Raw genomic sequence first — 121896 nt, 5'->3', positions numbered from 1 at the left:
AGCAGGCTGAAGTTACACGTCTCCCAGCAAAGGTGGCTGATTCCCTACTCTTCAGGGAAGGCAGCCCTCTCTAATGACCACAGAGCCCTACAAAGAAGGGACTACTGTCACCTACACAATGATTAAGATGCAAAGGCCAGCTGGGATATCAGAAGTGTAGGAAGAGCTTCACTTGTCCCAAACACCCTAGGAGCCATCAATTGGGCAGATAAATGAACTGTAAAAAAAAGAGGAGGAAACTATTTAGCAAATGGCATAGAAAATTTTATTGTGGATAGAGCTAATAAAGAGCTCCATACACGAATTCGGGACTGCTTCTGCATGGACAAAGGATAAGAAAACACATGAGGTCTGCTCAGGGCACCTGCTGGAGAGAAATTACCAATGCCTTCTGGGTGGAGAGACTGCTGGCCCTTGAATATCCTCAGCCCAGCATTAGCATATAGTTCTTTTGGATGGCAGCAGACATGAGGAGAAACAACAGGAAGCATGTTGTCTAACTGGGATCCAGTAGTGAGCAGATGTCATGGTGCCTGCAGATAAGTAGCACAGTATGAGTTGATCCACAGGCGTTGCTCTCACACACATCAGTGTTTCCAAAGAGTTGCACTGCGAGCAGGCATAACTCGCTATGGTAGCAAGGCAAGTTGCAATGTGAGTGTGACCTGTGGCATCCTCTCCTGGAAATTTAAACATGATGACTTCAACAGCTACAAGAAACTTCATTTTTGATGATCAATGGCTCATATAATTCAATGAGAAGTCAAGGCTCCTCATTCCAACTCTTTCAGGAGCCAAAAATCGGGCAACAGAAAAGATTGGTAGGAAAGCCCTTTAAAGAGATCTGGGGCAGTTATCATATCTATACTGCTTTGTCAGATAGTTCCTCAGGACTTCCCTCAGGAGTGCTTGGCCTGGAGGGTACTATCTATGAGCCACACAGCTGTCCTTGAGGACACTTAGTTACATCTGCACTGTACACCAATAGGACATTCTTGGGTGTCACTTCTACCTCACATACCCTTCAGATTCAGCAAAGTCATTCTAACGCTTGCCTTGTTTGTGCCACACGTAACACCCACACCACATGGCTTTCCATAAGCAGTACTGCTTGTCTTGTACCACTGCCTACCAGCACCTCATGCCAAAAGAAGAGGCAAAAGAGGGCAGAGTCTGACCAGGGCTGAACCTCTACAAACACTACCCCTCCATACTGTTCCTTGACCACTCTTGGCCAAAGGTCAATGAGGCCAGATCCTTTCCCACACACTTTTTGCCCACACCAAGCAGAACAGACCTTCTCTTCATCCCCAAATGCCAGACCATGACACATCAACATACTCCACTGGCTTCCTCATCATCTCAGTGATGTCTGATACAAACTCTGAGTGTCTTCTTCTTCTGGAATACCTATGCACCCAGTATCAATAAAATTCAGCAGCTCCTCAGGCAAGATGTAGTCTAGGAGAACAAAGCACAGGATAGCACTTGATTGTGGAGCTGGGGGGAGGAAGGAACTTGGCAGCTAAAGGCTATTGAGTCAAGAAGCAAAGACAAGTGTTAAGTGTTGATCATCCTTTATCTCTCAAAAGAGCTGAGAAAACTACTGTCTTCCAAGATACACCCCCTTTAGCTCCTTTCTGACAGAAGGTAGGGCTGAGGCCTCGCCTAAAAGCAATGACCTACCACCAGGCTTTTAATCATCTAGATCCTTCCTGAGGTATCTTACAGAGCAGTCTCCTACTCCAAACTGGAACATGGCAAAGCTAGTTTCTTCCTAGAGACCAAGCCAGGGCTCCCAGGGCCCTGAGAAAAATTATGACAAACACTATCCATGGTCTGTGCTCACCCCAAAAGCTCCTTCATTATCCTTGGCCCTGCATTGGCATGAATAACATTATGGAGCTCTCAAAAAGAACAAATTTTCTTCTCCTTCCACAAATCAGATTTCAAGACTGCCTGCCTTTGCGCTGGACAATGGAGCTCAACACACTCCTGAAAGACAGACTCCAATGGAAAAGTTGAACTTGCAAGCCCAATAGCTTGTAGGCTTGTCCTGGTCTTCTGCTTCCTGCTAGGTGCTCCTAGGCTAGTTTGGGACTAGGAAAATGGCTTTGGAGCTGGTCCAAGGCTGGTCCACAGACCTCTTTTCTCAGATACATATTTCATACTTATTCTGTAATCTATACCTATGTATTAGCCCAGCCTTCTGACCTCCACCCATCCTAGACAGAGGGAACAGAGATTGAAGCTACTTTCAAGGCTCAAGACAGCTCTCAGGACTTTGTCATTCCCCATCTCATGGAGACATTTAGCTGGAGAACTCACATCTCTATCCCTTCAGAACAGCTCCAGGCGTAGTGAGCCCAAGAGCCTGGGACAGCAAGACTGGGAGCTAGCAATACTGCCCTTGGAGATGGCCAGGCTGCTGCTTTATCTGGAAAGAGCAGGAAGAGCCTGGAAACAGAGATGGTATAACCAAACCTGCTATAAGCAACACTGCTAGATGCTTAGAAACCTCCTTCTGCCAGCTTCCTGGTGGGCTAATCCTGAGGCTATGGGCTAATCCTGAGGCTAAGAGAGGAAATGGCACTTAATACGTACCATGCACATGGCACCTACAAGCTATAGGTGACATGTACATGCATATTGCAGTACCTGCAAGAGGACTCCTTTACCCAGTTTCAGTTCTACACACACACACACACACACACACAAAAAAAAAAAAAAAAAAAAAAAAAGTGTTTCCAGCAGTAGCTGCAGCATTTTGTCTTCCCCTTGAAGGCAAGGGCTACCTTGAAATAACCACTACATGAGCATTCACAGGTTCACGTTTTGGGTCAAGTGATAGTGCTGAGGGGGGTTCCTGAGGGAGCTGACCCAACTCCTGGCATGGTTTCCAGAGTGCACAGAGGTTTGCAACATAAGACAGATGCTCTTGTGTGTCTCTCTGCTGAAGTGAACTCTCCAGAAGAAACTCTGGGCCAAAAGCCCATTCTGTGCTAAAATAATGCTAGCCCAAATGCCATCCTGCTCTGAAAGGATACAGCCAAGTATTTGGGAGCTTCAAGCAAAGTGGGCTTTGCACAGACCTCTGAGTAATGTAGGAGCCAGTGTAAGCAGCAGGATGATGGGCAATGGCAAAGCTGGGAAGTGGGCACACCAGAGCTGGAGGTCAAGCCTGTCAGTCTTATGCTGACTGTTCCCAGAGGACAGTTTTCCCCAGATATCCTGGCCTGCTCTGAACCTTTTCTGATGGATGCTCATGGATTGAGCTACTCCATGCTTAGGCAAGGGGTGCAAAAGCTTAGCATGAGTCTCTTAGGACCATGTTTTTTCTTGTCCTTCCCTACCTACAAGCATGATAGTATGGCGGAAGGGGTAGACTGAGTCAACCGTGTCCATGCATCAGGGAAAACATTTAGTAGAGTAATTAAAACTTCTTTTCTGTTTGCTCTTCTCTGCTGGTGCATCTAGGTGTTTACACACACTAGCTGTGTGCAGCACTGGCACCAAGCCAGCTGCTGCTGGTCAGGTGATAGCCATGCCAGGGAGGCACAAGCTGTGCAGGCTCAATAGCTGCCAAATGACAAATTGTGCCAGGCACATACATGCTGGTGGCAAGGCCCATCAAGATGTGTGATTAGCTAGCATCCTGGGCTCTGATGTAGCTGGTTGCTAGGCAGATCTGAGTTTCCTGGCAGCCATGGACTCAGGGCTCAGCCAGGAATTTGGAGCAGGGCACGCTGCCTGTGGAAGCCAAATAGACAGTGAAAGCGTAGGCTCTGTAGTGCTGCTTGTCACCATGAAGACAGAGTGCTGTCATTCTAGACACTGGTTATGTGCCCCAGTGTCTCATGCAGGATTTTTCTGCCAGTACAGACTCCAAGCTTGGCTGTGAACCGTTGCTGATCTGACAGCCCAGGAAATGGAAAGATTACTGGATCTGCCTCATTCCAGATTTTCTGATAAGGAAGTTGCACGGTGGGGCACAGCAGGCTGGTGGGAAAGTGCAGTCATGTACAATCTATGCTGCCTTACAGAGTTCATGCTGGTGGATTTGGCAAAAGTGCTTGAGAGTGCACAGTGGAAAGTGGTATAGGGACAGAGAAATTCTGAGGTTATTACCTGACCATCCGCTCAAGTGCCCTGAGCCTGATCCAAAGACTAGGTGCAGGTAGATATGAAATTTGGTTTTAAGGGTGCCACAGAACAGCAGAGATGTAGTTTTGTTTCTCCCCACAAGTCTCTATGAAATTTACTGCTGTATTAGTTTCCAGAGGGCCAAGAGAGTGCAGCCTTTTACTCAGGAAGCACTTTTCTTTAGCAACATGCCAAGACACCCATCTCGGGTTTGCCATGCTGATGCCCATTGCCTTTAGTCAGGCAGCACCAAATGTTTTGCTGCAGTGTGATGGCAAGCACAGAGTTTAGGGATCAGTCCCTCAGCACTCTACAGAGTAGTTACATTTCAGTCCATCATCATGACAGCCCTGGGCAAATCCCTATCAGAGAGTCTGTTCGCTCTTAACAAGGAGAGTGGAACTGGGTTCAGGGGCACTCCTGGCATAGGAGCAGGCAGTAGCTAGAAAAAATGATGCAGCAGGGTTTTTCCTGTCTCTCAGCTGGGTCCGCTGGAAGGAGGACTATATCAAGTAAACGGACTCTGCTGACTCCAGGGAATAAAATGAGTCACTGGAATCAAGATCTTTGAAAAGCAACACACACGTAGAATAAGAACCTCTTTCCTTGTTCTACAAGGTTATGGCTTTGGAAGGCTGATTACTAGGCTGCTGTGGTGTTTGTCCTTATGTCCTTTAAGCATGAATTTTGTCTGCCCATGTACAGCTTGGTGGTGCATTTTCTGTAGTGTGGCTCAGACGTACTCTCACTAGGCTGGGGCTGAGAGACATGAGGTTCTCCACTGCTCTTACTTACAAACACAGCAGGGATTTTAGAGACAAGTTCTAGGTCTTGTTCTGTGCTGCTGTCTTGCTGCCAGCTTTTTGTTTTTACCTTGTGCCCAGAATATAGATTCTTCTCCTTGTCACGTCTGGGATTGCCCGTGGACAAGGGAGAGCGTTGAGAACTGCTTGAGCTATTCTTGCAAGGTCTGTGAAGGGCTGTGCTCCCAAGGCGGGTCTGCGCCACAGGAATCTCATCCATGGACTCGGCAGACTCTGAGTGATAGTCAGCAGGGGGTCCCGCTGCTCGGATGGGGCCGATGCTGCCTGGGGAAAAAGCAGCTCTCATGGGAAAAGCTGGCACTAAGAGGCGATGGCTTTGGGAAGATGAGGGGGCAGCAGTTGTGGCCAGGAACTCTGAGGATGGAAAGAAATTGAAAAGAAAGCATCAGCATAGAGAGAGAGAGACTTCCCTCGCCCTGCACAGGTATCAATAAGCCCAGGAACTTTGATTTGGCTGAGCCAGTAGTGTTAAAGGAAATCATTCATATTTATGGAAAATTAGATATGAAAATGTAGAGAATTCTGCATTCAGCAGTGTACCCACTCATTTTCCCTTGTTAGGCAAGTTAACTTCCTCACAGTGCTGGGTTTTCATGACACTTTCAATTTCTGTCTGCCAGTAACCAGAAAGGCAGTCCAGACAGCTGGCCTAGCTATCAACTCATTTGCACAGATGAACTGCTGCACAGCGAGGATTACAGTAATATTAGGGAAAATAACAGTTACGGCAGCATAACCTGCTCCATGGAGTTTCCTTTTTGCAATTCAAGTAGATGTCAAGAACCACATGGGTCTCCCATCTTTTCTGTTTAAAATTTTGGCTAAAATGAGTGTTTTCTTTTAGAAAAATACTCAAATGTGTTCTGGATCAGGTAGTTGGCTATTTGTTCCTGAGTTCTTCAAGGTCTACTTTAATTTTCATCTTACATTTTACCTCCTGAATCTTATATTTATTTCTCCTAATTTTGCCAGGATTGTAATTCCTTCATTTTTATCCAGCTCCTGGTTATAGAACTGTACTAGTTTAGCATTTTGCTTCCTTCTTTTTACTGAGTCTGGAAACTCCTGCCTTCTGTGTTTCTGATACAGTTGCTTAAGTAGCCTAATACTGTTTTTGAAGATTTAGTTTTCCTTCTCGTTCTTCTGACTTATTTTTCCTTAAAAAATGAAAGCAATCCTTGGTAAAACTAGACCTCATCACAATATATTTTACCACAACATCCTCCCCAGGAATATGGAACAAATAGCATTATTGTTTAATTGTGCTGCTACAGTAACATCTTGATCAAACTCTCAAGAGTAAGAACAGCCCTTCTCCTCAGCTATTCTAGGACTAAGAGTACCAAAAAGTAACCATTTCAACTGATTTTAGGTTCGTAAATGTTTTGCTCTTTACACATTCCTTATGATCTCTGCTTTGCTTTTAATTTCGTTTCCTTTCCTTTTTCTTTTGCCCCCTCTATATCTGCTCTGTTGCTCCCTTGTCTCTCCCTTCATTTGCTTCCTGTCAGTTAGTTCTCCTGTGACTGCTCTGTCCCTTCTTCCTTGTATACTCCTCTGTTCACTCTAGCACCAGTTTCTGCTGGCAGCTCTTGTTTCTTTCCCACCTCTTTTAAAGCTTCAATTGCTAGTAAAGAATACAGAGAAGGTAGCATCACACACCCCATTAGCTCTTTACAACACATATGCTTCCAAGGTGAAGTCCATGATATTTCTTAGACCTCTCAACAAAAACTTGTGTTCTTCACTTCTTTCTCCTCTCTATTCAAAAAAAAAATCTTTCTATTTATTCCTCCAAATTCCAGCTAACTGGAAAAGTTACAGAACAGAGGAACCGACTGGTGCACTCTCACCTGACTGGGCATCTGGAAAAGAGGGCCGAGGTCTGGTGTGTGTTTTAGCTCTGCTGTCCATTGCTGAGGAAGGAGCTTTGTACATCTTCTTCTTTTTTCTTTTTTTTTGTTGCTGTGAAAGCAAGGAGTCCAGGAAAAGGGAAGTCATTTCATTAGCACAGAGAAGAGGCATTCAGGTTTTTTTAATTGCTATCTCTTTTAACTGCTCTTATTTTCAAAAACAAGCATTAGGTAACCTTCCATTTGATCGTGGATAAGGGGAACAAAATGTGGACAGGAACCCCAAAAAAGCAGAAAGCTTGACAGCTGCTTTATAGACTAGGGCTTTGTATCCACACACACTGTCTTCCCCTGGACAAGGAAAGACCCTAATCTCCAAATTTGAATGTATACGCTGCTCAGCTTTGCTCTACAGAAACATACTTTGTCAATAAAGTAGTATTGTTGCATTCATTGAACTGCATTGGAACAGGAAGATATTGCACAGGCTGCATGCATTATGGCTAAGCTGTGAGCTTATGAAGGAACTACAGAATGCATCCGATGATAGGTGTGAGCTAAGACAGGAGAGTTTCTCTTGGATGCAGTGACTGCAGGGGATAGCCATATCTGCACATATATTCTGAGGAATGGAAGGGCATGTGTATGAAGGAGGTTAACCCAAACAGACTGTACTACCGTGAGTGTGCACCTATGCAACTGCATGAATTGGCAGCATTAGAAGTTATGGAATGCAGCAAATCTCCCACTTACCTGAGAAGGGATTGCAGATTGAAGAGATGGGAAGTCAGGAGAGGAGCTCTGCTCAGGATCTGCTTCATCACTGTGCGCACAGAGCTTTGAAAAGCTAAAATAAATAGCAGATATACAAGATGCTTCCCTAAAAACTACTTAACTCTAATGCCCATTCTCTTTGTACATACCTAGCTTCAGTCAGGCTGACTGAAGCCTCTCTTGCTTTGCACGGCATTTCCAGCAAGATTGCAGTGTAACTCTTCTTGCACAACTGCACACAAACTCTGAAGGGTTTCCTCTCCCCTCCCCAGGGCCAGGAGTTAATAGGCAAGGCTTAATTAAGGACAAGGATGCTTTTTTTAGCATGAGTGCTTTCCTAAAGGAAAGTTCATCTGCTGTAAATGTTGCTGTAGTTCACGTCTCTTGACTCCGTAAAACTGTATAATTATAACGAGCTCAATATGGAAATTATTGCACAAATCCACCCAAAAATTTAAGCTGATAAGAGAAGACACCTTGTTTTTTGTGAAGCAGTGGCTCTTACTAGCACACTGTATTAGCAGCACTCTGTGATGTCACCTGGTTTCCACATGAAGTTGAACTATTGATTTTGATAGATAAACCTTATGCCTTGAGAAGAGATAAACAGATGGAGGTGTATAAAATAAAATAAGCATGAACTCAACCTGAAGGTGTTTTTGAGACTGATTTCTTTCCTCAAACGAAAAAAGGGCTTCTAAGGCAGTGTTTTCTATAGTAGACTTTTTCCAGGGAAACAGTCCAAAAGGGTCACAACCTTTAAGGGACAAAAATAATCTATTCAAGAAAAAAAATCTAAGGGAAACAGAAACAGTTTAAGGTCATTATTTTCTGATGCAAAAGCTTGCTAGGACATGAGCAGGTCATGTCACTAGCTATTGAACTGAGGCATAGTAGCAGAAAAATGCAGGTCTAGGGTAAATTTTAGCTGAACTTTCCTTATATCTTCTTATGTTTTTAGCTGTATATGAACAGTATTCTAATATGAGGATCTGGATGATAAATTAATTAAATATCATGGTAGAGTTCAACTTTAATTTAAACCTGTTGCAAAAAACTATGAATTGTTAAGGATGTAATCAAATGCTACACTTCCATAGACATGCCTTGTAGAGGCAACCTAGATGTACAAGCTCTCAAAACTGCAATAGTTGGGTTTTCTGTTTAATTCTAAGGCAATCTCAGATAACCATTCACTGTCACTTCCTACCCAGAAGCTCTCTAAGTCTAATCACAAACTTAAAAGGCTTTCACTTTTCCCTTTTTGCTCACAAAGCAGGCTCAAGGGTGCATCTATGACAAAACCTACCATATTGCTTTTAAGTTGCACTGTATATGCTTTGATACAAGTTTAAATGCAGCTCCCAGCTCTATTTGAGGCAACCTCAGACTAAGTTTAAAACAAAACAGTCTAGAGTTTTCCAGGAAAGATATTTTCACAGAGGAAGGGAGGTGAGCACTTCTGCAAACATTTACCCTCCTGAAACTCAGAGACTTGAGCATACCCTGGTCAAAACACGGAGCTCCTAACCCTCCTAAGTATTTTTGTCTCAGGAGCCATCAATGACTTTGGTGATGACTTTCTACTCAGCATACATGCTGCTGGGGGCCTGCTATCTGTAACTTTACTCACTCTTTCCCTGAAGTTATGGCTGGAGAGTCCTCCACTTGAATATCAGGGTCTGTATAGCCAGCGTTACCCGAAAAAAAGTCTGCTTCCTGGAAAAGAGAAGAATTAACATTTTCAGAACAATATGGATACACAGTGGAGGAAATAGATCTGCATTAACAGAGATGCTTTCTTCCCCCTTTCTCAGCCGCACACCAAGGATTGTCTGCACTTAAAAGAAGCACAGCTGAAACTCAGCAAACTGCTGCCTAACAAGATGGAAAAACAAGATTGAGAAAATTGGAGGTCCCTGACTCATTCATTCAGTCCAGTCAGTATTTCATATGACTCAACTTATAATCACATCACAGCAGAGTTATGGAGATCAACTTAATATTTCTCGGGACCATACTCAAAATCTCAGTTAAAGGCTTCAATAGTCATACAGTTCAGTAATAATAATTATTAAATGCAAAAACCTTTTTCATTCAAAACTGAGGTGACAAAAAGAAAGCACACAATGTACAGGAAAAAAGTAAAGTAATTTCTGTTTCTTGTGTGAATCTTGTATAGTTGATAATATCATGCTGTTTTTTTCAGACAAGAATGCTTCATCTTGCTCGTTTTACTTAGGTATAGATGAATTCAAAGTAATGCTGCCTTGAATTTTAAAATTATATACTCTTGTAAATATGTGAGAAGGCTTGATGAGTAAGCCTCCTTAATCCAAGTGTCTACATTGCAGAAAACGGCTTCCATTTCTCCCTCAAAAGCAGTATGCTCAGAGATGGTCAGAGTACCAAATGATGCCATTTACGAAGGCCAGCTGTCCAAAAGGATAAACCATGCTCCAAGGAACCTTGACACAGGCATGCTGGTTCACTATACTTCTTCTAGCTGCTCTTAAACCTGAATAATTAGCAAGATAGTCTCCTCTAAATATTTAGTGCACAGTGAATATAAAGATACACACACATTTTGAGGTAGATTTTTTTGGTAAAGAAAAATGTGGTAAAAACTTTTCTGGTAAAAAGAGGGAAGATTTTAAAATGCAGTTAGCGACTTTAGCTGATAAACTCAGGGAGACCTATTCTTTAGAAAAGCCTGATCAGCAAGCTTGAGAAAATGAAGTCAAAGTTGGACATCACACAAACAGGTTCCTGAGGGACCCAGGGCCTCTGCAGTTCAACAAATTCATAAACAATGTAGAAAAGTGCAGAACAGTGAGATGAAGTCTGCTGATGATACTCCCTTATGTAAGGGAATAAAAACGAAAGCCAACTTCAAAAGGCTTGCAGAAGATTCTTATATTGAATTATGAGGTGATAAAATGGCAGATGAAAATCAATATTGCTAAATATAAAGTAATGCACACAGGAAAAGTAGTTTAAACTTTATATAAAAAGCAATGGTCTCTGAACTAGAAAAGAATTCATGGAGTTCACGGTCAGCTGCAGCCAAGAAATCATTTCAGATGATAGGAATGAGAAGGAAAGACATAAAAAACACAAGCAGAAAATAGTTTCATGCCACTGAATAAATTCATAGACAGCCTGGATGGTGAATACTCCATACAGTTCCAGTCTCTTCTCCCACAGAAGAACTGTATAAAGGTTTAGAGAAGACTGATATGACTATCAAATGCATGGAACAGTTCCTATACAAGAAACAGCTAATGGGGCAAGGCTTTTCAGCCAGGAGAGGAAAAACCTCAGGACAGATAGGAGTGGTATAAAGAAAGCAAATGAGCAACCACTGTTTACTGTCTCTCTATTACAACATTTCCACTGTTTACTGTCTCTCTACTACAACATTTAGGTATCATCACATAAAACAGTCAGGAAGTATGCTGCTCGAAACAAACAAAAGGAAGGCTGTATTTTCTGACCCAGCATGTAACTAAACTGTAGCACTCACTGCCAAAGGATGTTGCAGATACTAAAAAACGGATTCAAGAAAAAAAAATATGAAAGATTGTGGGAGAAACCTGTACGTACAAAGCCATTAGAAGGTCCGTGTTCCAGACGCCCCAAGATACTATTGCTAAAGGTTGGCAGAGCGTTATGGGGACCATATGTATATTCTGTTCCTGTACTCTCTTAGCATCCACTATTGGCCAGTGTCAGAGACAGCACACTCTCATCTGATCAACTTTTGTTGGTCTTCTTTACACACTGGAAGAGAAATTTCCAAAATTACTAGCTACTCTGGAAAACCTTGGCATGAATGTCTGGAGTCACTTTATTCATTTAATTGTTGATAAGAGAACTGCCAAACTGGAAAGACTCCTGGCACATTAATTTTTTGTAACACACTCATGCTTCAGTGGTCATGCAAATAGATAAAAAGAAAAGGAGGAAAAGCAATTTGCAACAATTTGTAAGTATTCACATCAGATTTGAAGAAAATTGGTTTAGCAGTTTTAAAAATAAGAACTTTCCAAGATTTCAGGTTTAAGAAGTATGCAATTTTGGGTTCACTGTTATAAGTAGGGTTTACCTGAGAGCAGGATTAATAATTCTCACAAATTTACTGCATGCTCTTCAAATGTAACGTGTAACTCAGGTCAAGTCATTGCTCATCACTGACTGAAAATGAAGTGTGTGTAAATGTTTGCCTAAGCTCCTTGGAGACCGAATTCTTAGTACTTACATTCAAGCCTCATGCACATGGCATCACAAATGAAGGAGACCAGACAGAGTCTTGTATTGCTCCAATTATATACTGGGAGACATGTAGGTCTTTTCAGAGGAAATTACATTGTGCTTGAAAGGAGCCGCAGCAGGAGATATCCTCCTAGGACTGTGGCCATTACGGTGCACAGTTAGTGAAAACTCTCAGGACTCAGTGTCTACAAACATGACCTCAGGCCTGGCAGACCACAGGAGATTAATACATGATACCTCTTGAGAGTTTCATGAACAACTTTTTCCAAAAAGGAAATAAAAGAGCTTTTTAAAATGCATTTTGTCCATTTCAGCCCTGTAAAATACTCATAAGCAAAGTAGTCATATAAAAGCAAGGTCTAGCTAGCAGAAATAAATTGGTAAGTACAAAATACAGTGCTCTCTCAGTATTGGAAAAGCTACGCTTAAAGAGCTCTTGTGCACAGTCCCAGGCCTCCTCAGCTTCCATGGAAGGAAGCAGACTAAAATCTGTTTAGCATTTAAAATCAAACCTCATCAACCTGAATTAGTGTCCAAAGCAAGTCAATAACAATATAATGACCAGGAAACCCAACTCTTACAGTAAGGATATCCATAATATAAAGAAACAGTATCATAAAATAAATATTATTGCAAAGATAGCTATTGATTAGAATTTCTAGCCTTTGGTACAGAGTAATGCAATGATATACTCTTTAGGATATCATCCTATAAGTACACCTCACTGTACGTCCCCAAATCAGAGTCTATACGGCAATGTCTTTCTAGAGACAAAAGTAACTACAAAAGTATACAACTGCTGACTAACCCATGAGTTTAGTTCAAAACAGACTCCACTTTGGTGGATATGCTTTATTATGCTTATTTAAATAGCAAGAGGGAAGCCAGTTTCTAAGGGATTATGTTCCAGCATTGTCTGTAGAGGTCTCTGCCACATATTTGGTATTATGTTATTTTCAAGGTTTTTTTGCACAGTATTACTTTCAGATCTTTTTCTTGATTATCCACACAATTTTCAGTAAATTTGGATATTTCTTTTCAAGAGATTAGATAAATAACTCACAGTGAATGCCCTTTTATTTTTTAAAATGTATTAAAATGCCTATCAGTTTAACATATGTATGATGTTTCCCAGCAGGTCTTCACTCTGAAAGCCAGCTTCCTTGTGCGAATGCAGCTATGCATTAAAGCATCTTTTTTGATTCAGTTTATATTTCTTTGGATTGTTATGTAACTCTCTGCAGAAAAACTCTTACTTGCACATGCTGCTTTGGCTATCACTAAAGAGGCAAAGACTGTGTTTCTATTTTTTTTTTTTTTTGCATTTTTGTGATATCTGAACCACTTAACGGTGCAAACTTAGTACTTTTACTTTGTGGATGTTCTGAGAAGGATCTTTACAAGTACTTAAGAATCCTTCAATCTGAATGTGGATGAAGATTTAACAGAAAAATGTGTAAACCTTCAACCAAAACCAACACCCAGGCTTGAACACGGCTCAAATATACGTATTAAAGGGAAAATGCATGTTCCTTCTTATTCCCTAAAATCAATGAATAATTAAGACAAAGGTGGGAACAAAATGATTTCCATTTTATGCTTGCCAGATCTTGGATCAATTACAAAGGATTTTTATGCTTAAGCTAAAAAAGGCTGTAGTCAACAGAACTTAATTCTCAAAAGGCAAGTCACTTGCTGTACTCCTACTCCAATCTATTTGTTTGTGTTTACCTCTGGTTGCTATGTTAGAAACAAGAAAAATCTGGTGTAACATTTTTGTTAACAATGTTACTGGGCATCTTCCAGTATTTATTGTTCCCCAAGGTATTAACTGTAGTCCTGAAATACAGAACTCCTTCTCACCCTGCTTCTTCTAGCTTTGCTGCTTCAAATTAACCGTATTGATACAGATCTACACAAGCATCGGTGCTCACAGGAGAACATCATTGAACAGTCTCATCTCAAATGTATGTACATACAGTGTTGTATGTATGTACAACATATACAACATATACAGGAAGGACAAGAGGCAATGGGCAAAAACTGAACTACAGGAAGTTCCGCCTGAAGATGAGGAGGAATTTCTTTACTATGAGAGTGACAGAGCACTGGAACAGGTTGCCCAGAGAGGTTGTGGAGTCTCCTTCTCTGGAGATATTCAAAACTCATCTGGATGCGATGCTGTCTAAAGTGCTCTAGGTGACCCTGCTTGAGTAGGGAGGTTGGACTAGATGATCTCCAGAGGTCCCTTCCAACCTTACCCATTCTGTGATTCTGTGATACAGAGTTCACCTCAGTTCAGGTATGTTTTCAGTATCAATCAACATTCAGTAACAAGAAAATGATTAGAGCTTTATTATGATTTCAATTTTCATAGTAAGCAAGGCTCTAGAAGGCAAAGTGCCAAACATGCTTGCTGTTATGGAAACCTCTGCTCAAACTGAAAGTTCAACTTTTCCAAGGTGGTAAAAAAATGTATATGAAAAGCTGAGCTCTCCATACTATACAAAAAGAGAATTCACTCATTTTCCACTTTCTTCTGACAGAGAAAAGCCATTGAGTCCAGAGAGAATGAGAAATTCCAAATCAGGAGTAATGTATTTCTACATACAAGAGAGAATTAATTTCTTATGAGATATAAAACTGGTTGTATAATAGGCAACTATAGAGCTAGATGGAGTTACAAGGGATCACAGAATCACAGAATAATTTAGATTGGAGAGAACTTCTGGAGGTCCCTAGTCCAATCTCCCATTCAAGGTCAGTACAATGAGAACAGTCAAATTCTGAGAATCCCCAAGGATGGAGTTGCCTTTCAGCAAAGTAAGTTATACCAAATATCTCAGTTAATAGAATACATGCCACTGCACAGTGTGATGGATAAAAGAGCTTGTAGACCTCTTTTACAGAGATACTGATCAACATCACAGTAATTACACAGACACTTATCACTTCTGTAGAGCTCAGTTCAAAGAAAAAGCAAGGTTATCCAGATCCTTCCTGAGCGTAATTTTTCCCCTTTTCTTTTTAAGTTGGTAAAGCAATCTGATATCAGCTGCTCAATGATTAACAGCCAATTTCTGTCATCTTGGACTATGTCTCACTCTCAGTCATGAGACCACTCACACAAGCCAGCAAAACGTGACATCTCCACCAGAACGGATGAACCTGTCCTTCACGGTGACAGGACCCCTCCCACTCTCCAGTCATCTGCTCTCATGGTGACACAAACATTTATGTGACTGCTTAGTGAACCAAACAGCAGGGAGCTAGCCCATATATACACTAGCTCAACTATCTTTTTTATGCTTACCCAGATGAGATTCCCCCACCCTGTGCACTGCATGACTGTAACAAACAGCTGCGCTGGCAGAAGGGAATAGATAGCGCAGGGCCCAAAATAAGCAGCTGAGACAGAGAGTGGGTGGGATTGACTCTTTTGAAAGCAGTGCTTGCTTATGCCTAGACTGTTCTTCAGGCTACAGGCTTAGACTCTCTCATGTCCTACTCAACTCCACCAAAGTATTTCAGAAAAGTCTTATCCTAGCTGCCTCTAAAATTTGGAGCACACTTGACACAGTAGACAAGTGAGGCTGTTTTTTTGAGAAATTGATTGAGAAGACAACAAGTACCTGATTGGGTCTCACTTGGGAGGGATAAGATTCCAGTTGTTTGTCTACCTCTTTTGTCTCTTGGTGGGGACGCTGCTGCAGAATGTACTCATATGTAGTCAATTTGTTCCACACTGGGGAGAAAGGAAGAAAGATGTCAGTGCATGAAACACCACTCACCAATTACATTTACTTCTCGAGAGCAGTTCAAATAACTATATGCAGTTAAATAGTAACTATAAACATGAAGAGACAGATACTCTAAGACAAAAATACCTTTGTACTGTATATCTAACTATATCCTTTACTGTTTTCATCACAACACTTCCTCATAGTCACACTATTCTTTTAAAGTCTCACATTTTTGGTATATTCTTCTACACTATAGCAATTTTTGCAGCATATACCCGAGAGAAGCAAACCCATTACTTATATCCAGTATGTTAAAAATCCGTATCACACAGAAAGCTCAGAGAGTTGTCAAAAAATGTCTAGTGCTAACTTTAGACTGCAGTCTTGGAAACTAACTGTAGTCTTCTAGTCTAGGGAAAATCAAAAAGTTCCAGCATGTCATTTTGTCCCATAAAGAAGACAAAAGCATCTATGTTCAAAACAGCGAGTATCAAATGCCTGTCTGTGCTACTGCCAAATCCTAGAGACATCCAAAGTTTATATGTGACTGAGTTTATATTCTTAAAGTCTCCCACATTCAAACACATCTGCTTTCACGCATGACCAAAAGCAGGTCTATATTGACATTTCTGAGCAGCCTGGTTCTTCATGAGACCTAAAACATTATAAGGATCCGAAACTCAGACATTCCTCCCCTAATGAACCTGATCAGTATTTTTAGAGCAAAAAATACAAAAATTGTTGCTGCATTTTTTTTTAATGTGCAGCCTGGCTGGTCTCCCTTAATCCAGTGGCATAGGATTAAAGAAGATGCCTAGGATATGAGAGAAACAGACTAAAATCCTTGTTCTGCTTGAAAACTTTCAAATCTGTAATATCTTACCTCTCAAAACCATGCCCTAAACACAGGACCACTTTGCAGGAAAGTGAGGGAGAGCAGAGCTGAAGGTGCTCCTCCTGTTAGACTTTCTTTTTTATGAACAAAAAATAATTCAAGATCCATTTGGCCAGGAAGATACAGCATAAAAAGGAGTGTGAGTTTGTAGCTAAGTGATTAGGGGATGCACTTGACAGGAGCAGTACAGTGCTAGTAAATCCCCCTAGAATTGTTTCTGTATGCTTTACTCAAGAAACAGAATATTGCTTCATAAGTAAAGGCTATATACCATCTTCAGTTTAGAATTCTTTAGTTTCTGAGTACTTACGAGTGTCATTTTAAAAATATTTTAATGGGGTAACTTAGCTAAAAAATACTGCATTTATCTGGCTAGATAACACTGCAACATATAATCATAGCTTGTGAAGAACCACATACCCTTTCCTATATTCCCTATTAAATGTTTTTTTTTGGTATCTGAGTACCAGTCCCCTCCCTCCAGACTTCTGAAGTGCTACGCTTCACTGACTGAACTGCATCTCAGTCAAGATTGGTAATTTTGTACACCTGGACCTACTATTTTGAGAACAACCTACTTCCTTTTGAGTGATAGCGGGGAGCAATTAAGAACAGTAAAGTAATTCTGACCATTTCACTGTGCTTGTAACAAAGCAAGATTCTAAAACTTTCATAGCTGTACCTTTCTAAGCTATTTTTCACGTGAAACTTAAGGGCAATTCCACTCACAGAGGTGCTATTTGCTTCCTGTAATTTTAAATATGAAAATCAGGTTCATGAAAAGAATGCCCACGAACTATAATTATGTTTTAATCGATAACTTGTATTGCTAGCAATACAAAAAGGCCCCAAAAAGGGCTAGGCAATTCATTTCAACACTGCCTATCTAGAAACATTCAGAAGAGACTACTGAAAATTACACGTGTGAAAAAAGATGAATTTTAAACAGACATATTTTGTCCATTTGAATCCAGCTGTAATGATAATTAGCCTCAGTATGACAGCATCACTCCTTTTAAACAAGGACATACCCTCCACACTTCTGCAGAGCACTGATCACAGCTGGAACCAATTTCAATGGGGTAACAAACTTTAATGTAATAAATGTTAATAATAATTAAATGTCGTTTCGCTGTAAGTCATAAATATTTAAAATTGGATCCAAAAGAAAACGTAATTTGGATCAAAAAATATTCTGAAAGAGGAAACAAAAAATACTCTGAAATAAAAGAAAACAAAACAAAAAAACAAAGTAAATTTGGGATAACACTTGCAGGTTGCGGTTGTGCAAGAGAATCCTTATTCCAAGGAGGGAGCACCCTCTTGTGGCTGTTGCACACAAAGGCAGGGTTAAGTACAGCTCACTACTAAACTGGATAATCCTTTCTTCATCATTGAAAGGAAGTTTTTCTGGAGCGGCCCCAGCATTTTTATGCTTTTAGTCTCTCTGCAGTGCTAGACTGACCTTTGAAATCTCCGGGCGTCACCACTAACCTAGCATAGTCAACTTTCAATTACAAAAAGCAGGCAAAATCACAGTGTGACTGGATTTAAGTTAAGCTCCAAGAGGCTGTAAAAGGAAACCAACTGTCAATGACTCCGTCGACCATAACATTAATGCCAACTGAAGAGTACTCATCCATCAAATGCTACACTTCACAAGTGTAACTATTTTGCTTCTGGAACTGCACTGGTTTGTGCTGACCTGGTTTGTGGTGGCAAATCACTGTCAGCTGACAACATAAAAACCCATCCAAGGATAGTCTATTACTGGCATTCTCATTCCTCTTACATCATGTTCTTTTTTCTCTAATTTTGGCACCAGTGACAATTGCAAGGTAAGATCTTTTTTCATCATAACTCATGTAAGGTAGCCAAGCAGCATTGGCTTCACCGACAAAAGTCATTTTTGTTGACAAAAAATGGTTTTTGGATACCCACCTGCACTTCCAAACACAAATTTCCCTTCTGGATGGAGCAACAAATGGGAGATCTAATGAAGAGCCCTTCATGAGAACTTCTTCCTCTGAATTCCATGAATCATTTTGTGCAAATATAGTACACATCCATTAATAAGATCTTTATCTACAGCACAGGCCTCTCTTAAAAAATCAGATCTACACTGTCTACAGTTACCTAAGGTAAAGGAGAAACAGGATCTCTCATATAATCAAAGTACAGTGAAGAAGCTCACAAAAGCCAATCTGAATCTGCCATCACTGGAACTGAGCTGTTATTAACCAGTTTGCCTCACTTGACATCCCTTATGGTTTGAGTTCCAAGATAGTGTTGTTCAGGCACATGAATGCGCAGGCCTAACTTTGGCCCCATCTTGCACGTGTACTGCTAAGCCTGCCTGTAAACAGCAGTTGTTGAGGACTGGGGGTCTGTAAGACATAGCTGACCGTAGTAGTTTGGGATAAGCACAAGCCACATAAGATCCGAACTGATAGTACAGAGTTGCAAAGAATGACTGTGTGCACCTTGCTCACATCATGTGGTACTTGAGCTAGTAAGTCCTACTGCACCAAGATGACTTTATACAGAACTAGCTGGAGTTTATCTGCAACCCAGATAAATGTGATCCAGATAAGCTTCCTGTAGGCTATATATAATTAAATATATTTTTTACAAAAAGTCCCGAACTATTATATTATCAAGAACAATCCTGTTAGGAAATTTTATTATTTCCTCTATCCAGTCTTAAATTCAAGATGCCCCTCCTTAGTCTTAAGGACTTACTAGCAACTGTCCAATCTTTACACAAGTTCTTCTGGAAATGGTTATCGATATCATTCAGCATGGGAACTCCAAGTTTATCTAGATTTTACCTTTTTCTATGATTTTTATGATTCAGCCCTGAATGAAGGAATTGGCATTGATGGCTGGTAATCTCTATGGAGCTGTGCTGGTTTTATTAGAACTTTCTGACATAACTTCAAGATGCTCCTGGGAAATCTGCTAAGGTGGGAAAAAGTTTTTCACTGGCTTCATCCTACCCTTTTGAAAGACACAAAAGGCCTTTAGACAGGCCTTCTGGCAGATACATATGTGATTATCCCCAGATAAAGATCAGGTAGACAGGAGACTTGGTAAACTTAGGCCAAATGCATGCTCTGGGATGCAAAATAAAATAAAATAAAATAAAATCTACTGAAATTTACAGGGTTAATTTGAATCTTGCAAACAATAAGAACATTTATCTGAGGTCTTACAGACAAGAGGAAATGGATTCATCCCAAATCAAGCATTTGTAGAGTGCTTTCTCCCTAGTGGATTCTGAACTGTACTTGGCAACAAAGAAATTTGTGTAGGCTAGAGAAATTCAAAAATAGCATGTAATGTGACTTCTACAAACTGCAGTAAGACAGGAACTCTGGGGAAAATCAAAAATATAATGCTAAATCCAAAATTTTTACCTCTTCCATATAATCTTGCACAATGTATGTATATTCAAGACATATTTTTGTGATGTCACATGTATGCAAGAAATTTGTGTGTATATTCTGCAATATTTGTGATACAGGGGAACACAAAATGAACACAGAATGAGCAGAAGCTACAAGAGAATAAAATGGGCTGCAAATGACAGGAACATAATACCTACTAAGATAGATGTGAAAGGTCAAGAGGTGGCCTAGCAGGAACAGGGTCATTAGGCTCAGAAGAATAAAAATCCCAGCTGAGACCAAAATGGCAGGTGCCTGAGTCTCAACAGGAGCTGCAGGAAGAAACACAAACCAGACGTCTGTGTGGTTCTTTAGAACTGTAAAACAAAAACATAACACTGAAATGAATACTCCAAAATAGCAAGAGTTAGGAAGTGAGGCAGCAAGGCACAAATTTGTGTCAGATGGGGAAAGGAAGCCAGTGCAGTTAGAGAATGAGCACTTAAATCAAAGGAGAAGGTAAGCCAGGGAACTAAAGGGGAAAACATACTATGTATGAAAAGTATGAAAACAACACTAGGCAACAAGTAGATTGTCCATATATTAAATATCTCTAACTAAACTTTACAGTTGGAAATACTGGTAACTCAAAAATAGACCCAAAGTTATGCCCTTGAGACCTACAAAACCTGGCATATGCAAGGCCTATAGAGCAGTTAGTAGGCTCTGCAAGGAAACACATTCAGTCCAGCTAAGCAGAGCTATTCTTGTAGAAATATAACACTGAAGAAGGAGTAAGGGAAGGCCATTCTTCCTCAGTAGGAGAGCCCACAGATTCCAATCCCATATATAGCTGGCCCTCAGGATACGCTGGCTGATTCACAAGATGCTCAGCTGAAGCACTGCTAGTACCTTCAAACTGCTGGTCGGAACGAAGCATCATGGGATTAATGAAGAACTCCACAAAGACGTAGAAAGCTACAAGCAGCAGAAGACCAAGGCCCAGAATGGCAGACAGCACACTATTCAAAAAGAGCCTGCCAAAAAGGTGATAAGTCTGAGTGACTTCAGTGCAAAATACAAATCTAGCACATCAATAATATCACACACACACGCATTCAAAATCCTAAACTCTAATAGTAAGGAGACATAGATATAGACAGCTATCCCAATTACTGTGGCATCTTCTTACACTTATTATAAATACTGGATAACAGTCTTATTTCTGATTTGTTATCCTGGGGCTCTAAACTGTGACCCCTTGGAGCTACTGAAGTCAAGTTCAGTATTTGTAAGACAGATAAAGAGCTCCTGGTACAAAATCTCATGGCAGTGCAACATGCCACCCAGCAGTAACAATTCCATGCTTTCCTTGTGGTTCTAGTGCAGAAAAATAACCTGAGCAGCAATCATCAGTGACAGCCTCCTTATTCTTTACCTTAGACCCAGGACAGATTAAAGTTGCCTATATGCTGCCCTAACTCCTGCCACATGGCCTCACAGGAAAGGCAATCTGGATTCAAGCTATTTCTGAGACAGGAACAGTATAATCATGTTTCAGAAATATTAAGGATGCCCAATGAACAACTCATAAGCTTTTCCTAATTCCAAATAATTATACCAAATAATAGATTATTTTACTTGTAGATGTTTGACTACAAAACTCTAAGTGTAGGAGTTTTATCCCTCCCTTTATTTGAATGTCTTAGTCATGTTTGTATCTCCATGTAGTTTCCTCATGACAGATCTTATTCAGCTGGGATCTGAAAGAAAAGTGGTTTCATGTTACAGAGTACAGACTAGACTGAAAGGCAGGAGAGTCCTGGGAGGAGAAAGAGAATATTATTCGAGCAGTGTTGTTTTCCTGTTACAATGCCAGGCCCTTACCAGTAATTCCTCTTCCCCACACAGTTGTTGAGCCATTTGCAGTGGTGATCAAAGCCGCACACACACTTGTTGCAAGTTCCGCAGTGCTTTGACTTGGCACTCCTGCCAAAGAAAGGATGGTATTAGACTGGCATCACTAACCTGTTACCATAACTTTCCAGTATGACAAATACAGAAGCGTAAAACAGTAGAGAACCTGCCAACAGCGAGAAAATCCACTATATTAGGAATGCTTAAACACCCAAGGCTGTCAGCTGCTCTTGGAGCACAATCACAAACACTGCAAAATTTGCCTTTTCTATGCACTGTGTAATTTCTAATTTGGAGATCACCAGTTTCTTATTCTTTGAAAACCTTTAGCCATTCTGCAAAGTTTTATCTTAATGTCTGCCCTCCAAACTTTTCCAGCTTTCAAACTAGTGTCTAGTCAAATGCAAGCATATACACAAAGAAGTTGCATCTTATTCTCAGATCAAACAACAACATTCAAACAACAGAGCCATTCAGTACAGTCCTCTCAACACAAGAGTGATAAAAAACAGCCACACAGAACCAGGTCCACATTCAACAATGGACACCTACTCAACTAACTGTCACAAGGTGAAATTTAAATGTCACTGTAGAGTTAAGAGCTTCAGGGACTCGGATTCAATCTTATAGTTTAATGGTGATGAAGAGAGATTAACAGAAAAGATACTTACACATCTACATCACAGACATGGCAATGACGATTTTCAATGACATGTGCATGCTGATTACGATTGAAGGTGGCCAGAGGCCCCAGATAGTTTTTTTTTCGCACATTGGTATCCGCAGGATCAATGGAGACTGCAGTAAGATGAACAACTAAATGGTATATAAAACACGTTCCCGGACACTGAAGTACACAGTTAAGGATTGTATGAGCCATTTAATGTCTATATATTTACTCTTAGTACACAAAGCTCATGCAGATGAGAAGTACATGGCTTGTCATTAGAAATTACTTTATAACTGACTACAATACATTCATCTGAGCTTCATTAAAATCATCTGTCTCTCTGCAGTAAATATTCTCTGGGTAAACATAACTAAATCTACAGAAATAACCCTCCTTATTATGTACTTCTCTGCCCCACAGAAATTTGCTTCCTTCAAAACTTACCTTTACTTACCAGAATCTGACCCCATGGGCAAACTGTTGGCACAGGTCCACATCTCTTAGTCCATACAGAATCCTTGGAAAGGAAGAGCCAGTTAAGGCTATGCACATGCCCCCTCATAAGATTAAACTTCCAAAAAAAAAAAAAAAAAAAAAAAAGAGAGAGAGAGAGAGAGAGAGAAAGACACACATCACACCTTGCTTCCTTTTCCTTAGTCAGAATTCCCAGCAAGAGCTAATAAAGTAGAAGTCTACATGATTTACTGAAAGACAGTATCCAGGAATTGTCATTCTTCCTCTAAAGATTACTTGTTTGGATTCTTACTTCTAACTGCAGTAATAAGTCAGAGAAAAAAAAAACAAACTAGGAGTACTTTTGATCACACCTCTGAATTGTCAATATTTGAAAGGAATACTAAGCAGCAGCCTTACATGTCTGGAATAAGACAGTTCTCTGGAGTTTGCTTCTCAATATACTGTAATTTAATAAATATGCATCTAAAAATTAATCTTCCAACTTATTTGTTATGCACTCATTTGTGTACACTATTGATCATACTAAGGTTTATGGAAATCACAGCGGTGTAATTAGGGAAAAAATTAGGTCTTTGAGAGATCTAGATAATTGGGGTTTTGATGAAGTAATAGAATAGGATTCACCTTTGAAGAAAAAGAAACATTAGTATTTTATTAACTGATAGGAAAGCTTTGTAATCCATTAATCTGTTGAATGTGTTTAAATTGAGGCATGAAGATACTCTGTAGATATACTTATGAGGTTTGAACCATGATAACACAAAGGAATTTGGTAAGATAGATGTAAGGCCTGCCGTTAGCTAATGGTATTATTAACAGTTAAGTCATGCAAATGTAACTAAACCAATGATAAAACAAACATATCAAAGGCTACATGGACATACTTAAATCAAATATACAAATTATATAAGCTCATATCCAACTAACACATCTTTAGAACTTTTCCTGGGATTATGTCTTCAATATTTCTTGGTTATCTGGTTCTGCTAAGAAAGCTGTAAATATGAAAAGCAAAATAGGCTGTTACCAAAGAATTTTCTTGTTTCCAGTTACAGAACAATGTTAATTTTTCCCCTTGTTTTTTGATACAGTAAGACTAGCATATCTGGAATAATCTTCATATGAATTGCCAGAGATGAACCGAACAAAAACAAGAAGCACTAATGGGACTATTTAATTTCATTCCTATTTTGGCCTTTCACAACAGGAAGTCCTATGTACATCAAAGATGTACGTGCTATGCACATCAAAAATGCACATGCACAAATTTGCCTTAGCTTTATACGACATTTCATAAGCAAGCTCAGACTTTACAGCTCTCACTGATCCACTTGCCCAATTTTATTTTTACCAGGAAAAATGTCATCAGAGAGATGACCCAAGCAAACAGGTGCTGACACATTCTAGCCCTTCAACAGCTTTGCTAGGATTCACCCCCTCCCTCTTCCAGTTTACCATTGCCTGGACAATCTAATCAGAAGTTAGTGCCTGGCTTTCAGGAAGTTCACCTCCTGCTGCAGGTGACAGTTCAACATGGCACTGAGAGAGTTAGGATTTCTTCCCAGCCCAAGATCCCATACTCTGGCAAAGCCCCTTCTGGAGACTCACACAACCCCAAACCCTGCACACACAGCAGTTCTGCTCCAACTCAGAGCCTTAGTGAGGAATGGGATGAATGCAGCTGGATGGTGGGAAGAGTAGCACACACTAGTCCCTCTGCTTCTCCATTGCAATAGCATAAAGAGCACACAGCTCCAGTGAGGTGTGTTGAGGACAGGAGGCAGAAAACACAGATGGGCTGGGCCAAGACAAGATGCATTGATAGCATCAGTACCTAATTTTATTCTCTTCTGATACTGCTCATATTTAGAGTAATGATACTTCCATTACATGCATATTTTACTGCTGCTTAAGACTTTCTCATGATAGGCCTCTTCTCCGAAGTTCACACTGCACCACCTCGTCTTTCATTCATAATCTTTCCACAGAGGACAGGAAAAGGCTTCTGGCAGAAGCTTACCTGCTATCACAAGCAATCACATCATAAAATCATAAGCATACAAAGCTACCTTTCAAGACTCAGCCAGCCAGCACAGCAAAGTGTGGCTGCCCATCACAGCAAGGATGTTTCAGTAGGTATTTTTTTTAGGATGAATATTCTCAAACCCTTCAGCACACCTGTAGAAAACGTTTACACAGAAGAATAGTATTAGGAAAAGGAGATACGTAGGCAGGAGCAGACAGTGTAAGAGCTTTGGAGGCAAAGATAGTAACTCTAGTAGGGAGTCATGAAGGATAAAAGTAGAATCTAGTTAGTATTCTACCTAAAGTGCATGGACAAAGAGGATCTCAAAATAAATGTTTTTAATAAACTGGAGAAGATCAAGATTATGGTTATAGTCCAGAAAAATTTCTGGCTTGACTGCTTTCTCCTATGCTTTCTACACTACCTAACAATTTTTTTTTTTTAAAAAAAAATTGCTATTGATACCTTATTACAGTTATGTTCGCTTCTTGACCAAAGGATACAATATAGCCAGCAGGCAGCCAGTGGAGGGGTAGAAGAGGAACCAGAATTCCAAAGCCAACCAGCGCAAAGAAGAGGTACAACAACCAGGCGACAATCTGGAAGGGATGTGGAGGCCAGCTCCAGCCATTCCTTCGAGCACGTTGGGCCTGGACCTCAGGAACAGCATCACCCAAATTCTCTGGAGCTGTCTTATTAGAAGGTTTGCAGATGTTCATCTACAGAAATCAAAAAACAAGAACAAAAAGGAATGTGATATAGAAATATTGTGACTGAGCCCTATTCCTCCAGACATATTCCTAGCAGCAGGACTGAAAGCTAGAGAAACCAAGACAGTGCATCTGATGAGAGACTTTTCTCTGCAAAAGGGATTTACGATCTATAGTAACAAAAGGGGAGAACAATCATGCACTGTAAAAGCAAGTGCTGCCATTTGCACAAAATGATAATACTACAGATTTTCAGTTAGGGAAACTTGTCATTTTGCCAGTCTTTTAACACATCTAGACCTAAGGCAAGTAAAAAGAGCACAGGGGATATTTTGGTAGCAGTCCGGAGATGCAGTACAATCTGTTCTGTTCGGAGGATGTGTTCTGTTATGGATGATGGCAGAGCAAATGCTTTCACCTGTTTCACATATGCTGTATTTTTCTTTTAGCTAGTGAACAGAAGAAAAATGTAGTGAAACATGGTCTGAAATTGCAACCTTAGCGCTACACAACCTCTAAGAAAACAAAGAAAACAAAGACTCCTTTGTCAGCGGCAAAGGAAGTGGAAAGATTAGAAACTAAAGAAAGTAAATTAATAATTTAATGACAAAAAAGGGGAAAAGAAGCAGGAATTATTCTATAACACTACTATAAAGCAAATTATCTCTAGCAGAACAATTCAGAAAGCTACACGTGCAGGACATCTGTGGAGGAAGCAGCTACACTACTCAGCTGTCCTACAGTGCCTGGACTCTTGGCACAAGAAAGCAAGATTTAACTGCGAAGATAAGTTACGAAACATAACCTGAGAAGTTTTTGATGGTTATGATTCCTGATTGCACAACAGCTACAAGCTCAGAAGCTATTTCTCCTTTTTTTCAATGTGTGTTAGATTTTGTCCTGGCTTGCAACTGAGATAGGATGAGCTTTTAAGTAAACCTGCCTTGGGAGAGAAATACGGTCAATCCTCTATTCTCTGCAATAACAGAGAGTTGGGATCCTCTGCTTCATGGAAAACTCAGGTACAACTCAAGTGTAACTAAGGAGTACAGTACAGGCAGCAGATCAGGGACTGCATTTCAAAACTGGCAATAAGAGGCGCTATTGGACCTAAGCTAACCTGAGGTATCTCTGTGCCATGCTCATAAATTCACAGTTCACAGAATTATAAAACAGTTGAGGTTGAAAGGGACCTGGAGATCATCTGGTCCAACACCCCAAGCTCAAGCTGAATCACCTACAGCAGGTTGCCCAGCCCCCTATCCAGTTAGCTTTTGATGGAGGATGGAGACCATCATATCTCCAAGAATGGAGACTCCACAACCTCTCTAGGCGACCTGGTCCAGTGTTCAACCACCCTCACAGGGAAAAAGTGTTTTCTTATGTTCCAGTGGAATTTCCTGTGTTTCAGTTTGTGTCCATTGCCTCCTGACCTGTCACTGGGCACCACTGAGAAGAGTCTGGTCCCATCTCTTCACACTCTCTCATCAGTTATTTATACACATTGGTAAGATTCCCCTGAGTCTTCTCTTCTCCAGGCTAAGCAGTCCCAGCCCTATCAGCCTCTCCTCATATGAGAGGTACTCCAGTCTCTTAGTCATCTTTGTGACCCTTTGCTGGATTCATTCCAGTGAATCCATGCCTTTCTTGCACTGCGAGAATTGGACACTACTACAGATGTGGCCTCACCTGTGCTGAGTAGAGGGGAAAGAGCACCTCCATGGACTGCTGAGAATGTTCTCCCTAAGGCAGCCCAGGATACCACCAGCCTTTCTTGTCACGAAGGTGCATTGCTGGCCCACAGTCAACCTGATGTCCACCAGGACCCCCCGCTCCTTCTCTGCAAAGCTGCTCTCCAGCTGGCCAGCCCCCAGCCTGTATTAGTGTGAAACTAACTGTTTCATTAGTAATTAAAGAGGATGTTAAATAACACTTCAACAAGTCTGATTAACTTGTACACCAGTATACTGAAAGAAAAGGAGGAGGTCTCTAGCTCACTCATGGTATTTTTCATAAAAGTTTCCTGTACCAGAAAAATTCCAAAGGTATGGAAGACAGCAAATGTGCCACTGTTCTGAATGGACAAGTAAAACAATTCAGATCTTAATACACCGATTATCCTGTATCAGTCACAGGCAAAAGACTGGAAAATCTTTTTGGGAGTCAACTGATAGAGAAGTAGAGGGCAAGAATACAAAAGATTATCATTTACGCATGTCAGCATAGTTTGATACCCAAGCAGTTTGAAATAAAATCCCAACTCCAATCCTTGTAAAAATTAGCAGTATCTGCTTACATTCACTAATAGTTCATACACACATACATACATACATACATATATATATATGTATATATATAAATAGGTCAGATGACAACTAGCTCATCAGTAAAGAAAAATCATTATTAATAAAATAATTTGATACTTTTCTCCTCAGGTTTTTGAAAACTTCCTTGCACATGCTTATTGCTTCTGGGCCCACAAAGAACCTAGAATTCTAGTTCTGCTGCACAACTATTTCGCAAAGTAGATGTTTTTAATGTTATGTCATTTAACGCCATACAGTTTTTGTACAGTTCTCTAGCCAGATAACCAGCCGTATCTAGCCGGGGAAGGGCCAGCGGAGGCAGCGGGACGAGCAGCCAGGCGCCCCCAGGGACCCCAGAGAGCTGCGCTGCGGATGGGACGGGACGGGACAGGACGGGACGGGACGCGCCCTGCCCGCGGCTCCGCCGCCGCCCGCTCCTCACCTTCTCCCCGCAGAGGCGCCTCCGGGCGGCCCCGCGGCCGCCTCATGCCCGGCGGGCGGCGGCCCGGCTCGGGCCGGCGCGGCAGCTCCCGGTCGCCACCGCGGACTCAAGGCCGCTGGGCTCGTCGCCATGGCAACGGCTGTGACTACGGCGGGGCGCAGGCTCCAAACCGCGCTCGGCCTGGGCGGCGCGGCCGCGGCTGGGCGGCCTGAAGCCCGGCACGCTCCAGCTCTTGCTGTGCAGAGCGATGGTGGCTGTAGCTGGTGGTGCTTGCTGCGAGAGCCCTCTCCTTTCTGGCCCTTGCAGTGCCAGCACATCAGCACCCACACTTGGGTGCACGGGGGCTGGCCTCCATCCAGTAGTCTTCGTAACTTAAGATCCAAGCGGTGATTTTGCAAGGAGCAGAAGCTCCTGTTGCAGTTCTCTGCCGTGCTCGGTATCAGAAATGCCGTCAGTTTTATTCTGACTTGTAATGCTGTCTAATTTGGTTTTGAAAGCCCCAGCATGCACACACACACACACACACACACAGCCTGGGAACATGCACTTCATTGCTAAGGGAGATCCCAAATCCTCTTGGGAATGGAGAAGGTCAGAAAAATCATGACCCTTCAAAAGTTCAGGCGTCTTTGGAAAGAACTGAGGATGTCTGTATGCTACCATTTCTGAGCCCGTTTTGGAGTGTTGCTAGTAACATTAGCTATGCTTTTAGAAAAACATCAAGACTTCGCAGGTCACTTGCCGCTCTGTCTGAGTGGCAGTGAGGGCTGGCAGTGCCCAGGAGCAGACTGAGGAAGGACAGTGCTGGTGGTGACAGGGGTGCCCAAAGACCTCCTGCTGGAGGCCACACTGGCACAGAGCCTGGCACCTTTCCTACATGCACTGCCTACACTTGAGCCCAGAGCAGGGAGTTCTGACATTGCCTTCTTCAGGGCGTTGGATGGAGGGGCAAAATGGCTCAAGCACTCCTTGAGATGCAGAGCTGCAGCTTCAACTGCCCATGTGGTTGGCTCCTGCCAGGGCTGTTGCAGAACAGCGCTTGCTGGCCATGAGGAAATGCATGGTGGTTGTGGTGCCCCATTTGTCTGGTACCTAGGGCCCTGCTACACTCCCCAAGTGGCTTGCATGCCTGGCACCTGCCAAAAGTGTGGGGTGCAAACCAGTTCCCTTGGCTGTGGCTTGTGGGATAGCGCATTCAGCACTTCTAGCCTTGTGTAGAGAGGCTCAGAATCACGGCCCCCAGGAATGGCAGTACCAAGAGTGATGTGGAGCCTGCATGATCCTGGCCACTCCTGACAGCTGTCCTGTTAAGGCAAGCTCTGCAAGAGGCAGAATGCCACAACCGCAGTTCCCATCCCAGGGCCCTACAGCACTCTCTGCAGCTGCAGAGAGCATTTCCCAAGGAGCACACCTCCCTGCTCAAGGAGGATATCCTTCCTACAGCTGTTTTTCCTTTTACTAGCAGTTACAAGAGCCCCCTTGCTCTGCCATGCACCTTCATGTGCCATGCAGTCTGGGGCAGTGGAGAGGAAAGCAGGGGAGCTTGCACAGGCACTTAGCATCACTCTAAGGCTGGTCCCCCTGCCCATTGGTGCTGGGTGCCGCAGAGCAAAGCAAAGGTCACAGGGCCCAAGCAGGCCCAGCATATGGTATGATCTCCAGCATGGCTTTCAGGTTTCCCTTGCACCTTTTGCATGGCACAAGCTGTCTGCCACAGCTGCTTTGTCCCAGCAGCCATGAGCAAGTGTCACAGGAGGGGTATGTCTCTAATGGGACAAGAACCAAGGCCTCCTCTAAGCTGAAACTGCTTGATCACTCACCAGCACAGTGCCTGACTGTGGATCTGCCTCAAAAAGGGATCAGAGCTCATATGGGGACATGAAGGCCATGACCGTGAAGATGTGCTTGCCTAGGAGGACCTTGTAGGAGAACTCGCTCATCTCTAGTTCTGCCTGTAGTGTGGCCAGCTCCAGTGCAGGGCTGGTGAGTACCAGCTCTCCCAACTGCTGGTCAGAGTGCCACACAGCAAATACACCCTAGCTCTAGATGCCAGATACTGTGAAGTGCAGGCTATCACCCATCACACAGGTGGCAGACATCTTAAAGAGGACATGGGGCACAGTCAGTTGGCCTGGAGTGGCAGGAAGTGGAAGGAGATGGAGGTGGCAGTGAGGTGGCAGGCCCAGCTGCCCAAGGGGCAAGGGCTCCCCTAGCACTGACTGCTGGGAGACAAGGGATACTCCTGCTAATCAGTGCAGCCAGCAGTGTTTGGTTCTCCAGGAGCCAGCCATCTATGTGCTTGCAGCCCAGCCTAGCTCATGCAGGTAGGGTGCCCGGCCAACTGTACCCAGTATCTCCAGTTTCACAGCTGGTCCTACACCAGGGCAGAGCTCAGGCCAGGAAACCCAAGACAGCCATGTCTGCATTAAGCCACCTTGCATTAGGGTGCTCTCACCCACACCCTCAGCCACCATGATATTGCAGCCTTTGGCAAGGGGCACAGCAGACTCCACAGCAAGGGGCACAGAGTGCCACACACAACAGGCGCTCCCATACAACTATTTGCCCCAGGAGTGGCTAGCATGGGCCTGACTCCTCAAGCCCTGATTGGGGAGGAGGTGATGTGGCCCATGCCATGCACAGTAATCACAAGGTGGAGATCTTTACATAGCTAGTGGTGTGCCGTGGCAGGAGGTACATGGGACACATGCAGTGGTGGTCCCCAAGGGTGTTGATGCAGAGGTCACTGCAGGTGCAGCTGTGCTGGTTCCTGATGCACTCATTCCCATCTGCTGAAGCAATGCAGGGTAAGGACAGCCTTGCTCTGGCCCTGCACCTCCCTGCTCTTCATCCCCTGCAGGGGATGTGGGTGCTTGCACAAGCATGTGCAGCACTGGGCCTTGCATCTTACCATCACATCCACACATCATCACCATGTTGTGGTCAGTGTTGAGCACGTAACCTGGGGGGTGGGGGCAGAGGCAGCGGTAGGAGCCTGAGGGGCAATGGTAGGAGCCCCCCAGGCACCTGGGGCTGTGAGGCGATGATGTGAGCCTGTGTGGGTAATGCAAGTCATGCGAGGTGGGTGCTTAGAAGGCTCCGGTAGCATGTCTGTGAGGAGGCCAGAGGGCTGCGTGGCTGCAGCCCTGCAGGCGTAGGGATGGCATGGGCTTCTTGCCTGGGTGCTGCAGAGGGGCAACTGCAGGAAGTACACAACCACCTAGGCTGGAACTGGAATGAAGAACAACAAGTGGAGCTGGCTTCTGCCACGCAGCTTGCAGGGACAAAATGCTGTGGCTCTGTCCCATCTCTGGGGCCACTGGGGAAAGGCCAAGGTAGTATCTCTCGCTTGCTTTTGTCAGCCCTTAGCTTTCTCAGCCATATCACCAGCACAGCGTGAAGAACTCCACCACCACCGCACTGCTGCCTACTCACCCAGAGGTAACCATCTCACACCCTGATGGCCCTGTCAGCCTCCCGCTGTTGTGGAACAGCCTTGCCCTCCCTCACACTGCCAGGTTGGCACTGCCCCAGGATGTCAGGCAAGCCCCCCTGCAGTGCCTGCCCCTTTGCCAGCTGCTTCCCCTGGGCAGGAAAAGGGCTGCTGCTAGGGAGGCAGCAGCATCTCACAGGCCAGATGCTGAGACCCAGGCAGAGATTGATGGCCCCTCCCCAGCTGCACAGAGCCCACCTTTGCAGACAGACCTGCTAAGCTCTTCCATGGAGGGGCCTACTTGGCTTCTGGAGGCTCTGGGAGGATGGATGTGCTCCACATGCCCAGCTGGGCTGGCACTGCCTTGCTGAGAGGTCACTCACTTGCAGCCTCGTCTCTCCACTCTAGCTTGTGCTCTCCTCCAGCTCGCTGGGATTTATCCTCTGTGTGTGTGTGTGTGCATGTGTGTTTGTTGGTTTTTCCTCCAGCCAAGCCAGAGGGAGGACAGGAAGAAGTAGAAAACTTATCCCTTGGCACTTGTGCCAGCTTTTCCCTTCCCTTGCCTTCTGTCTCCCTCTCTGCAGATCAGAGCATGTGGGGCCTTGCTGCAGCTCACATAGGATGACTAGGACCAGGCAGCGGCTGTCACAGCACTCACAACAGTACCCATGGCACCAGGCTCTCCAGCTTGGGGCTTCTGTCCCTCATCTAGCCACAGCTCTGGCACTCCACGGTCCCTGTTGCACGCTATGTGACAAGGCGCACAGCACACCAGGATATGCAGGATGAGGCTAATCCAATGCATTTTCTAAGCATGGTAAAGTCTCTCTGGACAAGAGGTAGCTTGTGGCTTCAAGGTGCACTTGGAGTCTGGCTGTCTTGGTGTGCTAGGCACAGTGCGCACCGCCAGTGCTGAGGGCAAACTCTGTGCCAGGGAAGGGATCCTGCTGCTGCCTCAGAACTTGCCAGTGCCTCACTAGGTCAACATGGCCATGAGTGTGCCCAGGACACCCCAGTCAAAAGGGGGAAGATGGGGCTGAGCTCAATTTGCAGGTGGATCTCAGAGGGGGCTCACTAGGTTCCCCTGCAGGCTAGAGTCAGTGTTAGGATTAGCATTAGGCTCAGGGTTGGTGTTACAGGCTCAGAGTTAGTGTTAGGCTCAGGGTTAGTGTTAGGGTGGGATTTGCATAAAAATTAGAGTTAGGGTCAAGGTTAATGTTAGGACTGGCATCAAGTTTAGGGTTCGGGTCAGGATTAACATTAGGGTTTGGATCAGGGCTGGGGTTAGCATTAATGTCAGAGCCAGGATTCATGCCAGGGTTAGGGTTAAGATCAGGCTCAAGGAACTGAAGGTCTTCAGAAGTGAATTTCCATTGACATCCAGCTCTGCCACAAGAGCTATGCTGAGGGCTGGGGACAGACTCTTGGACTTTGCCAGCATGGTACAGACTAGTCTCACTTGATCCCATCTATGACAGCCTGGAAGAAGGAGAATGACAATATGCAGTTGTCCCTCAGCCACATGAAGAGCAGGTCTGAAAGTCTCCTGGGTCTGAAGTCATGGAAGGTGTGAGCAATAAGGTCAGGCTCCAAGAACTGCCTCACTCCCAGAGGCAGTGGGGAGGGGGCGGACACACTAGCACAGGGGCAGGGAGCCTGCAGAGTAGAGTTGTCACCACGTACTCAGTGAGCTTTCTGCGTGCAGTGCTGTGGCTGCCCCAGCCAGGAGCAGGACTGGATACAGTCAGCGCTCAAACATCACCCCTCACCATGGGAGCTAGGATGAGAGAGGAACAAGAGAACCATGGCTAGGTTGGCACGGCGACATGGGCAGAGCCACGAGGAGAGGTGATGGTTGTGCCACCCTGCAGCCTACATCTCCAGGGCCTGCCACACACCCTGCTCTGCCTTGCAGCATCCTCCCAGGGAAAAGGGGCTGTTCTCTGGGTATCTCTAAATTATGGGGGGCATTAATCTGTTGCAACACCTGCATGAAAATTCCACCACAGCTCTCAATGGAGTAGATGGCCCTATGAATCCCACGTCACTGCTGGAGGATACCTGAGGCTGGCAGGGGATGCTTGCTCCCACTCACTCCCCCTGCCCACATGCTCCCAACCTGGGTGTGAGAGCTGATTGCTTACAGCAAGGTGGGATGAATCAGAAAGGAGAGCTGTCTGCAGGTCAAGGTTGGGGTCCCATCTTCTCTTGCGCTACCAGGCCGTCCCTGGCAATGTTGCTGTCCTGCTCCAACACCACTCAGACAGGCCTGACCAGCCTGTCCCTCCTGCACACTCCAGCCCCAACAGCAGGGTGTCCTGCTGTTACAGGGCTGTCTTGCTGTTGTCAGCTCCCCTGGGGGACAAGGGCAGCAGCCCTACACACACTGGGCTCCCCCAGGTCCTTCCCCTTCAACAAGGTGGGCCTGAAGCCACCTTTCTCTTCCAGGCCCGGCTGGAGGGGAGAGTCAGCTGTCCCCCATCAGCTCTGAAATGGGTGAAGCAGGCTGCACCAGGGCTGAGCTTCATGTGCACAGCTGCCAGCTGAGGGCTGTGCCCAACACAGGATGGGGCATATTAACCCTTCATCAGCTTTGGAGGCTCAGTGTGCAGGGGCCAATATGCATTCCCTGTGCCCAGGGAGCACAGGAGGCTTTGGGGCCCATACCTGACATCAAGGGCTCCTTGAGATATGGCCCCCAGCCTGGCATCTCTCCTGCTGCCAGCTTCCCAGCCCTCGGAGGCCTCCTATCCTGTAACCATGTTGCCCAGCTCCCCCGAGCAGGCATTTGGCTTTGTGCCTGCTGCTCTTTCTCTGGTGGTATGTGTCCCCTCCCCAGCATGTTTAATTCATGGGATGGGATGAGAGCAGGCAGCAGGGCCCAGGGAACAAGCCATTCTGTTCGCTGCTTCCTCTCTCTGGGATCCAAGCTCTGAAACTCAGATGACTGCTCCTGGAACAGGCACTGCTTGTAATACCTGCTCCTGCAAGCTGTCTGGCTTCTTGTCCCCACCTCGCTCACGGCAGCAGGGCTGGTGACCAGAGCAGGGAGGTAACCAGAGCAGAGCTGTGCTGTCCCCAGGGGACCAAGACATCCCCCAGGAACACTCGCTGGCAGAGCAGCACCGTGGGACAGCAATGCAGAGCCTTGGCGCAGGGCCCCGCAGGAGCCGTCTTCCTCGTTCGCACCAGTGAGCGACTGTTTTGACAGAGCTGTTACTCCCCCGTCAACCTTTTGTTCAAGCTGACCGGCTAGTGCCTGTCTGAAGTTTTGAATAGGATCAGATCTTGGAACCAGACACACACGCACACACTCATGCACGCACAGGCAAGCGTGCAGCCTCCCTCGCCCCAGAGTCAGTTCTCCAGGGCTGGTGCGCAGCTGGTCTCTCCCAAATCCTCTCTCTCAGCTGAACAGAGTCCCGGGGCCCTGGCTCCCCCTGCCACCTGCATGCAGGACGGCAGACTCTCAGCCCGTGGACTCCTGGCACTGCTGGCCTGCAGCCTTCTGGCCTGGAGGGTGGGCGAGACAAGATCCAACCCGCTGGAGAAGCTGTCCCCACAGGTTTTGGGGCACCGAGGTAACTGGCAGAGGGACTGGGGGGCAATCTGCTGTCAGCAGCTGAGAGATGTCTGGCTCTGGGGTGGGGAGCCCTGGGGGGGCTCCTGAGCACTGTCTCAGCAGGGACAGGGTAGATGTCCCCCAGTCCTGCATCACGGTCCTGGCCACCTGCACTGGGGCCAGGCCAGGGGCTTCCCAGGTGGGCAGGAGATCTGTGCTGGCAGTGGGGGCCTGAGGCTAGTGATGGGACCGGGGCTTGAGCTGGTGATGGGGGCCTAGGGATGGTGGGAAGGGTTGGCAGTGTGGGAGGATCTAGACTGGCAATAGGGGCCCAAGGCTCGTGATGGGGGCCTGGGAATAATGGCAGGGGCCTGGGCTGATGTGAGGGGCTTAGGGTTGGCAATGGGGCCAACCCAGAGGGGTCTGGAGCTTGTGTTAGCAGAGGGCTGATAGGGGTGGGATGGAGTGGGTACTGGCAGCCCTCAACGCACCTGACCGATCTAGGGTCTGGGTGTGTTCCTGATCTCAGGCTGTCTGTGCAAGCTGAGGGCCCCCTGGCCCCTGCCCCCTCCGTGCTCCCTGCCTGAAAGCACTTTCTTTTCTCCCCTCTGGTCTCCATGGAGACCCGGGTGCCTTCTTGGTATCCCTGGCTGCTGGCTGGCGGCTGGGGCCCTTGTGCCTGGCTGGGGTTGTGGGGCTGGCTGTGACAGGGGCCCCTCAGGGCCCTGCTTAGCCACCAGCCCTGACCCTGTGCTCTCCCTCACCTTCCCAGCTCTCAGTATGAAGGAGACCTTCCTGGTGCTCTCACTGCACAACAAGTTGAGGAGCAAAGTGCAGCCACCCGCTGCCAACATGCAGAGGCTGGTGAGCACCCTGGTTACCCACTCCCTGCCCTTGGGGTGCCCCTCTATCTCCTGGTCATGCTCATGTTGGAGGGGCAGCCCTTGCCTGTCAGCAGCGAACATCAGTTAATTAATAAGCTAATGAAGCATAAGAGGCCCCCGTGGCTCTTCCCATGGCTAGCGTGGGGCCCTGGGGAGGAAGGTCTGGTGTGGCTTGCTACAGATCCAGCTGCAGGGCATGCCCCAAATGCTGCCAGCGCTCATGCACACTGAAAGCAGGGCTGGTCCCCTGACATCCCCTGCATGGTCCCCAATCTTGTGATGATCTTCTGATGTCCCCAACTTGCCCCTGATGGTTGCTTGATATCCCTTGGATGGTCCCCCCAGTGACCACCCCTGCATAGTTCTTCAGTGTCCACTGATGGTCCTGTAACATCCTGGACTGATGTCCCTGGCATCCCCAGCACTCATGCCCCAGTGAGCTAGGCTTGGGCTCACAGCTTCTGCCAGCTCCCTCAAGCAAGCTCAGTGGGACATAGCAGGGCTGCCCTAGGGACCCATCATCAGCCATTCACAGCACGCTGCAAAGGGGCACCATGGCAAAGGGGTGACAGCTCAGCCACACCTCGCCCAGCAGCTTAGCTGTTTTGCCAGGCCTAGAGAAACCATGCCCAGCTTGGCTGGCCATTCCCCCCCCCAGGATGGCCACCCTGGGGAGGTGGGCAGTGAACCCAGAGAGCCCCTGAACAGGGAGCACGAGGCCCACGGGAAGAGCGGGACCTAGCAGGCCTGGCTCGTCCTGGGATGGCTGTGCAGGAAGCGGGTATGGGCTATGCCACCCAGCAGGCTGTGGGCTCACAAGCACTGGCCTCTCTCCTGGCAGGACTGGAGTGAGGAGCTGGCACAGCTGGCAAGGGCACGTGCAGCCAGCTGCCTGGTGGGCCCTGCTCCGTCGGAGGCCCCTCATGTGGGCTGGAGCGAAGCCCTACTGCCAGCAGGCGCTGGCAGCTTCGTCGAAGTGCTGCAGCGCTGGTTCGCCGAGGGGCACCATTACGACTACCAGGCAGCACGCTGTGCCGAGAATGCCACCTGCAGCCATTACACCCAGGTGGGCGGTGGCGAGAGGTGATGGGGGCACGGCGGGGGGCAGCAGGGAGACAGCAGGGTGATAGCATTGGCTCTCTTTGCAGCTGGTTTGGGCCACGTCAGGGCGGCTCGGCTGTGGCAGGCACGTGTGCACCGGGCACCGGGGCCAGAGCGAGGCCTTCGCCTGCGCCTACTCCCCGGGGTAAGGGGGCACAGCTATGGGGGGGGGGCGCCTGGCTGTGAGTGGGCAGGGCTTCGATCCGGCACTGGGTGAGGCTGAGTATTGGGGGCGGAGCCCTGCTTGGGGGGGCGGAGCCACATGCCTTGTCACCTATGAGGAAGTGAGGCTGGGTGTGTGGGTGGGGCCTTGCCCAAGCAGTGGGTGGGGCTTGAGTGTGCAGGCAGGGTGGTGGGCAGAGCCATGGCTGGCGGGGGCATCACAGGCCCTTGTTGGCCCACCTTGCTGTGCCTTGCTCTGGCCCTGGGACCCAGGTGGGGGTCCGCAGAGCCCCACCAGGTGTGGCAAAGCCACGCCACACTGTCACGGTGTATGTCTCTTGGCAGGGGCAACTGGGAGATGAATGGGAAGACCATCGTTCCCTACAAGAAAGGAGCTTGGTGCTCGCTCTGCACAGCTGGGCTTTCTGGCTGCTTCAAATCCTGGGACCATGGTGGCGGGCTCTGTGGTGAGTCTCCGCTACGCCCCATGCTCAGTGCTGTACTAGAGCGCCATGGACTCCCTAGCCCCAGGCAAGAAGCTGGCCCCTGACAGCTGTATGTTTGTGTGTGCTCTCTCTCTGCCCAGAGGTCCCCAGGAACCCCTGTCGCATGACCTGCAAGAACAGTGGGTACCTCAACATGAGCAGCTGCCAGTGCACATGCCCCCCAGGATACACGGGCAGGTACTGCCAAGGTGAGAGGGGTAGGCACACTGCCCCCTGCCTCTCTGCCTGCCCACCTGCCCTTCCTTGCCTCTCCTCCTCAGGCAAGGGCATGGTAGACAAGGATGAGCTGGACATCTTCAGCACAGTCCATGCCTGTGTGTGGTCAGTGCAGTGCACACACATGTGGGGCCAGAGTTGAACATGCATGTACTGGTCAGTATTTGTGGTCAGTGCTGTGTACATGTGTATAGTTCGTGCATGTGTGTGTGTGTGTGGTCAGTGTAGTACATGCATGTGTGTAGTCATTGCAGTGCATGCACGTGCGTGTTTGGTGAACTGCAGGTGTTTTGGTCAGTTAAGTACATGTTTGTGCATGGTCAGGGCAGCACACGCCTGTGTGGTCAGTGTAGTGTGTATAGTTTGGTCAGTGTATGTGTGTGGTCAGTGCAATGCAAGTAACCAGTTCAGTGCATGCATGTGTGGTCACTGCACTGCATGTGGGCAGTACACCTGTGTACGTGGTGGTGCAGTACACGTGTGTGCAGTGTACACTCAGCGCAGCATGTGGTGTGTTGTAGAGATGCCACAGCCTGCAGCGCTGTGGGCTGGGGCAGATGAGGGTTTCTGAGCTGGGTTGGCCCTGCCGCAGGCTAGGCCAGGGCTAACGCCATCTTTTTTTGCAGTGAAGTGCAGTGTGCAGTGTCTCCATGGGAAGTTCAGGAAGGAGGAGTGTTCCTGCCTCTGTGACATTGGCTACAGTGGTGCTGAGTGCGGAAGTGAGTCTGGGCTGGCCTGTACTGCTGAGGCCAGCTGGTTTGGGATCACAGCTAGGATCTCCATGCAGAGCCTTTGGCCGCTAAACTGGGTGTGCATGGGACTGGAGGGCTCAGCTTGGCACACAGGACACCAGGGCCGGCATGGACCCATCTGCACCTGCCTGTGTCCACAGCAAAGATTCAGTTCCCCTTCCACGCCTGTGACGTGAGGATAGATGGCAACTGCTTTATGGTGTCCCCTGAGGCCGACACATACTATGGAGCCAAAATAAAGTGCCAGGTGAGCCCCCCAGCTTTGTGTGACAGAGATCCTACCCACCAGGACAGCTTCAAAGCCTGTGGTGTCCTTACTGCCATGTGAGGATAGGATATGGTCCCGGATGGGATTTCCCAGCTACTGTCCTTTGCTGACAGAATCTGCCATAGCAATTACAAGAGATCCTAACGCTGGTGCTGCTGGAGCACTTCCCAGTGGAGGCCCGCACCTCCTTCCAAGCCATGGAGGCAGCCCATAGCCCAGGGACGTGCTGGGCAGTGTGCAGGGAGCCAGGCACAGTGGTCATTGTGCAGGTGCCCAGCTTAAGGTGCCCTGCAAGGGTCAGGATGAGGTACCCTGAGGTCAGCCCCTTCTCTACATCCTTCTTAATGCCTCCAATTCCAGTAGCTGAAAATTATGTGATCAGTTCTGTGAAGTTGTGTAATACCATGGGGCAGCCACACGTGAGTGTCTCCTGTGTCCCCCTCTGTGCATGCTACCATTGTTGAGAGCCACTGGTGACTAGCTGCCTGCACCCTCATCCCTGCAGAGAGGGACTAACAGGCCCTTTACAGCCACCTCTTTAAAACGGGTACCCTAAGCTTATTCTGACCTTCATCAGAGCAGGATGGGCTCTGGCCTGCTCTGGTATCTCTGAACAACTGCAGCAGCTAGGCAAGGAGATCAGTGGGGGATTGGGAACATCTTCCCCAACAGAGACCTTGTGAGGAATCACAGAATCATACAATTGGTAAGGTTGGAAGGGACCTCTGGAGATCATCTAGTCCAACTCCCCTGCTCAAGCAGGGTCACCTAGAGCATGTTAGACAGGGTTGCATCCAGGCAGGCTTTGAATGTCTCCAGAGAAGGAGACTCCACAACCTCTCTGGGCAACCTCTTCCAGTGCTCTGTCACTCTCACAGTGAAGAAATTCCTCTTCATCCATCAAAACTAGTAGCGAAACTGAGAGCCACTCTTAAAGCTTCAGGCAGCTCCACCCCCTTGTTCCGTGGATGTCTGCAGCTGGAAAGTGTCACTTGGGGTTTATAGCCTCCCAAGGCTTGGTCCAGGTGTCCTGATGGTCATTTGTCTGGGAGGTGAAAGAAGGGATATGGGTTCCATACCCATAACAGTGGGGAGCTGTGCCCTTGAGCTGTCTGAGCAGCAATCCAGCATGGGTCCTCCTGCACAGGACCCTAGTGGTGTTTGCTCCCATAGCTGGCATGACCCACTCCATGCTTTCTTTGGGGAGTAGAGTAGCAGTCAATGCCTCAAATGGCTGCCTAGCGTAGATCTGAGCCAAGTTCTTCCGGCTGACTCTCTTGCTTCCCTCCAGGAGAAAGGAGCAATGTTGGCCCAGATCAGAAATCAGAAGGTCCAAGACATCCTGGCCTTCTATCTCAGCCGCCTGGAAACCAGCAACAGGGTGATGGACACAGATTTTGAGACCCGTAACTTCTGGATTGGTGAGTTACCCAGACCGTAGTGCTGCACTCTGAAGGGGCACAGGGGAGAGAGGAGCTGATCCCTCTCCCATGGACCAAGCAGAATCCCTTGAAGTGCCTGGCTGTGCTGTGAAGTCAGGGCTGTCTCTCTGAGCCAACGCATCTGCCTGCAGTGCCAGCATCAGTGCTGTGCGGATGCAGTCTGGTGAGGGTTCACCAGGGCAGGTGCCAAGGCACAGAGCTGCTGCATACCCCATGTGCTGGAGGCTTTGCCACCCTGGCTTTCACTCTGGCAGGTCTCACCTACAAAACATCCAAGGCTTCGTTCCGCTGGGACACAGGCGAGCCATCCTTCTTCACCAGCTTTGCTTTTGGACAGCCAGACAACCAGGGGTGAGTGCCTGGCCATGACTCTGGCTAGATCGTGCCCTTCTAGCTCCCACCAGGGACTGATGCTATGCAGTGTCTCTGCTGGCGCTGTGTCTCATTTGGAGCCCGCGGCAGCTGTCTCACATTCATGATGTTTCCCTGGGCCTCTCCTGCCTTACCATCCTCACCTGCTTGGGGCTGCAGGTTTGGGAACTGCGTGGAGATGCAAGCATCAGCTGCTTTCAACTGGAATGACCAGCGCTGCAAGACTCGAAATCGGTACATCTGCCAGTTTGGTGAGTGGCTGGGCAGCCCTTGCTGCCTCTCGTGCTGCGCCCGTCTCCTTCCTCCACAAGGAAGGGGTAGGCAGTTTGGGTAAGCCAGAACATCTTTGTCAAGGTGCAGAGCCCTTGAGGTGCCAGCCACCAGCTCTGCTGGGACTGTCCCCCTTGGCCAGTTGTGCTGAGACTTCTCAGACCTCCGTGGTGTGGGGAACACTAACTTTCCATTTCCCTTTGCAGCTAAGGAACACATCTCCCTGTGGCAGTGGGACCCCTGAGCGCTGTGCCTGGGCCAGTGCTGGCTGTAGTGCCAAACCCTGACCATAGCTCAAAAGGACCCTGTGGCTGCTCCCTTTCTGGCCCATGCAGATACCTCCAGGGCTGAGGTCTGGCTCAGCTGGGCTACCTGGTGTATGGTGCAAGGGCTGAGGGGCAAGCATGGCACTGGCACCTACCTAGATGGCAGCGTGTTCTACACCAGGATTCCAAAAACAGCCTCCTCTTTTGCCTCTCACTGTCCTCTGTCACGGTCACACTCTGACAAGCCCCAGAACAGGAAGGCTCTCAGCCTGGTGCCTTCAACAGCCAGGTCCATCTGGACCCATATCCTAAACTGGCAGCCCAGTTGCATCCAGACAGCAGCCTTGGTGTAGTGAGAGGCTGAGCAGGGCTGCTGAACATCGCAGGCCTTGGCATGGCTCAAGGCAATGGCTGGGCTTGGCTCAGAGCACCCTGCAGGCAAGATGCAACCATTGCCCTGACCTGGATGGGAACCAGCTGGCCCAGCACTGCTGTTCCTCATCATGTGCTGTGTGGATAATAAAGACAACGTCTCCCTTTGGAAGTGCCACTTGCCTCTTTTTTCATCCCAGGTCCATGTAACTCTCTCTTCTAGGGCCTGGATTCTACATGCACTGGGTGCTACCTCCAGCTCCATCCATCTGCAGAGCCTCAAGGCAGTACTGGGCATGGGTAGGGCTGGCCATCTTTGTGGTTGGGCAGAGCACTGCGTGGGAAAACCCTGGGACCATTTACACCCCCTGGAAGTAGAGCATGGGTGAAATCAGTTCTTGGAAGGCTCTGTGGTACCTCGTGAGGGGGACTGAGAGCTAGCAGTCAGTTTACGATCAACAGTGTATGTGCCCTGCCATGCTCGTGCTGCAGTGAGGAGCTGGGACTAGCCTGGCTCATGACTCAGTTCATACCTCCATGGCTCATGGCTCAGTCCAGGGCCCCCACAGATATTTTGGAGGTAATGGTGTTAGCTGAGATTTACTGTTTCCAGCCCCAGACCCAGGAAGACCCCAAACAATGGCATGCAGTGTACTGGTGCAGCCCTGTGCCCCCAGTGGCAATGAGTATCTGCATCTGTGGGGGGTGCCCCACCTAAGGGAGCCCTTAGGAACAATGGGGTGCAGTGACCTTGGTTGTCCAGGGGGCTGGTCATGTCCAGCACCCCTCCCTCTCCTTACATGGGACCCTCAGAGCTGCAGGAGGAAGAATGGCAGCAGGACCAGGTTGGTGTGATGGGGCTGGACCATAAACTGGGGAGGGCCTCAAAGAGGATGGGGATCCTGGGAGGCCAGAAATGTTTCCTTCCTCCTTCTCTCAAGACAGTCATCCCTTTGATATCTCAGTGGTGCTAGATGGTTTAATTGCTTGACATCTCCAGCCAGGCAGGAGAAGAAAGGGCTGGGGTAATAGCTCCCAGCCCCAGTAAGAATGTTCAGGAGGAGCCGGGAAGAAGTTGTGTTTTAGGGCACAGTCTGAATGGGAACAAAGGACGTAGGAACGTGCAGCCATGAGGAAGGCAATGGGATGTCTCCCCAGGGACAACTGCTGGGCATTGGCAGTCAAGAGGCAGGGTCAGTATATGGTGGGCTGGGGGATGAGTTAGGCTGGGGGAATCCTAGGGTGAATGGTTCAACTGCAAAGCTAAGTGGGTTCTGTGATGAAGGGGGTCTCAGCAAACAGCGAAAGCAAGGCCTTGAAAGGTCCCTGCTCAGCAGTTGGCTGCAGAGTCCTTTTCCACAGAGTGGGACATAACTCAGAGCAGGAAAACAGCTGGCTCCAGGGCCAGAACAGCCCTGGAACAGCATATGGCACTCACAGAGTCCTGGGGTGGCTGAGGACTGCGAAGGGAGGATCTCTTGAGTTCTTCCAGCTGCCCTGTAGTGAAGGCCCCATATGTCTCTTAGCCAGGGTGCTCTGCCCAATATCTAGCCCAGACTGATGCAGTGCAGGGAGAGAGGCACCCCAAGGCTCCCTGTCCTAGGGACAGAGACTGTCTGTCTGTCCAGCTAAGTCTGAAAACACAGCAGCTCTCGCAGGCAGAGAATGGCACCTTCATGGAGCCTGCTATGAGACTGGGGACCCTCAGAGTATCCTACTACGTAGCTTGAGGTACCTCTAGGGTGAAATAAGGGCAGTGCTGCGGGGAGGACTCACTGCACTTGTCCCCAGGCTGGCACCCTGCAGGGAGCCACGTGGGAGACTCCCACAGCAGAGTAGGATGTGGCACAGGAAATGAGCATTCAGTAGGGTCCACCCCAAAGGTGGAAGCACTGACTCACCCCACAGGGAAGCCTCTTCACTTTCTGTTAGGGAAACTGAGGGATGTGCATATGGGTGACATCTCCAGTCATTTCTGAGTACAGGGATGAGGTGTGACCAGCCATGTCGCCCTGCACACGCAGCATCTTCTCCTCACCCTGCCCAGCCTCTGCTGCTCCTTGTGCTGAAGGGAGTCCCTTCACCCCATCTCAGTTTCCCCATGCTCTATCATAGGTTACACATCCCTCCTACGTGTCTGCAGGGCCCAATTATTGACAACCGCACAGCATTTTGAGAACACGGCACCCAGCTAGTTGGTAGAGAAGGACCCTGCACCCTACCAGGACCTGGCTGGGGCTTGGCTGCGCACAGTCTGTTTGAGTAGCATTGCCAGCTCTGTTTTTCTAGACACCAGCAGCCTGGCTTGTTGCTATATTACCAGCAACTTGGGAAGCTCCATCATGCTCTCTCAGCACACCGTGCAATCTGGTGTGCCCCTCTAGTATATCTGTAGGCCTATGTTCCACCCAGCGCACTGCCAACCTGCAGCGTGCGGTAGGTCACAGTCCCAGTGCCCACTGGTGTCCAGACTGGTGTTCCACTCCGCTTTCAGCATCCTGCTCTTGTGGCTGTCCACTCCTGGTCTCCTCTTCAAAACCAGAGACATTGCCAGTGCTCTAGCAATGCAACCACCATGTCACATCCCCACCCTGCCAGGACCCAGCCCAAGGGCAACCACCAGCACCCTGTAGTCATCCAGATTACAGTTGATTAAGATGGATGAGTTGGCTTCCAGCCATCCCCTTCTCTGCCTGCTTCCAAAACTCCAGCAAATTTTAACTTCTTTTGCCTCTTCCTTTTTAAATCTATTTCTCTGTGTCTCATTGAGTTCAGCCTGCTTATTTTCCTGTATGCAGGGAATGTGAGAAAGGCACATGGACACTGCAATGGATATGTTCATCCACCAAGTACACTGCTCACAGCCATGCTCGCATATGCACATCTGCACAAGACCACATGTCCACACACACATGGAGCCCACTGCATTCCGTGTTCCTAGCTGGATATGGCTAGGGCTGGAGGCAGCAGGGCTGGGGCAGCTAGGCAGGGAGGATGGTGGGTTGGGGGAGGTGGCCCTCTCCCCACCAGAATATCTAGGCCCCTGAGCAGTCGCTCCAGACTGGGTTTAGCAAGCTGTGGTGGGAATCTAGGTGAGTGGCCCAGGCACGCCACTGAGATGGGAGTGACTTGTCATACCCAGAGCCAGGGGGATGCCCGGGGCTTTGGACAGAGCAGTGGGTGAGCATGCAGGGAGCAGGACGATGAACAGGCCTGAACACCTCTCTCCCTTGGATGACAGAAGCCAGGAACTACTTTTCTTCTCCAGGTGTGCTCAGCAAATTGGCTATCAACCAGAGGAGACAGGGATACACCTGGGGAAGGGGGCAGCGAGAATAAGTGGGGAATGGCAGAGCATGGAGCCAGAAAAGCCAAGCCCTGCAAAAGGCAGAGAGGTATAAGTCTCTGTTCTTTAGCTGGCTACCCCAGCAGAGTGTATGGAAAAGAAGGTTTTCTCAGGCAGTTTATAATCTCACCATACGCCTTGCAGTTAGAGGGGCCATGGAGCAGGCAGCAGGGTGAACACTGTTGTCAAAGGTTGTCGGCAAATGAGCCTGGCTCTTATGATAAGTGTTTGCCAGCTAAATTGGCCAGCTATGTGGGGTGCTGAGCAGGGGTACAGGCACAGCTACTATGAGGCAGCATCCCAAAGTGGGACCTGGCTGGTGCATTCCTGGGTGTGCTCTCTCACAGGGATGCCCCTGTTACCAGAGGGACCTCCAAGTGATGACAACTTAGGTCCAGAAGCAGTTTTGGAGGAGTGAGCAGAACCAGTGCTACTTGCCATGGGTGGAGTTTAAAACATAAAGCCTCTGCAGCTGGTTGGAACAACAGAAGGCTCTGGGGTTGCTGGTTGCTTTGATTTGACTCTCTGAGTGGTAGATGATAACACAAGTCATATTCAAAGCGTTTGAAAAAGCCTACAGGTTTTGTTTTCCGTCACCAGCCAGTGAAATGGTCCAAGGCCTGGAGCTATACAGTCAGACTGGAGCCTAACATGCATTCCAGCACCAAGGATGGGCTGGCCTTGAAAGCAAAGCACTTCTTCTGTAGAAAGCATACTGTTAACACCAGTAGCTATTCCATCTCTCTTGATTAGCCTCCTCACTTTCAAATAGCACATACTGATACACAGTTTGAGTTAAAATTAAAATCCAGCCACGGTGTTTGTGTAAGGGTTGTTTGTGCAATTGCCACAGATTCACAGACAGAAAGCCCAAACTGCATGTTAACAGGCAAATCTTCGGATCATTTCCAAGGCCCTGGAAGACAGGAAAGAAGTGTTTATGTTGAGCTAGAAAAATCAGGGACACAATAGAGACATCTGTGAAGGAGGAAAAGTCCAACAGGTTGGAGGCGACTGGAGAAAGGAGGTGAGTGGGGAAGCTGAAGAGTCTCCAGAAAGGAAGAAAAGACTCCAGCACAGACAGTCATTTCAGGGATGCTATAGACTGGGAAATTTAGCCAATGAAAATTGTTGAAGAAATGGCAGCAAATGTCTCAGAGGCAAATGTTCCCGGTACTAGGAGTCTGGCAAATGAAAGTCGAGGAGTGAAGCATTCAGCTAGTGGTTTTGCAGCCCTGCTTTGTTTCTCTGCATATAAATGTAAATAGCCAGTTGGGTATTGTGAGTGTTGACAAATGCCTGGCAGCATTAGTTCTGCTCCTGAGATATTTGCAAAAATAATTGCAGCACTTTGCAGTGCTTATAGGGGCACAGTTTGAACGGATGCTGCTTGAATGTAAAGTCCCAAAGGCTCAGCATATTCAGCTGAGGAAGTATGAACATGCCCTCCCACAAAATGTGAAGCAGGCAACTCTGCTAATCATCCTGACATCCTCAAGCCCTGCTAACCCAGAAAAGGCAGGGCTGGTGCTTCAGCAAGCTACACTCCACACAGACTTCAAGTTGCAGAGATGATTTTTCTCCTGAGTGGATAGAAGTGGAGCTTCCAAGGCAAGATTTCAGCTCAGCACATGCTCCTGCTTGTATTGCCAGTGCCACCATTATGCCCCGGGGCCCTCTCTCACGCTAAAGCCCCTGGTGCATGGTGCTGTATGGTCGCGACAAGCAGCTTTTGGCAACACAGGACCTCTTCCGCCTGTGCTCCAGGCAGCTTACGACACAGAGAGATGCAGGTGCCCTTGGCACAGACCAGGGTAACGCTGCAGGCAGCAAGCTCACAGGAGAGAAGGAGCACCAGCCTGGGACGCAACTGAACAAAGGCTGTATTAAGAGGGTGTTGGACAAAAGAGCTGAGATGACAGGGGATGGTGGCTTTTAGAGCTGTGCTCCAAGGTGCGGTAAGAGTGACTCTGTGCTTGGGGCAAGGGTGTGGAAGTGCTAGGACAGAAATGTCTGGAGCGGGCTATGAGAAGGGCTCCAAGCGCACAAGTCCCATCAGCACCACCCACCATCCCCCCCTGGGTATGAGAGAGCCTGAAACCAGGTGAGATGGTGAGAACAGCCAGTTCAGGTGCTTGGTTGGTGGGCTTGTGGGCAGCGGTCAAAGCCCGCGGATGCAGCAGGAGGTGGGACATAGGGCTGCAGTCCTGGCTGGGGACACAGGGCTGGAGTCCTGGCTGGGGCAGAAGGTCTGCGGGCCACACAGGCTCCCTAACACACGATCCCTCCCCACATCAACCTTATAGGGGGGGGCACGGTTCCCCCCCGCCCCCAGCCTTTAGGCCCTGTTTTCCCTTCAGAGAGAGGCACCGAGCGCAGGGCAGCAGCGCGAGCGGCCGCCCGCGCGGCGGACACGGCGTCCCCGCCAACGGCCGCCGCGAGGGGCGGGAGCGCCCGCGAGCGGCGCGGAGCCGGCGGGGGGGGGGGAGGGCGGGGAGGGGCGCCCCCTGCCGTCCGGCGCGCGGCGAGGGGCGGGGGGGTCGACGGGTCCCCCCGTCCCCCCCCTCACGGCGAGCGGCGATGGTGCCGCCCGCGTCGTCCCGTCCCCCCCTCCCCCCCTCCCGCCGCCCGCCGGTGGTACTGCCCTGGTGGCGGCGCGCTCAGCCCGGAGCCGTGGGGCCGCCTCGGTGGCGGTGGGGCGCCGGTGGGGCCGCCTCGGTGCTGGGAGGGGTGTGTGTGCGCGCGCGTGTGTGCGTGTGTGTGTGTGTGTGGTGGGGGGGGGCGGTTCCGCGGGGGCATGACTCTCTTCGGCAGCGAGGACGCGTGCTGGAGATGTGAGTACCGCCTCCGCCGGCCTTTTGTTTGCCCCGCTCGGCCCCGGCCCTCATAGCGGCCCCGCTCTGCCAGGCGCCGCCCGCTTTGCTGCCCGGGGGGCGGGTGCCCTCCCCCCCCCAACCCCGGCCCCCCCGCGGCATGAGACCCCCTCCGGGTAGGTGCCCTTTTGGTACCGTGATGGCCTCCTCGGTACCGGTCCCCTCCCGCTACGGGGATGCCGCCCCCCGCCCCCCCCCGGACACGTCCTCCCCACCATCCTCCCATGAGGATGCCCTTGTGTGCTCCCCAGGGCAGGGATACCTCCCCCCGTACAAACCCCCTCCCCCCACGCTTCCCCAGACAGGGGTGTCTGGCTACCAGGATGCCCTCCTCAGTACCAGTCTGCCTAGGACAGCAATGCCCTCCCCAGTGCAAGCACCCTCTAGGACAGGGGTGTCCTCCTGGGGCTGGTATGTCCTCCCCAGTAGCAGTTTTCCCCATCCCCCAGCTCTGGGATGCCCCCTGCTAGGACAGGGATTCCCCACCTGGGACAGGTGCCCTGTAACCCCCTTCCAACCAGCACCGTACAAGGAAGGAAGACCTGGTACGTTGCTGGTGGCCCTGGTGCCCCTGCTGCAGCAGGGCAATCCCCCTGCTCTGCCAGGCCAGGCAGGTGCAGGTGGCCTGCAGCAGGAGGCCTGGCTGGGCTCACCATCGTGCCATCATGAAGCTATCATGGCAGCGGTGTGCTGTCCATCGGCCTGTAGCTTGCACCGCACCGCACGCATGCGGCTCCGTGTGAGGCTGCACAATCTGCTGCCAGGACTAGGAGGCAAGCTACGAGGGGCTGCCCCAGAGAGGGGATGGTAGAGAAGCTGAGGGGGCTTGGAGGCCTACTGGCAATGCTGTACATGGTAGACTACACTCATGATCTTGCCATGGAAGAAGGCTGGGCCCACCAAACAGGAAGGCTTCTAGGCGTGGGCAGTCCCAGCTGCTAGTTTTGGGAGGCTGGAAAACATGAGCTCTCTGCAAGCCATGCCTCCAGCATATGAACCATGAGGTCCTGGCAAAAGCAGGCAATGGGGTAGCTGAGGAAATCTGAAGATGGTACATGTGGCAAGGATAGGAAGGGATTTCAGCTCAAAGCTCTCCTCTGAGCCCCACTTGTGTTCTCCCCAACCTTGGGGGCCTGGCTTCATAGGGCACCACATGTCATCTCTGTCTTGGAGGAGTGGCCCAATGCAGGCTGCAGCCTGGGCTGAAGTCCTCTTCATGCTAGCAGAAGTTGTGGCCATGCTACTGCTTGCATAGCTGGTTTGGCAATTCCATTGGAACATGCAGGAATGGACACGAATGGGCATGGAAGAGGGAGCTAGACAACTGCGTGCTAAGAACAAGCAGGCAAGAGCAGTGCATTGGTGGAGCAAGTCTTGGGGGCAGCATACCTCTGCAGTCCCTGGGAGGCCTATGTCTACCTAGGGTTGTTTACTTCAGTGGTCTGCGCCAGCTTGGGCATGTGTTGTGGGTGGGGTGCTGGAGTCACTGGCCAGGGTGCTCTGGTCCCCATTAGGAAGCTCTTGTCCCCATTGTGCAGGTGGAGAAATGAGATGGTTGCTGTGATGGTCTGGCTTGATGAGCTAGTCAGAGGAATGTGAAATGTGCACTCTGGTCCTGGCTGATGAGCTGGTCTGTTGGGGATGTTGGCTGTCCCCAAAGAAAATGGGAAAGCGTACGTGAATCAGTTTTACCTGACAGTCATGCTTGCTGCCAGAGCTACAGCGTAAATAGAGTACCTTCCTCGTATCACTGCAGAGATCAGACCCAACCTGCAAAGTTTATCAGACAAGGTAGCAGCCTGGAAAGCAAATAAGTGCCTTTTTCATTCTACTTAGATCTTATTCAAAATCCCTTCTCTGCAGAGATCAAGGAACCTAGCTCAGGCAGATGCTGCATGGTAACCATGAGCAGGACTTCAGGGCACTTGTCTGATCCCATGCAGCACTGCCCCTTCAGGTTGCTGTGTCTCTAGAGTCTTCTTTATGAATGTCCTCAGGGGCATCCAGGACTTTCCCAGGCCTGTTAGGAGGCCAAGATGAGGTGCTCAGAGAGGTCACACAGGCTGGGACACCTGGGGAGTGTGGCACCAAATATGCAGGTCAGCCCTTTGCTCCTCTTGGAGGAATGTGCTGCCCTTTATCTCATCCTCTGGGAGAGGTCCCCAGGGCAAAGTTTGTCATCGGTGGTGACCTTGGTATGCCCTTTGGTTATGATATGTCACCTCTGTGGCACTTGACTGCTGGTAAAAGAGGGTGCTAGTGTTGCAATGAGATCAATGGTCCCATGCAGCCTGAAAATCAGGGTTCTAAGAGGCTGTGGAGCTGTGAACACCAGCTAGATCCTGTCTGTAAAGCCGTATCTAAAACCTCAATCCTCCATGCTCATATCTACTGTGCCAGGGCTCCCCTGGCTGGAGGGTGTTGCTTGTCCCAGACCTCACCATGGCATGTGTTTGTAGCAGTGTTATTCTCCATGTGCCCTACCACCCCGGTCCTGCAGGCAGCATGGCTGCTGGGGAGATGGACTCCTGCTCCCTACTTCGCCTGGCGAGCCTGGATGAAGAGGTGATGCCTTGCTGAGGCACAGGGGAGAACAGAGGCATCACGAATGCTGCAAGGAGGTCTGTAATTAGTAATTAGTAGCGTGGTAGCTACTATTATTAGTAAAAAAAGCTACTACTATTAGTAGCTTTTCTGCCTTGGTGTGCTGGTAGGTTGTACTTTATACTTCCATTTTGTATACACCATGTGCAGTGACTGTGGCTGTGCTACTGCATCCTGGGGCACTGTGGCATCTGTTGAGTGCTCCTCTCCAGCACCTCAATGCAATTAGAGGCAAGGGTCTGCCTTACACTAGGAGAGAAATGAACAGGCCACATGGAGCTGCAGGGTTTATGGTTTCCAGCCAGCCAGGAAAGGAATCAGTGGAGGCTATAGTTGGTCAGTCGAATGTTGGCTACTGCATCCTCCCTGAAGCAGGCATGTTTCACCCTGTGTCAGAGCTGGGATGACCACCACAGCCACAGGATAGGGCATCTTTCTACTCTATGGCTTATTGCTTAATAAGGCAAAGCTCCAGTCCTGGCATGGGTTTCCGCAGACTGACTCCTTTGAGCAGCTCTGGGTTTTGCTCTCTCATGTGCCACAGAAACAGAGGAGAGACGCAGCCCTCACTGGCATCTGGCATCCACAAGAGTAGTGTCCCAACTGTCCAAGTGCTGTGCCTGCAACGGTGCTGTTTGGCCCTAGTTTGCTGAGCTAGGCTGACCAAATTCTTGGCTCTTTTCTCTATTCCACGGGCAAACTGAGGAAGACTAGGGGATTGGTGAGCAGGAACTGGGTCCCTTTTGTGGTGCAGAGAATGCTGAGCTGCGAGGGAAGAGCTGTTCCTCCTGCCTGTACACAGGGGCACTGAGTACCTGAGGAGATGCTTCTGTCCCTGTCCATGATTTCTGCCAGACTGACTGGGATGGCTGCCTTGATGGGGTTGTGCTAGGCCAATGCCCAGCTTGTATAGAAGGGTTAATGCTAATCCTTCCCACTGCATCACACCTCTGCCCACAGAAAAGCCAGCAAGGGATCAGGACAGACAAGCTTTAGCCAAGCATGACATGAGCTCCAAGGTCGAACTGAGAAGAACTTCCAGGGATGGACGTCAAGATAGCAGAACCAGCCCTGTCTGGCATGGTCCCACATGCCTGGGAAGGTCTGGACCTCTGTGATGAGCTGTGCCAAGAGGAGCTGATATATCTAGGTGTCAAAAGGCTCGAGAAGCTTCAGTTGCCCGGTGCAGTGGGGTCTACAGTGTCACCTGTGGGAGTGGCGTTTCTGAGCTGTGCCTGAAAGTGATGCCAGGGAAGAGAAGGAACTGAGCCCATCACTGAGCCCATCAGGCTTGACTTGAGGTTGTATGGGTCTAGTACCCTGTTCCTCAAGGAAGCCTCTGAGAGAGAAGGGGTGAGGTCAGGTGTGGTAACAGAGGGAAAGGGCTTTCCTTTAGTCCAAGAAAGGCACAGAGGCAGATCAGCAAAGATATTCTCAACTCCCCACTATTGGGCTGCAGCCCAGTGTCGCCTGTTAGTTCCTGTCTCCCACTCTCAGTTGAGCTTGTCACAGTTATGATGATTAAGGGGGAGTGTGCAAGAGAGAGAGCTCAATGTTTCTGCCACCAACTCTTATCCCAAGGATCAGACAGGTTTTGGAGCCCAGTTCAAAAGAGGTTTTGGAGATCAGCCAGTGCTGCACTCCAGGGTGCTTTCTTTCCCATCTCCCCACTCCATCCTATAAGACTTGAACACTATCTATCATGGTGTGAGAAAGTAAATGTAGCTTCAGTGCTCCAGAAAAAGAAGCAAAACTGATTCTGGTAATTACTTACTGCCTCATGAGTCTGTCTCCAACCTGGTAAAGCCATTGGGAAGAAAGCAGTGAGCATTTGGAAGGTAAATGTGCCATGAGTAATGTGGAGAATGATTTTAAAGAGAAGGGCTCTGCCAGGAGAATTTACATTGTTTGGGGGGGGGGGGGAATTACAAAATTAAATACATCTAGAGGTTAGTAAACAGTTCCGGTAGTGACTCCCAAACTTGTACTCTTAAATAGATTCAATTGACATTATGTGTCCTGATAACTGTCTGTTAAATCCTAGACAAAGGATAAAGAAGCCTCTGGAGCTGGGAGTGCAGCACTGGAGTTTGGGGAAGAGGCATCTGGAAAGGATGAACATTGTGTGAATCAGGTGCAGAGTCTGTATAATTCAGCGTAATTCGTGTGGAATCTTCCAGGAATTAGTAGATGGTGTTAAACAGAGTGGAATTGCCTATGAGAGGAAGGAGGGAAACTACAGCTGGAATTGCAGGGCAGAGCTTCCCAAAGAGCTGATGAGTTGGGAAAGGCAGGCAGGATGGGCTTCATCTTTTGAAAACACCTGCTGATTTGTGGGCACTGCCATTCAGGTGCAGATTTTCAAGGATCAAGTGAAACCATTACTGGAAAAGACCATCACAGAGGAGATCTGGGGGGGGAATGTGGCAGGCAAGAAGTGGAATTGCTGGTGAGGTGTGTGTCTGGAAACATCTCAGCTCTGGCATGGGAGTGAAGGGCCTTCTGGTGCCCCTGCCCAATCCCTCTGTGGTAGTACAATCATTTTGGACATGTCTGGGCTGGGTTGCACATGGCAAACTGAAGGGACCTTGAGAGAGATGGTGTGGTGAGGAGACGGACTGAGTTCTGCAGATCAGTATGGAACGCGGTGTTGAAGGGCAGAGCCTGGAAATGAGGATAGGCAGGATCAGTTTGGATGATGCTGTGCAGGTGGAGGGAAGGATGGAGAAGGCTGCAGAAGAAGTCTTAGGGAAGCAGCAGAAAGAACATGTTTCATGGGGATGTGTCAAATCAGAGCCCAGGTCCACTTACCAACTGTCTAGTAACCTGAAAGGGACATGAAAATTGCACATTCTCCCACTTTTGCCCCTTCCCTGATGCCTAGGTTGTTTTCTGGGTTTCTGTGGTCTAGAGGAGGCTGCCCTGTGCTCCACACAGGAGCTGATGCTCTGGGCACAGCTGTGGCAGGGGAAACATAGTTTCCCAAGCTGGTTGGCACCCACACATGGGGCAATGGTCACAACCTTCCCATCTGTGCAGCTATGTATGCAAGCAGCTAGATCCTGGGAAGGCAAAGAGAGCTTCCCACTAGCACAGGGCATTTGCAGCACGCTAATGGCCAGGAGCAGCCCTGTGCAGTGAGCCAGCTTGCTGAACTGCAAGGCTACAGGTCAGATGTGCTCTTGCGTGAAACTCCTGCTTTTGCCTTGATCTGGAGGGAAGAAATTCCTGCTTGCCTGATTAAAAGCTTTTCACTGTGAGCTCCATGCTCAGCAAGGTGGCAATGCTAAGATGACAGAAACCCTTCTGGTGAGTACTTAGAGATAGGGATAGAGCCAGAGCTTTAGAAGGGGGTAAGAAGGCTTACTCCTAAAGCCGCGAGGTCTGATACCAGACATCTCTCTGAGTCAGGGTGGTGACGGGTGGATAATTCCCCATTTCCTGACAGGGTGGGCTATGGGTTTCCTTTGTGTTGGCATCCCTGTCAGCTGTGTTCTGGCACAACAAGGCTTCTTCAGTGGTCGATTGCAGTTAGATATGCATTGCTGCTTCTTCTAGGCAGCTCACTCAGGACCTGTGCCCACCATGACCCTCGCTACAACAACATGCCTGCAAGCCATGTCTACAAGCCTGCCACTGAGAGGCTTGGTGGAGGCAGTGTTGCAGCTGTTCCCTGGCCGTGCTGTCTACCTAGGAGGCACTGGGGCCAGGCGGTGGCTGGGGCCAGGGGGAGAGCCTAGGTGGCACATCCCCTCAGCAGCTTGTAGCATGGTGGCAATGGCAATTCAGCTGTTACAAAAGCAGCCACCATCTGAGGGCAGCTCTAGAGTGAACTTTATGAAGAGGTAGGCTTGCAAACGTCTCTTCAGCGACCTACAATGCTTCTGGAGCACAAAGTGACTGGGATGCTGAGCTTCTGTCTTGTCTTCACCTCAGCAGTGACCATCTGCAGTGGGAAATGTTCAGATGTGTCTAGTCTGGTACAGAGCTCTCACAAAAATGTACAAACAGGATGTTTGAAGTGCTAATGAAAAAGGATTCACCATGGCTGTGAGAGGTGGCTCTGGTGATTAATTACCTTCATCATCAAAAGTGCTTTTTGCGTCCCTAATCTGAATATACCTGGCCTTGGCCTCATCTGTGATTGGGCTGGTAGGTTTAGCAGGGCTGCTGCAGAGGACTGTCAAAGCAAATTTGTATGCTGAGGGAGTACTGGGTCTGCCTGGGTTGTTGCTCTTCTTTTCTGAACACCCACTTTAGTCTAGAGAAAGTTGAAAGTTGCAATGCAGATGTTTAAACCTTCAGTCTGATGCCAAACAGTCAGATTCAGCACAGAAGACGGAGGCCTAGGGAAGGAGTCCTTCAGAAGGAGCTGAAATGCCTTGGTGTGCTCACCACAGTCTCGGGCAGTCACTCCTGTCTGACCAGGTCTCCTCTGCTCCGGTGTGGTATTCTACCTTGTGGGAAGCGCTGTCTCCATGTTTGTAAAATGTTTTCAGTATGCATGCTACACAAAGGCTGGCGACCTTATGTGTTCCATGCCTGCTGTTGCCATGGGCTCTCACTGCTGATACTTTAGAGTTGGATGGCTTCAGAGAAGGGCTGGGAGCCTCCAATAGTGAAAGGAGAATGCCTGAGGGCCCTCAGTGCCCTTGCATGCCTCTGGGAGGCTGGTATCTGGCACTCCTCTGTGTGTGGTACTTGCTGGCATTCTCTTTTCTTTTCACCACTTATTCCCCTGCTCTCTCTTCCCTCAGATTTGGACATGGCCAGAGAACCCAAGCTGAGCCGGGCCAGGCTGGGCCAGAAGAGGCAGCACAGCAGTACCTTGTACCAGTGAGTGCCATAATATGGGATGGGGGGCTGTGCCAGGAGGCCTTTCTTGGTCTGGGGACTGGCACAAGCGTTTCTGAGCACATTGTGGGTGGCTTGAAGGTGTTGTGCTCCTCTTCCTTCTCCTGCTCTTCACCTCTTGCCTCTCAGACTCTTCTGGCTGCCCATCCCTAAGCATTCATCTGGGTCTGTGGGATGTCTCTGCCCCATCCCTGTGGGATTCTTGGGACACCTTGTATCCTCACCATGGCAGTGGAGAGGTAGCAATTGGAGTCTTTGCTCATTTTCAAGCCAATGACCACATTGCTAGGGCTCTCAGTGTGGCAGAAAGCCCATTGCTTCATAGCTCAGATGTTTTGTCAGCTGTGTACAAAATGTCATTGTAACCCTTTACCTCCTGCAGTGCTTTGTGTGACCCAGTTGTTTGTTACTGGTGGGATGTACTAAGCTGGGGAATGTATCTTCCTTCTCATCCAAAGGTATAGGGAAGGTCTGTTCATCCCTGGATGAAGAGAAAATCCCTGAGAGCTCCACACAGGTTATAAATGTAGACCTGTGTTTGCAGTCCTGGCCTTGAAATGACATTGCAGTCATGTTTGTCCCCTGAGGAAACAGCCTGGGGGTACAGCAGAGGTACTGGGATGGTCAATAGGTCCAAAAAAGCAGATCCCATCTCTCTGCACTTTCATCTCCCTGGCTCTTTCGGGAGCTGAAACTCTGGCCCAACTGCAGTTGCTTTGCAGGTCCTGCTGGCACCGAACAAATGCCAGGCAGTCCTGAGACCGTCTCAAGTGAGAGCTTTCCTCCTGATCATGAGCCTTTGGGGCTACAATGAGCCTCCCACACTGAGTTGAGGGTATCCCAGGAGCCATCTGTCAGCAGGCTGACAATGAACTAAAGGAAGCAGAGTGTAGCCAGCCTGAGGAGCACAAGGGCACTGGGTGTTAGGGCAACTGGAAGCCTAAACAGAATTGGAAGGAGACTAGAGTCCTTCCTGGAGGACAAGTGCTGTGGTTGCTTTCTTGTTTTTGGCATGGGAGTACTTTCTACATGGGTAGAAGCTGGGGCAGGCTCACTCTGGCATGGCGCTCCCTGCACTGCCTGCTGGCAGGAGGATGCAGAGCCTGGGGCGTGCTAGCATGGCTGTTCTTAGCTTCTGGCTCACAAGTGCTGGGTTTGGGAAACTGAATATGTTTCCAAGGGCTCTCCTTCCACTTGGCTGTGGTGGAGGCAGGTTGACAGTTTGACCATCCCTGGCTAGGCAGTTTGTGGGGGTGCAGGTCTTCAGGCCCCTCAGGGTGGCTGCAGGGTGGGAAGTGGGTGGGAAGCAGGACCTCGGAGCCCTTCCTATGCCTGTTTCATCTTTGAGCAACATAGGCCAATGAGACAACCTGTGAGGAACCCAGCAGGGTTGGCTGGACCCAGGCCTGCAGGGAACATTGTCTCTGCTGGGTGCTGTGCCAGCAAGCGATGCGTGCAGGGGAGGGGGCCGGACCCAGGCCTGCAGGGAACATTGCCTCTGCTGGGTGCTGTGCCAGCAAGCGATGCATGCAGGGGAGGGGGCTGGAGATGGCACCAGGCTCCATTTTGTTGGAGAGCTTTTGCAAACACCCTGATTGAACTAATTGCTTTGACTGTTGTCATGGGGACAGAGAGGCAGAGGCACTGTCCCAGAGTGGAGAGCTGAGGCCACAAGAGAGCTGTGGGACTGTGGACCCCCCTTTATGCAGAGGGATGCAGCATTTGCAGAGGACCGCTGGCCCTGTTGCACCTGCTGGAGCATGGCAGTTGCTGGAGCATGGCAGTTGCTGCTTTCACTGTTCCCATGAGTCGTTCTGAAGAGCAAGGAGTCAAGCCGGGAAAGTCCTTGCTGTGTCCCTGACCTGAAGCTGGACCTGTGAAACACCTCCCCGAGCCATCTGTGCAACCTCCAACCTGCATCCATGTCTCTTGCAACGTTTTTTTCCCTCCCACCCCCCTGCACAGGAACTGCTTCCCCCATGGAGGAGGCATCCTCTCTGCCCTCTCATTTCGAGGAAGGTCCCATGCCATTGCAGGGCATGGAGAAACCTGGGGAGGAGGTCAGTGCCAGCAGAGGTCCCAAAGCACAGTGAAATACTGAATACAGACTATCCCTGGTTTGGGCCAGGGATTTGCTGCAAGTCTGTCCATGTGCTGCTGCTGCCTGGTGTTCCTTTGCCCCATGTGGATTGGTGGCATCTCTGCCTTTCTGCAGATTTTCCTTTGCCTCTTGGGCTCAGGATCTCTTCGGTCTCGCAGCTTGGAGGCCCCGGGAGCCATTTCTCATCCTCTCTTTGTGCCAGAGCAAAATGCAGCCAACGTTTCTAGGCTTCGAAACAGCGAGTTTAGGAAGGAGGGAGGGACAAAACAACAAGGCTGCATTGGCTGGAAACCAAACTCAGGTCTCCTATATGGCAGGTGAGAATTCTCCCACTGAATGAATGGTGCTCTTGGGGCACCTGCTGCCCTTGTGCCCATGATCCCCATGTTTTCCCTCCATGGTAATGCTCAGTGCTGCTGAGCTGGTGGCTGAGCACTGTGGTGGGCTGAGCCTGGGATGCAGAGAACTGGGCCAGGTGGGGAAGGCTGGGCCATCCTTGAGCAGTCTGCTCTCTTCTCTCTCCCCAAATGTGCTTGTCTCCCATAGTCCCAACCCTGGGGAGCAGCAGCTGGAAGAGCTGGAGGCTGTGGGAGGAAAGGCAGAAGCTGTCCCATGCCCAACAATTCCCATGCTGGGATTACAAAGAGCTCTGTGGTCAAGAGCTGATTGAATCCTTCAAGACTGACATATTGGGATGTGTCGTTACTTTTTTCTTTTCTTTTCTTTTCTTTTCTTTTCTTTTCTTTTCTTTTCTTTTCTTTTCTTTTCTTTTCTTTTCTTTTCTTTTCTTTTTCTTTTTTTTTTTTTTTAAGTGTAATAAAATGATTTGGCTTCTGGGCTTTCCTGGAAGGAACAAGCAGGCAGCAGCAGGACTGGTTTTGTATGAGCTTGGATCTTGCCACAGATCAGTTGGTACTTTCTTCCTTTCTCCTCTAGCTGCTAGCTCTCTGGTGGGGAGATGCTGGTGGTGGCCTGTCAGTGTCAAAGCCCAGTTCTGAGGACATGACTGGCCGGGCCTTACTGCAGCGTGTCAATGGCACATAGTGAGTGAAATTTGCCTAGCTTGGTCAGAATCTCTGACCAAGCACTGCGGACTTTCTGGCAGGACATCCCCTGTAGAAATAACATATGTGCATCGCAGCTCTGAGGGTACGTATATACAATATAGTACGTGTGCCGTGCCCTGACAAGGCAGAGCAGCTGTGTTCTGGACTGAGCATCACACTGAGTGCAAGTTCATGCTCTTGCTAGACTGATGGATGCTTGCTTCTTTCAGTTGCCAGGTCTATAGAAATTACGGCTTGCTGGAAATGTTTCTGAGGGTAGAAGAGACCTTCTGAGAAAGAAGGGATATATACTAGCTAAGTCTGTATCCTAGCAGGGGATTGCAGCTAGCAGCCCCTCCCACTCCATCCCCATGTCCCAGGCTAGTGTCATGGCCTGCATGTGGCAGCTGTGTCCTAGAGCAGAAGGAGTCTGGGGTATGTGCTGCAGCCACACTGCACGGCAGCTGCTGGGCCTTCCTAAGCACCTTCCTTGGGAGCCCTGCCTGAAGGCCAGGCACCCCCTTTTTGCATGATCCCCAGCAATCCTATCATAGGGCTGGCTGCAGCAGGCAGCTGCTGCAGGAAGGCTGCTTGGCAATGTTGCTATTTTGGGTGGCTTTTCCTTTTGGGAAGAGCACCTGAGTTCACTTACACTGGGGCATGCAGAAGTGAAAACCTTTATTCTGTTTTGTGTGTGGGTCTATACCCCTCTCTGCTGTCTTTTTTCCTAGCCCAGGACCCAGGACAATTTGTTGCCTTCTTCCTTGGGTGATGGGCTGTGCCCTTTGCTGGAGGTGGGGATCTGAAGGACTCGCTGTTCCTGTAATGGTGAGATAGGAGCAGCAATCGCATTGATGGAAACTTGGAAGACTGTGAGGCTGGAACAAAAACTCTCAAAATAGCTCCAGGTGCAAACAATAGGAGCAAGCCGTTCCTGGCACCCACTCACTCTAGGGCTGCCAGTGCTGCCAGCTGTGCCTTAAAAGGAGGGCTGGAGCTAGTGCTGGCTGTGCCCCACGTGAATCGTTCTTGAGACCCTCAAAAACGGCATGGCCCCCAGAGACAGCTTTGTCTCTGGAGACAGCTTGGATGGAGTTGTGGGATGGATGCCGGGTGGGCTCCCAGTCCTGCCATGTGGGGAACAAACTGTCCTTGGATGCAGAGCATCTGGCCAGAACCTGGGCTATGCTTAGATGCCAGGAAGCCATGGGGCTGGTCTTTTGGGCTGAGGTGGCTGAAGAACAGCATGAGGTGAAGGATGGAGAGCAATCACTGCTCCATCTCTTCCTCTTGGGAAGTACCATTCACCCCTAGCTGGGTCAGGCAGCCACACTCCATGGATGGTGGGGTTACAGGATGGGTGTTTGGATGCAGAGCTGTGCTGTACCGTGGCAGAGCTCAAGTGAAATTTCCCTTCCCCAAGGTAGACTAAGAAGCCTGGGAGGGTGAGCTGCTCTTTGCCTATGTGAAGGTGGGGTAGAGCATGGGAGTGGCTACTTGAGGACTGGTTGGGACAGGACGCAAGGGATGGGATGAGGGGCAGAGCTAGCTTGGTGATGCTGAATAGAAGTTCTGGCGGTCTGGGCTGGGGGGTGAAGTCAAGCAGCAAGAACCCTGTAATCACTACTGGTGATGGGAACAGGGACAGTCTGCCCTTGGCTTGGTCCTGGGGTGTGAGGCTTTGCAGGGCCCTCAGCTTGCTGGTCAGGTGTCCTGATCTCTTGTTTATTTTGGACTGTTTGCTCCTCCCTTCCAGGAATCCAGGCTGGCCAGGCTGTCTGCCTCAGCATAGGCACAGAAATAGCACCCACAGGCAGGGACACATGAACGCCACACACGATCTCCAGCTCCCGTGGCCTCCCATCAGTGTTAAAGGAGGCAATCTAGGGAGTGCAGCAGTTTTCCCCCGCATTGGGGGACCTTATGGAAAGCAGGCTGGAGTAGGGACCTTGCTGCTGTACCTGATGGGTAAGATACCCCTGAGCACTGGGACCTGCCTTTTTCCTTTCCAGCCTAGCCTGTGGCAGAGTCCATAACCTGGCCCTGTAAGTGGGAAGCCAGAGGGAGAGTGACTCCCTGCCCTTCAGGCAGAGCAAAGACACTGTGGCAATGCATGACAAACCAGAGGTCACTGAGGTATGCTGTAGCTTTCCAGAACGAGCCCTCCAGAATGAGGTTTTCTGAATCCAGAACTGCAGGACTAGGTCTGGTCCTGCAAGGTTGTAACCCCAGAACCCAACATGTCTGCTTGGCAGGTTCTTTCTCCAAGGCTGTGAATGCTTTGTAGCCCTCAGGAGCAGCAGAGTCCCTGGAGCCTTTCCAGTTCTGACTGGGCTCCTTGAATGGCTTTTCCCTCTGGTATCAGGCTAAGCTGCTGGGAGAAGAAAGGTGAGACATCATCATGCACAGCCCTCCTACCTGGGAGCAGAAGCATGGGGCTCCCGGTCTGCTGTCACACCATGCATGAGATTTAGGGAGCGGGGCAGACCACAGCGTTGGGCACGATGCCGGGAGCTTGTTTGCCTGACAGGAGCCAGCAAGCTCCCAAGGTGCAACCTCAGTCTTTCTCTGAAACCTAAAGGCAGGGTAGGAACTAGGGTGACAGCAGGGCCCAGGGATGCCTGGGCAGTGTGTCACTATGCCTGTCTCCATTGCTCCAGGTTGTGCTGGGGCTGCTGGCCAGGGGACAGTGCAGAAATGGGGTGGATGATTGGTGCTGTACTAACCTGAAGAGCAGCTGTGCAGAAATTCTCTTCCTCACTGAAGCACCTTCTCTGGCCACAGCTGGTGGGCTGCAGGATGGGACATCCTTGGGTAGAGCCAGCTGCTGAGAGGGGGCTGGTGGTGGGGCAGTGCTGGTACTCCAAGCATTGCCAGTCACTCCATGCATCACGAGCCCCTCTGCACTCTGGCTGCCATTTGGTGGGCTTGGAGCTGCCTCCCTGACTGGGCAAGCGTGGCTACAGCTTAGTGGCACAGACAGGGAAGCTAAGGTTGCTCTTTAGACCCTCCAGCAGACATTCAGCTCTTCCACAGACCCCAAGCTCCAGCACCGCTCCCTCTGTGGGCAGGTGCAGCTGCTCCTGCTGCCTGCAGTGACATCCTTGGCCCTAGGGGGACCTTGTCTTCAACTGCCCTTCTAGCACATAGCTGGAGAAGGCTTCCCACTCCCAGCAGAGCAATGATGCTCCAAGCAGAGCTTTGTCTCACCTTGTGCTAGGTTTAATCTAACGCTCACCAACTCTGCAAGAGCTGAAATGGCAAAATGAGCTTCAGCATCTTTCTTCCCCCAATCCCCTCCTGGTTCACAGAGCATGATTTATTACAACCATGTCAGCTGCCTGCATTGGAGGTGATTTGCTGACAGATCACTTCTTAATTTGGAGCTGAGTGAGCAGACAGCAAGGGACTATGAAATTTAACATCAGAGAGCGCTAAATGCAGATTTCCAGATAGCAAGGCCTGCTCCAGCTGGTGCTGCACAGGGGGATCTTTCCATTGCGGGCACCCAAATACCCTGCTTGGCTTTGGGGGCAGACTGCTGCCAGCACAGAGCCACCTTCCCGGTGCTGTCCTGCATGGAAGCCTACTTGTTACCCTCTAAGATGCCTCCTGCTCCCCAGGCAAAGGAGGAGGTTGTGCAGGATGAGTGGATGTCCCTGTCCTGCTGTGCCCTCATGTTGCTCAATGTGGCTGTCTCACAGCGGTGCTGTGCCATGCTGTGGCACGTCAGTGGTCACTGCAGTGTGAGTGACTCTCTCTTCTTACCTCCTGCAGCAGTAATTGTGATCTGGACTACAATCTCTACAGGGATGACTTCCCATACCGGTGAGTGTGGCCTCCCAGGCCTGGGATGTGCTGATTGCATGTAGGTTGGCAAATGATCGCAGCTCTGTTGACTGATAGCATGAACTGGGTGTCCCAGGCTGGCAGCCCCAGGCATCTGTTCCCCACTTCTAGGAGAAGTTTAGCAGCACTGCCCTCTTCAAGGAACACCTGTACCCAGACTCCCGGGGCTGCATACCTTGAGGGTGGAGCAGCTGGGACAGGGACAGTGTGTTGGCCTGCTCCAGCAAGGGGCAAGGCCAGGGTAGGCACTGTGACCTCCTGTAATGCAGGCGTACCTTTGCCTGGCACAATCCCTCACCCCTCAGTTTTGCCTGAAGGAACAGAGCCAGAGATGTTAACCTGTCCTGCTGCCATGCCTTCTAGGCCCTGCTCACACTGCTGTGGTTTTGTGCTCTTGTAGGGTATATGAGTACCAGAAGATCCCGCCCCTCATTAACCGCATCCCTGTCAAGGCCAGACGAACTCATGTTGGGGCAGGAGGCAAAAGTAGTCTAAGCCCCCAGCCTGGGACGAGGAGCAGCACCAGCTCCATGACAGGACGGACAAAGTGTAAGTGTTATGTAGCCTAGATAGAAGGAAAGGAGCAAGGTGATAGTTCCATTAAGCCCTTGAGGATGCTGGAAGCATTTTGGTGATCATAGAGGTTGGGGATTTGCTCATGGAGGCAAGATTGTGCTGTGGGGGGAGAAACACAGTGACACAGACTCATAAAGTATCAGTTCCCCCGGTAGTTGCTAAGCCACAGAGGCCTAGGCTATGTTTCTTGATGCTTGACAGCAGTGCCTGTGCCTGAGTGAATTGCTCAGTGCTAACCTTGCTGCTGTGAGTCCCCCGCTCCAGCAGAGAAACAGCCCATCCTGGGCTGGCTGCCTGTCTGGGGGCTGTCTCCTGAAACCATTGCCACTGCCCAGAGATGCGATTGCCCTGGGAAGGCTGAAGGAGCCTGGTGGGAGGATGCTTTGGAGCATGCTGCCCCCGGATTGTGGATTCCCCTGGCTCTGCCTTTTCCCTATCTGGGACTCTAACAGCTCCTCTGCCCACACTGCCTGTAGTGCGGGCCGAAGAGCTGCATTCGATCAAAGGGGAGCTGAGTCAGATCAAGGCACAGGTGGACAGTCTGCTGGAAAGCCTGGACCGCATGGACCAGCGGAGAGACCGTCTCTCAGGTGAGGGGATGTTATACATGTCATACTTAATCATGATGGGGAGAATCCCAGCTGGCTCCAACATGCATGTGTCTGTACAGAGCTTGTACAAGGCCAGCCTGCAGGTACAAGGAAGCCTGGATGCCAAAGTGTGAGCCTAACCCCAAGTAGGAGCTGCCAGGCAATGTGAAGTTGAGGTGTGGGCACCATCTCTGCATGCAAGGGAGTGAGCTTGGCCTCCAGAGCCTGCTGGAAAATTCCCTAGGCCTCCCTCCTTCCTAGTAATGGGAAAGCGGACCACAGACTTTTGGCATCATGGAGTTTTACCCCCTGCCCTGCAAGGATAAGACTAATGTTCTGCTCAGGCACTCCAAGTTTTTGCAGTCTCTGTCCCTGCAGGATCAAAGGAGATCGAGAAGAAAAGGGTCGAAGTGGGTGCAGAGTTGCCATCCCCAGCAGGAGAGGGGCCACAGGAGCCCCAAGGGAAGGAGGGATCCGGAGCTGATGGGCACAGTGACCTGCGCAACATCGACAGTGCAGAAGAGAGCACAGACACTGAGGAGACGGTAAGGCCAGGGCCAGCTTTTGTACTGGGAGGCAGGGTGCACCGTGGCCCTAGTTATCTCCTTTACCAAAACTTATCTCTACTTGAGCCCAGATATCTCTGCCCTGGGGTTTGTGAGGGTTTGGTGGGCTTGGAGGAGGATTCAGAGCTGATCTACTGCACAACTCTGCACTATGAGGTGTAGGAGCAAGTGCTGTGTTGTGCTGATGTGCAGCCATAACCAGTGCCTAGATGCTGGAGGAGCCCTGAGAAGGGACTTCTTGGTTGTGGCCCTGCCACTGCCTGTATGGGCTCTGCTGGGATATGCCCGGAGTAGAGGAGATGCCTAATCAGTATGGCTGTCCCTGCCCCGGGTTCTAGGGCACCTGAACTGCCCTGATGTGCTGTCTGGGGCTACAACTTTTGTAGGTTTGGGAAAGGCCCAAGGAAGGTGGTGATTTTTGCCCATGCAGTTTATGGCCCTTTACCAGGCCTGCGGCCAGCCCTCCCCGTGCTGACTGCTGCCAGGACCACTCCTGCTCAGCCCAGACTGGCCCTTGCCAGCATGCCGGGTCCAGGGCACAGCTTTGGCTCCCAGGGCCTGTGCTCTGCAGCACTAGATCAAGCTGTGTTCCCAGGATATGTTTGTGCCCAGGGTCCTTAGGAACATGGAGATAGAGCTGGCCCCTTTCCGGAGCCCTGGACCAGCATGGCCACAGGAACTCCTGCCCCACAGCAATGGTGATCAAGAGAGCCAGGCAGGGCAAACGAGCAGACAGCCCCTGCCCCATACCTGTGCATCATGCAGCTAACAGCTGTGAATGTCTTACTCCAGCAGTGCAGGGGTTAGCCCAAGGTGCAAAAACCATCAGAGTGCAAATATCCTTTATCAAAGCTGTTCAACGCAACAAGCACCTGCAGCTGCTTCTCACATGTGCCTCCCCTGAGCTTTGAGCCAGAGGTAGCCATCCGCCAGGGAGGCTGCACTTTCCCATGTAATCACACAGCCCTGTGGGGCTGTGGCATCCCAGCTCCTGCGAGGATGTGCAGTGTTGGCAGCATCTGCTCTGTGTCGTTTGGACTCAGCACCTTCAGCTCTCTTTGCCCCGGCAGTGCAGGATCTTGGGGTGACCGACAGGCTGGTGACAATGGGAGTGGAGATAACCACTTGTGGCTCTCTCAGTACCTGCAAAGATACTGCAGCCAGAAGGAGGATGGGGAAGCAGGGACTGTGGCCAGGCTAGAGCTAGGGAGCCGCCCGCTCTGTTGGGACACTTCTCTGGTGGCTCCCTGTCATGAGGAGTGGAAGGGGTGTCCACAGAAAACAGTGGTGGCCTGTGGCCAGCTGTGACAAGGAGGCTGGGTTAAGTCAGTCCTAAAAATACCTCCTGCTCTCTGATCGCCTCATACAAGCCATGCCTGAGTGGGCAGACCTGCCTTTACCCACTTGAGGCAGAAATGGGCTCATGAGTTGGAGGGTGCCACTGGTCTCTGGGCATGTGGTGGCACAGGCATCCATTTCCCCAGGGCAGGCTGCCTTGGGATGCCCCTGGATGCCAGTGCAGGCTGCTACGCCCCCCACCCTGCTACCCTGAGGGCACACAGCAGCAGGCACTGTTGCCTGGCCAGCTCACTGCAGAGCCCTATCTGGCTGCAGCTGTGAGGCTGGCAAAGTCTAGCCTGACTTGTCAGCTGGGCACAGTGATGATCTGCAGCTCTTGCGCCCTGTGCAATACAGAGAGAACAGCTTGAGGCTGCTTTGGCACTGAGACTGTTAGGGGTGACTCCAGGCTCCCTCCCTTGTCTCTGAGGCGGAACAGGCACGTATGCACAGGCCATGGTGCTGCTGCGCACTGTGCTGGGCAGGGTGGTGTGTCTGGTCCTGCTGACAGGGCCAGAGGGCTCCTCATGGAAAGGCCATGCTGTATCTTTTTTCTTGCAGATGAAAAATCACACGTCAGACCTCGAGGGGAGTCAGTGAATGGACTGGGATACCATGGCCTTCCTGGTGGGCCAGCAGTTCCTGTCTTGTGTTCATCTTTCTTTTGAGGCCTACACCTAGTGCCACACGTGATGCGAAGTACCCACTCTCAGCATTCATGCCTAGCATGGGCATCCCCTGCCACTGTTGCCAGCAGCCCCATGTCCCGCTCCTATGAGACTTTGGCCTGCTGTGGTAAGAGAAACCTTTGTGTTTGCGCTTTTGTTTCCCCCTCCTTTCTGTTTTTAGACTAGGGATAAATAAATGTGTTCGGAGGGAGGGAGGGTTAGAGGGTAGAAGCAGAAAGAATCATGTCCCAAAGGAACATCAGTGTTGAGCAGAAATCTAGGCCAACTTGTGAGCAAGGGTCCACCCTCTTCTCGCACTGTGCTGCCAAGGGAGCAAGGAGGCCCTGGAGCTTGGTGCAGCACACTGTATCACAAAGGACCCAGCACCATTAGCTCTCCCTGTGCCAGGCACTGCACCAACGCCTCTGCGTGCTACACAGTTCACACGTCAGCCTCCTGTGCCCTGAAAGCATGTCCTCAAGCCTGCCCTTCCCACAGCCCTTGTCTGCTGAGCCCCTCAAAGTTCCCTTTGAGCCCCACAGGGAACTTTTGCCAGCCATGGCACTGTGTGGCCTCTCAGAAAGTGTGGCCTCTCAGAAAGTTCAGCGGGTGCCAGTACAGCAGGCCAAGGCGCTCAGAGCTGCATGGCATCATGTTGTGACAACCCCTATGCGGTCGTCCTTCTGCTGTACCATCAGAGGCTGTGCAGATGAGTACTGCCCTGAGGTGGCTCCAGGGGGCCTTCACAGCAAGGGCTGAGTGTTTCCGGACAGGGAGCTGGGTCTGCATGCTGAGCTCAGCCTCAGCGCTGGCAGACGAATGCAGAAGGCTGGTGTAAGCTATAGTTTTCCACCCGTGTCATTGGCATCACAAAACAGGGCAAAGTTGCAGCTCTGTCTCTTCTGGGAGGTGACAGGTTGGAAATACCCCTCATTGCTTATGGGAGGCCCAGTCATCAGGAACTGCATATGGAAGGGGCCTTTGCAGCCCGTCCTGTTTGGTCTGGCAGCTCCCTGCAGTTCGACGCCAGCAGCCTAGTGTGATGTAGTGCAAGCCCAATTGCTGCCAGTCACCCACACTCACAAATGTGTCGTCTTTGTTGGTCACTCCTTGACTGTTCTCTGCTGTGCTACCCGACAGCATTTGCAGTCACCAGGACTCCCACTGAGCAGCTTTGTCACCAATAATGGGAGGTGTTTGCTTTGCCATCAGGCACATTTCGGCTGCGTAGACAGTGGCAGGAGAGTGCTTTGGGACTTATCTTCAGCCAAGGAACTCGTCCCTTTCATTCTCCATGTTCTGCAGAGTTGTATCTTATTTCAATGTCTCTCATTTCTAGGTCATCCTTCTCTTGCTGGTAGGAAATTGTTCTGTATTTCTAATTTGCCTTGGTAAAAGAGTGTATTGTGTTGGAAGGAAAACAAAATAAAATTTGTATTTCTTTTCTCTGGTTATTTGAGTCTGATGTACTTTTTAACAAGCTTAAATGCACCTGCTTTTCTGCATCCATGAGAGAATGACTTTGCCAAGCAGCTGCCACACACAGTCCTAGGATATACTGTGCAGTATATACTGGCTACTTCCTTGGAAAGGTGCTAGCTGCCTCTCCACAATGCCATGTGGCAGAACTGGCATTAAAGAGAGCAGGCCTCTGAGTCCTCCATGGATGCACATGTGCACTGGGGGTTGATCAAGGAAGCAAAGGTTTCTTGAGCTGGATCCACGTGGTCTCAGGCAGGTGGAAGGTGTGAGAGGTGCCATTGCAGCTCCTTGCTGCATGTGATTAAAGCTGAAATCTGAACACGTTCTACAGGTGTACAGTCAGCGACAGGCATGTGGCAGACTTGGACTGACCAGCCTAGCTGTGCAACTGGTGCTGGGCCTGGCCCAAGTGCAGGAGTGTCTGAACACTACACTTTATGTGGTTTCTACCTCCAGCTCCCTAGTCGAGCCCAAGCCTCCCATGGACCTGCTGGAAGGAAACACTGACAGCAGAAGAGCCGTGCAGCTGCCCCGCAGCTCAGCAGGGGCTCCTGTGACTTCACGGTTTTAGGAGGAAGAGGATTAAGGCACCCTCCTGGCCTACAGCTGAGTGCTTTTCATGCTGCCTGATTAAAAGTAGCTGCAGCATTTATCACTCCCAGGACCAAGCATGGTGTGAAGCTGCCTTGGCTGTCCTGTAACCCTAGGCTGGTACCAGCCTGGTTTCTCTTAGGCTCTATGTTACTGCTATCCATTGCCCCCCACTCTGAGACTGTACTAGTTATCCCCAGTCCACAAGGTAATTTGCTCGGCTGTGGGATTGTAAGCAGCTGCTTTGTCCATAGATGAGCATCCAGTGCAGTGCTCCCAGCTCTGCTCCCGTTCACCTGCCCAGAGCTCACCGCAGCAATGGTGCAGTGCGGGCGTAGGTGTGACAAGCCAGCCCTGCTGAGTCACAAGACCAAGCACAGCTTGGCTTTTTTGCGTGAACATGAAGTTGGCGTACTCAGTGGAAACAAATCAGTCACCGTCTTCGCCCAGGATACTCCTTCTCAAGGGGCTGAGGCAAGCCTCAGTGTCCTAAGGCTGGTGCAGCATGATGCAGCCGGCCTCACAGGACCAGCTCCACTCCATCCCCAGTAACAAAGCTCAGAGTCTGGCAAGTCAGTGCCCATCTGCCTCTGCACCTCCCTGCTACCATTGCCCGCAAGATTCTGCCTTGCATCAGCCCAAGCATCTGACAGCACAATGCACAAGAAAAGTTGTTCCTGGGCTGCGCACAGCCCTGCTTGGCCTCAGTGCTGCTCTCTCCTTGTGACAACCCAGGACCAGGGCACCTCCTTGGTTCATGGGACAGCTCAGCACAACAGAACCAGGAGGGAGTCAAGTGTGACTTCTGCTACTTGTTTTCCAAAAACAGTTTGGGGTTTGATGGGGAAAAAAAGGACCACTTGAGTGAGCTGTGCTCCTGGCAGAGAAACAACCTCCCTGCAGCGCCTGGCCCAGGCCACTTCTGGGCTCAGTGGTAAGGGCAGCCCTGATCTCAGGTCTTGCCTGCATCAGGAACTGAGGCAGACTACATTGGGCAAAATTTGCTGCTGTGGTTGCCACTTCTAACACCAAGTTGCACATAACCAGCAGCCAACAGAGGAAAGTCCAAGTGTGAGTGCACAGCCCCCTCTTTGTGAAGGACTGACCCTGCTGCTTGGCAGTCAGTTGGACAAGTAGCCATGGACTAGCGGTGCCAGGCAAATGAGCACATCCTTCAGTGTCTCGCTGGCAGACCCAAGCAGGCTGAAGACTCATCAGAAAAGCTGGGTTTATTATATATATTAAAAAAAACAAAAAACAAAAAACAGCCAAAACATGTCTCTCCACCACCCCGAAGCACTGTCCAGGCAAGTCTCTTGTAAAGTCCAAGCAACGCACAGGCTGTAGTGATAGATGGTTCCTGCCAGGGCTGCTCGAGTCCTGTTGTGTGAATGGTTGTGGTGGGGTGTTGGTAATGGACAGGCTGGACATGGCAGTCTCATCCTTGGCACCAGGGCCACCGCCAAGCTTTGGGCCTTGGTGAGTCCAGGGTGGCCTAGTAGACTCTGGTGGGCTCCCGCAACACGGGTGGCTGACTGGGGGGCTCCAGCAGGTGCGAGGATGCTCTTGGGGGGATCCAGTAGTTAAAGCAGCTGATCTCAGCAGTGTGGGCAGTCCCTTGGGGGGGGGGGTCCAGGAGCACTCCAGTGGTGTGGGGGGGGGGAAGGGGGCACAGGCAGGCTCTGGCAGCTGAGGTGATGTGGGGTCCACTCTGCAGCAGCTCAGGCAATGTGTGTGTGTGTGGGTGGCTGCTTTGGGGGGGCTTAGGTGGTGTGAAGACCGCTCAAGGTGGGGGGGGCCTCTAACAATATGGACAGGCTGCTCAGGCAGGAGCTGGGGTGCTCTGGGAGGTCTGCGGTGCTGCGAGGGGCTGCTCAGGAAGGCTCTGGGGTCTCTGGCAGTGCAGGCGGCTGCTCGGCTGGGCTCCAGTGGGCTCGGGCAGCGGGGGGCTGCTCCGGAGAGGCTTCTGGCAGTGCAGGGGGACAAATCCGGGGGCTCTAGCAGTACAAGGCCGCTCTGCTGGCCTCTGGGGCCTGCGGCAGCAGAGGGGGCCCTTCAGGCCGGCTCAGGCAGTGGAGGGGGTGGCACGGCGCCGAGCAGCGCGCAGGAGGCTCTGCCGCAGCACGGGGTAGAGGCGGTGGCAGCCATCGAGGCCGAGGCGCAGGGCCTGGGCCCAGCTGTCAGGGGGGCCGCCCTGGCCGCAGCCCAGCAGCCCCGACACCTGGTTGAGGGAGGGCAGCAGGGCCACGGTGAGGAGGGCAGCGGCGCGGCGCTCCTCGGCCTCACTGGGCTGCAGGAGCCAGGAGGCGGCGGCGGCGGGGCCGGGCGGCCGGCACAGGGCGCAGCCCACCGCCAGGTCGTACATCTCCACGCCGGCGTCGGCGAGCGCCAGCGCGGCGGCGCTGACGGCGGCGGCCAGGGCGGAGCCGCCGTCCTGCAGCAGCAGCGCGCTGACGGCGAGGCGCGCGCGCGGGTAACGCGCCAGCCGCACCGCCGGCTCCAGCGCCTCGCGCAGCGCCGCCGCCGCCTCGCGCTCCGCCGCCGCCTCGCGCGCCGCCGCCCGCCGCCCGCGCCCGGCGAAGGGCGCGCGCCGGAACTCGCACACTAACCGCCCCGCCGCCGCCGCCGCGCCGCCCGGCTCCGCCGCCGCCGCCGCCTCGCGCGGGCCCCAGGCGGCGCACAGCACCTTGGTGCCGCTCGCCAGCTCCACGTAGGCCGAGCCCTCGGCCTGGCTCAGCAGCCCTGCGCGCGCGAACAGCGGCCGCAAGGCGCATGGGTCCCGCACCTCCTCCTCCTCCTCCTCCTCCGCCGCCGCCGCCGCCCACACCTCCGGCGGCTGCGACTCCTCGGGGCCCCGCAGGCGGCGGTGATCCAGCGGCATCCTCCGGCCGGCCGCCCCGCGAGGGAAGCAGGGAAAGAGAGAGGGAGGGCCGGAGGGAGGAGCCCGGCCCGGCCCGGCCCCCCAAGCACAGCCAGCGGCGCACGGGGCAGGCGGCCTTTATTAGCCGAATTGAACACACTCCCCCCCCCTACAACCGCACAACCCCGCGCCGGGGTGGGGGGCGAGAGGCGCCGCGCTCCGGGCCGCGGCTCTCAGGCGGTCCCGGGCAAGCAGCAGCCGCCGGCCTGCGGCTGCTCCCCCCTACACTGGCCCTGGGCTCCCTTCAGTTTTTCAGCTCCCCCAAGTGGAGCTTGGCAAAGTCCAGAGCCACTTTCAGAGCCTCCTCCAGGCAGCCAACGTTCTTGCCTGTAGCTTGTGCAGACACATCTTTGCCCCCACCTTTACCATCCATCAGCACGGACACCTCCTGCACCCACTGACTGGCCTTCAGGCCCTTCCTCACCGTCTCCTGTACAGAAAACAAAAAAAGAAAAAAAAAAGTCCAATGTCAGAAGACAGACTAGCAGCATGGTGAGACAAGACAAACCTCTTCCATCTGCTGCTCTTGCAGGGGGGAGCTATGCCAGCAATCCAGTGGCAAATATCCTGCCCCTGTGTCTGCCTGACCACACTGAATACTGACTCTTCCTGTTTCTTACCATCCACCAGCTCTGACAAAAGGCTACAATGCCTCTCCCCCTCCTCTGATCCTGCAGCACGAAAATTTTGCAAAGACAAGAGATGGCAGCTGCTGCAAACCCACATTTCTTGCCATGCAATGTTAGATACAGTTTTGGTGGGTGCACCAAAGCTCAGAGAAAGGCACGCACACACACGTGCACACACACGTGCACACTCTGTGTTACCTGGGGTACTTGACACAGACAGGTGATTCTGCCAGCTTCATTATCTACAGCAAAGAGCATGGTGGCAGTCTGGGGGGACTGAGTCTTGAAGAGCTTCAGAGATTCATTCAGCGCCTGTGAGATGACACAGTCACATCAGCACATCTTCCACTAAGTTTGCAAACAGGCCTGCTCCAGTCCCCACACAGCATTGTGCAGCCATGATAAGGATGGTCTGCAAATCCCTACAGAGACCAGAGTACAACCCACCAACCAGTAGAGCATTTGGACTTGCATTAAAACAGCTAGCAGCACCCTGTGGTGCTTTTTCTCCCAAGCACAGGGTATCTTCATGTCCCCAGCTGTGGAAAACTGGTGGTAGAGAGTCTGCTTCCACAGTTGCAAGCAGCTGAAAGCTGGGCACAGCTACCTGATCACGCCCTCTCACAGCTGCAGGGAGAGGGGACTAAAGATCTGCTTTTATTTCCCAGTGTTCAGCTATCTGGGGACTCGCAAAATTCATGGGTCTGCACCCATGAAGCAAATGAACCTGTGGTTTGGCAGTAAGTGTAATGGATAGAGGGGAAAATGCTCTGCTGTATTCAAGGGAGGTGGTGGCTGTTCCATAGAGAGCAAAAAGTCAGCAGGACTCAGCTGGAAGGTGAAGAAGCTGCAGGAGTATTAGACAATGCAGCCACACTAGAGAGACTAGAGAGGCTGCCAGGCACCCTACTATTTCTAAGGAGAGAGTCATCCTATGCTCTTGGGGACAGCAGGATGCAGCACAGAGCTCCTGAAGCAGGCTCTCTAGTGAGCAAAGCGCTACTGTGGCCGTTGGCTACTAAACACCTGGCTGCTCCCGTTGGCTGCCTGCACTGCCACCCCCTAGGATACACCCCTCTGCCAGAAATGTGCTCACAGAGCCACACACTCCATGGAGCGTTCCCATCACCAGAGAGAATCCTGCACCAGCACCCACTGTGGCAACAACCCTGCAAACAGAGCAGCAGTTTCAACTCCCACACAGCTTCGAGCAGGAGTGCAGTCACCATGGAAATGAGGACAGCCAAAGAGAGTGGGTGGGAGTCTATAAGCAGGATCAGCTCAGAGACTGCTGAAGCAGAAATTTAAATAGGAAATTAAAACTTGATGGTTCCAGCCTCACAGCATCATTGGCCTCTGCTGCCTGTCACTTGCTAGGGTAAGCAGTGCAGCGCACACAAGGGAGCGTTTATTCACAACAGCAACTGCTAGCAAATAAACTTCACTTCTGCATGGAGGAGAAGGGAGGGAGTAGATTCATCCCTGGACAGAGAAGAACCTGAACTTTGCTGCAGCAGATACAACGCCCAGCAGATGGGGAACAGCTCTGCAGTGTTCTCCTGTCCATATACTTAGCCTAAGACACTGCGTTACCAGAGCTGACTTGCAAGAGTCACAAGCAATACAACTTCTACGGCTCAGCAGACCTGCTGTTCGGAGTTTTTGCAGCCTGCATTTTATGATGCCTTTGAGATGATTCTTATCTGGGATCCTGTGCAATTTCTGCACTGTCCATTAGGCCTAGAGGCTCTGCAAAGAGCCAAGACTCCCTCCAATGCATTTGTTAACCCAGCAGGTAGGATGTAGAGATCATCAGTGTGGTCCTTCCTCCTCTTCACTAGCCACCACTTTAGGCTTGCAGGTTTCAAGCTGGCTCTGTAGCACAGCACTTTCTTCTCAAGTGAACAGAGACCATCCAGCTACTTCTTAGGCACAAAGTTGTCAGCGAGACTAGACCTTCCCATACCTTTGCTGAGGCTCCATTTTCCATTTCCATGATGACCAGTGGCTGGTTAGGGTGACTCTCAATGACTTCCTTCGTCTTTTCCAACACCTGAAAACAACAGCATTCAGATGCTGAAGCATACTCATTGCATACAGATGCGATAGTGCGATAGGTATAACCTTCCTGCAGCTGCAGAGCCCCCCCCTCCCCCCCCAGGTTCTCCCAACACACCCCCAGCCGGGGGCCTGAAGCAGTCCCAAACTGCAGTCAGGAGTGAAATGTGCTGGCAGGTGCATGTGTGGTCTCCAAGACTGTAATACTGCTTGAGTAGTGGCCCCTGCAGGAAAATCCAATGAGATCCAGGAAGAACTCTGTACCACATGCACACCGCACTGAGACACAGAGGCTCCACTGTTACAGCAGGAACATCCCAAGAGGAGCCACAGGCCCTTCATGCCACGGACCAGCAGTGGAGGCAGCTATGCTCAGGGAGGCAGAGAGCCCTCATCACTTAACACTGTTGAAGAGGGTGGGCCAACCAGCACTCCAGGGAGCAAGAGCCACATGTGGTGCAGCCAACAGGTCTTGAGGAGAGAGCAGGGCATCCCCAGTACTCAGCTTCCTTCTGCGCTGGGCCAAAGTAAAGCACCCAAGAAAACCCTCACAGGTCCCCCAAAACTGTCTTTGATTCCTGCACAGGGCTTACTCGTTTCTGGATGTTGGCTTTGCTTGCCCGGTCCAGGTCATCCATAACCTTCTTCAGTGCTTTAACAGCTTCTCTCAGCTCATCTTTCTGCCACTGTGGGATAACAGCAGTGGCCAGCATCTGCAAAATAGAAAAGGGTTGGGTGGCCACAGCACAAGGTAAGAGCTGCTGCACTGCTCTCACAAACCCCTTGATTGGTCGAGCCCAGTAAGCTACCCCTCCCAATGCCCAACAACTTCAGAAATGAGGTGCTGGCTGTGACATCCACAGGACTCAGGGTTTCTGCTTTGCTTGTGTTCTACAGGAGAAGACGACAGTCCACAAGTGATTACACCCATAGGGATAACTGAGACCAGGTGACCTCAGACACTATCCAGGGAGACATGGGAGCACACAACTGAACTTGGGTCTTCTTGCCATCACTCTTGCCACTTGGTAGCAATCAAGGTCCCACTCACTTTAAGAAGGCAGATGAGTGCCCCCATCCTCACCTCACTAAGATCTGCAATCTCCTTCTGCACATCCTTGTTGGGAGCTGTCTGCACTTTCACTTTGGCATCCAGGTCAGACAGCAATTTCTTGAGGCTGTCTACTTTCCTGAGGGCCTAGCAGAATAAAATTCAAGTTATGTTTTGCAGAGAGTTTCCAAGCTGTCCTCTGCACAGAATCATATGCTGCAGTTCCAGACATGAAGACTCCTTGCCATTCCCACACTCAGTGGAGAGCACAGTACCAAGCCTGAATAAATTCTGACACTTACGCCCCCAAGAGGACTTTAGATCTGCAGCCTATCCTGCAAATCAATGTGAGCTTGCCCTGCAGCCACCTCTGGGATCCACCCTATCCCCTTCTGCCCCACTAACATGACAGCTAGAGCTTAGACTCCTCCAGCTCTCTCCTCCACCTGTGCCACACACAGAGACTTCCAGCACAACCTTCACTGACAGCAACATCCTTTTCTGTGACTGGGCTAGTGGAGTTCAAGCCAGGAGTCCTTTACGTACTCATAACGATACCCCGTGGCGCTGAGTTATCCCAGTAGAAATACTGGCCAAACTTGACTGAAAGGAACCTCGGTAGAGGGTTACCATGTGTGTGTGCATGCTCCAGTGATTTCCTGCAGTGCACAGATTTCACAGAAGATTATCTCCTGCCTCTCCCTTACCTTTCGAGCTTCAGCACCGGTGACTGCAACTATCCTCCGGATGCCTTTTGCAATTGCTTCTTCTGACACAATCACAAAGGGGCCAGTATGGCTGGAGTTCTGCAAGTGCCTTTGAAAGAACCCAGACACAAACTCACAGGAGAGAGTTAAAAATCTCAGCAGGTATCAGCACAGGAACAAAAAAAAAAAAAAAAAAAAAAAAAAAAAGAGATGCAGCAAGAGTGGAGACAGGACTCAACTCAGCCATCAAAAGCCTAAGAGGGAAAAAAGGGTGGCAAAGACTATGCTCCCAGCACTGCCATAGACTGCACGTGTGGGCAGGGACAGCGTACAGGCAGTTTCCCTGTCTGCAAAAGCTGACAGGAAACACAGCTTTACTCAGGACAGTGCACTGGGAACGCTGAGGCTTATAATCATTACCTCAAGCTCTCACCCTTCTGTGCCCAGCACACATTACAGCAGACCTTCAGGAACTCAGGATCTGCAGGGACTCCTCTTCACCCACCCCACTGCCTTCCACTGCCTGTCCAGATACTCACGTCCCTCCGCAGAACTCAATAGAAGTGATCGAGCCTGCAGGGCCAGAGGGGTCAGCCAGCAGCTCTTCCACAGGGATGCCGATTGAGACCACACGGACAGGATCGGGGTAGGTCTCATCAAAAACAGCCCGCAAGCCTTGGATAGCTTTGGCTGCTGCGAGAATGCAGTCCTTGGCATACACAGTCTGCAGAGGACAGGAAAGGAGTGCAGATAAGAGCTGGTCCTGCCAGCTGTGACCAAAGGCCTGCATTCCCACGGAATCCTGGCTTCCTCTGAAATATCCTAAAAGGAAAGTTATGTACCTCACAGGAGTGACAGTTTGTTGAGCTGCAGGGATCCCAAATTGTTTAACAGCTACTCCATCTTCAAGTTTCCTGATACCAGGGCCTGCTCAGACCCTGTGTGCTCCTGCACATTCAGTGACTTCTAACTACAAACTCCCAAGCAGAGCAGAGGGTTCCTTCCACGGTCTGCTCTGAGACAGGGCTTGTGCTGGGCAGAGCAACTCTCTCACATCATAGAGGGTCTGGCTCACATCACCAGCCAGGCCTGAGAAGCTGCTCTGTCAAGTTCTCCTTGGCTCTCATAGCTAATACGACACTAGAGCAGGCAAGGAATTACTCCACCCCTAGAGAGGCCTCAGAACCAGTGAACAGAGCAAGGTATCAATCAAAATTTTCTTGAGGTCATTCAGATCTGTGCACAATACGGCATCAGTAGCTCAGCAAACTCCTGCTGGGCCAAACTTCCAGCATCCCAGATCACACAAAAACTTGACCCAAGGCATTTTTTTTTCCTAACTACGTCCCTATGTCCCTATCCAGCTGAACATAAAGACTGAACACAGAGAGACAGTCCATGTGAGAAGAGTCAGTGGGAACCAGTGACCAAGGCAAAACTTATCTTTGACCTGAAACATTTTGGGGAATGGCAACAAACATAAACCCATGTTACACTGCACCGTTCAGTCACAGGGAGGAGAAAGCACAGAATGAATGGGGTTCACACCAGATTTCTTCTGAAAACTGGTGCCCCAGTCGTCCACTGAGGCTAATTCAGACACTGTGGCAAGCCTATGCCTGGGTCTGCCAGAAAAAGAACAGGATCCTTTCTACAGGATTGGGACAGCGAACTGACTGAGTACCACCCCAGCCCACAAGGTCCTTCTGAACCTGACAGCCATACCCACCTTCGCTTCGTCGATTATCTGGTTGACAATCTCTTCAACTTTCTTGATTTCCTGGGTAGACAAGGCTCCCTTGGCCGTGAAGTCAAACCGCAGCTTGTCTGGTGCCACCAATGACCCCCTCTGGTCAGCTTCCCCCAGCACTGAGCGCAGGGCAAAGTTGAGGATGTGGGTGGCTGTGTGGTTGCTCATGACTGACCTCCGCCTGGTCTGGGGGAGGAAGCCACTGTTAAATGGGGCCTTGCACTGCAGAGTCTCTAGCAAGGGAAGTGTATTTTATGGTGCAGCTTCAAGAGAAACCTGAACTAGCCTGAGGAGACCAGAAACAGCTCATCAAATCCACTGCCCTGGAGCCTTGGCTTAGGGAGTAGGGCATTTCCCATCCAATTTGCACACAGCATTTCCCAGGATGTCCCCTCACTGGGCCTGTCTGGAAAGAGGCCAGGGACAGACCAGGTCACAGACACTGTCTCCCCTCCTCAATAGGTAAAAGCGCTGCAAGATGGTAGCCTTCCTTCTTGCTCCAGAAGAGCCCCTTCAGGGAAAGGAAATGTATTTTGCAGACTTGGGCTTAGCCTAGCGCTCACTCGGCAGGCTGAGCCTGCTACCGCAATGTCTGGACCAGGGCAGCCCACCCAGGCTCTCAGCTGTCATCCCCAAGCCAGTGGGGCAGCATACATGTCTCAGCTCCCAGTCATGCCCTGAACATGATTCTGCTACGGACCAGCAAAAGCCAGTGTCCGTAGCTCAGAGCCAGCAGGGTGTTATCTGCCTTGCATGAAGGAGGAAGCCAGATCTCAGGCAGGAGGGCCACTACTCCAGCTCAACTGGAAGAGCCATGCTACTTGCCTGCACCACATGCTGCAGGGAGAGTAGACTCTCATCCCAGAGCAGCACTAATGGAACGAAATGGGTAAAACCTCCCAGAATTGAGAGGTAAAGCCATCTATTATACTGTGTCTTAACTCACCTCATCAATAGACAGATGGACTTGATCTCCTACTTTCAAGCTCCCATACAGAGTTCCTATGTGAAGCACATAGCCCCCTCGGACTTGCACATTCTTCACCGTGAACTCTGTTTTCTGTACAAGGAGGGAAATGCACTCAGTGAGCAGAGGGAGACAGACCAAGGGGGAGACAGACAGTCTATCCAGAGGCCTTGACTGCAACTGGAAAAGCCTCAGCTGAGGGAAAGGTGGACTGGTGCATGTGATATGAGCAAGCTAAGCACCTCCAGGGATAGTATGCAGGCTGCAAAGCAGAGAACTGAATGAAAGACAAGGTGGGGCACAGTTATGGGGCATGGCAGAGCTGAATCAGCTCCCCACTTCATGGCTCAGAAGCACCACGTCCCAGCACCACCACTGCAGGCACCTGCATTCTGGTGACAGCCTAACACTGCAGCATGAAGTTATGAAGTTTAGTGAAGCCTCCCAAGAAGCAGGGGAGCAAACCCCAGCACACCTGTGCTATGCCGCACCCCCAAGAAGGAAACCTGTGCAATGTCTGATGCCTGCTATGGACATGTAATTGCTAGAGCTTGTTTGACACCTTCTTCCTTTCTGAACGCAACCGCCCAGGCCCCAGCTCAGACTATGACAGGCTCTCAAGCCCACTCACATCCTCCCTGCTGGCGTCGTCCTTGACCATGTAGCCCTCGTCATAGATCTGCCCACCCTGCTCAGCGTAGAAGCAAGTGCAGTCCAGTACTATCCCACACTCCTGGCCAGTGGACACTTCCTCCACAAACTTCTTCTCCCTGCGGATGGCTTTCACTGTGGCCACGAGGCTCCCAAAATCTGTCACCGGGAGGACAGGCAGTGTCAGTAGAATAGGAAAACCTTGCAGATACCATGTAGAAGCAGAACTTCATAGCAAAGGCTCCCAGTTATTGCACAAGCTCATGGCAGTTATACACACAAACAGGTGTAAAGAGAAAGAACTAGGACAACATTTAGCTGAGGAAGAGGGAATTTGATTCAATACTTTTCAAGGTAGAGAATGACACTTCTTTCCACACTTTCACAATACAAGCCAGCAGCATGTGTGGCTATATCAAAGAATTAGCAGCAAGAGCCAAAACCAGCAAGCAGGCCAAGGACACTAATAGATTGAGGAGCATCTGCAAAGTTGTGTGGCATTGGCAACGGGCACGTAGGAAATGCAGACACTGTAGTGCGGAGACAAGCTGTGGGGAAGAGGAGTCCCCGTAGGTCTCTCTGATCAGGTTAGCAGCAACTGATGTGAACAGCCCCTAGAGCAGCCCTTGGACAGTCTGCAAATCTCTTTCTCTGCTCAGGTTATTACAAACGTGCTATTCATGTGCATGCATTTCACCCACTTTCATGCCCCAAGGAAGGCAAACTCAGAGGGGCCCTTGTTGAGGCAAATGCCAGGAAGACCTGACAAAGAAGCTCCTGCCTGTGACATGTATGAGGAAAGGTTTTGCAGCAGAGGATGGTTCTGAGAAGGCTTTCTCATACCATAGGCACCACTTGGATCCGAAGTGTAGCTGTATTTCGGTGAATCGTCAGTCACCTCCAGCCCTCGGGCCCTTAGCTCTTCGATGGCATAAATGTCCAGCATTAGAAGGTCCTCCCCTCCAGCACCCTTGCCTTGGGATTTGAGCTGCAAGTGACAAGCACAGAAGTTTGAGAGAACCCACTTCAGCACTGGCTTGCACACACCAGCCTAGACACACATCTCTCACTCTCGCATTCCTAGAATCACCTGGCTCAGAGCTATGCTCTGGGCAAACACCCGCCACCTGGAAGAATGCTCCCACCTCTTCTGGCTTCAGAGCAGGCTGTTCCAGCACTGCCAGCAGGCACTCAAAGCACGTCTGAGCCCAGCACAAGCAGGTCAAGTATTTGGCCTGCTCATCCATGCTACCCTATACTGCTGTACTGCATGTGTCAGGAGACACATCCAAGCTACAGACCTGACTGGACACTCTGCTTCTCAGATAGGGAGAACCAGGACTTCCATGGGAACAAGGGAAGGGGCTCCCAGGACTTCAGCAATTCTGTCTGAAGGCTGAGTTCGAGGCCACAGGCCTCACAACTTTAGTGTACAAACACAGCCTCAGCTACACAGAAAAGGCATGTCCCATAGGAAGTCTCGTGGTGTGCTCCGGACTCTCCCACAGGGCACAGAGGTGTGAGTGTACACATAAGAAAGGAGCAGTCTCATGACCAGAAGCTTAAAGATTGGGAATTCTCCTTGCATACTCTCAGACCAGTGCCCCCTGGAGCTGTTGTCTACCTGTGCGTTTTTCCGCTCTTCTTCAAAGCCCTCCATATCCACAACAAGGCCCTTCTCCTCTGCAATCAGCCCAGTGAGATCCACAGGAAAACCATAGGTGTCATACAGAAGCCAGGCAGTGTCACCTGCAGAGTAAAAACAGCAGTCAGCACTCCTGTTCCTTGAGCCAATGTCCCTTTTCTTGCTCTCAACTGGTTGTCCCACCCAATTGGCTCTGTGCTATGGCAGTCAGTAATTGGCAGGGTAGAAAACAAGTCTCTGGTGAACACAAACACCTGATAAGCTCTTCACTGGCATGCTCAGGGCAGAGAGATCACACTACCATGTTGTGTCTGGGCTGCTGCAGATCTAAGGAAGCGAACACAGACAAGAGAAAAATGGGGTGGCCCTACGCTGAGCAACAGGCTTTCGACTCCAGTTCTCAGCTCCCAGCGCAGCCAAGCCTTGACTCAGTCCCAAATGATAAACATCTTTTGGTGCATCTGGAAAGAAGTCACAGCCTTACCGGGGATGCTTTTACTGTCTCCCAGGCTCTGAATCTTCCTGTCCAGGATGCGACGTCCTCTGGTGAGTGTTTTCAGGAACTGATCCTCTTCTTCGTTGATGATGTCTTTCACCATATCTGGGTCCTTCTTCAGCTCAGGGAAGGCATCCCCCTACACAGCCAAGAGGATTAGCCCTTCAGCATGGTGATCTGCACATGCTAGCAAATATAGCGGAGTGAAAAGAAAACTTACCAATGACTGTACCACAACATCAACCAGTGTAGCAAAGAAGCCCTTGGGGGCATTGAGCTTCTCATGGGAGTAGCGCACAGCCCGTCGGAGAATCCGTCTCAGCACATACCTAGGAGATAGCACAAGCCCTCATGCTAACATTACATCTCTGATTCATGCTTGTAAGATCCCTCTGTATCCACCTACCAGCATCCCCTTCCAGGACCAAGAATGCAGGCTTGTTTACCCTCTCTCCATATTTTCTCTCAACTAACTGCTCTCACCAGCAGCAAGCCAGAGGTGAAGTGCCTGGCCTCAGCCCTGTTCCTCAGACTCACTAGGTGCCCAGAACCAGTCCTATGAGTGGTACCCACTGCACAGTGCCCCAGCCCAAATTTCATTACTTTGTTGACAGCAGCATTACTGCAAGTGTAGTTCTGTGTCCACCTGTCCATAATGATCCTTTCTGGGGGTTGATACAGTGGGACTGGTACTCACTAGAGCATTCAGACTGACGTGTCTTCATCTTTTGGGGGACTGTGCTGCAGGGCTTTTTGAAGTGTCAAATATACTGTGGCAAACACTCCTCTATCTACTGCTCTAGTGATGCCTTCAAAGACATTTCACAGACTCAAAAGACTCCCCTCAGGAAAGCTGTACTGAACAAAACAGAAGTAGCAGCAGCATGGCAGTTCCCTTCTTACCCTCTGCCAGTGTTGTCAGGTCTGCCCCCATCAGAAAGGGCCAGCGTGATGGTTCGTGCGTGGTCAGCCAGCACACGGTAGGCCATATCTATGCCATCTGCATCATCAGCACCAACCTGTCCCATGTACGGCCTGGCACCAGTGCCCTGTGCAGAGAGAAGGCAATTGGCACAGCGGAGGGGGATCAGCACTGTGGCAGAACTGCAGGGGAAGCACCTAACAAGTCAGCCTCGTCTCCCCTCCCTTCCCAGGGCTCAGAGACAGCACACTCCTTTTACAAGAAGGTGAGCTCATGTATCCAGGGAAGACAGAGAGCTGCTGGGCTCCACATGGTGCCACAGCCTGCATTTGCAGGGCCAAAGGATGTCCAGGGCCAGAGGGAGGTAGAGTAAAATTACCACAGCATAAAAAATCCAAGGGAGCAGAGGTAGGGAGAGGGACAGAGTGAACGGAGATCCAAAGAAGAAAACATCTGTTTTGTGCACTGGCTCATAGATTCCAGCCTGGCATTAACCTGCCCAGGAAAAAGCCTTTCCAATTCTGTCATGTGGGTCCCAGCTTCCCGTTTTTAGGGATGTCTCTATCTCTACCCATGAGAAAGACACTGCTGTAATAATGGAGTGGCTGCACATGGTGCAAGTCTTGCACCATGGGCCAAGGTCCTCACAGTCAGGCTTCCAGCACATCCACACACAGCAGGAAAACAAGAACACACTTGCTTTGCCTAGCCAATGGCTTTAACATATGGAAAGGTGGCCCTCTAGCTCTGACTCTGAAGTTCTGCCCCACATCCTTCTGAGGATCAGGAAGCATGAGAGTTTTCCATGTTTTCTCCAGTACAATCTGCAGCTGGAGAGCTCTGACACTTCCACAGGAATAAATGTGTATTACACAGAGGGCTCATGACAGTTAGTTCCTGGCACTGGTAACAGCCCTCCCCACCCAGGAAGACAGAGTAATTGCACACTGGTTCTGCAAGTGACGATTCATGGTTTAGGGCAGAGATCTCCTCTTTGCAGGGGATTTCTGCAGATTAGCACAACATCAGGTTCTGGGTAGAAGTCTGAAGGACAAATTCTGTCTCTGAGTCTAGTACTCAGTGGCAACATGTACTAACTATCATTGGTGAAAGGATGGCTCTTGGCCAGAGCATCTCCCACTGTCAGAGATGACCAAGGAGTACATGATTAGGACAGCTCACAGGAAATATATGGGAAAGCCACACTGCTCACGTCCCTCATTCTGCCCTGGAAACATACTCCAAGGTAGCAATCAGTTGGGCCAGCCTGAGCTTCTACCCTCCTCAGCAAAGGACAAATCTGCAGAGCTCACCATAGCTGGGAAAGTAGAGATCTGCAGACACTATCCCTGGCCAATCACCTCCCTCCATCTCCCTGAGGGTCCAGGAAATAGGGAAACAGACACAGCTGGGTCAGTCTTCAAGCCCAGACTACCCTGTTCATACCTTCTGTATGGCTTCAAAATAAGGAATGAAAAGGTCAGTGTCGTAGTTGGACATCTTGTTCTGCAGCACAGAAACCAGCCTCTCCAGACCCATCCCAGTGTCAATACTCTTCTTGGGAAGAGGTTTCAGACTCCCATCAGCTTCCCTGTCCAAACCCAAAAGGAAAGACAAGCCATTATGGACAGAGGCACTGCAGAGACATGCCCATCTCTCCTCTCCATGAGATTTTGTTGCATAAGATTTAAGAGACAGGCCCATACACAAATCACACACAAGGGAACTGTGATAAAATATAATTAACAAGAACCTCAACAACAACCTAGACCCAGATCAGGATGGCATCTCTTTCCTACTTAACCCCTACTAGTGAGCTGACGAATCATTCCTAATTTGCCCTCAAAACCAGGTATAACTAACCTCTTCTGTTCAAGCTGTTTGGGGGACAGAACATCGCAAAGTGCACAGCTTCTTGAAAAAAAGGAATGGTCAGCAGTCCCAAACCTGTTGACCTCAAGAGCCTGATGGGAGACAGGGAGACACTGAAGGGTGACCCTGCAGGACTGAATGAAGAGCAAGGCTCATATGGATTCTCCCTCGGTCAATGATAGCATGCCCAGCCTCCAAGTGCCACGACTCCTCTAACTTCTCAGTGGTGCAATACCAAAGTTCAAAATCTTTCTACAATGCTTAAATTGCTGAAGGTGTTTGTAGAGACAGGAATGAGGCTGTAGCAAACAGCAAAGCAGTAAAGAGACATCTGAGTCAGAGGGCCGAGAAAGTGGCCAAACTGCTAAGTTGGGGTTAAGGCTGACAGGAGAGATGGCTTGTGGTTAATGGGACTCTACATGTCTAATGAGGAACAGCATGGATAAATGCAAGTCCCAGGACTCATAGTTCAGCTGTGCTCTCCATTCAGCAGCTCAGAAGAAAAATGGGCAGAACAGTCAAAAATGTGGTCTTGTGCTAGGAGCCATCACTAACTGCACAGCCTGAGCAAACTCCCATGCAAAACTGGAGTCACCTGGAAATGCAGGTCTCACCCACCTGTTGAACTGTATGAACACCAGGTTCCAGATTTCCAGGACATTGGGGTCATCCTGATTGACCAGGTGTGAGGCATCTCTGTCCCCAATCCGGTCATAGTGGATCTCGCTGCAAGGGCCGCAGGGGCCTGTGTCTCCCATTTCCCAGAAGTTATCCTTCATATTGCCAGGCAGAATCCTACTCTCAGCCAGCCTGTAATAAGAAACTCCTGTTGAACAACAGAAACTCATGGCAAGGCAGGAATCCCCTAAATTGAGGGCTATATCAAAGAAATTTCAGTTCAGCAATTCCCTGAATGGGCAGAAGAGTGTTCAGGGTCCTGTGACAGACCAAGCCAAGAGCTTAATTCTCACGATCCTACCACCCAGATTCCTTGCTGAGTAGGCAGAGGCCTACAGAACTTCTTAGTGAAGCCTCAGTCAGGAACAAAAGTGGCTATCTCACTTTAATGCATGCTAGGCGGGTTTTGCCCCACAGTCTAGATCTGTGTCATGGGGTTCATAACAGGTTTCACAGGGGGCAACAGCCACAAGACCAAAGGCATTTCATTGCTACATCAAATTTTGGCATACTCGCAGCTTGACTGTTAAGTGCATTTCTAGTTTCCACGTCTCAAGGAGGGTGAGGCAGAGGCAGGGAAAGAATAGAAGAGGGCAACTAAAACTACCTAGGGGTAGAACTTCTGCTTTACAAAGAGAAGCTACAAAGAGTAAGAGTCTTCAGTTTGGAGGGGAGGAGGTTGAGGGTGGACTATGACTGAGAGTTACAAAAACCCAACAGGCTCAAAATAGGATCAGATATACTTTAGAGGTGCAGGTCCCTACAACATAAACAGAATAGAAGGGTATCCCTCTGTAGTGAGAGCACCTGCAGAAGATCTGTTGAGGAGTCAGTGACTGGCAGAGTACTTGATAGCAGGCCCAGCGTGTGAAACTACACATTGACCAAATTCCCATCATGCCCAGGCATGCACATTCCATTTTGTCAACAATGTCTAGCTGCTTCCTGGCCAGCAGCTACTCAGGCTAGCAAAGCAGAGACAAGGGAACAGTTCTAGTAGATTAAGAAGCCCTTAGGATACAAGCGGAGTCCTGTCTGGGCGTTCCACTCGTGTGTCTGACCCATGCCTCTGGCAGCCTCCCATCAGTGACTCCTCTGTGCGATTCCCAGGGCTTCCCGTGCAGTTCGGAGCATAAGTCCTTTAATAAATCTATCCTGTTTAACCCCTCATGAACTCTGAGTGTCACCAGTATCCAACCCTTCCTTGCCTGCCTTGTGGTCACACGCTCTACTGTCCTTAATCCAACAACAGCAGATGCTGGAAATGGATGAGGAAAAGAGTGCAAGCACAGCCAGGCTTGCCTGCTCTTTTTGAATAGCATCTCCTCCTCCTGCTGTCAGAGACAACACACTGAACTGAAAAGATTGTTGGTCTGACCTAGCAGGGCACTTATGTTCTTAAGCTTATACAAGAAATTTTGAAACGGAAGATCTAGGGTACAGGTCTTGGCCTTTTCCATCTAACACTAGTGCTTCCCTTTGGCTTTGCAGTTCTACCACCCTGCAAACATTATTTGTGATATGCCAGATATGCCTGTTACTCTGCCACATAAGGCATGCCACCTTTCTCCGAACAAAGGCAGACAGTTGCATAAATTGTGAAAAATTAAAGATTTCTTGATGCAGAGGAGCGCCTGTCAACACAAAGCTAGTACTTTTGAGTGCTGGAGACAGGTCCCAGATGCCTTCCTTGGTTTAGACTTCCTCTCAGCTTAAACCCACCTTCCTCAACAGTATTGACCTCTTGCATCTGCTGGCTAAACTGGGTAGAACTACCAAAACTTAGAAGTGCACTCACACTTGGGCAAGCAGGACCAGAGACATCTGTCCCCCTCAAGCCACAAAAGAAGCCTCCAACACTGCCTAGCTGATACCTTCCCTATTGCTTATCAAAACATGCAGCTTCCTTGATTGCAGGACCTTACCCCAAATCCAGCCAGATCTGCTTGCACTCCAGGTCTGGTTGCAATCCTGCAGCTTCATTTCCACCAAAGTAAGTAACATAAAGTCTTTCAATAGGGATGCCAAACTCCTTGGTGAGAAGGTCCAGAGCCAGTTTGCAAGCAAGTTCCTGTAGAAGGAAAGATGAAGTGAGCAAGTAAAAGGAAGCTTCTCTTCAACATGCAACACCTGCGCATGCAGAATATCAGCTGCTGTACTCACTAGCTGATTACAGTCTACCCAGGGAGTCTCTCAAACATGCAGAAACCTTCTATGCCTGACTTAGGGTTATTCAGAAGATCAGGAAACTAGTCTCCACACAACATTTCAGCCAAGTCTCTCCAGACGTCTCCTTGTGCTATTAGGTCTACCAGACAGAAGCTGGACCAGAGCAGCTCTCCACAAAGGAAACAGTCAAGAACTTACAGACTTTTGTTATAAAAAAATATGCAAACTAATATATGTAACGCACAAGGTACAAGGAACATCTCATATGGCTTTCCAAATGCAGTCAAATTACCCCCTAGAAGGTTCTCTGCCTAAAAAAAACCCTTTGAAATTTGCTGTTATACTGTATTCTTAACATCCCTTTTGTGAAGTTGAACCCTCCTCTAGCAAGAAGCTTGGGCAAGGATATCATTATGTTATGATCACTCCTCTTTGAGATCACAGTCAGAGCATACGCAACTTTCCATGGCTACAGCCAATAAAACCTCTACCTGAAGACACCAAACCAGCAGTGAGAATATAAGCACCTTTGTAAACACTAAGTGACTAATCTCAAAACATCCTGCAGTGTGGGGTTTTTATTCCATGTTCATTTATTCCAAAGGAGCCCAACATGCCTTGGGAACCTTTGGAACTACTCTTGAGTAGAGGTCTTTTCTTTCCTCTTGGTACATTTGTAGACAAACACTCTGCTGAAATCATGGAGATGGGCAACTTTGCGCTAAAGATTCAGAGCTGCCAGTTTTACCTTGAAATAATCCCCAAAGGACCAGGACCCCAGCATCTCGAAGAATGTGTGGTGGTAGACGTCCTTTCCCACATCATCCAGGTCATTGTGCTTGCCTCCAGCTCGGATGCACTTCTGAGTGTTGGTAGCTCTGTTCAGTTTAGCGAGTGGGTGTGAGGGGTCAATAGTATTGAGGAAGATGGGTTTGAACTGAGAGGAAAAAGAAGAAAGAAATCTAAATGAAGGAAAAATATCATAAGCTCACTTTCAAATGTTGCTAGCAAAAGCAAGGCAATGAGTTTTATCCACCTTGTGATATGCCACCAGCCTGGACATACCTGAAGTAGCATTCAGAAACATCAAGGCTGCTGTCTCCCACATGGAAGGAGGGGTAAAACTGGCTGTAACTCAGCACATGTACATGTTCCTGGAGCACATCAAGCCCCAGGACTTCCAAAGGGACTGAAAGCAGCCAGATTCCCAGCTGGCAATATAGTTAGCAAAAAACTGTGTGCTGATCTCCTGCAGAGCACTTTCAGTAGCCCAGCCCCAACCACTCATTAAAATAGTTATTAGTCATTTGTGCCAGGATTCTTCATGCACCTATTTGCAGCACCAGCTGTGGTCCAAAGGGTCAAGAAAGGGATACTGGCAGTGCTCCCATGGCTGCACAGTCAACCCAGCAGACTCAGGAACTTCTCCTAGTGTTTCTACCAACTCTGCAATAGAGCAGTGGACTCCAGGAGACGCACCAGCTACCTCTTTATAACAAAGTGATGAAAGGGGATCATGAAAACAGCAACGACTTTCCAACAATCCATGGAAGAGACTGTAGTTTGTTTGAAAACCCTGTCTTCAGGATACAAAGGGACAAATCTTAATCTCACTAAAATGAAATCAGAGGAATGTGACCAAGCTCAGCCCAGAGACCAGCCACTGAAATATGAAGAGAAAACTGAATTCTCTGCAAGAGGCTACAAGCCATCTAAGAGGCTACAAGAGGCTTTAGACTGCACCTAGAGCTTGACAAACTATTGGTAAGTTCAGGCATCCAGGAGGAGCTTATTAAAAAGGAGCGGGCATTCCAAAAGCTCTGCAGACAGCTTCATAGATTTCAACTGCTACAGGCAATGTCCATAAGAACCACAGTACCAGAGTGGGAATCCTACCTGATTCATGCCAGCATTGGCAAAAAGCAGTGTGGGATCATCCAGGGGTATTGTAGAAGAAGAGTGAACATAAGTGTGCTTGTTTTCCTTGAAGAAGTCAATAAATCGTTGCCTGATCTGGCTAGCTGTTAGTGTAACTTCCATCTTAAAACTGCAAGCCACAGCTGTCAAAAGCAAGTGCAAGGGAAAGCAGCCAGGCCTTGGTGCAATCTGAGGGGACAGCAAAGAACAAGGCTCTTACATCAAGACATCACGTTGTCAACTCAAGCACTAACATCAGGATCACTGCCTTTATCTCTTAAAAGGGTTTTCTCGCATTAACAATTACTTTCACCAACTCCCCAGTTTAATCATTAGTCCGTCCCAAATGGTGCTGATCCAAAACCTACCCCCTCCAATCTCCCAGATGTCTGCAGTTCTAGCTCAAGTTACCTGTTTTTTGAAACCATGTATTTGAAGATACCAAGTTCACCTGGATACTGAACTGTTAGTCAGAGACTGTGTCTGCCTTGCCCTATCTCTGGGGAGAACTGCTAAGTCCTACAACCATTCAAGGTGAATAAATCATAGGATCGTAGAGTGGCTGCAGTTGGAAAGGTCCTCTGGAAATCTGCTCCAACCCACCTGCTCCAAGCTGAGTCAGCTGTAAGGATGCCTGGAAATCACCCCTGCGAGCAATCACATTACCTTACCCACACCAGTGACAGAAGACCAGCTCCTGTATATTGTACCTGGTACTTAGCACTGTCCTCGACCTCCGAGAGAGCCGGGAAGAAAAGCCTCTCTCAGCGGCTCCAGTACCAGCGGTGCCGTTGCCTCCACCCTCTCACCACCGCCCCCCTCGCGGGGAACCTTCCCCCGGCCCGCACCGTCCTGGGAGGCAAAGAAAGGTCGCGGGGGCAAGCCCAAACGCCGACGGCCCCCCTGAGCAGCCCAGAGCCCGGCAGAGGTCCCGCAGGCCGTCGCAATCGCTCCGGCCCCCGCACCCGCCATGGCCGCTGACAGAGGCAGGCTCCCGGCACGCTCTGCGGCGGGCTCGCGCCCAGCAGTGCTGCGCAGGCCGCGAGCGCCTTGCCGCCAGCACCCAGTCTGGCGCGGCACCCCCCGGCCCCTACCTGCGCGGCCGCCGCCGCAGCCCCTCGCTCTGCACCACCGGCCGCGCCGCAAGAGCCGCCCCGCCCCCGCCGACGGCACCGGGCGCCCCTCTCCGATTGGCTGTCGTCGTCGTCGCTCAGGATAAGCCCAGCCCCATTTGCCCGGCCGAGGGGCGGGGCGCCGGCTGGCTGATGCAATGGCGGGACATGAGGCCACGTGACGCGGCTGGGCGGAAGCTGGGCGGAAGCTGGGCGGGGCGCCGCTATTTGAGGCGCCGCGGCCCCGCTGTAGAGCGCGCTGGTGGCGCGGGCGGGCAGCGCCGCGCATGCTCGCCGCGCATGCTCGCCGCGCATGCTCGCCGCGCATGCTCGCCGCGCATGCTCGCCGCGCATGCTCGCCGCGCATGCTCGCCGCGCATGCTCGCCGCGCATGCTCGCCGCGCATGCTCGCCGCGCATGCTCGCCGCGCATGCTCGCCGCGCATGCTCGCCGCGCATGCTCGCCGCGCATGCTCGCCGCTCTGGTGCGCAGGCCTGAGGTGCTGGCGTCTGAGGGGCGACAGGCTGCTAGAAAGGCCAGGGCCAGGAGGGGAATAAGAGGGAGAAAGAGCCAGTGCAGGAAGAGTGGATCCACTGGGTGGCTGCCAGCAGTGATCAAGGCCCTCCTTGCCTGCCTCTCGGTCAATACGGTGGGGCCCCCTGCGTGGGATGTAGCAGTTGCAAAGCAGGTCTGAGAGGACCAGTTCGCAAACAAGATGTTCAACTGTCGTTGTTCAATATGCAGCAATTGTGCTCGCTTCATGCAGTCAGGGAGCTGCAGGCAATGGAGGTGCATAGCCTGAGTGAAAGGGGCAGTGTTTATAAGGTAGAAATGGAGAAGGTTGACCTAGAGAAAAAAAAGTTCACTGTGAGGATAGTGAGACATTGAAAGATGGGCCCAGAGAGGCTGTGGGATCTCTCGTGGGGGTTTTAAGACCTGGCTTGATCAAGCCCTGGGCAACCTAGTGTGAAGCCTGTGTTGAGCTACCTCTGAAGGGGGTTTGGATTTGAGTCCTCCTGATGTCCTCCCCATTCTTAAAGAGTCAGAGGGTGCTTTGACAGCATGGAGATCTTGGTTATATTTGTCTCATCTCTTTCCCACAGCGACCCTTGGGAAACCTGCCCTGAAGTAGTGTTTCCTATGCCATGACCTGTGCCCTGGCATGTCTGTGCTGCTGTCTGGTTGGCCAAAATGGCGAAGATGGCCGAAACGTTGGCTATTACCTTGGCTAACAGTTGGACGTTTCCAAAGGTTGCTTGTTGCTTGGCTTCCTCAGCTTTGTGCTTGGCTGGCCGGCAGCTGTTCTCATCAGATCTGGTCCTTCAGCTACCTTTTTCTCATGTCTATTTTCTCCTTTCCAAGGAGCCTAGAAAGAAAAAGAAGAAACTCTAGTCATGTTGGTTTCTAATGGGAAGTCTGCTCTAGGTGCTGCCTTGCAGATAGCAGCAGGAATAGGCAAGACTGTATAGTGCAATTGCTTCCATGGGTGATTATGCCCATAATAAAAGTCTTCTACAGTGGATCAGCCATTCTCCCAAACACACACCCTGCATGGAGGCCTTAGTCTACCCACTGAGATGGAAGGAAACATTGCTTCTTATTCCCATGCACTGTGTCAGCTGAAAACAGATTTTTCAAATTTTGCTGCCCCTCCACCATTTAGCAGCTGCTGGCAGAAGCCAGATATTTCTCTGGTGAGTGCCAGGTCTGAAACTACTTGGATCTTCAAGGAATAGCCAGCCTGTCACTTTCCTCCGAGAGGCTGAGCAAGGCTGAGCAGCAGAGATGCTCTTAGACACATCCAGATGTAACAGACACTACTTTTCTCTTATATCCTCCCTGATCTTAAGCTCAGGTTGCCCCAAATATTGGGCCAAACACAGGCTGTGAGATTTCTGTTGAGACTTTTTATGTGGCAGTCCCTTGTTTCTTTCAGCATGTTACTCACGTCTTCCTTCCCCAAATCCATGCCTCTGGGCTGGTTTTGGCTGCAGGAGCCTTGGCTTAGCAGAGATGTGTTGGTCTGATAAGCCTCCCTGCATTGTCCTCCAGCAGGGAGAATGGTGATGGCTGCAGGCTTAGTGCCCTGACAGCTGGAGACAGCTGCCTGCAGAGAGCTGGGGGCCTCCTCTGCTGGCTCGTGGGTGCTCTGAGGGGGATCGTTTATACAAGTTGAGCTTGCCAGCTTTTATAATAAATGCCAGATTTCAGACCTGTTTAGGTCTCTTCTGGTTTGTGGTTGCGTTTCAGGCATCCTTCCAAGCACTGAATGGAAGTGATCCTTATTCCATGATTACAGGGACTACAGCTGGGGCTGCAGGGAAGGAATCAAATCTTGGGAAACAAGGTAGTGCTGGCAGACAGGGGATATCTGGCCCCTTGTTCACCATGCTGGGGAGCTCCTGGCCCAACCTGGGCCCCTAGCCTGGCAAACCTGGGCAAGCTACTGCCAGCACTGTCACCGTCCCCACAAGAGCCTGGAGCCACGCCATGGCCTGTTCCCCATCTCCTGTTCCTGCAGAACAGCCAGAAATTCTGCCAGGTGCAGCGTGTTTGTCACCACCCAGTGCATAGAAAGTGGCTGTGCTGGCTCAAAGTGTCCTGGTGGGAGGGTCCAACCCAGACATTGGGCTGGAGCTGGTGAGGTAGCTTGCTGCAAGCCCCTAGGCCCCCTAGCACATCTTTGTCACCTGCCGCAAACCTGATGGGAGGTCAGTGCAGGAGTAAGGCACAGGGATGGCCACAAGCTGGGTGAGTGGAGGGGAATTTGCAGACCCCATGGCCCTGCCGGGTCTCTGCAGGGTCTGGCTCCCAGCTTGGAGCAGGCTGGCTGAGTCACTCCCATGTGACACTCTCACCATGTCTCTGGGGAGCTGCCAGCCCCCTGGCCAGCAACTGGGGCCCAGGCCAGCCTCATGGTTATGGCTGTGCTCGACCCAGCTACATGTGAGGAGACTGGAGGGGCACCCAAGCTGTGCCCGCAGGGTGCCCACATCCTGGCCTTGCCAATGGAAACCCAATCCCTGTCCAGCTGATCTTTTCCTCACTGTGACTGGGGAAGAGAAGAGAGCTTGAATCCAGCAGGACCCCTTCTCCTGCCAGCCTCTTGGTTGGACAACAAAATTCCCTACATCCCTGACAATACCATCTGGGAGAACGTTGCTGGGAATGCACTAAAATCACAGAATCACAGAATGGGTAAGGTTGGAAGAAAACTCTGGAGATCATCTAGTGCAACCTCCATGCTCAAACAGGGTCACCTAGAGCATGTTAGGGTTGCATCCAGGCGGGCCTTGAAGATCTCCAGAGAAAGAGACTCCACAGCCTCTCTGGGCAACCTGGTCCACTACTCTGTCACAGTAAAGAAATTCCTCCTCATCTTCAGGCGGAACTTCTTGTGCTTCAATTTCTGCCCATTGCCTCTTGTCCTGTCACACGGGACAACTGAAAAGAGTTTGTCCCTGTCCCCTTGACACCCTCCCTTCAGGTACTTATACACAGATTAGATCCCCCTTCAGTCTTCTCTTCCCCAGGCTAAACAGGCCCATCTCTCACAGCCATTCCTCACAGGGCAGATGCTCGAGCCCTCTGATCATCCTCATAGCCCCACACCGGCCTCTCTCCAGTAGCTCCATGTCTCTCTTGTACTTGGGGGCCCAGAACTGGACACAGTACTCGAGATGAGGCCTCAGCAGGGCTGAGTAGAGGGGCAGGATCACCTCCCTCGACCTGCTGGCAACACTCTTCCTAATGCACCCCAGGAGACCATTGGCCTTCCTGGCCACCAGGGCACATTGGTGGCTCATGGTCAACCTGTCATCCACCAGCACTCCCAGGTCCTTCTCTGCAGAGCTGCTCTCCCGAAGGTCAGCCCCCAGCTTGTACTGGTGCATGGGTTTATTCCTCCCTAGGTGCAGGACTCTGCACTTGCCCTTGTTGAACCTCAGGATGTTGCTCTCTGCCCAGCTCTCCAGCCTGTCCAGGTCTCTCTGAATGGCAGCACAGCCCTCAGGTGTATCAGCCACGAAATCCTTCCCTAGCCTATGCAAAGCCATCTTGGACAGGCTCTGGCTGGGGCTGACCTGAGGGCTGGGCTGGCACGGATGAGTGGTCCTGCATCTGGGATACATAGCCATGCTGTTGGTCACCAGTGACATCTAACCCCTGCTCCATCACTTCGCTTCCAGGCCCTGAGAGAATTACCTGCCCAGCACTCCAACGTGAAACTGGTGCAGCTAGGTATGGAGCAATCTTTCTCCCTGCACTGGATATTGTCTCTAGCCCTCTGTTTTCCTTGGGGCCAGAGGACAGCTTTGTTAGATACCCTGCCTTAATGCTGGCAGCCAGACAGTTCCAACCACACCAGGCGGGGAGGAAATTCATGAATGTCTTGGCCCACTCCCTCCTGCCAAGCAGCACTGTGGTCTGTCAAACCAGCAGTCAAACTAGCTTCAGAGGCAGGTGGAGGTGGGTCTGGATAGCTTGACCAAGCAAGTTTTATGAGAAAGGTACAACTCCAGTTCCCAAAAGTGCTGAATGCCGTACTTGAGTTTGCCTGGCTTTTTGGGCTGTGACACATAGATTCACAAACCAAAGTAAGGCAGGACACAACATTCAAACTTACTGGACGGTTCCTGAGCAGAAGGATTGGTTTGATGCTTGTTTGGAGGTGATTCTGGTCATCCTTTCCTTTGCTACTGACAAAGAGAGGGAGAAGAAATAGGCTAAAAGGATGCATACAGCAAATCTGTCTCTCTGTTGGTGTTGATATTACAGGTTGATGCTCAGCCCAGAGACACAGTCTGGTTTGGGATGTTTGCAGCCTGGACTGGGGAGTTTTCCTATCCTTTTCAAAGGTGACCAAATTTGGTGACCTTTGTCAGCAGTACTGGGGAGCAGCAGGAGAAGGTAGCAAGCAGATCTGGACAGCATAAGGGCTTGTAGTGGAACAGGGAGAGAAGACAGGACAGCACTTCATGTGTCTAAAGATAGGGTATTTGTGTGCACTTGCCTCCCAGGGTGGTGAGTAAGGATTAAGGTGCCCAGAGAAGGTTGGAGTTGGGGTGAAGTGTTAAATATGCGGAGAGTGCTGGAGTATGTTTTCCTGCAGATATGTCTTGGGGAGGCAGGCAGTAGTGTCTTAAGAGAGTGAGGGCTGCTCAGAGTGTGGGTTTTTAAAAAGAGTTGATAATAAATAAATAAACAAAAACATGCAGCTAAAGGAACATTTGCAATAAAATTTTCACCACTGTAATAACTGAAATAAGAAGTAGCCAGAGCTCATTCCCAAAGCACTTCCTTAGAGTGAATAATAAGGAAACTGAATCAAGGAAATGCAGATACTGTATCAATTTCTACCTACCTGTTTGTTTGTTAAAAAATCATCTAAAAAGTTCAAGTAAATGTTCATCATTTCTTAGCAAAAAAGATTTCTGAAGTCAATCTTTACTAAAAATAGGCAGTGATTTTTTCTCTCGTAATACTAAAGGTAGAACGCCTTCTTTGTAATAAGTGATAGCATCTTTAAAATTACCTGAGATCCCCAACTGGTAATATGTGATGCAAAGAGCACACTCACTCTCCTCACCAAAGCTTGGCCAGCATAAAGGGACATCTCAAGGGGCTGGCCACTCAGTATAAAGTCTTTACTAAAACGTGTACAATCCAGAAGAGAGTCAAGTCTCCAAATAAGCTAAAAACTGATAAAAAATCCTATTACAACAACAAAATAGATTCAAAAAGAGAAGCTACTCCAAATGTTCTTTCTCCATGTTAAGAAAAGATAATTTCCAACCAATAACAGGAATACACTTTTTTAAAATGGATGTTAGAAATCAATTCTAAAATGTGTAAGACCTGTCTCTTCATTCCATTTCCTTCCTTCCCTTTCTTATCCTTTTATTTGACCGTGGCAAAGCTGAGACTCTCAGCTGTTCACTTTGCTTTTAGGAACCAATTCAGCCATTGCATAGGGGAAGCTGATTTGGTAGGCGTAGCAAAAGAAATGAGCTCATCCCACACACCTGGCTCTGATCCTGCATGCACCTTGCACACTGGGCTGCTGGCGTGTGGGAAGGCAAGTGTGCGCTCTACTATGCAAGTGCTTTGGATCTCAAAGGGCTACCGATAAACATGCCATGACTTTTCCTTGTTGCAATGACTCAGCTAGTCCAAAGAAATTAATCATTCACCAAAGTGGTGAAAGATCCTTCAGGGTGAGTGACAGAGCCTGGAAATCAGTTAATTTTATCTCCTCAAAAGGTCACTGAAGAGTATGCTGTGAAATGTCCTGTACCCAGCCACAAGTGACCTCTTGAATCCTGAGGAGAAGCTACACACACACCCCAAAGATGCTGATACTGTGCATGGAGTGTGTGGATGAGTCAGCTGGGGAAAGGATTTGGACTTCCAGCAAAATCAGTCCCAAATTGAGCAGCACCTGAATGCGTCCAAGCTCTGTGCTGGATCCAAAAACCTCAGCACAAAGGAAAGCCTAACTCAATATTCAAAATCACAAACAATTTAAAATTTGAACCTAATGAAAGCCATTGATTTTATAAGGCAACAGCAATAATAATCTTATAAAGACCTGTGCTGCCCCTAAGGGTATTTAATTCACATAGGGCAAGCCGAAAACAAATTTGCTCATCAAATTCTCCAGTTTGTTTTCATCACACCTTTATGAAGTCCTGAAACAGCTGCAAAACTATGGGAAATTGTGTTGTGGAAGATCAATTTAAGTACAGATTGCTAAAAAGGAAAAAAAGATGTCAACCAGATCTCTGGTTGAGAGATCTGTATCTTCACGTAATTCAAAGATAAAATTAATCTATCCACCAGATTTTAGCAGCCCCTATAGCTGCTGTGCAGTATGGATGGACTCTAGAGCGTAGTTTTATTGTTTCCCCATAGATGATGTCTATCACTGAAACATGTACATCCATCTGGGGTTGGTTCCTAATGGCAATGACATGTAAAATAAATGTGGGAGCCTCAGTATGTAAGGACCAAGAATCTGTCATAAAATAAGGCCTGTGCAGTCATAAATTCCTTGAATATATGAAGCAAATGTAGTTAAACTTCTCTTAAGAGTGGTCTCCTATATCATTAAAAAAGAGCTGGATAGCAGTTTGAAACATTCAATGAACATTCATAAAAATTGCTTTACTTTAAACAAATCATCCTGCTTGAAGTGAAAATATGTCTTGTTAAAGAATCCAAGCAGTAAGGCTATATCCATAAACTTAGCTAGACATCCTCCCAAGGGATGCGTTATATATATTCACAGCTAAGTCTGTGAAGCCCAGGCTTCTGGGCAAAACCAATAAGCAAGGACAAGCTGCTGCTCATTTTGATGTGTTTAGCACTCTGATCTACTCAGACCAATCCTTCCTTTTTGGATAATACTTGTTTAAAAAGAGTTACTTCAACCACAGCAGTATTTCTGAGGGCACACAAGGAAGGCATGGGGTATTCAGGGTTATTTTGGTGCTGCAAATTGGAGGTGGGAAGAAGTGAGCTATGTTAGAGAGGTGATGAGCGGTGTAGTACCATTAGGGAGGCAAGGACCCTATCCCACAACAGGGCAGGATGCCAGGCAGTACCCATCTCCCGCAGCTGTGGAAACTGTCAGAGCTCTCCTCCACGTCCTTTTTTACCCTGGCAGACACACTGAGTTTGTAGAGCATCCCAGGGGCAGGCTATGAAGACCCATCTGAAAGGCTAGGGCCTGAACCTGCTTATCAGCAACGCAGGCATCAGCTCACATGCCACATAACTGTGACAGATGGGTAGTTGCAGAACACATGCCATTTGTGATGCATCTCAGGAGAAGAGCTTCATGATGAGGAAAGACTTCTTTACTGTGAGGATGACAGAACACTGGAACAGGTTGCCCAGAGAGGTTGTGGAGTCTCCTTCTCTGGAGATATTCAAAACCCGCCTGGATGTGATCCTGTGCAACATGACCCTTCTTGAGCAGGGGAGTTGGACTAGATAATCTCCAGATGTTCCTTCCAATCTCAACCATTCTGTGATAGTCTGGGGATGTGCCGGGAGGATTGGTGTGCTGGCCTAAGGGACAAAATTCATGATGATGAAACACTAGGATAGATGTGCTATCACAAGAGGTGTGCAGCCCCCAGCAGAGCCTTCTATGAGACTTGGGGTACTGCAGCAGATGTGCTGTTGTGATGGATACGTCACCACTGTAGAAACTCCAGTGATAGAGGTGCCATGCTGTATCTACTATTGCAGTGTACATACTACCTTGATTGAAGTGTTTCATGACAGACTAGCTACCATGAGAGATGTGCTGCCCTTGGCAGAAGAGTTGCAGGCATGATTACAGGGCCATGGCTGTGCCACGGCAGCAGATGTGGCAGAGTATCCTGAAAGAGAGGATATTGTGTGATGCCACCTGATGCTAGGACAATATGGTGGGCCAGAGCTGGCAGCAAGCGGGCAATAAGCTGTGGTAGGCTAGGTACAGGGATAGCCAGACTCTCTGGTCATACCCTCCTGCTTTCCATGCAAGTCTTGGTCCACAGCAGTGATGTTGACCCTTGTCCCCTTCTGCAGGCCCCTCTGATGGTGGAGCATAGTGTATGGGGCATCCTAACCATGCAGGCCAGCCTCTAGCAGGACACTACAGGTACCTTCTTCAACCAGGAAGGAAACAGCATGTCCTGGTGATAGACTGCTGGCCAGGAGCTGGAGCTGTACTGGAGCCCCATGTCCGCTGTCCCTGCCAGCCTTCCCCTCACCTGTCCGCTGCAGCGCCTACAGTCTGCTGCTCATCTTTTGCTGGACTCAGGCTGCCAAGGACATGAGAGTCAGCTTCTCACTCCCTTCTTTCTTACCCCATGCATGGAGTCTTGCAGTGCCCCTGTCCCCCTGCCTCTGTAAATGGCGGGAGCTGACACCTTTCTCCTCCGGCTCTGCATGCACAGACTTTTGCCAGTATGGGGCGTGTGCCAGGTGGCCTGTGCCTGTGATGACCCAGCTCCCTGCTCCTGTCCCCCACAGCAGCTGCCTGTGAGTGGGTAGCCCTCACCAGTGTGCTCCTGGTCCCCCATCCTGGTTATTGTTTGTGAGTGGCAGGTGTCTATCCCCCCCACGACACCTGCTACTGTGCCCTCCCAGACATGGGGCAGGGATCCCCCTGTCAGCACTGGCATGAGGCTGTGTCCCCGCAGCAATGCCTGTGAAGGGGTTTCTACCCAGCCAGCCCTTCCCTTGCCCATGCACCCATGCTAGCTTGCTGCCCGCAGCCTTTTGCGGCCCACCCTTGGGGCAGATGCACAGGCACTCAGCCCTTCCTGGCCCAGCCAGGACCTGGTGCCTCTTGCTGCCCTCCCGGTGGAGGCCAAGGGCCACAAGCAGAAGCTGGAAGTGACTCTCTGCTCAGGCATCTCTGGGGAACAACGGAGCCTGCAGGCAGGAGAGGGGCCAGGCCCCAGCAGCTCCAGGCTGTCATCGTGAGGTCAGACTGTTGCCAGGCTCTGCCAGCCCCATATGTCACCATGGAGTCAGATCCGGTTGGCCCCAGGCTGTCACCATGGGGCCAAGTCTCACTGGCCCTGGGCTGTCACTGTGGAGCTGGCCCCAGGGGAAGTGCGAGGACCCAGCTGAGCTGTCATGTCCCCACACATCCACAGCCCAACCCGCTGGCGACCCCCAGGGACATGCTGGGAGCCCTTCTCCACCCTCGACATGCATGCTGCCAGCAATGCCTGGGGCATGTGCTCCGTCCCTCTCTGAAGCAGGCGGCCTCACGCGCACTGAGCCTCCCTCCTGCCCTCCCAGGGGCTGGGGGTCACTGTCCTCAGGCTAGAGCTCCCCTGTTCCCTGCAGGAGCCTTGTCCAGCTGGGCATGCCCCGGGCACCATTCCGCAGCCCTCGCCTCAGCTAGCAGCCTCCACGTCCTGGGTGAGCTGCATCCGCAGAGCATCCAGACAGGGACAGGACATGCCACCCTGAGCTCCCTGATGGGTTGGTAGCTTCTGGCTGAGCCTGAAGGCCAGCTCTCCTTGCACTGCCCCTTGGCTGTGCGAGTGCCTTGCGTCCCACCTTGCGTCGCTAAGACCAGGAGTTCCCGGTGGGCTCCGGACCCGTGGGAGAGGATGCAGGAAGCAGGACACAGTTTGCTGTAGAGCAACCCTTTTGCAGCCCCACATGGGGAGAGGGCGCATGAGTTCCCATGACTCCCCAGCCCTACTGAGCTATCCCAGGCCGGAGTGGTGTCCACGTGGCACCTGAGCACAGCCAGCTGGAGCAAAGGGAGCCCGACGGCTGCTTGGGATCTTTGCCAGCCCTGTGCTGCCTTCCCTCAGCACCCATGTGGGCCCCACAGCCCCTGGGGTGACCCAGCTCCTCAGAGATGGGCACCAGCCTGGGACACCTGCCCCGGGATAATTTGCTTCCTGGAGACCATGTTTCCAGAGCACGGTTACCTTCCCACGGAACCCACAGGCCGTCACTCATGGGGATCCCATGCACAGCCATGAGTCAGGAGAGCTAGCCTGGTGGCACTGCTACACAAAACGCTAACGAGTCCTGCGTAGGAAGAAGGCTGCCCTCTGCAAGTTCATACCCCACACACACATCCGGTTGCCATCACGGATGGCACACGGCAGCACTGCTGCTCATGGACATGGGTTTATTGAGGACATGGGCACGGCACAGCACAGCAGCAAAGGGACCTGCTGCCAGGATCCGGGCATGACGCTGGGCTGGCGTCTCACCAGGGCAGTGCTTTCCCTTCCCAGTCCAGGAAAGTCCCTGTGTCCTTCTCGGAGAGGGAGCAGAGCACATTCAGCATTCCTTGTACGCTCACGTCCACTGTCAGTGGGGGCTGCAGGGACAGAGGAGAAACACAACTTTGTGCCCAAGGCCTTCTAAGGGTCAGAGCAGGCTCCTGCTTTGGCCAATGCCTCCCTGAGCCCGTGGCTTGAAGCTCATTGGGGTGAGTGAAGCAAGGAGACAGCAGCACTTTGCAGGAAGGCTCCCTGCCTGCCATCTCCTTCCCTCCTGTGCCACAAGCTCTGAGCACTGTCCACACAGCTCCACTGGAGCCCGGCAGCTCTCAGGATGTTCGGTACACAGGACGCTTTGGGTTCCTGAACAACGAGGTTCTTCTGGACCTGCCCCAGAGAACATCCTACCTTGTGTCCTGCTGAGTTCCCCATGTCCGTTTGCACCCAGCCAGGGTGGAGAGCAGCGCAGAGGATGCCGTGTTGCCGGTACCCCAAGGACTGGCACTTGGTGAGCATGTTCAGAGCAGCCTGCAAGGAGGCACCACAAGGATCACCGTGGGGAGGACAACAGTGCCCTCCCCTAGGGAACATGTGCAGACCCCAAGGCAGAGGCAGAGGAAGGCAGGCAAGCAGAGCTCCCTGCAACACACAGTGCTGCCACAATCTCCAGGCACAGGCACTCAGCACAGCTGAGAACGACACTGGGAAGTGGCATACAGCATCTCCTGGCATGGACAGGAAGGAGGTGAGTGCTGTGGGAGGGAGAAGGGGACTCCCGAGAACCGTTGCAAGCGGAGAGAGATGGCAGGAGGGAGGGAGGGGAGTCACAAGAGGGCTTGAGGGGGTTTGGGAGATAAAAAGCTTGGGGGCTCATGCTGTGCCAGCACAGCGTGGCAGTACCTTGCTGCAGCGGTATGAGATATATTGCACATTATCCCAGAAACGTATTTTCTCAATGGAGCCAACAGAGCTGGATATGTTGATGATGGTTGCCTTGCTGCAGCTCAGCTCAGAGCTCGAGCTTCCCTGGGCAGCCTTCTTCAGCAAGGGCAGGAATGCCTGCAACGAGAGGAAAGAAGGGCCTGTGCGGATGCACTTCAGGAGATTCGAACTGCTCCTTCCACACTGCATCACATCAGCACCAAAGCAGTGAGCAGATTCCTGCTCTCATAGCCTCAGACCACCAGGTTCCTGCTCCTTGGCACTGACCCATGACTCCTTGCACTCCCCATCTGAGCCGGAGAATGCAAGGCTGTTAGGACGAGAGCCCACTGGGCTCTGGAGCAGAGAGCAGGCCCTTCCCTTTGGCCCTTCCCACCTGCCTGGGATCTCCCAGCTCCAGGAGCTGGAGCCAAGGGGAAGCAATGTTCCCTGGAGCAGAGCTGCAAAGCCACAGGTGGGGGTTCTCACCTGGCTCACCAGCAGGGGCCCAATCGTGTTGGTGGCATACACCTGGGACATGTTCTCCACAGTCTCAGTATCCAAAGATATCACCTTTGCAATGCCAGCATTGTTGATGAGGAGGTTCAGCCCAGAGTCCTTCAGGTGCTCCCTGACTCTGCCTGCAGCTGCCTGGATGCTGGTGGGGTCAGTGACTTCTACAGGGCCAACACAGAGCGAGGTAAGCGCCTGCTTCCCCTATGTGCCTCGCATGACGGCCTGATGCCAGGGCACAGGAGCCCCATGTGCCCTCAGGGATGTGCTGGGGCAGGAATCAGGGCACATGGGAGAAAGGGGGCCCCAGAGGAGAGAGGAGCGCAGGGCCTCTCCCTGCCAGGCAGGAAGGCAGGAGTCTCCGGCATGGCTGGAGACAGGCTGTGGGCAGGAGTGACAGCAGTGAGCCTGCTTCCCCCACTACGTGCTGGGACTGTTGGCACAGCTCCCACCTCTCACTGGGTTGCTGTGGTGTGCACAGCATGCCAGGTGAGTGGCTGGGCTGTGGGAGCAGACAGTGCTGGTTAACGAGGGGAGCCTGGGCAAGGGCCCCTCACCCTTGGGGCACAGCCAGGAGCACCTACCAAGCGGGATGATGACCAGGTTGGTGTGCTTGGAGGCCAAATGCTGTAACTCCTGCAAGAGAGGGCACAACAGAGAGGCAGGGACACCTGGGCAGACGTCAGCTCTCAAGCCTGTCCCAGGCACAGCCACTGTCACTCCTGCTCTGTCCCCGCACTGCCCCGTGCCCAGCACCCTACCCTGGGTGCTCTGCTCCAGCCGGACAGGGCTCCGTGCCTCCTGCACACGTCACATGCCACTACTTCACCCTCTGCCCTCCTGTTGCAGACTCACGCCTTTCCCTCTAGCCCTTGAGGAGATGAGTGCCAGGCTGTGCCAGGAGCTCCCTGCCTGTCCTCCAGGAGCCCTAGCCTCTCTGCACACCCCATGCGCAGCTCGTCACGCGGCCGTGCCAGCTGGGCTGCCCTGTGCCCTGGCAACTGTGGTGCAGGGTTGCAGCTTCCCATCTGAGCCCTTACAAATCTTCTCCTGGCCCAAACATGCCCCCCGGGCAGCACGTGATGGCCTGTGCTTCCACTCCCCAGCAAAGTCAGCTCCGCTGAGCCTCACCTGTGCTCGCTCTCCCTTGGGGTCCCGGCAGGCTGCAAAGACCCACTTGGGTGGGTTTGGCATCTGCAGGAGCTGCTTGACAATTCCCAGGCCGATTCCTCGATTGGCCCCAGTGACCAGAGCGGAGCGGACACGAAGCCCTGCCATGCTGCTGCTCCTCCTGCCTCTGCTCTAGCTTGCCTAGCTCACTCAGATCCTTAATGCTACTTACAGCCTGCTGCCACCCCACCCACTCAGGCTTGCGCAAAGACTTTGCTCTAGGTACAGTCTCTCCAGCTCTCTAGGACCCAGTTCCTGCCTGGGCACCAGCCCTCATCGCTCCAAAGGCCAGAAGTCACTTAACATTCCCAAACACACAGAACTGACCTCTAGGACCTTGGCCCTGTGAAGCAGGAGCCCAGGAGAAGGCGTGCTGAGGGAGGAGGGAGGGAGCAGCCAGTGGAAGGGACACAGGGTGCCCCATGGCTCAGGTGGGCCTGACAGCTTCACAGCATTTCCCTGTCTTTCCCATGTAACGCCAGTCGGAGGTTGAACGCATTCCCCTTCTGCTGGTTTCCAGAGCCCCCCAGATGGAACTGCAGGAGGTACTCTGCTCTCGGCTGTCTTCCAAGTAGATGTGCCATCCCAGGTCATCCTGCAAAAGACCTGCAGAGCAAACCACCAGCATTGCCTTCTTGCAGAAGGAAGTGGACCCTGCACAGTCTGCGCATCACCTCTCTGCTGTTCATGCACTCCATCCCCTTGCATGCTGCCTCACTGAGGACTGAGCAGCAACTACTCCAAGATCTTCAGCCTGCAGGTATCATGCTGGGTCCATCCCTGAGGTCATGAGTCGTAGAATCATAGAATCGGTAAGATTGGAAGGGACCTCCGGAGATCATCTAGTCCAACCCCGCTGCTCAGCAGGGTCACTTAGAGCATGGTAGACAGGGTCGCATCCAGGTGGGCCTTGAAGATCTCCAGAGAAGGAGACTCCAGCACCTCTCTGGACAACCTGGTCCAGTGCTCCGTCACTCTCACAGTAAAGAAATTCCCCCTCACATTCAGGCAGAACTTCCTGTGCTTCAGTTTCTGCCCATTGCCTCTTGTCCTATCACACAGGACAACTGAAAAGAGTTTGTCCCTGTCCCCTTGACACCCTCCCTTCAGGTACTTATACACACTGATAAGATCCTCCATCAGTTCTTCTCTTCCCCAGGCTAAACAGGCCCATCTCTCACAGCCATTCCTCACAGGGCAGATGCTCGAGCCCTCTGATCATCCTCATAGCCCCACGCCGGCCTCTCTCCAGTAGCTCCATGTCTCTCTTGTACTTGGGGGCCCAGAACTGGACACAGTACTCGAGATGAGGCCTCAGCAGGGCTGAGTAGAGGGGCAGGATCACCTCCCTCGACCTGCTGGCAACACTCTTCCTAATGCACCCCAGGAGACCATTGGCCTTCCTGGCCACCAGGGCACATTGGTGGCTCATGGTCAACCTGTCATCCACCAGCACTCCCAGGTCCTTCTCTGCAGAGCTGCTCTCCCGAAGGTCAGCCCCCAGCTTGTACTGGTGCATGGGTTTATTCCTCCCTAGGTGCAGGACTCTGCACTTGCCCTTGTTGAACCTCAGGATGTTGCTCTCTGCCCAGCTCTCCAGTTCCTGCCTTTTCCCTTTGCCTATTACATAATTTTATTGTGACTCTTTACACTTCATTTTGAGACTGTTGTCCTGCTTGTTGGGAACAGGATAAAACTGGACCTTTTGCCCAGCAGAGTTACCCCGCCCCAACCCAACTGGCTCTGGAGGCTCTTGAGTCTCCTTTGCAGGGCCAAGGCCTCAACCTGGTCATCAGCCACATAGCTGTTCACATGGCACACTGCTGCTGGTGAATTAGGTACCTGAATGGTCCCCTCCACAGAACGGGTCCTCACTCTCTGGATTGAGCCAGACTGATGGGGAGCAAGACCATGGGCTTCAGGGCTCCCCTGCCCACCCTAAGGGACAGGGAGGCCGAGAAGCAGCTCAGGCCAGCCCCAGCCATGCTTCACTGCTCCGCAGCTGGAGCTCCTGCCTGCCCCATGCTGGCTGTACTGGTGCTGTCTGACCCTGGGAAACACTGGAGCTGAGGGGAGCTGGCCCATCCATGGGGCATCCTAGCCATCCACTGCCCTTCTGCCTAGGGTGTCTGTCCCTCCTCCCGCGGGTGGTCTGGGTCAGGGACCTTCAGGACAGTTCTCAAACTCAGGGTTGGTCGTGTCTTAATAGAGCACTGGTGTCTTTGTGTCAGGAGTTTCTGCCCCTCTTGGCAAAGGCAGCAAAGGGCCCAGGAAAGGATGGGCTGAGCTGCAGCCGGGCTGTGATCATCAAGATGTCCACCAAAGTGGGCTCCATCAGGCTGTGGCTCAGGATGCTGGAGGCCCCCATGTACCTGTACCATTCCAGCAAGGTGACATGTCAGGGGATGTGCTGGGCCTGCGCCTTGGGGTGCTGGAGGCCCCCATGTACCGTCCCATGCCAGCAACAAGATGGGGTGCCAGAGGATGTGCAGGAGGCGCTCTGATGGCCCCGTGTACAGTGCCCACGAAGGGGAGCCCATGGGACCCACCACACACACCTGCCCCAGGATATCCAGCCTCTGCCTGGTTCTCCCAGGCACAAGCACAGAGACTGCCAGCCCTGGGATCAGCAGCATCCGGAACAGAGCCTTTTGGGGTGGTTGTGCCAATGCTTTACTGCAGGGTAAAGTCCCGTTTCCTGGCCACACACAGCTTCTGGCTAGCGAATACCACCACTCCTGCCTGCAGGCACCCCAACATCCGTCCACTCCTCCGAGTCATGCTGGCAAGATGACGCCTCTTCCAGGCTGCACGGGACGTAGTGACAAGGGGCATGGCTGCAGAGTTCAAGGACAAGGGGATCTTGTGCACAGTGATCCATCCCGGCTGGTGGAGACTGACATGGGGACCTGGAAGATACTGTGGTGTGCAGGGAAGTGGCATCAGGACTGGGTCCGCCCATTCCTCCGTATGCCACCATAACCCCACCTCTTGGGGAGGACAGCGGCACTTCAGTCCTGAAGCCCTAGAGCCAGCTCTGAAGTCTGTCTCTCTGCACATGCAGAGGTGGAAGGTCTGGAGCTGCTCCAGTGGGGCAAGGAGCAGGGGCCACAGGCCGTGGCAGTCCTGCCAACACTGGGTCCAGGAAAGAATAGCAAGGAGGGGAGTGGGGGAAATGACAAAGGGCACCCAGAGAGCCAAGATCAGTTGGATCATCTGAGGGCATCGAGCACAAGGGCTTCCGGCTGCTGCCGCACACTGTGACAGACGGGTAGATGCAGAACACATGCCATTTGTGATACATCTCAGGAGAAGAGCGTCTCAAAAGCCCGGGGGAGTACCAGGAGGATTGGTGTGCTGGCCTGAGGGACAAGATTCATGCTGATGAAACACTAGGATAGATGTGTTACTGCAAGAGGTGTGCAGCCCCCAGCAGAGCCCTGCTGTGAGACATGGCGTATTGTGGCAGATGTGCCGTTGTAATGGATACGTCACCACTGTAAAACCCCCCATGACAAATAGGTGCCATGCTGTATCTGCTGTTGCAGTGCACATGCTACCTTGACTGAAGTGTTTCATGACAGACAAGATACCATGAGAGATGTGCTGCCCTTGGCAGAAGAGCTGCAGGTGTGATTACAGGGCAGTAGCTGTGCCATGGCAGCAGGTGTGGTACCATGGGGAAAGAGTATCACAAGAGAGGATGTTGTGTGATGACTCCGGCTGCCAGGACAATATCCTGGACCAGAGCGAGCAGCAAGCAGGCCACAAGCTGTGGTGTGCCGGCTGCACGGATATCCAGGCCCCAACCCACCCATCGGAGCAGTAAGGGGTGGGAAAAGGGCTCCCATGACCACCCTTCCCTGCTACAGGTAGGGGAAAAGGGAGCAGCAGCACCCCAGGCCATGCATTTGGCACAGACACATGGCCACTCAGCCCCTTCTGGCCCGGACGGGGCCCAGGTGCGTCTCACAGCCTTGCTGATGGAGGCCTGGAGTCAGAAGCAGTGCCTGGAAGCATCTCACTCCTCTGCTCAGGCACCCCTGGGGTGCATTTGGGGCCTGCGGGCAGGAGTGGGGAGCACACCCCATTGGCCCCAGGCTGTCACCGTGGGGCCAAGTCTCACTGGCCCTGGGCTGTCACTGTGGAGCTGGCCCCAGGGGAAGTGCGAGGACCCAGCTGAGCTGTCATGTCCCCACACATCCACAGCCCAACCCGCTGGCGACCCCCAGGGACATGCTGGGAGCCCTTCTCCACCCTCGACATGCATGCTGCCAGCAATGCCTGGGGCATGTGCTCCGTCCCTCTCTGAAGCAGGCGGCCTCACGCGCACTGAGCCTCCCTCCTGCCCTCCCAGGGGCTGGGGGTCACTGTCCTCAGGCTAGAGCTCCCCTGTTCCCTGCAGGAGCCTTGTCCAGCTGGGCATGCCCCGGGCACCATTCCGCAGCCCTCGCCTCAGCTAGCAGCCTCCACGTCCTGGGTGAGCTGCATCCGCAGAGCATCCAGACAGGGACAGGACATGCCACCCTGAGCTCCCTGATGGGTTGGTAGCTTCTGGCTGAGCCTGAAGGCCAGCTCTCCTTGCACTGCCCCTTGGCTGTGCGAGTGCCTTGCGTCCCACCTTGCGTCGCTAGGACCAGGAGTTCCCGGTGGGCTCCGGACCCGTGGGAGAGGATGCAGGAGGCAGGACACAGTTTGCTGTAGAGCAACCCTTTTGCAGCCCCACGTGGGGAGAGGGCGCATGAGTTCCCGTGACTCCCCAGCCCCACTGAGCTATCCCAGGCCGGAGTGGTGTCCACGTGGCACCTGAGCACAGCCAGCTGGAGCAAAGGGAGCCCGACGGCTGCTTGGGATCTTTGCCAGCCCTGTGCTGCCTTCCCTCAGCACCCATGTGGGCCCCACAGCCCCTGGGGTGACCCAGCTCCACAGAGACGGGCACCAGCCTGGGACACCTGCCCCGGGATAATTTGCTTCCTGGAGACCATGTTTCCAGAGCACGGTTACCTTCCCACGGAACCCACAGGCCGTCACTCATGGGGATCCCATGCACAGCCATGAGTCAGGAGAGCTAGCCTGGTGGCACTGCTACACAAAACGCTAACGAGTCCTGCGTAGGAAGAAGGCTGCCCTCTGCAAGTTCATACCCCACACACACATCCGGTTGCCATCACGGATGGCACACGGCAGCACTGCTGCTCATGGACATGGGTTTATTGAGGACATGGGCACGGCACAGCACAGCAGCAAAGGGACCTGCTGCCAGGATCCGGGCATGACGCTGGGCTGGCGTCTCACCAGTGCACTACTTTCCCTTCCCAGTCCAGGAAAGTCCCTGTGTCCTTCTCGGAGAGGGAGCAGAGCACATTCAGCATTCCTTGTACGCTCACGTCCACCGTCAGTGGGGGCTGCAGGGACAGAGGAGAAACACAACTTTGTGCCCAAGGCCTTCTAAGGGTCAGAGCAGGCTCCTGCTTTGGCCAGCGCCTCCCTGAGCCCATGGCTCCCTGGGGTGAGTGAAGTGAGGAGACAGCAGCACTTTGCAGGAAGGCTCCCTGCCTGCCATCTCCTTCCCTCCTGTGCCACAAGCTCCGAGCATTGTCCACACAGCTCCACTGGAGCCCGGCAGCTCTCAGGATGTTCGGTACACAGGACGCTTTGGGTTCCTGAACAACGAGGTTCTTCTGGACCTGCCCCAGAGAACATCCTACCTTGTGTCCAGCTGAGCTCCCCATGTCCGTTTGCACCCAGCCAGGGTGGAGAGCAGCGCAGAGGATGCCGTGTTGCCGGTACCCCAAGGACTGGCACTTGGTGAGCATGTTCAGAGCAGCCTGCAAGGAGGCACCACAAGGATCACCGTGGGGAGGACAACAGTGCCCTCCCCTAGGGAACATGTGCAGACCCCAAGGCAGAGGCAGAGGAGGGCAGGCAAGCAGAGCTCCCTGCGACACACAGTGCTGCCACAATCTCCAGGCACAGGCACTCAGCACAGCTGAGAACGACACTGGGAAGTGGCATACAGCATCTCCTGGCATGGACAGGAAGGAGGTGAGTGCTGTGGGAGGGAGAAGGGGACTCCCGAGAACCGTTGCAAGTGGAGAGAGATGGCAGGAGGGAGGGAGGGGAGTCACAAGAGGGCTTGAGGGGGTTTGGAAGATAAAAAGCTTGGGGGCTCATGCTGTGCCAGCACAGCGTGGCAGTACCTTGCTGCAGCGGTATGAGATATATTGCACATTTTCCGATAAACGTATTTCCTCTATGGAGCCAGCAATACTGGACATGTTGATGATGGCTGCCTTGCTGCAGCTCAGCTCAGAGCTCGAGCTTCCCTGGGCAGCCTTCTTCAGCAAGGGCAGGAATGCCTGCAACGAGAGGAAAGAAGGGCCTGTGCGGATGCACTTCAGGAGATTCGAACTGCTCCTTCCACACTGCATCACATCAGCACCAAATCAGAGCAGGAATCTGCTCACTCGCAGCCTCAGACCACCAGGTTCCTGCTCCTTGGCACTGACCCATGACTCCTTGCACTCCCCATCTGAGCCGGAGAATGCAAGGCTGTTAGGACGAGAGCCCACTGGGCTCTGGAGCAGAGAGCAGGCCCTTCCCTTTGGCCCTTCCCACCTGCCTGGGATCTCCCAGCTCCAGGAGCTGGAGCCAAGGGGAAGCAATGTTCCCTGGAGCAGAGCTGCAAAGCCACAGGTGGGGGTTCTCACCTGGCTCACCAGCAGGGGCCCAGTCGTGTTGGTGGCATACACCTGGGACATGTTCTCCACAGTCTCAGTATCCAAAGAGCTTGGATTTGCAATGCCAGCATTGTTGATGAGGAGGTTCAGCCCAGAGTCCTTCAGGTGCTCCCTGACTCTGCCTGCAGCTGCCTGGATGCTGGTGGGGTCGGTGACTTCTACAGGGCCAACACAGAGCGAGGTAAGCGCCTGCTTCCCCTATGTGCCTCGCATGACGGCCTGATGCCAGGGCACAGGAGCCCCATGTGCCCTCAGGGATGTGCTGGGGCAGGAATCAGGGCACATGGGAGAAAGGGGGCCCCAGAGGAGAGAGGAGCGCAGGGCCTCTCCCTGCCAGGCAGGAAGGCAGGAGTCTCCGGCATGGCTGGAGACAGGCTGTGGGCAGGAGTGACAGCAGTGAGCCTGCTTCCCCCACTACATGCTGGGACTGTTGGCACGGCTCCCACCTCTCACTGGGTTGCTGTGGTGTGCACAGCATGCCAGGTGAGTGGCTGGGCTGTGGGAGCAGACAGTGCTGGTTAACGAGGGGAGCCTGGGCAAGGGCCCCTCACCCTTGGGGCACAGTCAGGAGCACCTACCAAGCGGGATGATGACCAGGTTGGCGTGCTTGGAGGCCAAATGCTGTAACTCCTGCAAGAGAGGGCACAACAGAGAGGCAGGGACACCTGGGCAGACGTCAGCTCTCAAGCCTGTCCCAGGCACAGCCACTGTCACTCCTGCTCTGTCCCCGCACTGCCCCGTGCCCAGCACCCTACCCTGGGTGCTCTGCTCCAGCCGGACAGGGCTCCGTGCCTCCTGCACACGTCACATGCCACTACTTCACCCTCTGCCCTCCTGTTGCAGACTCACGCCTTTCCCTCTAGCCCTTGAGGAGATGAGTGCCAGGCTGTGCCAGGAGCTCCCTGCCTGTCCTCCAGGAGCCCTAGCCTCTCTGCACACCCCATGCGCAGCTCGTCGCGCGGCCGTGCCAGCTGGGCTGCCCTGTGCCCTGGCAACTGTGGTGCAGGGTTGCAGCTTCCCATCTGAGCCCTTACAAATCTTCTCCTGGCCCAAACATGCCCCCCGGGCAGGACGTGATGGCCTGTGCTTCCACCCCCCAGCAAAGTCAGCTCCGCTGAGCCTCACCTGTGCTCGCTCTCCCTTGGGGTCCCGGCAGGCTGCAAAGACCCACTCGGGTGGGTTTGGCATCTGCAGGAGCTGCTTGACAATTCCCAGGCCGATTCCTCGATTGGCCCCAGTGACCAGAGCGGAGTGGACACGAAGCCCTGCCATGCTGCTGCTCCTCCTGCCTCTGCTCTAGCTTGCCTAGCTCACTCAGATCCTTAATGCTACTTACAGCCTGCTGCCACCCCACCCACTCAGGCTTGCGCAAAGACTTTGCTCTAGGTACAGTCTCTCCAGCTCTCTAGGACCCAGTTCCTGCCTGGGCACCAGCCCTCATCGCTCCAAAGGCCAGAAGTCACTTAACATTCCCAAACACACAGAACTGACCTCTAGGACCTTGGCCCTGTGAAGCAGGAGCCCAGGAGAAGGCGTGCTGAGGGAGGAGGGAGGGAGCAGCCAGTGGAAGGGACACAGGGTGCCCCATGGCTCAGGTGGGCCTGACAGCTTCACAGCATTTCCCTGTCTTTCCCATGTAACGCCAGTCGGAGGTTGAACGCATTCCCCTTCTGCTGGTTTCCAGAGCCCCCCAGATGGAGCTGCAGGAGGTACTCTGCTCTCGGCTGTCTTCCAAGTAGATGTGCCATCCCAGGTCATCCTGCAAAAGACCTGCAGAGCAAACCACCAGCATTGCCTTCTTGCAGAAGGAAGTGGACCCTGCACAGTCTGCGCATCACCTCTCTGCTGTTCATGCACTCCATCCCCTTGCATGCTGCCTCACTGAGGACTGAGCAGCAACTACTCCAAGATCTTCAGCCTGCAGGTATCATGCTGGGTCCATCCCTGAGGTCATGAGTCGTAGAATCATAGAATCGGTAAGATTGGAAGGGACCTCCGGAGATCATCTAGTCCAACCCCGCTGCTCAGCAGGGTCACTTAGAGCATGGTAGACAGGGTCGCATCCAGGTGGGCCTTGAAGATCTCCAGAGAAGGAGACTCCAGCACCTCTCTGGACAACCTGGTCCAGCGCTCCGTCACTCTCACAGTAAAGAAATTCCCCCTCACATTCAGGCAGAACTTCCTGTGCTTCAGTTTCTGCCCATTGCCTCTTGTCCTATCACACAGGACAACTGAAAAGAGTTTGTCCCTGTCCCCTTGACACCCTCCCTTCAGGTACTTATACACACTGATAAGATCCTCCATCAGTTCTTCTCTTCCCCAGGCTAAACAGGCCCATCTCTCACAGCCATTCCTCACAGGGCAGATGCTCGAGCCCTCTGATCATCCTCATAGCCCCACGCCGGCCTCTCTCCAGTAGCTCCATGTCTCTCTTGTACTTGGGGGCCCAGAACTGGACACAGTACTCGAGATGAGGCCTCAGCAGGGCTGAGTAGAGGGGCAGGATCACCTCCCTCGACCTGCTGGCAACACTCTTCCTAATGCACCCCAGGAGACCATTGGCCTTCCTGGCCACCAGGGCACATTGGTGGCTCATGGTCAACCTGTCATCCACCAGCACTCCCAGGTCCTTCTCTGCAGAGCTGCTCTCCCGAAGGTCAGCCCCCAGCTTGTACTGGTGCATGGGTTTATTCCTCCCTAGGTGCAGGACTCTGCACTTGCCCTTGTTGAACCTCAGGATGTTGCTCTCTGCCCAGCTCTCCAGTTCCTGCCTTTTCCCTTTGCCTATTACATAATTTTATTGTGACTCTTTACACTTCATTTTGAGACTGTTGTCCTGCTTGTTGGGAACAGGATAAAACTGGACCTTTTGCCCAGCAGAGTTACCCCGCCCCAACTCAACTGGCTCTGGAGGCTCTTGAGTCTCCTTTGCAGGGCCAAGGCCTCAACCTGGTCATCAGCCACATAGGTGTTCACATGGCACACTGCTGCTGGTGAATTAGGTACCTGAATGGTCCCCTCCACAGAACGGGTCCTCACTCTCTGGATTGAGCCAGACTGATGGGGAGCAAGACCATGGGCTTCAGGGCTCCCCTGCCCACCCTAAGGGACAGGGAGGCCGAGAAGCAGCTCAGGCCAGCCCCAGCCATGCTTCACTGCTCCGCAGCTGGAGCTCCTGCCTGCCCCATGCTGGCTGTACTGGTGCTGTCTGACCCTGGGAAACACTGGAGCTGAGGGGAGCTGGCCCATCCATGGGGCATCCTAGCCATCCACTGCCCTTCTGCCTAGGGTGTCTGTCCCTCCTCCCGCGGGTGGTCTGGGTCAGGGACCTTCAGGACAGTTCTCAAACTCAGGGTTGGTCGTGTCTTAATAGAGCACTGGTGTCTTTGTGTCAGGAGTTTCTGCCCCTCTTGGCAAAGGTAGCAAAGGGCCCAGGAAAGGATGGGCTGAGCTGCAGCCGGGCTGTGATCATCAAGATGTCCACCAAAGTGGGCTCCATCAGGCTGTGGCTCAGGATGCTGGAGGCCCCCATGTACCTGTACCATTCCAGCAAGGTGACATGTCAGGGGATGTGCTGGGCCTGCGCCTTGGGGTGCTGGAGGCCCCCATGTACCGTCCCATGCCAGCAACAAGATGGGGTGCCAGAGGATGTGCAGGAGGCGCTCTGATGGCCCCGTGTACAGTGCCCACGAAGGGGAGCCCATGGGACCCACCACACACACCTGCCCCAGGATATCCAGCCTCTGCCTGGTTCTCCCAGGCACAAGCACAGAGACTGCCAGCCCTGGGATCAGCAGCATCCGGAACAGAGCCTTTTGGGGTGGTTGTGCCAATGCTTTACTGCAGGGTAAAGTCCCGTTTCCTGGCCACACACAGCTTCTGGCTAGCGAATACCACCACTCCTGCCTGCAGGCACCCCAACATCCGTCCACTCCTCCGAGTCATGCTGGCAAGATGACGCCTCTTCCAGGCTGCACGGGACGTAGTGACAAGGGGCATGGCTGCAGAGTTCAAGGACAAGGGGATCTTGTGCACAGTGATCCATCCCGGCTGGGTGGAGACTGACATGGGGACCTGGAAGATACTGTGGTGTGCAGGGAAGGGGCATCAGGACTGGGTCCGCCCATTCCTCCGTATGCCACCATAACCCCACCTCTTGGGGAGGACAGCGGCACTTCAGTCCTGAAGCCCTAGAGCCAGCTCTGAAGTCTGTCTCTCTGCACATGCAGAGGTGGAAGGTCTGGAGCTGCTCCAGTGGGGCAAGGAGCAGGGGCCACAGGCCGTGGCAGTCCTGCCAACACTGGGTCCAGGAAAGAATAGCAAGGAGGGGAGTGGGGGAAATGACAAAGGGCACCCAGAGAGCCAAGATCAGTTGGATCATCTGAGGGCATCGAGCACAAGGGCTTCCGGCTGCTGCCGCACACTGTGACAGACGGGTAGATGCAGAACACATGCCATTTGTGATACATCTCAGGAGAAGAGCGTCTCAAAAGCCCGGGGGAGTACCAGGAGGATTGGTGTGCTGGCCTGAGGGACAAGATTCATGCTGATGAAACACTAGGATAGATGTGTTACTGCAAGAGGTGTGCAGCCCCCAGCAGAGCCCTGCTGTGAGACATGGCGTATTGTGGCAGATGTGCCGTTGTAATGGATACGTCACCACTGTAAAACCCCCCATGACAAATAGGTGCCATGCTGTATCTGCTGTTGCAGTGCACATGCTACCTTGACTGAAGTGTTTCATGACAGACAAGATACCATGAGAGATGTGCTGCCCTTGGCAGAAGAGCTGCAGGTGTGATTACAGGGCAGTAGCTGTGCCATGGCAGCAGGTGTGGTACCATGGGGAAAGAGTATCACAAGAGAGGATGTTGTGTGATGACTCCGGCTGCCAGGACAATATCCTGGACCAGAGCGAGCAGCAAGCAGGCCACAAGTTGTGGTGTGCCGGCTGCACGGATATCCAGGCCCCAACCCACCCATCGGAGCAGTAAGGGGTGGGAAAAGGGCTCCCATGACCACCCTTCCCTGCTACAGGTAGGGGAAAAGGGAGCAGCAGCACCCCAGGCCATGCATTTGGCACAGACACATGGCCACTCAGCCCCTTCTGGCCCGGACGGGGCCCAGGTGCGTCTCACAGCCTTGCTGATGGAGGCCTGGAGTCAGAAGCAGTGCCTGGAAGCATCTCACTCCTCTGCTCAGGCACCCCTGGGGTGCATTTGGGGCCTGCGGGCAGGAGTGGGGAGCACACCCCATTGGCCCCAGGCTATCACCGTGGGGCCAAGTCTCACTGGCCCTGGGCTGTCACTGTGGAGCTGGCCCCAGGGGAAGTGCGAGGACCCAGCTGAGTTGTCATGTCCCCACACATCCACAGCCCAACCCGCTGGCAACCCCCAGGGACATGCTGGGAGCCCTTCTCCACCCTCGACATGCATGCTGCCAGCAATGCCTGGGGCATGTGCTCCGTCCCTCTCTGAAGCAGGCGGCCTCACGCGCACTGAGCCTCCCTCCTGCCCTCCCAGGGGCTGGGGGTCACTGTCCTCAGGCTAGAGCTCCCCTGTTCCCTGCAGGAGCCTTGTCCAGCTGGGCATGCCCCGGGCACCATTCCGCAGCCCTCGCCTCAGCTAGCAGCCTCCACGTCCTGGGTGAGCTGCATCCGCAGAGCATCCAGACAGGGACAGGACATGCCACCCTGAGCTCCCTGATGGGTTGGTAGCTTCTGGCTGAGCCTGAAGGCCAGCTCTCCTTGCACTGCCCCTTGGCTGTGCGAGTGCCTTGCGTCCCACCTTGCGTCGCTAGGACCAGGAGTTCCCGGTGGGCTCCGGACCCGTGGGAGAGGATGCAGGAGGCAGGACACAGTTTGCTGTAGAGCAACCCTTTTGCAGCCCCACGTGGGGAGAGGGCGCATGAGTTCCCGTGACTCCCCAGCCCCACTGAGCTATCCCAGGCCGGAGTGGTGTCCACGTGGCACCTGAGCACAGCCAGCTGGAGCAAAGGGAGCCCGACGGCTGCTTGGGATCTTTGCCAGCCCTGTGCTGCCTTCCCTCAGCACCCATGTGGGCCCCACAGCCCCTGGGGTGACCCAGCTCCACAGAGACGGGCACCAGCCTGGGACACCTGCCCCGGGATAATTTGCTTCCTGGAGACCATGTTTCCAGAGCACGGTTACCTTCCCATGGAACCCACAGGCCGTCACTCATGGGGATCCCATGCACAGCCATGAGTCAGGAGAGCTAGCCTGGTGGCACTGCTACACAAAACGCTAACGAGTCCTGCGTAGGAAGAAGGCTGCCCTCTGCAAGTTCATACCCCACACACACATCCGGTTGCCATCACGGATGGACACGGCAGCACTGCTGCTCATGGACATGGGTTTATTGAGGACATGGGCACGGCACAGCACAGCAGCAAAGGGACCTGCTGCCAGGATCCGGGCATGACGCTGGGCTGGCGTCTCACCAGTGCACTACTTTCCCTTCCCAGTCCAGGAAAGTCCCTGTGTCCTTCTCGGAGAGGGAGCAGAGCACATTCAGCATTCCTTGTACGCTCACGTCCACCGTCAGTGGGGGCTGCAGGGACAGAGGAGAAACACAACTTTATGCCCAAGGCCTTCTAAGGGTCAGAGCAGGCTCCTGCTTTGGCCAATGCCTCCCTGAGCCCATGGCTCCCTGGGGTGAGTGAAGTGAGGAGACAGCAGCACTTTGCAGGAAGGCTCCCTGCCTGCCATCTCCTTCCCTCCTGTGCCACAAGCTCCGAGCATTGTCCACACAGCTCCACTGGAGCCTGGCAGCTCTCAGGATGTTCGGTACACAGGACTCTTTGGGTTCCTGAACAACGAGGTTCTTCTGGACCTGCCCCAGAGAACATCCTACCTTGTGTCCAGCTGAGCTCCCCATGTCCGTTTGCACCCAGCCAGGGTGGAGAGCAGCACAGAGGATGCCGTGTTGCCGGTACCCCAAGGACTGGCACTTGGTGAGCATGTTCAGAGCAGCCTGCAAGAAGGCACCACAAGGATCACCGTGGGGAGGACAACAGTGCCCTCCCCTAGGGAACATGTGCAGACCCCAAGGCAGAGGCAGAGGAGGGCAGGCAAGCAGAGCTCCCTGCGACACACAGTGCTGCCACAATCTCCAGGCACAGGCACTCAGCACAGCTGAGAACGACACTGGGAAGTGGCATACAGCATCTCCTGGCATGGACAGGAAGGAGGCGATTTCCATGAGAGGGAGAAGGGGACTCCCGAGAACCGTTGCAAGTGGAGAGAGATGGCAGGAGGGAGGGAGGGGAGTCACAAGAGGGCTTGAGGGGGTTTGGGAGATAAAAAGCTTGGGGGCTCATGCTGTGCCAGCACAGCGTGGCAGTACCTTGCTGCAGCGGTATGAGATATATTGCACATTTTCCGATAAACGTATTTCCTCTATGGAGCCAGCAATACTGGACATGTTGATGATGGCTGCCTTGCTGCAGCTCAGCTCAGAGCTCGAGCTTCCCTGGGCAGCCTTCTTCAGCAAGGGCAGGAATGCCTGCAACGAGAGGAAAGAAGGGCCTGTGCGGATGCACTTCAGGAGATTCGAACTGCTCCTTCCACACTGCATCACATCAGCACCAAATCAGAGCAGGAATCTGCTCACTCGCAGCCTCAGACCACCAGGTTCCTGCTCCTTGGCACTGACCCATGACTCCTTGCACTCCCCATCTGAGCCGGAGAATGCAAGGCTGTTAGGACGAGAGCCCACTGGGCTCTGGAGCAGAGAGCAGGCCCTTCCCTTTGGCCCTTCCCACCTGCCTGGGATCTCCCAGCTCCAGGAGCTGGAGCCAAGGGGAAGCAATGTTCCCTGGAGCAGAGCTGCAAAGCCACAGGTGGGGGTTCTCACCTGGCTCACCAGCAGGGGCCCAGTCGTGTTGGTGGCATACACCTGGGACATGTTCTCCACAGTCTCAGTATCCAAAGAGCTTGGATTTGCAATGCCAGCGTTGTTGATGAGGAGGTTCAGCCCAGAGTCCTTCAGGTGCTCCCTGACTCTGCCTGCAGCTGCCTGGATGCTGGTGGGGTCAGTGACTTCTACAGGGCCAACACAGAGCGAGGTAAGCGCCTGCTTCCCCTATGTGCCTCGCATGACGGCCTGATGCCAGGGCACAGGAGCCCCATGTGCCCTCAGGGATGTGCTGGGGCAGGAATCAGGGCACATGGGAGAAAGGGGGCCCCAGAGGAGAGAGGAGCGCAGGGCCTCTCCCTGCCAGGCAGGAAGGCAGGAGTCTCCGGCATGGCTGGAGACAGGCTGTGGGCAGGAGTGACAGCAGTGAGCCTGCTTCCCCCACTACATGCTGGGACTGTTGGCACGGCTCCCACCTCTCACTGGGTTGCTGTGGTGTGCACAGCATGCCAGGTGAGTGGCTGGGCTGTGGGAGCAGACAGTGCTGGTTAACGAGGGGAGCCTGGGCAAGGGCCCCTCACCCTTGGGGCACAGCCAGGAGCACCTACCAAGCGGGATGATGACCAGGTTGGCGTGCTTGGAGGCCAAATGCTGTAACTCCTGCAAGAGAGGGCACAACAGAGAGGCAGGGACACCTGGGCAGACGTCAGCTCTCAAGCCTGTCCCAGGCACAGCCACTGTCACTCCTGCTCTGTCCCCGCACTGCCCCGTGCCCAGCACCCTACCCTGGGTGCTCTGCTCCAGCCGGACAGGGCTCCGTGCCTCCTGCACACGTCACATGCCACTACTTCACCCTCTGCCCTCCTGTTGCAGACTCACGCCTTTCCCTCTAGCCCTTGAGGAGATGAGTGCCAGGCTGTGCCAGGAGCTCCCTGCCTGTCCTCCAGGAGCCCTAGCCTCTCTGCACACCCCATGCGCAGCTCGTCGCGCAGCAGTGCCAGCTGGGCTGCCCTGTGCCCTGGCAACTGTGGTGCAGGGTTGCAGCTTCCCATCTGAGCCCTTACAAATCTTCTCCTGGCCCAAACATGCCCCCTGGGCAGCACGTGATGGCCTGTGCTTCCACCCCCCAGCAAAGTCAGCTCCGCTGAGCCTCACCTGTGCTCGCTCTCCCTTGGGGTCCCGGCAGGCTGCAAAGACCCACTCGGGTGGGTTTGGCATCTGCAGGAGCTGCTTGACAATTCCCAGGCCGATTCCTCGATTGGCCCCAGTGACCAGAGCGGAGCGGACACGAAGCCCTGCCATGCTGCTGCTCCTCCTGCCTCTGCTCTAGCTTGCCTAGCTCACTCAGATCCTTAATGCTACTTACAGCCTGCTGCCACCCCACCCACTCAGGCTTGCGCAAAGACTTTGCTCTAGGTACAGTCTCTCCAGCTCTCTAGGACCCAGTTCCTGCCTGGGCACCAGCCCTCATCGCTCCAAAGGCCAGAAGTCACTTAACATTCCCAAACACACAGAACTGACCTCTAGGACCTTGGCCCTGTGAAGCAGGAGCCCAGGAGAAGGCGTGCTGAGGGAGGAGGGAGGGAGCAGCCAGTGGAAGGGACACAGGGTGCCCCATGGCTCAGGTGGGCCTGACAGCTTCACAGCATTTCCGTGTCTTTCCCATGTAACGCCAGTCGGAGGTTGAACGCATTCCCCTTCTGCTGGTTTCCAGAGCCCCCCAGATGGAGCTGCAGGAGGTACTCTGCTCTCGGCTGTCTTCCAAGTAGATGTGCCATCCCAGGTCATCCTGCAAAAGACCTGCAGAGCAAACCACCAGCATTGCCTTCTTGCAGAAGGAAGTGGACCCTGCACAGTCTGCGCATCACCTCTCTGCTGTTCATGCACTCCATCCCCTTGCATGCTGCCTCACTGAGGACTGAGCAGCAACTACTCCAAGATCTTCAGCCTGCAGGTATCATGCTGGGTCCATCCCTGAGGTCATGAGTCGTAGAATCATAGAATCGGTAAGATTGGAAGGGACCTCCGGAGATCATCTAGTCCAACCCCGCTGCTCAGCAGGGTCACTTAGAGCATGGTAGACAGGGTCGCATCCAGGTGGGCCTTGAAGATCTCCAGAGAAGGAGACTCCAGCACCTCTCTGGACAACCTGGTCCAGTGCTCCGTCACTCTCACAGTAAAGAAATTCCCCCTCACATTCAGGCAGAATTTCCTGTGCTTCAGTTTCTGCCCATTGCCTCTTGTCCTATCACACAGGACAACTGAAAAGAGTTTGTCCCTGTCCCCTTGACACCCTCCCTTCAGGTACTTATACACACTGATAAGATCCTCCATCAGTTCTTCTCTTCCCCAGGCTAAACAGGCCCATCTCTCACAGCCATTCCTCACAGGGCAGATGCTCGAGCCCTCTGATCATCCTCATAGCCCCACGCCGGCCTCTCTCCAGTAGCTCCATGTCTCTCTTGTACTTGGGGGCCCAGAACTGGACACAGTACTCGAGATGAGGCCTCAGCAGGGCTGAGTAGAGGGGCAGGATCACCTCCCTCGACCTGCTGGCAACACTCTTCCTAATGCACCCCAGGAGACCATTGGCCTTCCTGGCCACCAGGGCACATTGGTGGCTCATGGTCAACCTGTCATCCACCAGCACTCCCAGGTCCTTCTCTGCAGAGCTGCTCTCCCGAAGGTCAGCCCCCAGCTTGTACTGGTGCATGGGTTTATTCCTCCCTAGGTGCAGGACTCTGCACTTGCCCTTGTTGAACCTCAGGATGTTGCTCTCTGCCCAGCTCTCCAGTTCCTGCCTTTTCCCTTTGCCTATTACATAATTTTATTGTGACTCTTTACACTTCATTTTGAGACTGTTGTCCTGCTTGTTGGGAACAGGATAAAACTGGACCTTTTGCCCAGCAGAGTTACCCCGCCCCAACCCAACTGGCTCTGGAGGCTCTTGAGTCTCCTTTGCAGGGCCAAGGCCTCAACCTGGTCATCAGCCACATAGCTGTTCACATGGCACACTGCTGCTGGTGAATTAGGTACCTGAATGGTCCCCTCCACAGAACGGGTCCTCACTCTCTGGATTGAGCCAGACTGATGGGGAGCAAGACCATGGGCTTCAGGGCTCCCCTGCCCACCCTAAGGGACAGGGAGGCCGAGAAGCAGCTCAGGCCAGCCCCAGCCATGCTTCACTGCTCCGCAGCTGGAGCTCCTGCCTGCCCCATGCTGGCTGTACTGGTGCTGTCTGACCCTGGGAAACACTGGAGCTGAGGGGAGCTGGCCCATCCATGGGGCATCCTAGCCATCCACTGCCCTTCTGCCTAGGGTGTCTGTCCCTCCTCCCGCGGGTGGTCTGGGTCAGGGACCTTCAGGACAGTTCTCAAACTCAGGGTTGGTCGTGTCTTAATAGAGCACTGGTGTCTTTGTGTCAGGAGTTTCTGCCCCTCTTGGCAAAGGCAGCAAAGGGCCCAGGAAAGGATGGGCTGAGCTGCAGCCGGGCTGTGATCATCAAGATGTCCACCAAAGTGGGCTCCATCAGGCTGTGGCTCAGGATGCTGGAGGCCCCCATGTACCTGTACCATTCCAGCAAGGTGACATGTCAGGGGATGTGCTGGGCCTGCGCCTTGGGGTGCTGGAGGCCCCCATGTACCGTCCCATGCCAGCAACAAGATGGGGTGCCAGAGGATGTGCAGGAGGCGCTCTGATGGCCCCGTGTACAGTGCCCACGAAGGGGAGCCCATGGGACCCACCACACACACCTGCCCCAGGATATCCAGCCTCTGCCTGGTTCTCCCAGGCACAAGCACAGAGACTGCCAGCCCTGGGATCAGCAGCATCCGGAACAGAGCC

General features: G+C 51.8%; 8 protein-coding genes, 1 long non-coding RNA gene and 1 pseudogene across 15 annotated transcripts; 2 read left to right on the top strand and 8 right to left on the bottom strand.

The window, feature by feature from the left end:
* Positions 1-242: 242 nt before the first annotated feature.
* Positions 243-25705, bottom strand: ZDHHC1 (zinc finger DHHC-type containing 1). Of its 2 annotated transcripts, XM_062586768.1 has the most exons (11): positions 25490-25705; positions 22485-22660; positions 21784-21885; positions 20809-20933; positions 20115-20273; positions 15502-15614; positions 9228-9313; positions 7574-7667; positions 6821-6932; positions 5017-5321; positions 243-533 (listed from the first exon to the last, which is right to left on the bottom strand). In XM_062586768.1, exons 1-11 carry the CDS (start codon positions 25703-25705, stop codon positions 525-527), a joined length of 1497 nt encoding a protein of 498 aa, XP_062442752.1. In that variant the 3' UTR covers positions 243-524. The 2 variants fall into 2 exon arrangements, with proteins under 2 accessions (XP_062442752.1, XP_062442751.1); XM_062586767.1 differs by lacking the exon at positions 243-533 and having other exon boundaries at positions 2686-5321.
* A 4598-nt stretch (positions 25706-30303) lies between these two features.
* Positions 30304-34587, bottom strand: LOC134146416 (fibulin-7-like; annotated as a pseudogene).
* Positions 34588-35328: 741 nt separating this feature from the next.
* LOC134146415 (C-type lectin domain family 18 member C-like) lies at positions 35329-41656 on the top strand. Its single transcript, XM_062586836.1, has 12 exons — positions 35329-35458; positions 36212-36303; positions 37165-37389; positions 37472-37569; positions 37932-38053; positions 38173-38280; positions 38935-39027; positions 39201-39307; positions 40620-40749; positions 41025-41121; positions 41302-41393; positions 41619-41656. Exons 1-12 carry the CDS (start codon positions 35329-35331, stop codon positions 41654-41656), a joined length of 1332 nt encoding a protein of 443 aa, XP_062442820.1.
* A 6422-nt stretch (positions 41657-48078) lies between these two features.
* On the top strand, positions 48079-67915 carry LOC134146136 (RNA-binding Raly-like protein). Of its 4 annotated transcripts, XM_062586347.1 has the most exons (8): positions 48195-48230; positions 52918-53007; positions 55631-55709; positions 62652-62702; positions 63124-63272; positions 63776-63889; positions 64253-64434; positions 66355-67915. In XM_062586347.1, exons 3-8 carry the CDS (start codon positions 55639-55641, stop codon positions 66391-66393), a joined length of 606 nt encoding a protein of 201 aa, XP_062442331.1. In that variant the 5' UTR covers positions 48195-48230; positions 52918-53007; positions 55631-55638; the 3' UTR covers positions 66394-67915. The 4 variants fall into 4 exon arrangements, with proteins under 4 accessions (XP_062442329.1, XP_062442327.1, XP_062442330.1 ...); XM_062586345.1 differs by lacking the exon at positions 52918-53007 and having other exon boundaries at positions 48079-48230; positions 62655-62702; XM_062586343.1 differs by lacking the exon at positions 52918-53007 and having other exon boundaries at positions 48084-48230.
* A 1830-nt stretch (positions 67916-69745) lies between these two features.
* Positions 69746-71443, bottom strand: EXOSC6 (exosome component 6). The gene has a single exon (XM_062586328.1). It carries the CDS (start codon positions 71413-71415, stop codon positions 70600-70602), a length of 816 nt encoding a protein of 271 aa, XP_062442312.1. The 5' UTR covers positions 71416-71443; the 3' UTR covers positions 69746-70599.
* Positions 71444-71515: 72 nt separating this feature from the next.
* On the bottom strand, positions 71516-90152 carry AARS1 (alanyl-tRNA synthetase 1). 3 transcript variants are annotated; one of them, XM_062586326.1, is made up of 21 exons: positions 90061-90152; positions 88946-89155; positions 87798-87986; positions 86806-86951; positions 84821-85012; positions 83777-83921; positions 82312-82457; positions 81629-81737; positions 81397-81547; positions 80892-81016; positions 80111-80255; positions 79248-79426; positions 78596-78709; positions 77629-77835; positions 76439-76623; positions 75900-76008; positions 75226-75339; positions 74735-74854; positions 74050-74136; positions 72282-72395; positions 71516-71884 (listed from the first exon to the last, which is right to left on the bottom strand). In XM_062586326.1, the coding sequence occupies exons 2-21, from the start codon at positions 89087-89089 to the stop codon at positions 71699-71701; spliced, it is 2907 nt and encodes a 968-aa protein (XP_062442310.1). In that variant the 5' UTR covers positions 89090-89155; positions 90061-90152; the 3' UTR covers positions 71516-71698. The 3 variants fall into 3 exon arrangements, with proteins under 3 accessions (XP_062442310.1, XP_062442309.1, XP_062442311.1); XM_062586325.1 differs by lacking the exon at positions 90061-90152 and adding an exon at positions 89677-89778; XM_062586327.1 differs by lacking the exon at positions 88946-89155 and having other exon boundaries at positions 90061-90083.
* A 10667-nt stretch (positions 90153-100819) lies between these two features.
* LOC134146214 (C-signal-like) lies at positions 100820-103857 on the bottom strand. The gene is made up of 6 exons (XM_062586492.1): positions 103401-103857; positions 102854-102905; positions 102246-102433; positions 101736-101894; positions 101244-101363; positions 100820-100933 (listed from the first exon to the last, which is right to left on the bottom strand). The coding sequence occupies exons 1-6, from the start codon at positions 103545-103547 to the stop codon at positions 100820-100822; spliced, it is 780 nt and encodes a 259-aa protein (XP_062442476.1). The 5' UTR covers positions 103548-103857.
* A 4772-nt stretch (positions 103858-108629) lies between these two features.
* On the bottom strand, positions 108630-110187 carry LOC134146414 (uncharacterized). The gene is made up of 5 exons (XM_062586835.1): positions 110159-110187; positions 109907-109991; positions 109640-109798; positions 109148-109267; positions 108630-108844 (listed from the first exon to the last, which is right to left on the bottom strand). The coding sequence occupies exons 1-5, from the start codon at positions 110185-110187 to the stop codon at positions 108731-108733; spliced, it is 507 nt and encodes a 168-aa protein (XP_062442819.1). The 3' UTR covers positions 108630-108730.
* Positions 110187-111831, bottom strand: LOC134146204 (uncharacterized). The gene is made up of 3 exons (XR_009959801.1): positions 111671-111831; positions 110758-110809; positions 110187-110337 (listed from the first exon to the last, which is right to left on the bottom strand). It is a non-coding gene; the product is annotated as an uncharacterized LOC134146204 (long non-coding RNA).
* Positions 111832-116634: 4803 nt separating this feature from the next.
* On the bottom strand, positions 116635-119765 carry LOC134146413 (C-signal-like). Its single transcript, XM_062586834.1, has 6 exons — positions 119209-119765; positions 118662-118713; positions 118054-118241; positions 117544-117702; positions 117052-117171; positions 116635-116748 (listed from the first exon to the last, which is right to left on the bottom strand). The coding sequence occupies exons 1-6, from the start codon at positions 119353-119355 to the stop codon at positions 116635-116637; spliced, it is 780 nt and encodes a 259-aa protein (XP_062442818.1). The 5' UTR covers positions 119356-119765.
* Positions 119766-121896: the final 2131 nt, after the last annotated feature.

Source organism: Rhea pennata, chromosome 13 (genome assembly GCF_028389875.1).
Source record: "Rhea pennata isolate bPtePen1 chromosome 13, bPtePen1.pri, whole genome shotgun sequence".
Classification (NCBI taxonomy): Eukaryota; Metazoa; Chordata; class Aves; order Rheiformes; family Rheidae; genus Rhea; species Rhea pennata.
The sequence above is the reverse complement of the archived record's forward strand: the minus strand, read 5'-3'. Positions and strand labels throughout refer to the sequence as shown.

Excerpts from the sequence above, each read along its gene's own strand:
- ZDHHC1 (XM_062586767.1), bottom strand. The coding sequence starts at position 25,705 with ATGAACATCTGCAAACCTTCTAATAAGACAGCTCCAGAGAATTTGGGT. Across the intron at positions 20,274-20,808 it reads TTCCGACCAGCAGTTTGAAG|TTCTAAAGAACCACACAGAC; the intron begins GTACTAGCAGTG and ends TTTGTTTTACAG. Across the intron at positions 5,322-6,820 it reads TTTTCCAGATGCCCAGTCAG|AGTTCCTGGCCACAACTGCT; the intron begins GTGAGAGTGCAC and ends TTCCATCCTCAG.
- LOC134146413 (XM_062586834.1), bottom strand. The coding sequence starts at position 119,355 with ATGGCAGGGCTTCGTGTCCGCTCCGCTCTGGTCACTGGGGCCAATCGA. Across the intron at positions 118,714-119,208 it reads CCAAGGGAGAGCGAGCACAG|GAGTTACAGCATTTGGCCTC; the intron begins GTGAGGCTCAGC and ends CCTCTCTTGCAG. Across the intron at positions 117,703-118,053 it reads GGCCCCTGCTGGTGAGCCAG|GCATTCCTGCCCTTGCTGAA; the intron begins GTGAGAACCCCC and ends CTCTCGTTGCAG.
- AARS1 (XM_062586326.1), bottom strand. The coding sequence starts at position 89,089 with ATGGAAGTTACACTAACAGCTAGCCAGATCAGGCAACGATTTATTGAC. Across the intron at positions 77,836-78,595 it reads TCCATCTGTCTATTGATGAG|ACCAGGCGGAGGTCAGTCAT; the intron begins GTGAGTTAAGAC and ends TTCCTCCCCCAG. Across the intron at positions 71,885-72,281 it reads GTCTGTGTCAAGTACCCCAG|GAGACGGTGAGGAAGGGCCT; the intron begins GTAACACAGAGT and ends TTTTCTGTACAG.
- LOC134146214 (XM_062586492.1), bottom strand. The coding sequence starts at position 103,547 with ATGGCAGGGCTTCGTGTCCGCTCCGCTCTGGTCACTGGGGCCAATCGA. Across the intron at positions 102,434-102,853 it reads CCTGGTCATCATCCCGCTTG|AAGTCACTGACCCCACCAGC; the intron begins GTAGGTGCTCCT and ends TTGGCCCTGTAG. Across the intron at positions 100,934-101,243 it reads GGAACTCAGCAGGACACAAG|CCCCCACTGACAGTGGACGT; the intron begins GTAGGATGTTCT and ends CTGTCCCTGCAG.
- LOC134146415 (XM_062586836.1), top strand. The coding sequence starts at position 35,329 with ATGCAGGACGGCAGACTCTCAGCCCGTGGACTCCTGGCACTGCTGGCC. Across the intron at positions 35,459-36,211 it reads ACAGGTTTTGGGGCACCGAG|CTCTCAGTATGAAGGAGACC; the intron begins GTAACTGGCAGA and ends TCACCTTCCCAG. Across the intron at positions 37,570-37,931 it reads GCCTGCGCCTACTCCCCGGG|GGGCAACTGGGAGATGAATG; the intron begins GTAAGGGGGCAC and ends GTCTCTTGGCAG.
- EXOSC6 (XM_062586328.1), bottom strand. The coding sequence starts at position 71,415 with ATGCCGCTGGATCACCGCCGCCTGCGGGGCCCCGAGGAGTCGCAGCCG.
- LOC134146136 (XM_062586343.1), top strand. The coding sequence starts at position 48,194 with ATGACTCTCTTCGGCAGCGAGGACGCGTGCTGGAGAT. Across the intron at positions 62,703-63,123 it reads AGGGATGACTTCCCATACCG|GGTATATGAGTACCAGAAGA; the intron begins GTGAGTGTGGCC and ends GTGCTCTTGTAG. Across the intron at positions 63,890-64,252 it reads GCGGAGAGACCGTCTCTCAG|TCTCTGTCCCTGCAGGATCA; the intron begins GTGAGGGGATGT and ends AAGTTTTTGCAG.
- LOC134146414 (XM_062586835.1), bottom strand. The coding sequence starts at position 110,187 with ATGCCACCAACACGACTGGGCCCCTGCTG. Across the intron at positions 109,799-109,906 it reads CTGGTGGTCTGAGGCTGCGA|GCATTCCTGCCCTTGCTGAA; the intron begins GTGAGCAGATTC and ends CTCTCGTTGCAG. Across the intron at positions 109,268-109,639 it reads TCTCATACCGCTGCAGCAAG|GCTGCTCTGAACATGCTCAC; the intron begins GTACTGCCACGC and ends GCCTCCTTGCAG.